General features: G+C 39.9%; 2 protein-coding genes, 1 long non-coding RNA gene and 1 pseudogene across 6 annotated transcripts; 2 read left to right on the top strand and 2 right to left on the bottom strand.

Moving 5' to 3' along the window:
• The first annotated feature begins 23,151 nt into the window (after positions 1–23,151).
• On the top strand, positions 23,152–33,060 carry MCTS1 (MCTS1 re-initiation and release factor). 3 transcript variants are annotated; one of them, XM_036880858.2, is made up of 7 exons: positions 23,152–23,482; positions 24,061–24,105; positions 24,633–24,785; positions 25,307–25,404; positions 29,234–29,367; positions 31,008–31,075; positions 32,853–33,060. In XM_036880858.2, the coding sequence occupies exons 1-7, from the start codon at positions 23,472–23,474 to the stop codon at positions 32,932–32,934; spliced, it is 591 nt and encodes a 196-aa protein (XP_036736753.1). In that variant the 5' UTR covers positions 23,152–23,471; the 3' UTR covers positions 32,935–33,060. The 3 variants fall into 3 exon arrangements, with proteins under 3 accessions (XP_036736753.1, XP_036736756.1, XP_036736757.1); XM_036880861.2 differs by having other exon boundaries at positions 23,153–23,385; XM_036880862.2 differs by lacking the exon at positions 24,061–24,105 and having other exon boundaries at positions 23,155–23,482.
• Positions 33,061–39,374: 6,314 nt separating this feature from the next.
• Positions 39,375–42,725, bottom strand: C1GALT1C1 (C1GALT1 specific chaperone 1). The gene is made up of 2 exons (XM_036880843.2): positions 42,510–42,725; positions 39,375–40,598 (listed from the first exon to the last, which is right to left on the bottom strand). Exon 2 carries the CDS (start codon positions 40,591–40,593, stop codon positions 39,637–39,639), a length of 957 nt encoding a protein of 318 aa, XP_036736738.1. The 5' UTR covers positions 40,594–40,598; positions 42,510–42,725; the 3' UTR covers positions 39,375–39,636.
• Positions 42,726–42,887: 162 nt separating this feature from the next.
• Positions 42,888–93,478, top strand: LOC130681966 (uncharacterized). 2 transcript variants are annotated; one of them, XR_008995258.1, is made up of 8 exons: positions 42,972–43,158; positions 63,330–63,398; positions 63,793–65,297; positions 68,410–68,725; positions 74,526–74,562; positions 75,223–75,300; positions 80,910–81,047; positions 90,240–93,478. It is a non-coding gene; the product is annotated as an uncharacterized LOC130681966 (long non-coding RNA). The 2 variants fall into 2 exon arrangements; XR_008995257.1 differs by lacking the exons at positions 63,330–63,398; positions 63,793–65,297; positions 68,410–68,725; positions 74,526–74,562; positions 75,223–75,300 and having other exon boundaries at positions 42,888–43,158.
• LOC118910042 (eukaryotic translation initiation factor 2 subunit 3, X-linked-like) lies at positions 59,740–61,670 on the bottom strand (annotated as a pseudogene).
• Positions 93,479–135,826: the final 42,348 nt, after the last annotated feature.

Raw genomic sequence — 135,826 nt, 5'->3', positions numbered from 1 at the left:
TTTATAATAAATGTTGGAAAATAAAACAAAAGGGAACTTCTTTATAATACTTCAAAAAAAGAAAAAAATGAAAGCTGTGGGATTCTGTATATTATCTTACATCCGGCTTGTGTTAGTTAGGATGCTTGTTTGCAAGTGACAGAAACCCACTTGAATAAGCTTGAGGAAAATTGAGTTTATTGGTTTACGTAACTGGGAAGGACAGGGAAGGTCTCAGACACACAGGATCTAGAGACTCAAATAGTATCTAGGCTCTCACTCATCTCTTCATCTCTCTTCTCTGTATTGCCTCATTTTATAAGATTCTTACACATGGGAGAGACATGGCTACCAGCTACTCTGGGGTCACATTCTTACAGTTCAAGATCCAAAGAAAAGGGAAGCTACTTCTTTATATCTGATTTGAAATATTCCAAGGAAGGACCTATATCTCTTGCCTGGGTCACATGCCTATCCCCTGGAGCTGCCACTGTGTCCAGTAGGGGTTTGATATTATGATCAGCCCATTTAGTTGTGTGTGTATGTGTGTGATAAGGCACTATCATTGCTACCCCACCAGGACTATATTGAAAGGACAGTGAAGGAGGAGCAGATCTCCAAAGGAAGAAGAGTGCTGTTACCAGAATCAGGGAGGAAGGAACATTGGGCAAACCAAAACAGCAGATGTCCACTACATAGACTTTTTAGTTTTAATAGTTTTAAATTGCATTTCTTGGATTCTCAATACATATAGTCATATAATCCACAAATACTTATACTTTTTTCTTTCTTCTTTTTAGATTTATACAACTTATTTAATTTCCTTGGTTTATTACATTTCAGAGTCTTCAAAACATGGTAAAGGACATCTGTGTCCTGTTCCTGAATTTCATGGGAAATGGCTTGATTATGATGCTTGCTCACATGAAACTTGATTATAAGGCTTTTTGATACTCTGTACTATGTTTAGAAAGTTCTCTTCTGTTCCATTGTACTTGGAATTTTGTAAGAATTAGCTGATTAAGAATTAGTAAAAAAATAAGATGATTTTTATCCAGTGCCTTTTGGGCAGACAAGTCTATATAAAAATCAAGAAGTTTGTAGAATGAAGCACAGAAGTCACCCAAAATCAATAAGGAAAAGAAAAAACTAGAATGCAGGCAGGTTCCATCTTCCATGAAACTAGGAAATAAATATGACATGAAGCACAACTTACAAAGATGGAAAGTAGATAGATAGGTAATTGACTGATGATAGCTAGCACTAGTAGAAGCACTCAAAATATGCCATGGATTGCTCTAAGCACTTCTTGTATGTTATCTCAGTGAGGCAAGTAATAGAGGGATACAGGCAAATAGAGTTCAGGGCTGCTGTAAGTTTCAAGAAGCTTCAGGGCCCTTGAAGGTTTCAAGACTCTTGTAAGTCTCAAAAAAAAAAAAAACCTCCAATCGAACTCAGCCATTCAGAAAGTACACTTGAATAGACCTCAGCTCTGATTGGTTATGCCCTATGCAAGCTGATTGGTTATGCCCTATGCAAATGAAGCATTGTACTTTCAATCAAGAGTGGGTTGTGATGTCATCAGTTCAGTTCTCTATTTGGTCCAGGGAGGGTGGGTCTTCCTCCTCTCAGGAGGCAATATCCCAGACTCCACAGTCCCGATTGGCATCATCCCTTGGAGCCCCCCTCCCTCCACTGCTCCCCACCCTGCGCCTTTCTCTTTTCACTCATTAAAAGATATTTGCTGGTTGCTACCTACTCTTGTCTGCTGGTTTCATTCTCTGTCAACGTCAGGACCCGATACTGGGAAATACAGCGGCGTTCTCAGCCGTTAACATGAGCAAAGAGGCTTATTATTTGTAGAAATAACTAGAGAGATCTGGATGCTCATGACACAGCTGGTTCTGCTTATGAAAATTCATTGATCTAAACACATCATTTGTGCATTTCTGTATGTTAGTAAAAAGTTTAAAAAATAGATTAAAAAATAAATAAATGAAAATGAACCAGGGAGTTAATAGACTTGGAAACGAATAGGGGTGGTGGAATGTGCTAGACTGAAAATAGGGGGAATAAAATAAAGTCAGGGGTTCTATTTCCCATCCAGTTCCCAGAATACAGGCAGTCTTATATCCCAAGTAGGAGATTTAAACCTCCTCCGAAGAACTGAAACACCCCATTGAAATGACTACTGATACCCCAACCAAAAAGCATCCTGCCATCCAGTCACTGCACAACAAAGTCCTCCTTACCTTGGGTACACAGAACGTCCAGTCAGCTTTTTAGTACCTCACTATTAAGTATGAACAAATGACCATGAAATTCCAACATGAAAGCCAGAGACCAAAACAAAAATGGGAGTCTTTGATAAAACCAAGGCAATGCAGAGAACAGATGAAAACAAAAACAACCAATATGTTTCTACTCCAATCAGTATATTCAGAGAACTAAGAGACAATGTTGCATTCATAAAACATGCAACAGGAGTTCTAACTGGGGACAAAAGGCCCACATAGAGGCACACCATTGTGAAATTTCAGAATACCAGAGTTAAAGAGCAGAACTTAGAAGTTCCCAGAATTAGGAAAAAATGAAAGCCCCATGCAAATAATTAGGAATAAGAATGATATTGGGCTTCTCAACAGAAATAGGTAAAGCTGAAAGGCTTTATTGAACCATGCCTTTAATATTCTTAATGAATATAATTTCCAAGATAGAATTCTGTATTCAGCTATCAGCAGGGTGTTAGGTAGAATAAATACATTTTCAGACATGCAGTGTTCAAAGTTCTTTCCTCCCATGACTGCTTTCTCAAGAAGGGACAGGGACTGGAGGACATGCTTCACTAAACCTAGAGAATAAACCAAGGAGGAAGAAAACACAGCACCCAGGAAACAGAAGATCTCACGCAGATTAGAGCAGGAAGACAGAGGGCTCCAAGAAAAAAAAAATGGAACTGACAGAATATCTATTAATTTCACTGAGTTGAAAATTATATTGAAAGTTTGTTAGATAGTTTAGAAAGTATTCATCACATGTACAAACAGGGCTGCCATGTATAAATGCACAGACCTTTCTCTGTACAACTCCATAAAACACCATAGAAAACAGCAAATGAAAAAAAGAGACAATTATTAAATCCAGGAAAAGAAAAAGTTGTTTAAGAAAGGAAATGTAACCATAATATACTACCTGGCTCATCAATGAATTATTTACATATAATGATAATGATGTAAAGATAATAGTTTATCCCCAAATTGCTATAATTCTATTGAGAAGATGAAGAGGAGAGAACAGGGGGAAAGGTAAGGGAGCTAAATAGTTTACAGCCACACCACCCTGAAAGCACCCAAACTCATCTGATCTCAGAAACTAAGCAGGGGTGAGCCTCTTACCACTTGAATGGGAGAGCCAAATAAATGATGCTGTATATGTGCAATGGAACACTATGCAGTTATGAAAAAGAAAGTGATGGAACTGTATGTACCCATCTGAAAGGTGTCTATGATGCATTAAGTGGGAAGTAAAACAAATTGTAGCCTAATGTGTATTGACTAATCACATTTTTGTTTAAAAAACATAAATATATATATTTGACTTATATATTTGAATAAACATAGTAACAAGTCAAAACAATGCAGCAAACTGTTGATAATAGTAATTTCTGAGAGATGTTATTAGATACATATATATGTATTTACACACATACCTCCTACAAGGTTGCTAAGAGGTTTACCTCTGGTGGATATGGTGATGGCCCAGGTCAGATGATTGGAGGTTCTGTGTGCCCAGGGTGAGGGGTACTTTGTTGTGTAGGTCAGATGAAGGAGGGACCTAGTGGTTTCTGATGGTGTCTGATGGCTGTTGATGGCATTTGTATTAAAGCCTTCTCCAAGTGCTGAGGGTGGTTCTATCTCCAGTGAGGAGGCCCTAGGGTTTAAAACCAGAGTTCCCCAATTGCTGGGGGCATGATCTCTAGGCTGCTCTGCAGTGTTGTCTCTGCAAGGGCTCAGGGAGGTCAGAGGCCCATCTCTTGGAGCAATGGATGGTGGGAAGCAAAGGCTACTATCACTGGGGGCCTACTTGAGCAAAGTGTCTCTGAGCTTGAACCTGACCTCTCAGCCCTGTGTGTGGAATTGGGAGAAGCCCCAGAGGGTGGAGGCATTGTCTCTGGGAATTGTAATTGGCACTGGCAGAGGCTACCATTGGCTGTATATGCTCCTGTAGCATATGCCCTGCACAAGGGTGAAGGGGTATTGGGGGATGAAATCTGGCCTATACTTTGCTAGTCAATAGCCTTGTGTCCTATTGCAGGGATGCCACTGTCAAGCTTTTTAATAATTGGTCTGTCCAAAGGGGTGCCATTTTCTAATTAATTCACCTTGAGGGGGACCTTCATTTATTTATTTGTTTATTTATGTAATTCTTCTGCTCTGAGGGTTGTGCTTGCTAGTTGTCACCTTGGCTTTCTCAGAAGCACTGATAACGCAGATACTAGATTCTAAACCCTAATGGGCCTTTTTTAGAAGTTCTGAGTAATCAGAAGCCAGCACTGGAAGAGGCCCTTTCCCCCTTGCTTCTCAGAGTGATCCCTGGCCACTCCACTTGCCTCAGGCAAATTGACCCAAGCAAACACCTTTCATCAGATTAGATTAAGATGGCAGCGTAAGCACTTGTAATTTTGTCCCTATCCTTCCCTCCTCAAATCCCTTAAAACATCAGGACAGCAAAAGGATCAAGAGTGGTAAAATTAAAGATAAGTGTGCCGTCAGCAGTCCAGAAATTGTGAAGAATCCCTTGAAGATAGAAATCAGATATGATCATATTGATAAGAGAGGAGGAGCCCAGTCCAAAACCTGCAAGAGAAAATTACTGAAGCAAATCCAGAGTAAATCAAAGCTCAGAATGAATAAATGCAAAGAGCAGGGGCCCCTCCTGTCAGTTAAAAAATTATATTCAGAAAAGAAGTTTTAGCTGGGCCCCTCTGTGATCAGCCCTGCCCCTCCTTCCCTCCACTCATTCTAAGGTTAAAGCCTAAACATTCACACTAAAGAAAGTGAGCCTTAAAAAAAAAGAAAGAAAGAAAGTGAGCCTTAAAAAAAAAAAAGAAAGTGAGCCTTTTGCTTCCCAAAGTTTGCAAGTGTGTGTGTAGAATCCTAGAAAAACAAAACAAAAATTAGAACAGATTTTGGTGCAATTTCGACTTCCACAAATTATATGGAAAAACTAAAAAGAGAAGCAGCTTTGTCTAGGAGAGACACTGAAGTCCTTCACTACTAGAGTAAAATGGTTTGGGCAATTTGCAGGGAATGGAGTGAGGGGAACAGTCTGTTTCCTCCATACTCACCCACTTTAAAGTGAAGCCTGACAGGTCAACACAGGTCAACACTTACACAAAGTCCTCCCGCTCTGGAGACAGGCAAGTACACACTTAACTGAGGAGGAAACCCAAGCAAGCTGTCTTTACTAATTGATTTGATTTATCCTTATTCACTGCTATGCATAGGCAACAAAGGATTAACAGAAATACTTGGAGAAAACCTACAACACAAAAGAGAAGAACCAAAACAAAGTGAACAGTTGACTCTGAGTGGGGAAAGGGTGCAGGGAGTGAAATAATACAGAGAGAAAGACTCCAACTTTCAGATTCTAATTTCCAGACATATTCAGAATCTCTATGAATTAGGCAGGTATTGCAGCAAAATGAAAAATGAATCCCCCAAAAGAGGGTTATGTATAATACAAGAAAATGGTGGTGAGCAAAGAAATAGTAAAACTGAGTTGTCCAAATGCTATCCAAAAAAGAACACTATTTAAATCAGACAAAAATAGAATTCAGAAAGAAAACCCTCATACACTGCTGGTGGGATTGTAAATTGGTGCAGCCACTATGGAAAGCAATATGGAGGTTTCTCAGAAAGCTAAAAAATAGAAATGCCATATGACCCAGCAATTCCACTTCTGGGAATTGACCTGAAGAAAACGAAATCACTAATCCAAAAAGATATATGCATTTTATGTTTATCACAGCATTATTTATGATAGCCAAAATATGTAAACAACCTAAATGTCCATTGATAGATGAATGTTTAAAAAAGATTGATACATATATATACAATGGAATGTTACTCAGCCATAAAAAAGAATGAAATCTTGCCATTTGTGACAACATGGATGGACCTACAGGGCATTATGCTAAGTGAAATAAGTCAGAGAAAGACAAATACCATATGATTCCACTTATATATGGATTCTACAAAACAAATGAACAAATAAAATTGAAATAGACTCATAAACATGAAGAACAGACTGGTGATTGCCATAGGGGAGGGGTGTGGGGGGAGTAGGGGAAATAGGGGAAAAAAACAATTGAGAGCCAAAAATATTAAGAGAGACAGAGAGATATTTAATATTGATAAAAGGTATGCTCCACCAAGAACATGTGACAATCATGGACCTTAATGTACATAAAGACATGAATTAGAGATATATAAAGCAGGGTCTATTGGACATACAAGGAGAATAAAAGTATAAGAATAAAACAATCATAGAAGGGAGATTCCCTTCTCTTGCTTTCCCTTCCTTCCTTTCTCCCTTTCCTCATTATCTCTTTCCTGTCTTCTCCCCTACTTTCCTCTAAAAATACTGATTCAGCACCTAATATGAGCCAGGCGTTGTGTTAGGTATTGTGAGCACAGTAGCAAGCAAAACAATCTTGATACATGCTGTATGAAGCTTACAGTCTACTCAGGGAGACAAATGTTATTCAAATATTCATGCAAATACATGTAAAATCACAACTGTGATGAGTGTTCTACAGGAGAGGTACACAGAGATATGAGAGGTCAGGGAAGGTTATCTGAGTAAGTGAAACCTTCCCAGAGATCTGAAGAGTACATTGGAGTTAACTGGGTGAAGGGAGAGAATAGGCACTCCAAGCAGGGTGGAGGGAGGCTGCATGTGCAAAGGCCCTGTGGCAGGAGGAAGCGCAGTGCATCTGAAGGACAAAAGGGAGCTGGTGCTACTGCACCTCAGTCAGCAAGTGGAGAATTTTATAAGATGAAGCTAGTGATGCAGATACTGGCCAGGCTATGCAGAGCCTGTATTAATGATTCTTGTTTTTATCCTAATCACAATAGGAATTACTGAAAAAATTAAAATTCTAAAAGACTATTCTTTTTGTAAAAGGTACTAGATGAGGGGCAAAAGTCAAAGAACGGAGCTCAATTAGAAGGTGATAACTGCATGCCTGGTGAGAGAAGAAGGTATCTTAGCAGAGGTGGTGAGAGTGGTAAATCTTGAGAGTGTAGGAGAGAGCTTTAAGAGATATTTAGTAGGTAAAATGGATGGGGCTTCAGGATGGGTTGCACATGAAAATGAGAGAGAACATGGCAAGGATGACTCCTTGGTTTCTGACTTTTGCAAGTGGATGGATGATGGTGCCATTCACTGAGATAGGGAACACTGCAAGAAGACCAGGTTATTGTTTTTGGTTTTTATGGGAAGGGGGAAGAGAAGAGTTTGATTTTGAATATGTTGAATCTGAGGTGCATTTGAGACATCCAAGAGGAGATGTGTAGTAGGCCCTTGGATAAAAATGTTTGGAGCTCAGAGAAAAGCTGGAGATATAAATTTGTGAGATATATTAACAGGTGGTAATCGAAGCCCCAGATGTGGATGAGACCATTTGAAGAGAGATTATAAAATGAGAAGGGGTTGTAACTGAGTTAAATGTTAACATTCAGTGACTGAGGTAGAGGTGGGTAAGGAGGAACCAGAGTGGCATGAGAAAACTAGGAGATTGATGTGTCAGGTGAACTAAGGGAAGAGATTATTTCAAAAAGAGGGAATGGTTACCTTTGACAAGAGCTACTGACACATCAAATGAGGATGAAAACATGTCTATTATATTTAGCAATATGAAGGTCATTTTTGATTGTTCCAGTTATTCATTTCTATATAACACACAATCCTAAAATTTAGTGGCTTAAAACAAAAAGTTTAGCTATTATTTTTATTATACCTCATGATTATTTGGGTCAGGAATTCAGACAGAGCATATCAGGGATGGCTTGTTTCTGCTTCATGGTATCTGGGGCCTCAGCTGGAGTGACTTGAATGGAAAGCAACTAGAATATTTGTGGACAGTCTGAGCATCTTTCTTTCCAGACAGTCTCTCCACATGGCTAGCTTGGACCTTCTCACAGAATGGCAGACTTGGGATTGTCAGACTTGCTACATGGTACCTCAAGATTCCATGAGTGAGTGTTTCAAGAGGCTAAAAAATCAAGAGACAGAAGGGACAATTGAAAAGGCAAGGTTTCTGAGAAAGCAGAAAGGCATTGGGTTCAAAGGACAGGTGGACAGATCAGTCTCAGAGGAGGGATAGCTCTTCCGTTGCTATGAGGAGGAAAGTTAAGTGGAATTGGATGAGGTAGACAATTGTAAGTTGTATGTTTGGTAGCAGGAAGATAAGGGCAATCCCATCTTATATTTTATGTATAAAGTAGAATGTGATGCAGTGGGGTGGGGAGAAAGTTGAAAAGTAGAGAAGCTTTAAACAGTTCAGAATAACTTTAGAAAACATAAATACTAGGATTGCTGGGCAGACTTTCAGGCACATTTGAGGTTAAATATTTCTCGGAAATCAACAGATCAGGTGAATTAGTAAGGATGTAGAGAAGTTCATAACACTACTTAACAAAGCTGACTATATATATGAGAGATTATCCTGTGCAAACATAGAATATATTTTCTTTGCAAATACCCATAGAACATTTTCAAAAATGAATCAATTATTAGTCTGCAAATTTTCAAAAATCATACAGGTAACATTCTCTGATCTCAAGGCAATAACATTAGAAATTGACAACAGAAAAGGAACCAAAAAAATCAACACACATAGTTTTTTCTGGTTAAAGTCACTTAGATAACAGCTTTCTTGAGACACAGTTTATGTACTATAAAATCCACCCTTTTAAAGCATATAATTTGGTAGTCTTAAGAATATCCACAGAGTTGTGCAACCATTGTTGTCACATTCTGATTTTAGAACATCTGTACTACTCCCAAAAGAAGCCCTGTATTCATTATCTGTCATATCCTATTCTCATCTTTCCTCATGCCCTGGCAACCACTAATCTACTGTCTGTCTCTGTATGTTTGCCTATTCTGGACATTTCATATAAATGGAACCATACAATATGTGAACTTCATGACTGGCTTCTTTCACAGCCTAATATTTTCAAGGCTTCTCCGTGTTGTAGCATGCATCAGAACTTCATTCATTTTTATGGCCAAATAATATTCCATTTCTACTTTTTAGGTTTTATGAACATTTGTATAAAAGTTTTCTATTGGCATATATTTTAATTTTTCTTGGTATATACCTAGGAGTAGAATTGTTGGATCATATGGTAACTCTACTGTTTTCCACAGAGGTTGCACTATTTTATATTCCCACAGCAATGTATGATATTGTTTATCTTTTGAATTACAGTCACCCTGAAAAGGTATTTTTAATTAACATTTAATTAAATGTTAACTAATTAAATTAATTAAAAATTTAATTTAACATTTAATAAACTATTTTAGAATAGTTTTAGATTCACAAAAAAGATACAAGAATATTACAGAGTTCCTATATATCCTGCACCTAGTTTTTCCTATCATTTTTTAAATTAAAGTATAGTTGATATAACTGTTGACTCACTATGTTGTATACTTGAAACCAAATGTCAGGATTTCTTTCTTTTTTATGAGTGAATAATATTCATCATGTATATGTACCATGTCTTCTTTAATTCATTCATCTGTTGATAGACACATTGCTTCCACATCTTGACTATTGTAAATAATGCTGTGATAAACATAGAGGTACATATATCTTTTTGAATCAGGGATTTTGTTTTCTTTGGGTAAATTCCCAGAAGTGGAATTATTGGGTTGTATGTAATTTTTTAAAACTATTTTTAGTTTTTTGAGGAACCTCCATCCTGCTTCCCATAATCCAGTGCTACTTGATTTTGTTGTTCATATTGATCCAACTTTGGCCATTAGGAGCTCTTTCTTACTGCTGTATCCCTTTGATATACCCTTATCATTGTGGGGTTTTTTTGTTTGTATGTTTGTTCAGTTTTTGAGAAATTAAAATTTTTTCCAGTGCTTCAGGCTCATCTTATACTTTCCCTGCCCCACTCTTAGAGTCAGCCATTTCTCTACAGAGCTCTGGTTCCTTCTATAAGAGAATGGAGGAAAATTTGGTGCTATTTATTAAATCAAAAATCCACTTAACCTTCAACCCTGCAATTCTATTAGGTATGTAGCTTAAAGAAATAATGACATTTGTTTTGAAAGAGATATGTGCAAGCAATTGTTTGTATGTAAGCATTTTTTTATTATGGTTTCATTGATATACAAACTTATAAAGGTTTCACATGAGCAACACTGTGGTTACTACATACACCCATATTATTGAGTCCCTCCACACACCCCATTGCAGTCACTGTCCATCAGCGTAGTAAGATGCTATAGAGTCACTACTTGTCTTCTCCGTGCTATACTGCCCCCCCCTACATTATGTGTGTTAATCCCTTTCTTCCTTCCTCCCCTCCCCTCTCCCCTCCCCTTTCCTTTGGTAACCGCTAGTCTCTTCTTAGAGTCTGTGAGTCTGCTGCTGTTTTGGTCCTTCAGTTTTGCTTTGTTGTTATACTAGACAAAATGAGTGAAATCATTTGGTACTTGTCTTTTTCTGCCTGACTTATTTCACTGAGCATAATATCCTCCAGCTCCATCTATGTTGTTGCAAATGGTAAGATTTGTTTCTTTCTTATGGCTGAATAGTATTCCATTGTGTATATGTACCACATCTTCTTTAGCCATTCATCTACTGATGGACACTTAGGGTGCTTCCATACCTTGGCTATTGTAAGTAGTGCTGCTGTAAACATAGGGGCGCATATGTTTTTTTGAATCTGGGATCTTGTTTACTTCAGGTAAATTCCTAGGAGCGGAATTCCTGGGTCAAATGGTATTTCTATTTTGAGGTTTTGAGGAACCTCTATATTGCTTTCCACAGCAGTTGGACTAATTTACATTCCCAACAGTGTAGGAGGGTTCCCCTTTCTCCACATCCTCGCCAGCATTTATTGTTCCTTGTCTGTTGGATGTTACCATCCTAACTGATGTGAGGTAATATCTCATTGTAGTTTTAATTTGAATTTCCCGATTATTAGAAATGTGGAGCATCTTTTCATGTGTCTGTTGGCCATCTGAATTTCTTCTTTTGAGAAGAGTCTGTTCATATCCTCCGCCCATTTTTTAATCGAGTTATTTGCTTTTTTGGTGTTGAGGCATGTGAGTTCTTTACATATTTTGGATGTTAACCCCTGTGTGTAAGCATTTTGAATGAAGTATTGTATGCATTAAAAATTCATTTAAGAAATATTTATTACGTGTTTATTATGAGTACGGCACTATTCTAGATCTTAGTGAGACAGGGACTGTGGGTGTAGTCAGAGTAGGGTGAGGGCCTCCGGAAAAAGCAAGGCAGGATATTTGCAGTCAGAGCAATGTAACTACATGCAAGGAAACCCCCTACTAAAACTCTGTGTTAAACATTCAGCTCTAAAGTCATTCTTCAGTGAGATCAGTTAATATACCCCAGATAAAGAAGAGTAGCACATGTTTATTTTATGCTAATCATTTATAATCATGTGTAAGGTTCACTTTAACATGCTAAAAGGCCCAGGCCTACGAGCTGTCTTTCCTCCTTCAGATCTGATGAAGTGATTTTGCAAACTGGGCAAACTAATTTAGCATGCAGGCCCAGCCATAAACAACACAGTAAAAGGCAAGAGGGATTTCACCTTAAGGATAAGATTATATTTTAATTCCGAAGAAGTTAACAAGTTAGAAATTCTTAACTTACTCTTTAGCAAACAATACCTCAGCCCACCTTGGGGGCTGAGCCGGTGGCCTTGTTTCCTGTGCCCCCAGACCAAGATCCTGGTATCTCAAGGAGAAATCATCAGAGCAGGAAGTTACTTGTGTTAATTCTAAATATTCTGGGACCACTTAATAAGCACACCCCTAAGCTTTTTTTTTCATGTTCTCAAAAATCCTCAACTGCCTATAAAACCCCTAGGCAACGCACCACTAGGGACTCTCTTGTCCCCTCCTGGCGTTAGCCAGGATCTCTGTTCTTTCACTTTATCTCTAAATAAAAGCCTGTACCTTGCTCTCCCACCTTGAGTGTTTGTGGAGCTCATTCTTTGGCTTCGTGAACAAGAACCCTGACATCATTAGGGGTACAGCAAGGAATCAGACAAAGTCCCTACCCTCTTGGAGCTTACAATCTAGTGGGAGAAACAGACAATCAACAACAAGAAAAATAGATAAATGATATTAATGTCAGTCAGGGTACTAGCAGGAAATAGATGGTACATTCAAACAGAAGAATTGATGAAAGAGTATGTACAAAGTTGTGAACAATGTTAAGGGAAATAACAAGGAATGATTAAGAACCCAGGGATAGGAGTGGGATGAGGAGACATCACAGCTTGGCCTTAAGGGGCATGGGGAGGGAGGAGTTACTGGAACCTGGAGATAAGTGTAGCAGGATGAGGGTCATTGGACAGGAACATGGCAGCTGCTGAAAAATCACAGTAGGGTGGGAGCTGGGGAATAGATATTACAACTTCAGTCTCTCCCACCCTCCTATCTCTTGAGGGTATCTCTCATAGACAAAACCCAAAGGGGAAGCCAGAAGGTAAGGAAGCCTATTGTTACAGATCATAAAGCCTTTTGTCATAGGGCACAGAGCAGGGTGGAAAGGGTAGAGTGGACCTGGACAGGCAAAGTGAGAATATTCAGCAGAGTGGTGATAAGTGCTATGGGGAAAGGGAAGATGGATAAAAGAGATAGAAAGTAAAATGGTATGCTATTGGCGATAGTGTTAAGAGGAGGTAGCATTTGAGTCATGGCATGGATGAAATGAGGGAAGGATACATGTGTCTATCTGAAAGAAGCACACTCTGGGCAGAAGTAACAAAGTTCAAAGGCCCTGAAATGTCACTCACACAATAAAATACCATACAACAATCAAAGTGAATGAACCACAGCAACATGCAAATATATATGGATGAATCTTAGAAAATTAAATATTGAGAGTAAGAATTAGGTTCTGAAAGAGTGCATACAGCCTAATAACCTTTCTATAAAGTTAAAATGAATTATAATAAAAATATATACTTTTAAGAAAATATCTATCTATATACACATACACAAACACAAACATATATATGTACAATTGTATTCAATGGGGTGCCACAGAATGATGAATAAAGGATTCAGATGAGATCAGGCACATTCAGGGAGGTATGGATGAAGGCACTGAACAAAGGATTCAGGTGGTGGCTATTTGCCAGGGGGCGGAGATTGGGGGCTATATAGTTAGACTTGATTATTGGATTCATGGATACTTACTACATTACTAAAAATAACTATCTAAAAGTGAGCTATACTTGGATTAACGATGAGAATGTGCCATGAATAAAGGATTATGATTAATTTTATTTTATTCATCTGAGGACCAATTAACAAAAAAAAGTTCTGAAGAGCAAGGGACCATGCTTGGCATGCTTGTGGCATAGCAAGAAGGCAATGTAGCTGGATCAGAGTGAGGGAAGGGGAGAGTAGTACTAGATGAGGTGGAGGGGTGGATAGCAGCCAGATGGTTTAGGGCATAGTGATTATTATAACTGAATGGGAAGCCACTGGGCATTTGGAGCAGGAGAGTTACATGATATGACCTATGTTTTTGAAAGTTTGCCCTACCTGCTGTGTAAAAAATAGTCTGTAGGTGGGGGGAGGCATAAGGGTGAAAGCAAGAAGGTAAATTAAGAGGCTAATTTGGTAGTCAAAATGAAAGATGACCGCAAATTTTACTAGGGTCACAGTGGTGGAGGTGTGTGAGAAATGATAAGATTTTTGACATATTTCGAAAGTAAAGGTGGTAGTACTTGCTGATGGCCCAGCTGCAGGATGTGAAAGAGAAGACTTCAAGGATTTTGGGCCCAAAGAAATAGATAGATAGAAGTGACATTTACTGAGATGAGGAAGACTGCAGGTTAGGGAAGGGGCTGAAATCAAGAATTCTATTTTGGATGTGTTTGGTTTCCAATGTTTATTATTCAAGTGGAGATATCAACTTTGGATAGTCTGTAGTGTAGAGGAGGCATCCAGGCTGGAGACTTAAAATTGGAAGTTGATGGTATGTAGATGGTAGAAGCCATGAACTGGCTTGGTGTCACCAAGGGAAAAGACATAGAGAAGAAATTCATGGACTGAGTCCTAGAGCAATCCAACATTAAGTGATTGAACAGAGAAGGAACAGCCAGTCTGGGATAAGGAGAATCATGAGAGTGTGGTGTTAAAGAAGTCAAGGTACTAAAGCATTTCAAGAGGAGATCATAATTAACTCTACTAAATACTAAGTTTGAATAAAATGAGAGAGTTGAGAATGATTTTTGGTTTTGGCAAGGTGGAGGTCATTGGTAATTTTGATGAGAGCTGTTTCAGTAGCAAAGGAGTAACAAAAGCCTAACTGGAGTGGATTCAAGAAATAATAGGTGAATAGGGATTGGAGATGGTTAAGTATAGACAACTGTCTGAAGGATTGCTGCTATGATGGGGAACAGGGACATTTAATGGTCGCTAAAGTGGTATTCCACTTATTCACTCTGAATATTTATTAAATGTCTGCTATGTGCCAGGAACCTGGATATAACAGTGGGCAAAAACAGATGAATCCCTGCCTTCAATAGGAGTCAATAGGATTTGTTCATGACTTGGGTGTGGAGTGTTAAGAGAAAGAGAGAGTCAAGGAAATTCCCAAGATATTGGTTCTGAGCACATGAAAGGATGGAGCTGTCAATAACTGAAGACTGTGGATAAAATAAGTTTGGGGATGAGTGTGGGGGGGGCATGGAATGCAAAGAGCCTAGTAGTACAGTTTTAGACATGTTTGAGATATCTTTTAGATATCAAGGGAGATATTTAGGCTGGAGATACAAATGTAGGTGTCATTGGCACATAAAAGGTGTTAGGCTGGAGGAAGGAAAAACAAGGACATGCAAACAGAACAGAGAGATGCCACAGGGGGAGAACAGACCAGACCCCAAGGTCCGTGCCTTATATGGAAAGGGGACAGCTCTTCCTGAATTCCACCCTTCTGATGTGCCAACTAAGACCCAGATGTCAGCCTCCTCCCTCTTGGAAGGAAAAAAAGTTTCTAGTTGTCTATTATGTCACCTTTAGCCAATCATACCTCTCCACGCCCCCTAAGATAGCTTGCCCACTCCTCCCCCTTCTAATTCTTTATAAGCCCCCACCTCCCTGACCAGGTGTGACTTCCTTGGCCTGTATTTCAGACCACAGAACATCACCCGGGAGTGGCATTCAAATAAACTACCTGGCCCTTTGTTGCCTCTCTTTGCCTGCTTATTTCAGCTAAAATTTATCTTACAAAAGGTATTCCAAACTGCAAGATTAACTGAGATTACTAAAGGCAGGAATGTGGAAGGAGAAGAGAAGACAAGGATAGAATTCTGGGAAAAAAAAAGAAATCAGTGAAGGAATATGAGAAAGAGCAGACAATGAAGTAGGAGGACAACCAAAAGAAGACAATGGAAGAAAGTGTTTCCAGGAAGAAGTGGTTAACTCTGTAAAGTGGTGTAGATAGATGAAGTAAGATTAAAACAGAACTGACCACTGGACTTAGTAATGTAGAACTCATTGATTACTTTGACAAGAGACGTTTTGATAGAGTGGTTGGGGAGAAAACTTAATTGAAGTAGGTTCAAGAGGGAACAGGAAGAGAGAAATAGGAAACAGTGAACATATACAAGTCTTTTCAGGTGTTCTGCTGTGATGGGGGTAACTATAGGGAGAAGCTGGAGCTGGAGGTAGGAGCTGGATTAAGAGAGTTTTGTTGTTTGTTTCAGTTTTTTGGATGGAGATGTAAAAGCCTTTTTGTAAGATAATAGGAATGATCAAGTAAAGAGGGGGAAGAAACACTGATACTGGAGAGGTAGGGGATAAGTGGTTAAGCCATGACCTGAAGTAGCTTAGAGGGGTGGACCTAGTCCACGAGTGGAAGGAGTTACTTTAGAAACTAGCAGCAGCAAGGATGAGTCATCTCAAACAACAGTTCTCAAGCTTATGTCAGCACTCTTAAAAATTATGGACAAAAAGAGCTTTTGTTTATGCTGATTATTTCTGTTAACATGATAAGTTAAAACTTAGAAATTTAAAAGTATTTATTTGTTATAAAATAAAAATAATAAAACTCTTACATGTTAACATAACCAACACATTTTAATGAAAATAACAATATTGTCTAAAGCCAAACAAGAAACCTTAATGAAAAGAGTGGCATTGTTTCACACTTTTGCAAGTCTTTTAAATGCCTGGCTTAATAGAAGCTGATTTTTCATATCTTCTTTTTCAATATGTTGGGATATGTTGTTTGGTAGGCATATGTGGAGGAAAGTCCAACCTCATACAGATATGTAGTTAGAAACAAGAGGATGTCATAGACTCCCAGCGGTCCCCAGACCACACTTTGAGATCCACTGAACTACAGTAAAGGGAGAGAAGACAGAATATATGGGTACAGTTGCTGGTAGAAGTGGATGGATGGGGTGGTGGCAGTCTGTGGAAGGTGTTGGAGGTGGAAGGAGAGAAACAGTCTGAATGGCCTATGCTGTGCTGTACAACACTTACTCACCAGCTACCATTGAGCACTTTCAATGTGGCTAATATGACTAAGGAATGGATTTTAAAATTCTATTTAATTTAATTATCTAATGTAAATATAAGTAGTCATATGTGCAAATGGTTACCGATTGGGGCTGCACAGATTATAAAATATTTACATCATTGCAGAAAGTTCTATTGGACAGCACTAGTCTAAGAATATATAATATGATTGCCAGGCAGCATTAAATGCCCACTTAAGATTAGTGATCTTGAATTAAAAAAAAGTCAGTCAGCATGGTTGTATATTTTTCTTCAGCCACATTCAATTGTCTGGATCTAGGGACAGAATGGGCAGGGTTAGATTTAACCTTGGTCAGATTTTGCCTAATGAATATATCAAAGTGAGGGAGGGAAGGGACTTGAGGATAAATGGAGTGGACCAATTTATAGTGATTGATCAGGGAATATTAGCTGCTTAAGGAGGGAACTCAGATGATGACAAGAGTGAGGGGCACGGTGAGCAATTGGTAAAATCAATGATTGGAATGGAAGTTCAAGTGGGAAAGGAATATTGGAGTCAGAGTACTAGAGGGAATGATCTGTAAATGGAGGAGGTGGTGGTCAGAACGGGGTATATGAAAGTGAGATTATGGTGGGGTTTCAGTTACCAGTAAAGACATGGTCTAAGCGTATGACTATGGAAGAGAATGACTGAGATAAGGTGGGGAGCAAGCAACTGAAAGAGTGGAGGTCAAGGAACTGAAAAGAAAGGATGTTGGGAAGATTGATTAAATGCTTATTGAAAGACTCAGTAATCATAATAGGATTAGTGTTGGGGTTGACAGTATCTCAGGAGCTAGAATTGAGAGATAAAGAGGGGTAATCCAGAGATCAGCAGATGATAGGATCAATAAGTGCCAGTAAATGGGTAATATAATCTGCTGACACAAAATAAAGTGGAGAGTTCTAGGGAGGAGAGAGGGGCAATGGTTTGGAAGTGTCAATAGGGAACAAGGAGGAGTCATACCCCACCCTATGGGAGAGTAAACAGCCATGATCTGAGAGCTGCAGGGAATCCACGACTGCAAGGAAGTTCAGATATCCTTTAGAATAAGAAGATGAAGGGTGTACACAGAAGGGAGGCTTAGAAGATATAAAGTTTTGCTGATGATGATGCATGTGAATTCTAAATGCTACAGTGGAAAGATTTCAGAAGTTGGGAAAACATGGGAGATAGGGATAGAATGGGGGATGTCCAGAGGCAATCAGAGATAAGAGTGGGGGAGATGAATGGTGACTCAGGAGTCTGGGCTTCTTATGGTGACTTACATAAATGAAAACACATAAATCTCTCTCTAATGAGAACAGTCCCTGATGGACTCAAGGTAGACAATAATAGTGAGGTTGGAGGGAGCAATGGGTGTTTGGAGCTCCCACTTCATTCTTGCTGATAGAGGTGAGGAAGTTTGGGGAAGCTTGAAATTTGCCCCACTCTGAGCCCTTGGTTGGAATGCCTGGGTCCCCTCTTGACCACTGTTGGCAGTGGGTGAAAATCTTGATGAAGTGTGGTTTTAGTCCCAGTGTATGAGTTTCTTCTTGACTTCTGCCAGGGACAGGGCTGTGTATGGAGTCCCCACTGACCTCCTTATGATGTAGTTGAAGACTTTTGAGGTTAAGACAGGTGTTAGAGCACAGAGCCCTGACACTGATAATAGGAGGCCAGTACAAGGTCTGAGGAACATTGGAGTTCTGTGGCTCCATCCTACCCTTCAGTCCTCTGTGCATGCTGAAATGACTATCAGAAGGGAGCTGCTAATAAATTATGGTACATATGTACTATGGAGTGCCCTATAGCCATCAAAAGCAATTAAGTATGTCATCTATCTATCCATCATCATCTATGATGTATCCATTATCATCTATGATCTGACATGGACAAATCTTCAAGATATATTTCACCCATAAAGTGAAAAAGCAAAAACAAAATAGCATGCATAATGTGGTCCCACTTTTGTTTTTTAAAAGCAGTTATGTACAATGAATATGTGAATACACACAAAAAATTTCCATAAGGATACACACAAAACTATCACCAGTTATTACCTATGGAGCGAGAAGGGAAGGAAGGAAGGAAAGGAAGAGCAGAGGAGGGGCTGGTTGTTGGGGGCAGAGTAGATCAGGGGAGAGGGGCTTTAAGTGTTGTGATATAGAGAGCAGAGTTGTGACCACTTGGGTTCAGGTCCAAATTCTGTTACTTCATAGCCTGATAATCATGGGCAAGCAACTTAACCTCCTTTTTCCTCAGTTTTGTCATCCAAAAAATGGAAAAATAATAGCATTTGCTTCATAAAGTCAGTCTGATAATGAAATGAGAATACATGAAAGCACTTGCATCAGTGCCTGGCATAGGAGAAGCACTCAATAGATGCTTCTATTATTGTCATTATACTTCTGTGTTGTTTGGATGGTATATAATGTGGGCATATTCACGTATTTCCTTTGAAAAAAGCTTAGAGAAAGGAGCCAGTAGAGAGGGAGAGGTCAAAGATATAGGAGAGATGTGAGAATAGATTGAGTAAAGTTGCTGAGGACCCATATGTGAACGGGATCCACAACACAGATGGTGGATTAGAACTGGATTGGGGGAAGGCTAGTTGTCATTTTAACAGGAGAAGGATGGCTGGGAGTATATTCCTAGTTTGGTAGTAGTAGGTGGTAGGGAGTTGTTTTCCCATGTGCTGATTTCTGTCTTATCTTTCAGAAGTGAGTTATTTGGTAAGATTGAAGGGGCTGTTGAGGAGTCACAGTTTTTAGGAGAAAGGAGAAACTTTGAAAGAATCATTGGGGAGTATGAGAGAGTGAGCTAAAAACATGAAAGGAGTCCTCAGGAATATTGAAAGTCCACTTGAGGTTGGCAATCACAAATTGAGAGTCATTCCAGTTTATTCAACTGTGTGATTTTCTTTTGTACTGTTTGACAGTTCTACAGTGGAGAGGAAAAATGGTGAACCATGGTGAACCAGATGCCAGGATCTTAAATGAATGAACAGAAGATAGCAAAGAGGCAGTTGAGGTGTAACCAGATGGTATGAAACCAAGAGGAAGGAGGATCAGGATTTTTTTTTACCTGAGGGTGAGGGAGGAATTGTCTGGAAGTTGTAATGTGGCTGGAAGGGGCTGCCTACCTCACCTCCTGATTCTGTAGTACATGAATGTATTGGTATACATCACTTTCACTTGGAAGGGTGGTAAGGGAAGCTCCATCCTCATGGGAAAGCCGGGAATATCAGTGGATATTCAGGGAAGAGTTGAAGAATAGTAGGAGAGTTTGTGAATCATGGAATGCTGTTCTGGGAGGCACAGCAGAAGCACCTGGAAGTCAGAGTAGAAATGAGAGGTCTGGAGGTGGGAGAAGCAGCACAGAGGAATATGGGGATGAAGTCAGAGGAAAGGAATAACAACAAAAAGAAAATCGTTACTTAATAATAACAATAAGAATAAACAATGCTTTGCATGAATTATTTCATTTTACCCTCATAAACTCATAAATTAGAGCATTTATTTTATAAATGAGAAGACAGGCATAGAGTTTAAGTGACTTGCTGAAGGTCACACAGGAAATAAGTTGAACTTGATGCTCATGTATTGGGTGATGACAAAGAAAAACAGGGATGTGAGGGAGGCATGGTGGGCCTGGCTTATCATGAATTTGGCAAGATGGTTAGTTTTGACAGTCTTCTGATAAATACGGGACTCTCAGGTCTCCCCAAATTTAGCCGTACTTGAGATTGGAGGTGGGAGTTACAGTTTTGTTGATGTTCCTTACATTGCTCAGCATGGAAGGATCCAGGAAGTGTCAGGGCCAGCATTTTCTTACCTGTGTTTGGCAGAGTGATTGATTGGTGGTAGGGATAGTGGGATAATTTTGAGGTATGTCTTGCCCTTGGGGGGGGGGGGGGCTGTAAAGCCAGGCTGCAGGGGCCTCTAAGGTGTAAGGCTGAGAGGCACTTTGGGGGAAAAGTGACCCTCCTGGAAGACTACAGAGACTGTAGATTCTGAGAGGTAAGGCCCAAGCAGGGGCTGGCAGTGGCCCAATTGTTTCTTGTGGGGAAGAAGGTCCTCTGGTATGCAAAGCTGTGACTTAGCTCTTAAGGAAATCTTTCTTTACTGGATACCCTGAAGGGTTTTGATGCTATCCTTATTGCTCAAGAAAGCTTATGAAGAAGAAAAGGAGGCCTTTCTGCAAACTTCTGTGGGCAGGATTTTAGAGGTTCATATAAAGATGACCCTGCAAAATCCTTTCAGAATTCTAAGAAGGCAAATACAATTGTTAAACATTTAATGCTTATGAGAGCTAGTTTACTTATTTTAGTAAAATGTATGATGGATTTGGGTTTTCTGTATGCTGTGCTGAATGTACATTGAGGACCCTTGTAAAAGAAGTTACACAGAACATTTATGCACAAATAAGAGTACAGAGAACATCTATGTTTAAAACATAAAGGTCCTTTATAACTATTTATTCCATGAGTAAATTAAGCTCATTATTTTAATTTTTGAAGAAGTTTATTTTAAGGTATTTCTTCTTTTTTGACATGCTGTTTGTTGTTGCAATGATTTATTTGAGGATGAGTCCTTTGTTAGGAGCAAACTCCCAGTAATAACCTTGGAAAAACAGAGTCCACTTTATGATGATACTGTTCACTAAACCAAACCAGAAACACGCTGAGGTAAGATTTTGTTCCTACTTATTTATCTGTGTAGGTGGATTATGAATGAAGATATTCATGCACACATACAGAACTAAATACTCCATTAATACTTATGACCTCACTGGGCATTTGTTATAATTCAGATTAGGTTTCCATGACTATCAAAGTACATGAATGTGGATTAATACATGTATGTACATGTAGCTATAGATCTATTCCCATGCATATGGGATTTGTCATAATTTAGACACAGCATGTATAACTGTTATAGAATTAAAACTTAACTTTTGTTTCTAGTACTGCAAATATTCAGCATAATATTTTTTAATAAGTCTAAAATTAGGTTTCTCAAAGAAAAAGTTCAAGAAGGTAGGAAGTTTTTCTAGGTGTTACTAATTTTGGGGTCCATCAAGTTAAATTTTATTTACTAGTGGAATAGATAGTTGCTATCATGGTGTTATCATGTATAGATTGAATACAAATGACCTATTTTCACTCACCTGAAACTGCTTAATACTATTTATTGCTGTTATAATTTACTGTTACATGGCAGACTCCCAGGATGATGCGAGAGTTGCCAAGAGAGGAAAGCTGTTTGGCAAGAAGCCTGGGGTCTGGGCTTCAGTTTTGCATTTTCATAAACAATATTTTAAATGTCACAGACTTGACTGATGCTGGGAATGTAGAGTTATGCTAAGGATGTTTGGAAGAGACTGATGTATAAACCAGAATGCCAATTTACTAATTTGCAGAGACAAACAATTGTTCATGAAGATTTGATTTGACAATAGCAAATTTGTTCTGTGATTTGATTTGCAAATAGCAAATCCTAATTTTCTTTGAAAACAGAAAATCTTCATGAGGAGCTAAATTTTAATCAGAAGATTGTTGCTACCATAGAATCAAGGCAAGGTGAGTTGGTTGTCCAATTCAAACACATAGTGGCACTTGCTAGGATTGCTCCAAGCGCCCGTCTCCTCAATATAGTATTTGCTCCCTGGAGAAACTGGTGTATTCGTTTTACAGGTCAGTGCATATCCACCAAACCTGCTTAGGTTTTGTATTTTTCTATGTTTTCTTTGCCAATCAAAACTCTTGCTTCACTCTCCTTTTAAAAATTACACAAGTAAAACATGTTTCTTTAGCTGCTATTTCTTCAGATTAGTCTAGTATTGCTCGCCTAGAAGGCACTCTGTCATTCAAGGAAATTACCTCTTTTGATTTATAGCTCAACTTGAAGGTATGGGGGTGAGACAGGAGACGGCAACCTAGTGAATAATTCTATGGGATCATTTCACTGAGGCCAGTGACCATGGTTGTCAGATTAAAATACTGGGCGCCCAACTAAACTCAGATAACAAGGAATTTTTTTTTTAGTGTATGTCCCTAATATTGCATGAAGTATAGTTATACCAAAAAAAGTATTCATTGCTTATCTGAAATTCATATTTAACTGGGCATTCTGTATTTTTATTTGCTGAATTTGGCAGCCCATGAGCACACTAACATGATGCCATGAGGCTTGCCTTCATGCTTGTCGGTTAGCACCAGTCCATTCGATTTTGTTAGGGAACAAAACCCGTTCCCACTTAAAACTTATTTAACAGTAGATAGCAACGAAAGACGGAACAATCTTGACCCTTCGAAGTACCCGTAACTGACGCAAGAATCATAAATGCTGCCCTGCTTGATTTCCCCGCCCCCTCCAGTCTTCTCTTCCTGCTTCTAAAAGATTGCTCTATCTCTTCTTCCTTCTCAAGTCCCGCCTTTGCTCTGGAGAGGAATCGGTAGCCCGAAAAGGTCCGGCAGAAGCGCCGACGTGTTCAGACGAGCGGAAGTAGTCAAAGGTCCCTGAGAACCGTAAAGTGCTGCTGGCTGTCTCCCTTTCCGGAGAACGACAGCAGTTCCGACTGTCAGTGCCGGCCTTCCTCGTGTAAGGGGATCTGCCCCACCCTTGCTAATTCAATTTTTCCCCCCATTCCGGGCCCTTCCCTATCGTCGCCCCCTTGACCTTGGATCATGTTCAAGAAGTAAGGACATGCTGTGGCCTCCAACGGCTGCTCACAAAGACGGTGGGGTCTGGGTGGGGAAGAGGGCAAGAGCAAAGATCCTCTTTCTCTCTCCCCGGCCCCTGCCAGCCTTACTCTCTAAGGTTTCTTACAGCACTATCTCTCCCTCGCAACTTGCAATATTTCTTTGAAGCTTGCCATCTCTAATCCGCAATCAGATTTCAGTCCTCCCACCCTCTTTTTATTTCTCCTTACCCCGCTTTCTCCTTTGCGCCCTCTCCCAATCCTATCTCCAGTCCTAGGGTTCTACCAATCACATGCTTGCACTGTGATTTAGGGGCATATCCTCTTTAGCTGGGAGGCAAGCCCTGCAATCACTGCCATATGTTTATTAGTTATGAACTGAATAAAGGAAGGCTTGACTTCCTGGGTCATGGGAGTGAGGGAGTCTGGGTGACAGGAAGCAAGCGGCCTGTCATGCCTATTGCCTAGCTGCCAGATTAACCTTGTCTTGAAAATAGCGTGATTGCCCCATAAGCTATTGAGTGTAAGGAAGACAAAAATTCTTTTGGAACCTACCTAGTGTGTTTGCCTTCCAGATTTGGTAGACGCAAAAAGCAAAGGGGGAACATGGGCAAAGGAAGGTGGGTTTTGTGCATGACATTTTGATAAAAAATGAATAATCTTAGAAATCATCATCATCACTTCTTAAAAAGTTTCATCAGATTAAATAGCCTACCAGAAGCCGTTTTTCTGTTTTGTATTTGGGTTGGTCTTTCGTATCTCAACAGTTAAGGATTTTTTTTTTGTTTTTTGTTTGTTTTTTTCACACAGGTTTTGTTATAGGTGAGAATCTGTGTTTCTTCTTCGGTAAAATTGAGTAAGATTTTCCACGAAAGGTATTAGTGAGCTGATTACAAATTATGTGAAATATGCCTGATTCACTACCCCAGCTAATGGTGTAGACATGACAGTTTATTCTAATATTATATTAAAATGTTGATTTTGTGCTGGACAGGATAAAAGGGGAATTATATTTTTAAAAACAATTTATTTCATAATTATTTTAGGCATGTAAATGCTTGGGAATAGGTGACTAAAGCAATACCTTTAGCTATTCTCATACATCTGCTGAGAAATGCCTTTTTTTCTTGCAAAAATCATTTGGCAGATTTGATGAAAAAGAAAATGTGTCCAACTGCATCCAGTTGAAAACCTCAGTTATAAAGGGTATTAAGAACCAGTTGATAGAGCAGTTTCCAGGTATTGAACCATGGCTTAATCAAATCATGCCTAAGAAAGATCCTGTCAAAATAGTGCGATGGTAAGTCTTTGTTTTTCTTTATGTAAAGTTCAGAGTAGCTGAATACTGTGTGATTAGATTGCACTGATAGAAACAATGATTTTCACATTAACCATTGGTAGGTTAATTACAGGAGTAGATATATAGAATAAAACATCAGTATTTGTATTTTCAAATGTTTTTCTATGTTTGTGAAAAATGTAGCTTTGTGTACTGATTGTTCTATAAAAGAGTTAAATGTTTTAAAATTCAGTTGGATTTATTTCAGTTTGTACTTTAGAGATTTGTTTTATTGAATTATCTAACAATGGAATTAAAATAAGAAAATGAAATAAAATTGTAGCAGGTCATATTTTTTCTCTACTGGCATGATAGGTAAGACAATTTCAACAATTTTTTTTGGCCTGGATTTTATTGAAATTTAAAAAATGCTTTCTGTATCTATATGCATATTTCATATTATACATTATTTAGAGGATGTTTGCATATTCATTTTTGAAAGAAAATATCTAACTTGGTACTTTGTGACATTTGTCTTACAGCCATGAACATATAGAAATCCTTACAGTAAATGGAGAGTTACTATTTTTTAGACAAAGAGAAGGGCCTTTTTATCCAACTCTAAGGTTACTTCACAAATGTAAGTTTTATTATAAATTATGTATTTGGGGATACTGAAAGAGACAAAAGGAGTTGAAAGTGATTTCTATCAGTTTACTTATTAGTACTAGGTAAAACAGAATATATAAAATAAAATGAATCCCCATCTGGTAAATCTGAAAAATGCATTCTCTTATTATGCATTCCAGAAAGCCCAAGGAAGAGCATTCATTTATTCAGTCAACAAATATTTATTCAACTTACAATGTGCTGGGCACTAAGCTAATGCTGAGAATATGATGGGAAACGACAGACATGGTCCATGGCCCTGTGAAGCTAACCGTTTAGTTGGGAAAATAGACAACAATTAGGTAGTCACACAGATGTGTAGTCAAAAAACTAAGTGCCTGTGAACATTTCCTTCTTTTACATTTGTATCTAGATTTGCCTCATAGAGATAACTGTATATAGAGGAAAGCACTGGCTAACTGTGAGAGTCCTAGTTATTGTTAGTTGAGTGCCAAAGTCAGTTGTTAAGAAAAATATAATGTTTATTAGGTACCCACATTTGCATGTTATTAGAGTGAGTGTATTACAAAAGAAAATACAAAGGAAGGTACAATCCCAATAAACAAGAAGTTTTCAATTATGAAGTAAATTTTCTGCTTTTCAAACCAGTATTCATCTTGCATTCTAGCCAAGAGGTAGAAAGGAAGAGAGTGACTGGCAGACTCTGTAGGTAGTACTGGTGACTTAATTAATGACTGGTTTTTGGTAAGAGGAGATGAATTTTGAATTACATGGTGGAACAGAGGTCTGGAGCAGTAAAGCTATTAGGCAAGTCCCGAAAGCTTCTGTGATGACTGCCCTTGTAATGTTCACCATGTAACTTATTCACTATGTAAGACTTTGTACTCCATGTAAGAACTTGTTCGTTATGCAACAGAAGATTGGAGACTGATGAAAATTAGGCTTGGGGTGGATTAATGATTGTGCATTGAGTATTGACCCCCCTATACAGAATTTTATTGTTGTTAACAACCATTTGATCAATAAATATGAGAGATGCCCTCACACACACACACACACACACACAAATATATATATATATTTATATATATATATATATATATATATATATATATATATATATATATATATAAACACACTTCCAATTGTAAAATAAATAAGTAACCGGGATGTAATGTATAGCATAAGGAATATAGTCAAAATATTGTAACAACTTGGTATGGTGATAGCTGGTACCTAGAATTATCATGTATATAAATGTTGAATCACTGTGTTGTACACCTGAAACTAATGTAATACTGTGTGTCAACTACCCTTCAATAAAAAATAATTATCGGAAAAAAAAAAGCTATTAGGCAAGTCTTAAAAGAAGTGAAGCATTTTACTGTTTGTAAAGGGTTATTTACAATTATTTGATTAAGTATTCATTTCATCAGGTTAAAAAAACTACGATGGAGAGAAATTGAGTCCTGATGCAATGGGAAAGGTTTAAAATGAAAATATTTTGTGACATTGAGACATTTTGATGATATTAATTCCTACTCAACCAAAGAACAGAAACAAAATAATCAAATGTATTGCATGAATATAGATTGGATCCTTGTTTGAAAAACAAAATTCAAATCCCCTTCTTCCCCCAATAACACTATAAAAGACTTTCTTGGGACTATTGGGAGAAATTTGAATATGGTTTGGCTATAAGGTTGTATTGTAGAACTGTTGTTGAAGTTTTAGGTATGATAATAATGTTGTGGTTATGTAGGAGAATTACTTTATTCTTAGGTGGTATGTGCTTGTTTATGATGAAGCATGATGTCTGAAATTTCAAACGACAGAAGAAAAATATGTTTGTATAAATAGAAAGAGATAAAGCAAATAGAGCAAAGTTTTAATGAACAATTGTTGCATCTTGAGTGGATGATGTCCAAGTGTTCATTGAAGTATTCTTCCAGTTTTTCTATATTTTAAGCATTTTCATAGTGAGTTGGCAAAAAAATGTTCTTAATTGATAATATTTTGCTGGTAACCACCCTTTTAGAAGAGCTTAAAGTTGTGCTTGTGTAAGAAGCAGTATAATGTGGTTAAAAGCATGAACTTGGAGTTAGGCAAACCTGAGTTCAATTCCCAGTGCAAGTCACAGTTGTCAAGCCACTTAACCTTTTAAAGCCTGTTTCCTTACCTTTACAAATGGATGTAATTGTATATTAAAACTCTCAGGATTGTGACAATTAAATGAGATGCACCTACACAATGCCTGGAATGTAGTTATGGCTCAATATATGATAGGCATTTAGTGATGTAGTAATTGTTCAATAAATCTCCACTACTACCATTTATTGTCATGATCATGATCATTATTAAAGGGCAGCTGTTAAGGAGGATGGAGATCTAGAAAACAAATTATGACTTGGGAATAGCAAATGCATTCATTCATTTAGGTTCCTTTTTATCCATAAGATGTTTAGATTAATTTGGAGTCATGTTTACATTTATTTGTAGTCTTGGTAGGGAAAAGACTTGTTTTCTGATTAGTGGGGAGGTTAGTGGTAAGACATTAGAGTGAATACATTTTAGGAGTTACAGTTGTTGTTATTCCTAGGGAGTTCTGAGAGGCCTAAAAGTTTTTCCCCCGGTCATTGTTTTAAGTCCTTTAGGTATCCTTTAATTGTTGGGTTATAAATTACTAGTAGACACACACACATTTTTTAAGATTATAAAAGGAATATGTGTTCATTTTAGAAATTTGGAAAATAAAGAAATAAAATAACCTATAGTTTCATGACCTAGAGATAACCATTATTAGTATATTGGTCTACCTCCATCCAATTATTTCTTGTGTTGTGTGTGAGGGTCTGTGTAATTATATGTATTTTTTCATTTTTAGATTGGGCTCTCTATTAAGTAGTTTTTTTAAATTAACAGAAGTTATTTTTTAGAGCAGTTTTAGGTTTACAGAAAAATTGAGCAGAAAGTACAGTACAGAGTTCCCATATTCCTCCCTTCCTTCCCTTATTATTACCATCTTGCATTGGTGGGATACATTTGTTACAGTTATTATTAATCAAAGTCATAGTTTACATTAGTATTCATTCTTTTCATTATACATTCTATGGGTTTTGCCAAATGCATGTCATGTATCCACAGTTACAGTATCATACAGAATACTTTTACTGCCATAAAAATCATCTGTGCTCCAAATATTCATCCTTCCCCCCAACCTCTAGCAACCACTGATCTTTCTGGTAGTTTTTTAGTCTGCTTTTTTCTCTTAACATTATATTATGAACATTTCCCAGGGTATTATGTACTCCCTAAAACATGGTTCTATTATATAGATGTTATAAACATACCTTAAGTCATTTATCTCTTTGTTATTGGACATTCAATTTGAGCCCAGTTTAATTCTATTATAAATATTAGTGTTGCAATGAATATATTTTTACCTAAATATATTGTACATCTCTCATTTTTTCTTAGGACAAAGTCCTAGAAGTAGAAATACTGAGTCAGAGTTTGAACCTTTTCAGGCCTACTGACACATGTTGCCAAGTAGTCCTAAAGAAAGGTTATTCCCATTTATAAGCCTTCTAGCAGTATATGGGAATGCCAGTTTTCCTGCACTCTTGCTAGCACTGGGAATTACTTTTGTTTATTTATTTATTTTTGAAATTACTTTTCTTAAAAATATTAACCAATTTGGCAAATGAAGGATGGTGTTTCAGTTTTATATTGCATCTGTCAGAGTACTGTAATTTGGGAAATACTTGTTTGTGTCCTTTGCCTTTTTCTGTTGAGTCATTAGTTGTATTAATTTATGTAATCTGTTCTTTTTTTTCTAGATCCTTTTATCCTGCCACACCAGCAGGTTGACAAAGGAGCCATCAAATTTGTACTCAGTGGAGCAAATATCATGTGTCCAGGCTTAACTTCTCCTGGAGCTAAACTTTACCCTGCTGCAGTAGATACAGTTGTTGTATCCTTCCCAGGCAAAATGTATTCATTGTATTCTTATTACTGGAATATCTATCATCCTGAGAGAACATCAGATGTACTGTTTTGGAGGTTACTCTTACTGTTGTCTTTTGCCTTTCTAGTTATATTTTTATAAAATATAAACATATTTTATATAACCTTATTTCTTGAGATTGAATTTTGTCCCATCTTAGAAGTTAAAGGAGGAAAGTAATAGGAGTCTCAGCTGCATTTCAGCCCAGTTAGGGCCCAGTGTCATCAGACTCAGGACACAGTATAAAACTTAATTATTAATGGAGAGGATATATAGGATATGGTTGGATCACTTCTTTGGACATCAGCTTGCTACTTTTATGCTAGACTTACCCAGATACACTCAAGTTAAAGCATTCAAAAGGGAAAAGATCTTAGCCATCAGAGTGCTAAAAAGTAGATAGTGGGAAATACTGGCAATCCCCAGCTCTTATTTTAAAGTACATATTTTGTTTGTTTGGGCCTCAGAACATGTTTTCTCAAAGAGAAATGTTAAAGTCCCAGATAGTCCTTAAGGATCTTTTCAACTCATGATGTAGCTGAATAATTCTGTGTTATTTCCATTTTTGTGGTACTGTTTCAGCTATATTGTAGATTAAATAGATTTTTGTTAACTACTCTGAACAGGAGGATATCCTCTCCTTTGTCATAAAGTGGTCATTTGCCTCAGGCTGAGAAAAGGAACCATACTTGGTGGGAATGAGGAAATGACTATGGAGTGGGAAGGTCATTGGAGTGGGTTTAAGAGTGTGTCCTTTGCTTAAAAGAAGGATGTCCTCTGCTATCACAGTTGTATCTAAGGGGTGGCATAAATTACATGTCTATATTTTAGGAACAATGTGTATTGACATAGATATTGGTCACATAATAGATGCTCAGATATTTGTGGAACACTGAATGAATGTATGAGTTAACTGATGAATATTCTGTGGGGACAGGTTACTGTTTTATGTTCATTATTTTTCTAAGTGTTAAAAGTTTATAGTTCTGGAGTTTACCTTAAATGGAAAATTTTTCTAGTATCTAGACTTTACTTTTTAAATCATTTTTATCTTGGAATAATTGCAGACTTTCAGAAAGTTGTAAAACTAGTACAGAGAGTTACTGTGCACCCTTTAACCTTTACTTTTTAAAATATGTACTACAGTGTGCTTTAATTGATAACCAAGAACATTCTGGTTGTTCTAGATTGAAACTTACATTGGGCTTTTAAAGGTAGAAGGAAGATACAATTGTTGTTTCAATGTGTCCTTTACACAAAACCACCATTCAGTGATTTAAACACTAGAACAATTGATATTTATTTGTTTCACAGTTTTTAGTGTTTATGTGCAAGAAATTGCATCTCTTTTTTTGCAGGACTTACTCTGGTTTTGTTGGCATTGGGTTTTATTAACATTTGACTTAAAAACCAAAAATGATCATTAGATTAATTCATTTAGCATTTATTGTGGATTTATAATGTGCCCATAGGCTCTGCTAGGTCCCTGCTCTCAAGGAGTTAACCATCTAGGCAAGGATACAAGATGGGTTCAAAATTGCTAAACTACTAATGTGATCATTATTTGACACCCCCTCTCCAAAGTTTTCTTAGCTGTGTGTTTTCAGGCAATCATGGCAGAAGGAAAACAGCATGCTCTGTGTATTGGAGTCATGAAGATGTCTGCAGAAGATATGTAAGTCTCACATTAGGCTCCCTTAGCTTTTGGGTAACCTACACAGGAAGCATCAGAATTACAGGGGAAATTTGCTCTCATTCATACCATATCTTACAAATATTTAAGCACAGAAACCTCATTTCTGACTTTTCCTAACACTTAGGAAGCCATTGAAACCTATATTGTCTCCAAGATTGCATTCTTTCTTTTTTCTTTTTTTTTTTTTAGATAATTATTTTTTATTGAAGGGTAGTTGACACACAGTATTACATTAGTTTCAGGTGTACAACACAGTGATTCAACATTTATATACATGATAATTCTAGGTACCAGCTATCACCATACCAAGTTGTTACAATATTTTGACTATATTCCTTATGCTATACATTACATCCCGGTTACTTATTTATTTTACAATTGGAAGTGTGTGTATATATATATATATATATATATTTTTTTGTGAGGGCATCTCTCATATTTATTGATCAAATGGTTGTTAACAACAATAAAATTCTGTATAGGGGAGTCAATACTCAATGCACAATTCTTAATCCACCCCAAGCTTAATTTTCGTCAGTCTCCGATCTTCTGAAGCATAATGAACAAGTTCTTACATGGAGAACAAATTCTTACATAGTGAATAAGTTACATGGTGAACAGTACAAGGGCAGTCATCACAGAAGCTTTCGGTTTTGCTCATGCATTATGAACTATAAACAGTTCAAATATGAATACTCATTTGATTTTTATACTTGATTTATATGTGGATACCACATTTCTCTTTATTATTATTATTATTTTTAATAAAATGCTGAAGTGGTAGGTAGATACAAGATAAAGGTAGAAAACATAGTTTAGTGTTGTAAGAGAGCAAATGTAGATGATCAGGTGTGTGCCTGTAGACTATGTGTTAGTCCAAGCTAGACAAGGGCAATAAAACATCCACGGATGCAGAAGATTTCTCTCAGAACAGAGGGGGTGAGGTTCTAAGCCTCACCTCTGTTGATCCCCAATTTCTCTCCTGATGGCCCCCCTGCGACTGTGCCTGTCTTAGGTTTTTCCTCCCTTGAGGAATCTTACCCGTCTCTGGCTAACCAGTCATCTTCTGGGGCCATACAGGGAAATGTTAAGTTGGTAAGTGAGAGAGAAGCCTTACTGTTTGAAAAGGTTAGCTTTTTACTTCTTTGCATATTTATGCCCTGTGGCTTCTAGATTGCATTCTTTCTTAAGCACTCCGAAAAGAACCCGTGTGCCAACACAGCTGTTTTATATGTATGTATGTAGTATTTCAGGAAATTTCTATTTAGTATGACTTAAACTGGGTGGTCAAAAGATGTTTTGCTGCTAGTTTTTAAAACACTGACATAGTTCACTACCATACATATAAGTATTTATCTTGTATTTTGATCTGGTGGTATAGAATACTAAGGAAATACTAAAGATGTATTACTAAAATATAACTAATATATTTCAAAACTTTGGAACCAATTTAATGACCAAATTATTCCTAGGAATTTGTTTCAGGGTCAGTTATAACACTTTGATGTTCTTCTGGTATGGTGACATCATTACTATTTCTGTAGACCCACTGGTTAGATCACTGGAACCACTTTAAGACATGAACTGCAGTAGAGTGATGTAGTTTACTGTTGTCAATACTGTTAGTGTAATGTAAATAAATTCCCTACACATGGCCCAATAATTGCAAACTAGCACTGCAATTTGACTTATATTTACCATGAGTAAACCTATAAAATGTGTAACAGTATGTTTATGTACTTTTTTACTTCTACAGTGAGAAAGTCAACAAAGGAATTGGCATTGAAAATATCCACTATTTAAATGATGGGCTGTGGCATATGAAGACATATAAATGAGCCTCAGAAGGAATGCCCTTGGGCTAAATATAGATATTATGCTATATCTGTGTTTGTGTCTGTGTATGACAGGATGAAGATAACCTCTGTGGTTATGCTGAATAAATTTGACAGACGCTAAAATTCTCTTAGCTTCAAAAATTATTTTAATTTTTCTTAAACTCAAAATTGAGTAACAAACTTGGACACTGAAAGGTATCTGGTAAGTAGCCAAACTCAGACAACTTAATGTCCTTTCTTAATGATGTAAGATGAAGGGCAGGACTTGATAAATGAACTTGCTAATATATGGCTGCCCTCTGCTGACCCCACAAAAGAATGTAACTACTTAATGGGGTTGGAAGCTAGACTGGAAATTTTATCCCATTACCTCAGGGCACCTAGAAGTGCCTCTTCTCTTCTGTGTGTGTTTTGTTTCATTGTTTTTAAACTTTTCATTATGGAAAATCCTAAACATATATAAAGGTATGAAGAGTATAATGGACCTTTTCTGTATCCATCACCCTAGTTCATTTGATGGCCAATCTTATTTCATCTATATCTCATTTACTCCTTCCCACCTTACCCCCTGCCCAATTATTTTGAAGCAAATCCCAGATATATCATTTCCTCCATAATACTTCAATTTGTATCTTTGAAAGGTAACTGGGTTTTTTTTTTAAGAAAAAGAAAATTTCACACCTAAAAAATTTAACTGTTTCCTAATATGGTCAGATGACTGTGTTCAAATATGACAAACGTATTTGATTATCTTTCTTTAAAAATGTTTTCAAACCATTGGTTTGCTTGAAATAGTTTCCAGACAAGGTCCATATATTGCACTTGGTTGTTATTTGTCTCTTATTCTATAAGTTGCACCTCCTTTTCCTCTTTAAATTAATTATTTAAGAAATGTAGTTGCTTTTTCTTACAGTTTCCTCCCACATTATGGACTTTTCTCATTGTATCACTATAATTTAACTCGTTTTTATGTCCCTGTATAGCTGTAAAACAGTAGGTTTGATCAGATCCGGGTTCAATTTATTTAGTGCTCTCTCGAAGCTGGGTTAAAATCATACTACACAGTTGCCAGGAACCTCCAGGTTTGCGTCAATACTGTATGCCCCCAAAGAATATGTATCTCTTATCATAAGTGACATATGAAGGCCATGGACCAACTTAAGTAAGAACAGTAAGCTGTTTGGGGAGTTAAAAGGTGCAGTTAAGAATTTATGTAGTTACAATAGGCCTTTCTTCCTAATGACCTTGCTGTTATCCTAGTGCCTCAGCCATCTTCTTTGGTTGTTTATAAATATATGACATGTGATTTTATTTTTCAGATGGATACAGACATTTACAAGATTGTGGTGACCTGTGTTACAGTTAGAAGTTGGTGAGAAAGGTGAGGGTGGATAGGAAAGAGAGACCATTTGGCTGGCTGTTGCATTCGGGCTTCCCAAGATACATAACATAGGGGAAGCTTATAGATCCAGGGTCTGACCCTCAGATTGAGAAAGTATTTCCTATTAGTGAAACTTCTAAGACTTGGAGATTCCGATGTTAGAATGTAAATGTGTTAATTTATGGTGGTAAGTCTGCTTAGGGTAAAGAATTAGGAAGTTGATTGTTGAACATGGATAGGAGTAAAGGAAGGTTGGTAATTTGTGGGAATATTTCATCTGGGCTGGGGTAAGGCTTGTAGAAATTTTCCTGCTTCATCATTAATTAGAATGCTATGTCTGCCAAAATCTTTCTTCCTAGCTCATAGAGGTGCCCTGATATTTTACTTCCTATATCCTTTTTAAGTTCTATGTAGAATATTTCCCTTTGTTATGAGGGACTTAGAACTTACCATATTGTTTTTTTTTATTGCTGGTGGATAGATATGAAGTCTCATTGGTAACACATTTATAAATCATCCTTCTGGGTAGGTTTCTTCAACAGATAGTCTCCATTTTTGCTGACTATGGCTTTAAATTCAGATGTCTCCCCATTTGGTGGATAAAGCACCCTATTTGAGGCCTATAGCTCCTTATATTCTTAAAAAGAGAGTATCTGAGTCATTTATGTCAAAACCAAACCTTGAACCTTCATTTTTGGTACTGAGATAAAGTTAATTGACCAAGATTGTCTGTGGAGTGTTAGCAATGAAAAACAAAGCACACCCACATAGTAGAGAAGTTGAAACCTTTAATTGCCAGGTTTCTGAACTAATTTATCCTTGTTTCTAACCACTGTTAGGGTGGGAGTAGGAAACACTTAAAATATTCAAAATCATCATCTGTGCATGTTTTTCTACTATGCTGAAGTACATTGACTGTGTTGCCTTGGTGATGTGGATTAAATATGTATGTTTCCTCCTTCACCTGGGTCTGAGGCGTCAGATCCTGGTGTTAATCAGGGGTGTCACTCTACATGTGGGAGCCTGGTCAGTGTCTAAACATGAGGTCATACAGGGAAGCCAATTCAAAGAGATTAAACTAGCAGATTTATCAGCCTCTTTAGGCCCTCTGCTTAAAGGAAACTGAGTTTACCAACATTCCTGAGAACACGAATATAGGGAGAACCTGTTTCTCTCAGGCAATGTGTCTTCAGTTCATTTTTAGTTTCAGGATGTATTTTGTGTCAAGTCAACCTATAATCTAGCCATTTCTGTGTATCTGACACTCAGCCAAGGTCATTTCAACTCAGTGGGCATTTATTGAATATTTACTATGTTCCAGGTGATGTGGCACAAAGATGAGTAATATACAAGTGGCCCTTGCCCTTAAGGAGCTCCTAGTCTAGTGAGTAAATTTATAGTTTAAAAAACCTGGGTAATGTTGACAGCCTATTAACAATTTATAAAGCCAGGAGGAAGTTACTAATACTTTTCCAATTTCAGTCATCAAGATTTGTAAATTACACGAGTCAATACAAAAATATTCCTTAGGTTGTATCCAATGTGAGAAGGTAAAGAAAATACAGATGTCTTGGAGTTGCAACAGTTCAGCCTTCCAACTCAGATGGTTGTGCCATTGTGCAGTAATATAAAGGCCAGATCAATTCTCTTCTGGCAGACTTTATATTGGTTTGGTGGTGGTCTGTTGGCAGCTGCATTTTTCCTTTTTTAAAAAAGTTCTGGACCTAAAACAAGCAGCTGGGTTTATCCCTGCGGTAGTCATGAACATTCCCAATTTGAGGAATTTAATAGTCTCCAAACAGAAGGTCTTATGGCATTTGTCAAATAAGGATTATATGCAGCCAAGTTCCCCCTCTGTACACAAATCAGGTAATTAGGATACAGTATTTCTAAGCATAGTACTTCAGAAGAAGATATAAGAATGGCAAATGACTAAATTTGTGGAGGTATTTCATTATAATAAATATTTCACTTTTTTGTTGTTCATGAGAAATTAGTAATAGAGAAATTATATATTAATGGAAATATGAAATAAATGTATGCCCAAACAAAATGTGGTAAATATTTTAACTTTGTTTATCTAGGTTCCTTAATTTTGAGAATATGTCTCTCAAGGCTCTACAGGAAACTCAAAATCTTCCAATTTCTAAAGTATCCACTAAAACTGATTTATAATGAAAGGAAAAAATTGAAAATGTATGCATCCTGTCAATATAACCATCACTTCTAAGGGTGGGAAGGGAGGTACAAGGGGGAACAAACGATTAGCAGACATAATGTAGGGGGGTGCACGGGGAGGGCTGTACAACACAGAGAAGACAAGTAGTGATTCTATAGCATCTTACTACGCTGATGGACAGTGACTGTAATGGGGTATCTGGTGGGGACTTGATGATGGGGGGAGTCTAGTAACCATAATGTTGCTCATGTAATTGTAGATTAATGATACAAAAATAAAAAAAATTAAACATATAAATACTATATCAAACAGCCAAAAAAATGACTTTTCATTATAGTCACCACTCCAATTTCAGTATCTGCATAGAGAAGTACAAAGGGTTAGACTGAAATTGTGTATGCTGAAGAACACTGATAAATTAACTCTCAGGAAAATTATTAACCTTTATAAGTAATTTTCACTTTCTCAGGCAGAGATTTCAGCTACACTTTAACATTGGTTGGGAATGTTTCTTTTGCTGCTTGGTGTATATTTTGAGAAAACAAATCCATTGGCACTTGTGGAGGCTTGGAACATAAACCAACATTAGAAGTAATGGAGGAAGTTCTAGTCATGGCAGTCAGACAAGATAAAGAGATAAAAGGCATCCAAACTGGTAAGAAGTAAAACTGTCACTATTTGCAGGTGACATGATACTATACAGAGAAAACCCTAAAGACTCCACCAAAAAACTATTAGAATAACTGGATTTAGCAATGTTGTAGGATACAAAATCAATATATACAGAAACTTGTTGCATTTCTATATGCTAACAACAAACTAGCAGAAATGGAAATCAGGAAAACAACTCCACTTAAATTGCATCAAAAAGAATAAAATACCTAGGAGTAAATCCGATCAAAGAGGTGAAAGACCTCTACTCTGAAAACTATAAGACATTCATGAGAGAAATTAAAGACACCAGTAAATGGAAATTATCCATGCTCGTGGATAGGAAGAATTAATATTGTCAAAATAGCCATCCTGCCCAAAGCAATTTACAGATATAATGTAATCCTTATCAAAATACCAATAGCATTTTTCAAGGAACTAGAGGAAATAACCCTAAAATTCATGTGGAACCACAAAATACCCCAACTAGCCAAAGCAATCTTGAGAAAGAACAAAAAAGCTGGGGGTGAGGGGGGGGGTCTCATGCTCCCTGGCTTCAAGCTATACTACAAAGCTACAACAATCAAAACAGTATGGTGCAGGCAAAAGAACAGACCCCTAGATCAATGGAACAAAATAGACCAGAAATAAACCCATGCATAGATGGTCAATTAATATACGACAAAGGAGGCATGAATACACAATGGGGGAAGGACAGTCTCTTCAATAAATGGTGTTGGCAAAACTGGACAGCTACATGCAAGAGAATGAAACTGATTACTGTCTAACTCCATACACAAAAGTAGACTCAGAATGGATCAAAGACCTAAATACAAGGTATGAAACCATACAACTCTTAGAAGAAAACATAGGCAAAAATCTCTTGAACATATGCATGAGCAATTTTTTTCTGGACATGTCTCCCTGGACAAGGGAAACAAAAGAAAAAATGAACAGTGGAACATCAAACTAAGAAGCTTCCATACAGCAAAGGTCACCAACAAAACAAAAAGGCAACATACAGTATGGGAGAATATATTTGTAAATGATTTATCTGATAAGGGGTTAACATCCAAAACATATAAAGAACTCATACAACTCAATACAAAAAAAAATAATCTGATTAAAAATGGGCAGAGGACCTGAACATTATTCCAAAGAAGAAACACAGGTATGAGCAGACACTTCTCCAAAGAAGAAATTCAGATGGCCAACAGGCAAATGAAAAGATGCTCATCACTGACTATGAGGGAAATGCAAATCAAATCCACAATGAGATAACACCTTAAACCAGTTAGGATGGCCACTATCCAAAGGACAAGAAATAACAAGTGTTTGTTAGGATGTAGAGAAAAGGGAACCCTCCTGCACTGTTGGTGGGCATGTACATTGGTGCAACCACTATGGAAAACAGTATAGAGGTTCCTCAAGAAACTAAAAATATAAATACCATATGATGCAGTAACTCCACTTCTAGGAATTTACTTTGTGAAGGAAACAAAATCTCTGATTTGAGAAGATATATGCACCTGTTTGTTTCATTATTTATAATAGCCAAAATATGAAAGCAACCTAAGTTTCCATCAATAGACAAATGGATTAGGAAGATGTGGTACATATACACAATGGAATATTATTCAGCCATAAAAAATCCTGCCATTTGCCCTAGAGGGTATTATGCTAAATGAAATAAGCCAGGCAGAAAAAGACAAATACTGTATGATTTTACTTGCATGTGGAATCTAAAAACAAAACAGCATTAGACTCACAGACACTGAGAGGTGACTGGAGGTTACAATGGGGGACGGGTTGGAGTAGGTGAGTGGGGAGGATGAGGGGGATAAATGAGTATAAAAATTTCAATTATAAGTTGGTCGTGGGGATGGGAGTGCAGCAGGGAGAATATAGCCAATGATTCTGTAACATCTTTCTGTGTGGATAGATAGTAACCACTTGCTGGGAAGAGGATTTAATAATATGGGTAACTGTTGAACCACTGTGTTATATACTTGAAACCAATATAATATTGTCTGTCAACTATACTTCAATTAAAAAAATTAGTCAACCAAACCGTAAAAAACAATAGAAACATACAGCTGAAAGTTTTACTTGAATCAAATTCACACCTAGGTTTCATTTGCATATCTTAAAAAGCTAAAAAGACATTAAAATTTTTAACCAATCAGCAAAAATATGCCACGTATTTTAATGTTTATAATTTATCATATAATATTTGTAAATACATCTTTTATTTGAAAAATTATTATTAAACATTTTTTTCCAATATGATTGAAATTTTCACAAGTGTTTTAAGGGAAAAATACCCACCCTATGTGAAAATGTACTACTAAACTTTAATGTGCAATTAAACTAGTGCCACCAAACTGAAAAAGAAACAAAACATACTGCTGTTTTAGATATGTAGTTTTACTACAAATAATGGCAACACATGTTGTAGATGGTGATCATACACATGCTTTTGTTCCACTTCTCAGTCATTGTCAGAACCATTTGGAGGTAAGAAAACCAATACATCATTGAAAACATGCCCAAATGCTCGGAGACGGTATACCCCATACATCATCACGTGCATTTGATTAGGAGTCAGTCCATTAAATGTAACAGCCATATCTGAACAACATCCTTCTACTACCAGGTTAGGGTGATTAGTCATTGCCTCTTTAATAAAAAGGCCAACAGATTTGGTATTAAATACATCTTTTCCTTCAGAATCTTCTGCATTTTCTGCAAACACTCCACCATATTTCAGGCAGACCGCTAGCTGTTTATCTTCAGATATCTTCCAAATCATCCCTCCTTGTTCAGGACACTTTTCAGGGATAGTGAGAAGACTATTAAGTCTTTTCATTGATTCTATACTTAAGACAATCCCTCCTTCCATACTCACATATTCAAGGTCTCCAGATTTTATAGTGTGGCCTAGATAGAAAGGTTGTGATGGATCCTTTTTTAACAAAAAATATTTTAAGTTTTCAATAATAGCAAATGTAGTGGGGCGTGCAAGGAAGAACCAGTTGTATTGGTCTCTATATTTGTCAAAGGCGTATTTGTAAGCTTTTCTCATCATTAACCACATATCATTTGTTTCCATGTTAATTGACTCAAACACTTTAACGTTTTCAGAACTGAAGAACTCTGCTTTGTCACAGTGTTTGGTCCAAGTGTTCTTCACTGCAGCCCAAAGACTCACATCTTTGGGTTTTACAAGGATGATACAGTATACCCGAAAATTCTTACTGAGCTCCACGCGTTCATCCTCTGAAATTTTCAATATATCTTCTTTATTAGGAGCTTGTAGGTGATGATGCTCATGGTGGTGCATTCTACTTCCATGACCAATCCTAATGTGTCCTAGCATTGTGAACAAGGCACAGAAGATGCTTCCGAGCATCATACCCTTCAAAAATGAACTGCTTTCAGAAAGCATTTCTCCTATGAAGAAGAAAAAGATCTTTAGGATCCTTAATAGAAAAGAATTAGTCTACTCCTCCATATAATCTGGAACTTTGCATCAGCACCTCCAATGCAGAAGAATTTTCTGGGAGGCTATTTTTGTACCTCATCTATGGGGATTTAATCCATCAACTACTAAATTAACCCTAGAAACCAATGTTACAGAGGTTGTCCATCATTCTCTTTAAAGGAATTTCCTTTGATATGTTTGCATTATATTATTTAAATAACCTCTGCAGATATAAATGGACTTATACCAAAACTTTAATTGAAGACATAAAACCACCTACAACTGGCAAATCACCAATGGTATCTGTGCTGGCATTTCTGTTCTCAACCTAGTGCTTTAACTGACGGCTGCTGTCCTTAGGTGTTCTGAGTACATCTAAAGCAAGTTTCTCAAGATTGACATCATATATGTTAGTAGTTACCCTTTTGTTTCTAAGACTAAATGGTTTCCAATACAGTATACCAACTACATGATGTAATAAAAGCCCATAATGAAAATAAATGTTTTGGATGATAACTGAGTCAATGTAGGCATATGTGGGGCAAAATTAACATTCAAATTTCCTCCAAAGGCATTTTCTTATTCTTCAGGGAAGTAAAAAGGAAGACTATACACTTTCAATTAGAAATTAAAAGAAAAGCCAACATTAAACATAACGACTGATATTTTCCCAATTTCCCTTTTATCTCCACAAGGAACGTTCTACTGAGCTACTTAGATTTTCCTATTGTCTCTGAAAGTTGAAAGGAGCCTTAGAAGCTACCTAATGTCATTTTTCTCATTTTACAGACAGGAAAACAGAGGGTCTACAGAGGTTAAGTAATTGACCCAAAGTCACAGTCAGTCAGTGGTAGAACTAAACTATAAATCAGATCTCTTGATGTCAATTTAATGCTTTTTCTATTACAGAACAATGATGTCAACTGTGCTTCCATCCATATTATTGATAATTTAGTTAATGAGTTACTGAATAGCCTTGTTTTCCTACAAATGAAAAAAATTTTTATGGGGTTTGTTAACCATAATTGACATTTTGCAACCAACATCACCATACTGCTACAAGAAAACCATCCCTTGGTTTTCTTCTAGAGGAAACAGACTTTGACTTCTACCAGAAGGAATGGTGTGGAATAGCCTGGCAGATGTAATTCCTGAGGGGTGGGGTGGGGAAAGAGGCAGGATTATTTTCCTGTGTGACAGAACTTGGTCAATAAACACAGCTCTAAGAAAGAAAAAAGAATTGGTAGGAAACAAGCGTTGCTTAGTATTAGAATTGTCAGATGCACTCTACAATTAATTTAAATAGAATTTTGGCGTTTCATTTTACACATTATTTCTGGCCAATACATGATTAATTCACACGTGTCTCTGAGCTTGATAATGGCATATATATGTCAGAATTATTCCCGACGGGGATGCTATTCATGGATCATTTATACAAATTATTCTAAGGATATATTTTTCCCATTAAGGGAGGAAAAAGAAAAAGTGTAATACTGGAAATGCACATTTTAGGTATTTGGTGCAGAGGAGAGGGAAACTTAAAACTGCACACAGGCACAAATGAGGCAGAAACTACCAGAGTGGTTTTTGAGATTAATCTTTTGGCAAGGTGAAGGTGGTTGGGGTGGAATATGGAAACGGAGAAGGACAAAGTGGGGAATAAAAGCGAGAGGAAGGACATAGTCCCAAGACTCCACTGGGGGCCAAGGGAGCGCCTCCCGGTGTCCCCTACTCACTATTACTCCCAGGGCACCTGCCCAGGAACCTCGCGTAGAGCATGCTGGGAATGAGCCCGGCCCAGGCCTTCCCCCGAAGAGGGGCGGGGTCGGGCCACTCCGGGGTCGGCTCAGGGTATGCGCCTGTTCCCCAGTACTCACCAGCGGCCACCACAGCTCAGGGACGGGAAAGCGCAGCCGCGCACAGCTTTCCTCTCACTTTAGCGCGCCACTCTATCACGCCACTGGTCAGGCTGTTCTAGACGGCAGACGATGTCCTCTCGTTGGTTTCGCTAAAGGTGGGGCGAACCAGGAAGTGGAAGCGGCGATGCCGCGGACAGCGGGGCGGGGAAAGCGAAGCCTCCACCAGGCAGAGCGGCGGGCGCGCCGAAGTCTGTAGGGCCCGCGCGCACGTAGCGCGCACTTCTTCCCGCCCCGCTGCTGAGTTCGGAGGCCGCGTCCTGCTGGCGTTACCTGCACGTTCGCCTGTACCCAATGGGACACCCCGGTTGGCGCGCATGCGTAAGACCCACTATCACCTTTCACCTCTTCCCTTCCGGAAGTGGGAACTGCGAGAGTGAGGTCGAACCTCGCTCCTTGCAGTGGCTCTGTTAGCTCTCAGTGTTTTCTTTGACGTTCTTCTGCGTCATTGCACCCTCATATTGACAAGAGGGTGCTCCACCCGGTACTCCTGGGCTGGGGCCAAAATGCAGGCCACTGAAATAGTCATCGAAGTATGAGGGCAAGGATTCGGAGTGGCATCTGAAGCCCCACTGTCTGGAATCTAATCCAGTTTTCACCGCGTCTTTTGGTAAGCTGGGAAGGTGACTTCACCTCGCTACGCCTCAATTTCCTCTTTTGTCAAGTACAGAAAATACCATGTCGTGCTATCTCAAAGAAGATTTAAGTGAAATAGTGCATATGATTCCGTTAGCAAAAGACCACGCACAGGATAAGCATTCTTTAAATGTTGGCTGTTATACATCCCCGCATCACTAGCACTTAACGTAGTGCCAACACGAGTAGAAAGTACATATTTGTGGAATTAATGTTAGAGCTACCGATGAGGAAGCAGGACCAGAAAGGATAAGGAATTTTCTGAAAGCCACACAGTAATTAACGGCAGAGCTGGGACTAGAATCCAGGTTTCCTAATGACAAGTGCAGAGCTTTCTGCTAAACGTGATCTTTTAAAAGTATTTTTTGTGGCAGAACACAGGTTCTTATGAATATATAAAATGTACTTTCAGTAGGTTCCATCCAAATAACACTGAGTGATAACTAACTCGAGTCTGAGTTCCTAAAAACACATATATTGGAGTATTGGCAATGGCCCAGTTTAAGTAGATTAAAAGTTTCAGGAGGCACTGAAACACTGAACATACAGAATTTAGGCAATTGCTATCCTGGCAAGCACTACCCTAAATTCTGGAGATACAGTAGTGAACAAAATTAACCCCCTGTCCTCATGGAGCTCTTAGTCTAGCAGGGAAGAAAGACATTAAACAATTCATTACAAATAATTATAATGGTGGTATATTCTTTAAAGGAATACAAAAACAAATTTTAGAACTAGAAGGGAACTTAAAGACTACAGAGTGTCTAACCTATATTTTGTTAAATACTATATATTGTCTGTTGTCACATTATCTATATGTGGAGATTTTATATAATATGCACACACAGGTGATTCTATATATGTAACTATATAGTTAGGTGAAACAAGTTGCAGAGTTATGTGTATAGTGTGATTATACTTTGGAAAAAGCATAATTTTATATATTTGCACATATGTTTATCTGTATGAGCAAGGAGAGTTGTGGAAGGCTCCTTAGCAGGCTGCAAATATTGATTGCATCAGGAGGTTGAGGTGGAGGTGATTAGCTTTGTCTTTGTACCTCCTAGTATTGCATTGTTTCACTGGTTATAACAAGCTTTTGTTTCTTCAAATTTGAAGAATAGCAGATTAAGTGATCTTTAAAATTAGAGGGACAAAAAGGAAAAGAGGAAAAGATACTAATACAACTACCTTTAAAAGAATGCAGAGAACAGTGAAATAAGCCAGGTGGAGAAAGACAAAGGCCAAATGATTTCCCTCATTTGTGGAGTGTAACAATGAAGCAAAACTGAAGGAACAAAATAGCAGCAGACTCACAGACTCCAAGAAGAAACTAGTGGTTACCAAAGGGGAGGGGTGTGGGAGGGCTGGTGGGGAGGGAGGGAGAAGGGGATTGAGGGGTATTATGTTTAGTACACATGGTGTGGGGGATCACAGGGAGAACAGTGTAGCACAGAGAAGGCACATAGTGGATCTGTGGCATCTTGCTGCACTGATGGACAGTGACTGCATTGGGGTATGGGTGGGCACTTGATAATATGGGTGAATCTAGTAACCACATTGTTTTTTCATGTGAAACCTTCATAAGAGTGTATATCAATCATACCTTAAAAAAAAAAAGAATGCAGAGAAGCAGTATCGCCCTGCAAAAAGGGGCCAAGGAAAGACAAATAGAAATGCACTCAGAATTCAGAGACAGTGACAAGGAGACTATTTATTTTTTTTGAAGTTATCATAGATACACAATCTTATATTGGTTTCAAGTATACAACACAGTGGTTCAATAGTTACCCATAGTATTAATTCCACACCCCCACTAGTGCAGTTACTGTCAACATAGGAAGATGTTACAGAATCTTTGGCTATATTCTCCATGCTGCACTTCCATCCTCATGACTAACTTACGTTATGATTGAGAATTTTTGTTTCCTTTTATCCCACCCACCCCAAACCCTGCCCCATGGTAAACATCAGTTACTTCTCAGTGTCTATGTGTCTACTGCTATTTTGTTAATTTTGTTTTGTTTTTATATTACAAGACAGTTTAAAATGCTTCTCTCTAGTACTGGAAGATATACCGAACTGGAAGTACTGATACAAGATGCTCGGAGACAGAATAAGCCACAGGATTTTTTTTTCCTTTTGGTATCATTAATCTACAATTACATGAGAAACATTATGTTTACTAAACCCCCCCCATCACCAAGTTCCCCCAACATACCCCATTGCAGTCACTGTCCATCAGCATAGTAAGATGCTGTAGAATCACTACTTGTCTTCTCTGTGTTGTACAGCCCTTCCTGTGCCCCCTGCCACCCACACATTATGCATGCTTATCGTAATGCCCCCTTTCTTCCCTCCCCCACTTATCCCTCCCTCCCCACCCATCCTCCCCGGTCCCTTTCCCTTTGATAACTGTTAGTCCATTCTTGGATTCTGTGGGTCTGCTGCTGTTCTGTTCCTTCAGTTTTTTCTTTGTTCTTATACTCCACAGATGAGTGAAATCATTTGGTACTTGTCTTTCTCCACCAGGCTTATTTCACTGAGCATAATACCCTCTCGCTCCATCCATGTTGTTGCAAATGGTAGGATTTGTTTTCTTCTTATGGCTAAATAATATTCGATTGTGTATATGTACCACCTCTTCTTTATCCATTCATCTACTGATGGACACTTAGGTTGCTTCCATTTCTTAGCTATTGTAAATAGTGCTGTGATAAACAGGGGTACATATGTCTTTTTCAAACTGGGCTGCAGCATTCTTAAGGTAAATTCCTAGAAGTGGAATTCCTGGGTCAAATGGTATTTCAATTTTGAGTTTTTGGAGGAACTTCTATAATGTTTTCTACAATGGTTGAACCAATTTACATTTCCACCAGCTGTGTAGAAGGGTTCCCCTTTCTCCACAACCTCACCAACATTTGTTGTTGTTTGTCTTTTGGATGGTGGCGATCCTTACTGGTGTGAGGTGATATCTCATTGTAGTTTTAATTTGCATTTCTCTGATGACTAGTGATGTGGAGCATCTTTACATGTGTCTGTTGGCCATCTGAATTTCTTCTTTGGAGAACTGTCTGTTCTGTTCCTCTGACCATTTTTTGATTGGATTATGTTCTCTTTTTTTTTTTTTTTAGGAGAGTAAGGTACAGGCTTTTATTTAGAAATAAAGTGAGAGAATAGACCTCCTGGCTTATGCCAGGAGGGGACAAGAGAGCCCATGTTGGTGCGTTGTCTAGGGGGTTTTATAGGCAGCTGAGGATTTTTTGAGAACATCAAGAAAAAGGCTTAGGGGTGTGGACTTGTATCACCTGCCCTGTCCGCAAGGTGGGCTGGGTTGTAGTCTGATTGCTAGGGCTGACAGCAGAGTCATGAGTTACGCTGATACCCTTGCAGAACACTCAAGCATTCCAGGCCAAGTTGCTCCTGGCCTTTTGACCTTTAACTGATCTCACTGAATACATCTATATTCTTAGGTATCTTTCCCTAGAGAATTAGTGTTACCTTGACTTTGCATAATGCTTAGCACAGAGTTTCAATAGGGACTTCTTTGCCCATTGTTACATTGCTCTGAGTGTAAATATTCCGCCCTGCTTTTCTCAGAGGCCCTCACCCTACTCTGACTACACCCACCGTCCCTGTCTCATCCCCCCCTCTACAGATGGAGACCCTAGCTACTGCTAGGGAAAGGGGGAGATGACCGCTCTGGCTGCTTCATGCTGAGAAGGGGTGCAGTATAGGGCGCGGTTAGGTCTCCATCAGTGGACAGTTGAGAGGGCCTTGGAAGATGGGCACTTCTATTCCAGGTTCCATTTCTATTACTATTTGCAGTTTTGTGGCTTCTAGGCAAGATAGAAGAAATTGTGTTATTAGGTTAAGTAGCAACATGTGGAGTTGGATTTTCCATTCTGGGGGACAAACCTGATGGGATTAAGAATCCATGGTTGAATATGAGAACTAGAAATAGTAAAACTTTAATTGAAATGATAGGAGAAAACTAAAACATGTGGAAAATAATAGCCAGATATTTTGAAGAAGCTAGAATTCTGGATCTAGTTTATGTCCCAGTGACTAATATTAGGATTTAGTATGGATAAGGCTGCATTATTGAAACAATATTTTTCTCCAAAATCACCCTCATTTTTATTAGAAGTAACCAGATTAAGAAAATAATTAACACTTGGCTTTATTATTTGCATAAGTGCATCAAGAAGAGCAATTGATTACATAGGCTCTTTTAAATGTGCTTTGCTGGAACTTTTTATAAGGAATTTCAGATTGAACTTTTAAAGGCCTTTGAGGCCAGAAAGCCAAGCCATACTTGCCATCAGGTTTTGCCTGCAGTACCTGTAGATTTGGGTGAATTCCTCTCTTCTTGAGGTCCCTAAGACATCTTGAGGTTCCTGCACCTGCCAGGAAGTGACCTTCTTTACTCACCTGGTAAGGCTGCTGGGAACCCTGTAAGCAAGGTACAAGGCCAGTTCTTCCAAGGAGATTTGTTGTCTTTATAAAGTCAACCTTAGTTCCTTAAAGCTGTTCAAATCTGAGTTTATGCACGTGTCTCTCAGGTATGACATTCCAGTCAAAGCCTTGGTAGTATAACCTGTGTTTTTAATTGGTCCTCATACAAGGAAAGCAGGTTCTTATTGAACTTATGCAAATAAACATACTGCCATGAAATATAAAAATAGTCACTGAGAGTTTTTTAATTCTGGAGAGATCAGGTCGAGAGAAAGATAAATGTTTCAATTCTGCTTATAAAGGTAGTCATTTACTAAACTGTTGTCAGCTTAAGGGAACAAGCTTAAAATACTTTATCAGCACCATTTGAAACAAAAAGCCACAAGATCATCATCCTTACTTTACTTAACCAATAACTGTTCTGCTGAAATCTAGTTCTTTACTAGCTTAGGAGTAATAAAACAGTGGCTGTAAATGACAAAAGACTTACAAATGACAATGGTTAAAGATCTGATGAGAGCTTACTGTAAGACAGTTCACATAAGGAAATTCAGATATTTCTGTAACACAAAACATTCAGTAACAAAAGTTAGCATCATTCCCTTTGACAGTGCTTTCCAGGTAATTCAGCAGGTAATTATATATCAGATAAATAACCCAAATTAGCCAAATACTTTCTCCAATGAGAGAAAATTCCTCTGACATGTTCCAGGGGCTCTCTGGAAAATATCAGAGTTAACTAGAGGTACCTTTTTGAATTTGATTTTGGGAAGTTGTCAGAAGAAAGTTTCGTTAGCACTTGCTTAAATAGGATTATAGGTTGCCATGAAGCAATACTTATCCATTTAACCATTTAACCAGAATGACAACCTCAAAGGCAAATGAAGAAGGTTACACAGTTGTTAGCAAAGTTTAGCTTTTAGTCCTTTTAATATTACGATCTCATTTTCTTAAATACTCTGACAACTCATTGAGACTTTAAGCATGAGAAACTGCTTTGATAAAACAATTAAGAGAACCCTTTGCAATCTTTCAATTTTAAGAGCAGACTAACAGTTAAGAAAACTTTCTCTTTTTTTGTTATCATTAATCTACAATTACATGAAGAGCATTATGTTTACTAGGGTCCCCCCTTCACCAGGTCCCCCCACAAACCCCATTACAATCACTGTCCATCAGTGTAGTAAGATGTTGTAGAATCACTACTTGTCTTCTCTGTGTTGCACAACCCTCCCCATTCCCCCCACCCCACATTATACATGCTAAGCGTAATATCCCCTTTCTTCTTCCCTGCCCTTATCCCTCCTCTCCCTCCCATTCTCCGCAGTCCCTTTCCCTTTGGTAACTGTTAGTCCATTCTTGGATTCTGTGATTCTGCTGCTGTTTTGTTCATTCAGATTTTCTTTGTTCTTATACTCCACATATGAATGAAATCATTTGGTATTTGTCTTTCTCTGTTTGGCTTATTTCACTGAGCATAATACCCTATAGCTCCATCCATGTTGTTGCAAATGATAGGATGTGTTTTCTTCTTATGGCTGAATAATATTCCATTGTGTATATGTACCATATCTTCTTTATGCATTCATCTACTGATGGACACTTAGGTTGCTTCCAATTCTTGGCTATTGTAAATAGTGCTGTGATAAACATAGGGGTGCATCTGTCTTTTTCAAACTGGGCTGCTGCATTCTTAGGGTAAATTCCTAGAAGTGGAATTCCTGGGTCAAATGGTATGTCTATTTTGAGCATTTTGAGAAACCTCCATACTGCTTTCCGCAATGGTTGAACTAATTTACATTCCCACCAGCAGTGTAGGAGGGTTCCCCTTTCTCCACAACCTCGCTGACATGTGTTGTTTGTCTTTTACTGGTGTGAGGTGATATCTCATTGTGATTTTAATTTGCATTTCTCTGATAACTAGCGATGTGGAGCATCTTTTCATGTGTCTGTTGGCCATCTGAATTTCTTCTTTGGAGAACTGTCTGCTCAGCTCCTAGGCCCATTTTTTAATTGGATTATTTGCTTTTTGTTTGTTGTGCGTGAGGTCTTTATATATTTTGGATGTCAAGCCGTTATCGGATCTGTCATTTACGAATATATTCTCCCATACTGTAGGGTACCTTTTTGTTCTATTGATGGTGTCCATTGCTGTACAGAAGCTTCTCAGCTTGATGTAGTCCCATTTGTTCATTTTTGCTTTTGTTTTCCTTGCCTGGGGAGATATGTTCATGAAGAAGTCGCTCATGTTTATGTCCAAGAGATTTTTGCCTATGTTTTTTTCTAAGAGTTTTATGGTTTCAGGACTTACATTCAGGTCTTTGATCCATTTAAAATTTACTTTTGTGTATGGGGTTAGACAGTGGTCCAGTTTCATTCTCTTAAATGTAGCTGTCCAGTTTTGCCAGCACCATCTATTGAAGAGATTGTCATTTCCCCATTGTTTGTCCATTGATCCTTTATCATATATTAATTGACAATATATGTTTGGGTTAATGTCTGGAGTCTCTATTCTGTTCCACTGGTCTGTGGTTCTGTTCTTGTGCCAGTACCAAATTGTCTTGATTAGGCTTTGTAGTAGAGCTTGACGTTGGGGAGTGATATCCCCCCCACTTTATTCTTCCTTCTCAGGATTGCTTTGGCTATTCAGGGTCTTTGGTGTTTCCATATGAATTTTTGAACTATTTGTTCCAGTTTGTTGAAGAATGTTGTTGGGAGTTTGATAGGGATTGCATCAAATCTGTATATTGCTTTGGGTAGGATGGCCATTTTGACGATATTAATTCTTCCTAGCCAAGAGCATGGGATGAGTTTCCATTTGTTAGTGTCCTCTTTAATTTCTCTTAAGAGCATCTTGTAGTTTTCAGGGTATAGGTCTTTCACTTCTTCGGTTAGGTTTATTCCTAGGTTAGGTATTTTATTCTTTTTGATGCAATTGTGAATGGAATTGTTTTCCTGATTTCTCTTTCTATTGGTTCATTGTTAGTTTATAGGAAAGCCACAGATTTCTGTGTGTTAATTTTGTATCCTGCAACTTTACTATATTCCGATATCAGTTCTATTAGTTTTGGAGTGGAGTCTTTAGGGTTTTTTATGTACAATATCATGTCATGTGCAGACAGTGACAGTTTAACTTCTTTACCAATCTGGATTCCTTGTATTTCTTTGTTTTGTCTGATTGCCATGGCTAGGACCTCCAGTACTATGTTAAATAACAGTGGGGAGAGTGGGCATCCCTGTCTTGTTCCTGATTTCAGAGGAAAAGCTTTCAGCTTCTCACTGTTCAGTATGATGTTAGCTGTGGGTTTGTCATATATGGCCTTTATTATGTTGAGACACTTGCCCTCTATACCCATTTTGTTGAGAGTTTTTATTATGAATGGATGTTGAATTTTGTCAAATGCTTTTTCAGCATCTATGGAGATGATCATGTGGTTTTTTGTCCTTCTTTTTGTTGATGTGGTGGATGATATTGATGGATTTTTGATGATGATGTACCATCCTTGCATCCCTGGGATGAATCGCACTTGGTCATGGTGCATGATCCTTTTGATATATTTTTGAATTCGGTTTGCTAATATGTTGTTGAGTATTTTTGTATCTACGTTCATCAGGGATATTGGTCTGTAATTTTCTTTTTTGGTGGGGTCTTTGCCTGGTTTTGGTATTAGGATGATGTTGGCTTCATAGAGTGAGTTTGAGAGTATTCCCTCCTCTTCTATTTTTTGGAAAACTTTTAAGGAGAATGGGTATTATGTCTTCTCTGTATGTCTGATAAAATTCCAAGGTAAATCCATCTGGCCCGGGGGTTTTGTTCGTGGGTAGTTTTTTGATTACCGCTTCAATTTCTTTGCTCATATTTAGTTTGTTTAAATTTTGTGTTTCTTCCTTGGTCAGTCTTGGAAGGTTGTATTTTTCTAGGAAGTTGCCCATTTCTTCTAGGTTTTCCAGCTTGTTAGCATATAGGTTTTCATAGTAGTCTCTAATAATTCTTTGTATTTCTCTGGAGTCTGTCGTGATTTTTATTTTTTGATTCTGATTCTGTTGGTGTGTGTTGATTCTCTTTTTCTCTTAATAAGTCTAGATAGAGGCTTATCTATTTTGTTTATTTTCTCAAAGAACCAGCTCTTGGTTTCATTAATTTTTTTCTGTTGTTTCATTCTCAATTTTGTTCATTTCTTCTCTGATCTTTATTTCCCTCCTGCTGCTGACTTTAGGCCTCATTTGTTCTTCTTTTTCCAATTTCGATAATTGTGATGTTAGACATTTGGGATTGTTCTTCCTTGTTTAAGTATGACTGGGTTGCTATATATATACTTTCCTCTTAAGACTGCTTTCTCTGCATCCCACAGAAGTTGGGACTTTGTGTTGTTATTGTCATTTGTTTCCATATGTTCCTTGATCTCTATTTTAATTTGTTTGTTGATCCATTGATTATTTAGGAGCATGTTGTTAAGCCTCCATGTGTTTGTGAGCCTTTTTGTTTCCTTTGTACAATTTATTTCTAATTTTATACCTTTGTGGTCTGAAAAGTTGGTTGGTAGAATTTCAATCTTTTGGAATTTACTGAGGCTCTTTTTGTGGCCTAGTATGTGGTCTATTCTGGAGAATGTTCCATGTGCACTTGAGAAGTATGTGTATCCTCTTGCTTTTGGATGTAGAGTTCTGTAGATGTGTATTAGGTCCATCTGTTCTAGTGTGTTGTTCAGTGCCTCTGTGTCCCTACTTATTTTCTGTCTGGTGGATCTATCCTTTGTAGTGAATGGTGTGTTGAAGTCTCCTAAAATGAATGCATTGCATTCTATTTCCTCCTTTAATTCTGTTACTATTTGTTTTACATATGTTGGTGCTCCTGTGTCGGGTGCATATATATTTATAATGGTTATATCCTCTTGTTGGACTGAGCCCTTTATTATTATGTAATGTCCTTCTCTATCTCTTGTTACTTTCTTTGTTTTGAAGTCTATTTTGTCTGATACTATTACTGCAACACCTGCTTTTTTCTCCCTGTTGTTTGCATGAAATATCTTTTTCCATCCCTTGACTTTTAGTCTGCGCATGTCTTTGGGTTTGAGGTGAGTCTCTTGTAAGCATGATATAGGTGGGTCTTGGTTTTTATCCATTCTATTACTCTGTGTCTTTTGATTGGTGCATTCAGTCCGTTTACATTTAGGGTGATTATTGAAAGATATGTACTTATTGCCATTGCAGGCTTTAGATTCGGGGTTACCAAAGGTTCAAGGTTAGCTTCTTTTGTATCTTACTGTCTAACTTAACTCGCTTATTGAGCTGTTATAAACACTGTCTGGTGATTCTTTATTTCTCTTGCTTCTTATTCCTCCTCCTGCATTCTTTATATTTTGGTTTTTTTATTCTGTGCTCTTTTGTATTTCCTTTAACTGCTTTTGTGGGTAGTTGATTTTATTTTTTGCCTTTAGTTAGTACTTGGTTGGTCTGCTTTCTTTGCTGTGATTTTATTTTCTCTGGTGACATCTCTTTAGTCTTAGGAGTTCTCCCATCTAGAGCAGTCCCTCTAAAATACCCTGTAGAGGTGGTTTGTGGGAGGCAAATTCCCTCAACTTTTGCTTGTCTATGAACTGTTTAATTCCTCCTTCATATTTAAATGATAATCGTGCTGGATACAGTGTTCTTGTTTTAAGGCCCTTCTTTTCATTGCATTAAATATATCAGGCCATTCTCTTCTGGCCTGTAAGGTTTCTGTTGAGAAGTCTGATGATAGCCTGATGGGTTTTCCTTTGTAGGTGACCTTTTTCCTCTCTCTGTCTGCCTTTAAAACTCTGTCCTTGTCCTTGATCTTTGCCATTTTAATTATTATGTGTCTTGGTGTTGTTCTCCTTGGGTCCCTTCTTTTGGGAGTTCTGTGTACTTCCGTGGTCTGATTGATTATTTCCTGCCCCAGTTTGGGGAAGTTTTCTGCCATTATTTCTTCAAAGACACTTTCTATCCGTTTTCCTCTCTCTCCTTCTTTTGGGATTCCTATAATGCAGATATAGTTCCTTTTGGATTGGTCACACATTTCTCTTAATATTGTTTAATTCCTTGAGATACTTTTATCTTTCTCTACATCAGCTTCTATGCATTCCTGTTCTCTGGTTTCTGTTCCATCAATGGCCTCTTGCATCTTACCCATTCTGCTTATAAATCCTTCTAGAGATTGTCTCATTTCTGTAATCTCCCTCCGGACGTCATCCCTTAGCTCTTGCATATTTCTCTGCAGCTCCGTCAGCATGGTTATGTCCTTTATTTTGAATTCTCTTTCAGGAAGATTGGTTAGGTCTATCTCCTTTTCAGGAGTTGATTCTATGATTTTGGTGTGTATCAAATTCTTCTGCCTTTTCATGGCCTTAGAAGTAGTTGTGGGGAGCTGGCGCATGTGTCGGCTGGGAGAACATCCCTTCTTGCTGGTTTGTGGCCTTCCTCTCCTTTGAGAACAGTGACCTCTAGCGGCTTGTGCTGGGTAGCTGCACGCAGATGAGGCCTCTGATTCTTGCGTGGCCGCTGTGGAGTTAAGCTCCATGGTTGCTGTGGGTGGGGCCCGCTTTAGGCCGCTGCTCCAGTATGGCGGAGCTGCGTCAGAGGGGAAACAGATGGGAGGCTGTTTATCGCTGTGAGGGGCCTCCGAGCTGCGCTGCCTCCCAGGGGATTAGGGTACCTGGAGTTCCCTGGGATTCCCAGCTGCTGGGCTACATGTCCCGGGACACTTCTGTCCAGCTGTGCGGTCCCTGTCCCTTTAGACTTTCAAAAAGCACTCACTTTTCTTTGTCCCAGGGGTGCCGGCTGCGTGGACCCACTCACAGTTCTTACTGTCCTGTTTCCCTAGTCTCCAGCACACCATGCACTGTGTGTCTGTGCTCTGGTGTGGATGGCCAGGGATGGCTCTTTAGCAGTCCTGGGCTCCCTCTCCCTCCCCACTCTGACTCCTCTCCTCCTCCCGGGAGCTGGGGTGAGGGGCGCTTGGGTCCCTCCGGGCTTCAGCTTGTATCTTACCCCCTTCGCGAGGCGCTGGGTTCTCGCAGGTGTGGATGTGGTCTGGCTGTTGTCCTGTGTCTTCTGGTCTCTCTTTTAGGAATAGTTGTATTTTCAAAAATATATATGGTTTTGGGAGGAGATTTCCGCTGCTCTACTCACGCCACCATCTTGGCTCCGCCCCTTGTGTTTTTAACTGGAAACAAAATTCTAATTTTGCTGTGTACTTGATCCCGAGACTCATTTGCTTTAATTTTATATAGCATGACCATATTAAATTCTTCCACAAACTTTCTACAACCTTCTTTTTACATTTAGATTTCTCCCTCTAAATAAACAGCTGTACTTTAAAAGAAAGTTACTTTTTTTAAATCAAAAGATACATTCTTTAGCATGCAGAAATGTTTTCCTTATTACTTTAAGTAGTTTTAATTAGAACTTAAAACCATTAGGTACCGTAATTTTTAGTAAACACTGAGAAGCAGGTTTTGTAAACTGTTACACTAGCATTCTTTGGATTGACAAATTTATGAACATTTTATAATTTCTGTAACCATGAGCTTTGCAGCACAATCTCTCACTAAGCATAAAGTGTATCTTCCTAACTTAGCAAAACTTTAAGGTTTTAGGTTACCACAAAGATTCTCAGGCTGTAAGTAGGTATACACACTGAAACACACAATTATTAAGGTGTTCACTTGCCACGCTTATTTAGTTCACTCATTCCTAACCACTATGCTAGATTACTTACAAAATCTTTACTGAATATTAGACAAAGTCAAGCCTCTAAGCATTTTATTATTGAAAGACTTAGCAGATAACATCAACTTAAATGACTTTAGGTAAACTTAGGCAGCTGATAACCGTAAGGACATGTCTGTTTCAATTCAACTTAAATTAGCATTAATGCTTAATATTTTCTATTAGAATTTTCTGGAAATTTTAGAATGCCCAATTTTCACAAGCGCTTGTCTTTAAATCAATTTTATTAATACCATCTGGAGGTAGAAAAATCTTTCATTTACACGCTTAGACACACAAACATACAGATTGAGACATAATGACTACAGTTAGCAACACTTTTCATAAAAGAACACATACACGGACAGATAAACTCATACAGAGACTTGAGTTACTGATATCCAATTGCCTTTCCTTTTAGCTTATTTGACTAAAAGTATCTCAGTTTTCAAGAATACACTCTACGGGTGAGCAGTTTACATAACTGGGTTAAGGTTTAGATGGCCCCCGACTAACAGGGCCGATGAAGGCTCTGAGCTGATAGGGACTGTGTGTGTCCAGGGGACTGGAAATGAAATGCAAGTACAATTCTAGCACCAGTTATTTAAAGCCAGGCTGTATTGCAGAAGATACATTTCTTCTGTTTCAGGGCATCTAGTTTAAAACCTCCCAATTTTTGAAGATAATGAACTCAATATGTAGAATAGATTTCTACCAAAATAATTTAGAAAACTAGTTCCATATTGTAGTAGTTCACGGGACTTTTGACTATTTTCCTTCCTTGCATTAAAATAAATTTAGCTGCATAACCTTATATTGTATACTTCTCTCCCGGGCCAAGCCTTTCCATTAGAGAGTTTGTATTGAGGCCAGGCTTGTGTGCAGAAGATAAAGCACTTTTTCAGGGTCTGGGGATCAAAATTGGTCCCAGTTCTTTAAAATGCAAGCCAGAGGCATGTCTGGCTTTAACTTAAAGAGGAAGCCCCCACCTGGAATAGAGAAAGACAGGTGTGTGACACCTGGTTGGCCTTTTCTCTGTGCGAGGGCATCCCCTCACCTTGGAGCCTGGGTGACAGTGGTCAATCACCTCCTCTGCCAGGCCTACTGGACTTAACCACTCCTTACCAGCATGGCCTGTATCTTGCCTTGAATCCCCTCTTGCTTTCCCAGTAAGCAAGGGTTGCCTCGGAACTCTGGATTTAGTGGGACCTTACCAGTATGCTCTTACTTTACACCTTCCGGTAGTCCTGATCCAGACCCTAGTTTCTCTGCACGGGCTTCAGCATAGTTCACTCGGGCTGCAGGTAAGGACATGCCTAGCCCCAGGAAGACTGCCTCCAAGGAAGAGAGATCAATAGAATAGAGCCATGGCTAGAATTTAAACTGGGCCATTTACATGTACAGTTATGGAGGGGGCTGTCTATACTCAAACACCAGTTTCTGCCACTGGCTGGGATTTAGCCAGTCACCCACTATAACAAATCTGATCTGTGAAACAAGAGGTCGGGGGGTTATCTGGCACTCTTGCATAGGCAGCAACCTAGCTGGAGGTTTACCCAGCGCCATGGGACCAGTTGGCTGGAGCTGAGATCCAGGAGCACTGTCTACTAGTCCGGTCTTCCCTCTGAGTCCACAGATTAGGATAGGAAAGTAGGAAATCCGCTCAGCCACTCCCCAACATTCCCATCTGTCTGGAGGCGGGGCTCAAGGAGTGGCAGACACCCGGAAACCTCTCACCTGAGACTTAAGACTGGTAGCCGACGCTAATTGTGTTTTAAGTGGCTAACGGGTGCCCAGACACATTTTTATGAGATAGAAAGTAGAGCATTTAGTCAGGAATAAGAGAGAAGCGTAGGTCTCCTACCTTGCAGTGGTGAGCATTGGATTCATGAAATTGATGAAGTTAGGAGAGAGTTAGGAACACCCCCTGCCTCACTGAGGCCAGGGTGGTCTGAAGAAGCAGGTTGGAAGTCAGAGACAGAGAAAGAGACACTCCTCACGGATACCCAGTTGGGCTGTCGGGGTCTGATTCCAGATACGTGGACCTTTGAGAAGCCGCTGAAGTGCAGCCTCAGCCTAGACTCACAGGTGCCCACGGCTTTCCTCAGTCCCTCGCATCCAAGGAGATGCCTTGGAAAGGGAATCCTGGCCTCCACTCAGCTGACTTCCCCAGCTCCCAAGGGAGATGGGGGATCCACTGAGGGAGACACAGGGGAACCTGTCACTTGAGACTTTGAGATTGGCAGCCAGGCTAGTCCCATTTAAGTGGCTGACAAGTGCCCAATTTTGTGTGCCATAGATGGCTTCCTTCTATAAGGACAGTGAAAGAAAAGGCAGGCTTGGATGCCAATACTCACCTCTGAAGTTATCCCGGACGAGCACCTAAAGATGATGCCGGGGTTCTTGTTCATGAAGCCGAAGAATGAGCTTCACAAACAGTCAAGGTAGGAGAGCAAGGTACAGGCTTTTATTTAGAAATAAAGTGAGAGAATAGAGCTCCTGGCTCACGCCAGGAGGGGACAAGAGAGCCCGTAGTGGTGTGTTGTCTAGGGGGTTTTATAGGCAGTTGAGGATTTTTTGAGAACATGAAAAAAACTCAGGGGTGTGTACTTGCATCACCTGCCCTGTCCTCAAGGTGGGCTGGGTTGTAGTCTGATTGCTAGGGCTGGCAGTGGAGTCAGGGGTTATGCTGATACCCTTGCAGAACACTCAAACATTCCAGGCCAAGTTGCTCTTGCCTTTTTGACCTTTAACTGATCTCAGTGAAGATGTCTATATTCTTAGGTATCTTTCCCTAGAGAATTAGTGTGACCTTGACTTTGCATAATGCTTAGCACGGAGTTTCAATAGGGACTTCTTTGCCCATTGTTACATTGCTCTGAGTGTAAATATTCTGCCCTGCTTTTCTCGGAGGCCCTCACCCTACTCTGACTACACCCACCGTCCTTGTCTCAATATGTTCATGCAGGGCATTTTTTTAAAGTTTATCCAGCAATTCTAATGTCAGCCAGAGTTGGGAATCACTGCTCTAACACTCTTACGAAAGAAAAAATATAGGTTAAAATGCATAACACAAGAAAAGTGCAGGAACATGGAGATTAAATTAAAAATCAAAGGGCTCACCCTTTGCTTTCTAATGTCATTTACCTCTTGAAAAGTTCATAGTTTACTAATATTTGAACTTACATAATTTACTGTATCCACTAAGCAGTTAAGAAAAAACACAAAACAAGGCCTACAAAGATCTGTTACTTATCTAGAATCATCTGATGTAACGGTATTTTCCAATGAATGAAGCCTGTTGGGTTTCACACATAAACCAATGCAGAAACAATCACAGGGCTCCACAGGTAAAGAGTGAGAACTTCTGGGTCTAATTTCCTGCATTCTAGTCCAAGAAATGAGAGGAAAGGAAGAGAAATGTGTGTCCATGGGAACAAGCACTCTTGCTCTAAAGGATAGTATTTATTAATTTACTTTTCACTCAGTATTTCAAAGATAAAGCAATATAAAAATGTGGGCCCAAGGAAAGCTGGTTTTTGGGAATTTGTATCTTCAAATTTTTACTGGTATAACAGTTCTTCAAGGCTGGAGCTACTCAAAGACAGTCATGAAAAATAGGAAGAAAAATTTTATTTCAGGTTCAGTGGTATGCATGCTACAGCAAAGGCTGGTTATAGCAGTTTCATTTCAAACCTGCACTGATGTATAAATTAGACATTATTTGACAATGATTAATTTCTGCTAAAATGTAGATTCAACCCAACATTACGCCAATTTTTACATTTATTGTAGATCCTGTTTTAATACTAAAAGTTACATTTAATCACCAAAAAATGAGAATAACCTTATAGCTACTACTAAGGTAATCAGCTGTGATATTAATTCCTCAATATTGCTATGAAAACATACCCCTAGGTTGTTAAGAGAAATTCAAAACTCATCCAAATGTATTATTTAACAGGAATTCTTCATGTAAGGTAAAATCGAGCTGAAATAACCAGGCGAGGAGGCTACAAAGGAGCCAAAAGTTTAATAGGGCACAATCCCGGGCGATGTTTGCTGGTCTGGTTAGTCACAGGCTGGAAAAGTTGTGCCCAGCAGGGCAGGCAGTGAGTTTATAAAGAAGTTAGGGGGAGGGAGAGCATAGGTTTACAGTGGCCTGAGGATTGGCTAGCCTAAGGCACCTTTTCCAGGTTGGGAGGGGGCAGCAACTGGGGATTGTGGCACGTCATCAGGCCGGAATCTGTTGGTCCCTTTCCCGTACTAGGCCAGGGTTGGGGGCTTTGCTGCTCCCTTTCCTTATTTGGTGAGGGCTGAGCTTGTCTGACGTGCTCACCCCTCCCTCAGGTGCCTCCAGCCTTACACTTCAGTCATCGTCTACTTTTGGCTTGATTGTCACTCCTCTTCTTATTTGACCCCAACCAATTAAACGCCAGTGTTTTTCAACTATTCGGCTAAGGGCAATTTTTTCTCCCACTTCTGTGCACGCAGGATTAGTCAATACGATTTTGCCCAAATCAGCCTTGACTGTACTAACTCTTCCTCCTGTCGACAGGGATCCTATGTTCACCATGAGCACTTCATTCTTAGACAGCTTTTGCACCTTTGTTGCTTTCTTATCTCCTTCAGTGCATACGCCTAGAAGGTGTCTAAGTAGGGAATAGGAGATTTCCAACTCTGAAGATCTCAGGTAAAGCTGCAACTGCACCAAGTACCTGCCCTACCATTCTGTCAGCCCAGCACGAAGTGGGGTCAATTTTTGTCCCAAGTCCAATAAGACCTCCTGGAGCAGCATACTGGAGATCATTATGCTCAGCAAAAAGGGACACAATTTTGGAAAAGATTGGTTTACACATGAGTTTTCCTTCACTGTCTTTGGAAACAATGCCAGGTCTGACTTCAATCTCCTGGCCCACCTTTAAAACTCCTTTTAGAATACTATCACCAGCTACACCACCCTTAAGGTCATCAACTTCACAGCCAGGTTTATTGACATCAAAGGACCGGATAACAATAAGTCAGGGCTCTGAAGTAAAGTTCCTTGGGGGTACTGGAATTTTCTTTACTAGGTACTCACAGACAACTTCAATGTTGTATTTTAGCTGAGCAGAAATTGGAATGATAGGAGCCCCTTCTGCTACTGTACTTTGTACAAACAAGAATCAATTCATACTGTTCTTTAGCTTGACTTTCTTTTACCAAATCTATTTTATTTTGTAGAAACAAAATATGCTTCAGTTTCATGATTTCTATAGCAGCCATGTGTTCACAAGTCTGAGGCTGAGGACAAGACTCATTACCAGCTATCAACAGAAGAGCTGCATCCATCATGGCTGCACCATTCAGCATAGTAGCCATCAAAATGTCATGGCCAGGACAGTCAACAAAGGAAACATGTCTGACTGATTTGAAGTTCCCTTTGGTCCCTGGAATGTCTGTAGGAAACTCATCAGGTGTACTACTTCCACAGGATCTGTAACATTCTGGCCGAAAACAGCTTGAGTCATCAAGTTTATAAATCTTGGTATTAGCATATCCAAGTTGATTGTACTATTTCTTCCTAGTTCATTTTTGAACCTGACAGTGTGAACTCCAGAAAGAGCTTTTACGACTGTGGATTTCCCATGGGCTACCTGAGCAATTGTACCTGTATTAATTGTGACTTGTCTGTTGATAACTTTGTGTGAAAGTGGAGTCAACTTGGTAACATCCTGCGTGTCAGGTTTCCGCATGGTGACGACAGAGCACGGAGCCCCCTACCGGCGGGCCACGCCTCCCTGGGTGGGCCAAACCACAGGATTTTTAACACCAAAAGCACTATGTTAATGAGAGATTGTCAAAGAATCCAGTTCTGTACTTAAGACAGAGCTTATATATACTTGGTATTTGAAGTGAAGTTAGTAAGATCATTGACTTGTAGTTAGGTGATTACATTTTAAAAACACCATTCCACATTGTAGCCCTAATTTAAAAATACATTCGGTTAGTATCTATTAAAATTAATCGTATTGATACACTTCAGCTCAGCAAACCTACTTCTTGTAATTTCTCCCTCAGAAATTAAAGCCGCAGAATGTAAGGTTAAATGTATAAAGTCAAATGCATCATCATTGATAATAGCAAAAGTGGGAAACATCTATCAGTAAGAGAATGGTTGAATGGATTCTAATGCATCCATATGGTGGAATAGTAAGCATAAAATAAACAGCTTATTTTGCTAACTTGCACTAAGCACATTAACTTGCATGTTGTATGGGAGGGTTGCTTTTGAATTTGATTATCATGTACTGCAGGTAGGCAAGACTGCATTCAAAACTGTCAACACTGCATTTTGGGTAAAGCCCTGCTGTCAAGTGCATGCATTATTCATCATGAGAAGTCATTAATTTCTAGTAATTGGCGATTCACTTGCATGTCAACACTCAAATTTTTGAAATTTGTTCAAATGCCTTTGGGAAATTAACATAGCTTTCCACAGCAGTTCACTTGAATAATAAATATTGAAGAACATCTAAGGTGGATTGTTTCCTGCATAACATTTTTTTAGAGGGTTAAAAATGTCTTCGTGCTTACCAAAATTAAGTATCTGTAATATACATTCCTTTTCTGCCCAGAGTTTCACAACTGTTCATTTTCAATAAACAAATTCCCTTGTCTGAGCAGATTCGTTATTGTTCCCATTTGAATATAGTTTGGTCCCTAAATGAATCTCATTTGTGTTTTCAGGCATATTCATGCTTGCAATCTCATTACAAAAATGTTTTTCCATTTGATGGCCATCTGAGAGCTTTCTTTTTTAAAAATTAAACCCATTTGCCTGCCAACAAATACGTGTTAAGTGTTTGTCAGTCACTGTGCTTGGTATTGGTTCTTTCAAAAATTTTTTTATTATAGGGAATTTCAGACATATATAGAAATAGAAGAGTATATGAAATCACAGGTAGTTTTTAGGAAGCTTCAACACCATCCATTCTACTACATCTATACCAGTTCTACCACCCTCCCTTCTAGATTATTATGAAGCACCTACAGGATGTCATATAGTTTCATCCATAAACTTTTCAACATGCACCTATAAGAGATAAGGGCTTATTTAAAAAAAACCCACAATAATACTAGGTAACTAAATAATTAATAATTCCTTAATATCAAATATCCAGTGTTCCAATTACCAGTATCATGAATGGCATGTTTTTAAAAATAATCTGAATAAGAATTCAAGTAGTCTACATTTTATGATTGATTTTTGTGTCTCTTAAGTTTCTTTAGTCACTGCCTCTCTCTTTGATGTTTCTGTGTTGAGGAAATCTGGTTGTTTGTATTATATATTTACCCAGTCTGGTGCAGGTAACTTCTTCCTGGTTCCTTTAATATGTTTCTTGGTCCTTTTTGTTCATGAGTAATTGGACATAAAGTAGGGTTGTGAGATTTAGCAAATAAAAATACAGGGTGCCCAGTTAAAACCGATTTTCAGGTGAACTAAATACTTTTTAAGTATGTGCCAAATATAATGTATGGGACATACTATGGGACATGCTTACACTCAAAAAGTTACTTGTTTTATCTGAAATTCAGCTTTAACTGGGAGTTCTGAATTTTATCTAGCAACTGTTAACCCTATTCTAAAAGCTTTGATTCAGGTTCAGTTGGCTGGGGTGGGGTGGAGTAAGGGGTAGAATTACTTCATAGATGGTGTGTACTCCCTTCAGGAGCCATATGTCTGGTTGTCTCTTTTTGTATAGCTGCCATAGATGCTCAGTGCCTAGATCCATAATTCATTAGGGTCGTAATATGGTCATCTTCTAGCTTTTCAAGGCATATTTTTTGGCAGGAGCCATGCTACTCAAGCTGTGTAGCAAAGCTCAGGCTGGAGGAAGACCCCTGCAAAGCAGGGGCCTTCACAGCTGGCTCCCCCTATTACCTACCTTGATTTTGTTTTTCTCCTTTATACTATAGGCTTTGCTTTTGCTTGCATTTTTGCCAAAGACTAAGCTAACCTTTGACAAGCAGCACGGAAATAAGGATGTTGGTCCACTCCCTGCCTCTAAGCTGCAGACGAGGGAGAAGATGGGATGGGTCGTCGAAGACCTGAAAGGACCAGCCAGGGGGCTCAAAGCGTAACAGCTCAAGAGCAATGGCAAGAAGGCATTTCTCATACTTATTGAATAAATGAACTTACAGTGAACTCAAACATCATTATCTGGCCTTGAGTCTAGCCCAAGGACGCGACGCTTCTCAAGGATACCAAAACTGTGTGAAGATGGCTCCGAGACATGAGAACTGCTTTGGTTCTCATCACTCAGTCCTTGATTATACATCAACAGAGTGTGTAGGAAAAACAATCAAGTCATGTGTCCTTATACATTTGATTTCTACCTTACTTGAATTATGTATTAACCCCATCAATACCACAGAGGAGAACATAAACTTCCCAGAAGCTTTTCAGGACAGTGCTCCTGAAGAATGGAACATACAGGGGCCAGATGGCAATCTTGGCGTGGAATACCAAAACCTGCAGTTAGTTAGTCAAACACTGACAACCCCATCTCCACCTAAGTGGGAATGCCCCTCTTGTTTGCAATGCTAGTGAAATTAGTGATGAAGAGTTTTATAGGAAAATTAGAGAAATAGAGTTGTGGGGGAATACTGAATGGGATAACCCTGTCTGACACTTAATCAATCTTCTCATGTTTTCTTCCATCTGCTACTTCTATAGCTTCTCTTCTTCCTTCCTAATTATAGCCCTTTACTAGAATTCATGCCTCATACGTGAAATTACCAAGTACCATAATTCTTCCAAGTGGTAACAATACCTCAAGACAAGTGCTGGGCATAGAAGCCATGGAGCATAAATCTGCAAAGAAGTGAAAAGCTAACCTTTTCAAAGAATATTACTTCTCTCTCACTTACCAGCTTTACATCTCCCTGTATGGCCCCGGAAGATGGCTGGTTAGCCAGAGAGGGGTAAGATTCCTCAAGGGAGGAACAACCTAAGACAGGCACAGTTGCAGGGGGGCCATCAGGTGAGAAAATGGGGGCCAACAGAGGTGAGGCTTAGAACCTCAACCCCCCAGTTTTGAGAGAAATCTATACCCGTGGAAGTTTTGTTGCCCTTGTCTAACTTTGATTAATACCTAGTCATAGGCACAGACCTGATCATTTACACTTGCCTTCTTACAGCACTAAATCATGCTTTCTATCTTCATCTTGCATCTACCTATGATAGAATAAATATTATGAGGGGATAAAATGTACCCATTGTATTAGAAATATAGATGATGATACCTGCCTAGCTAACTGTAGCAGTGAGTGACCTGTATTTCACCCTGAGCTGATAGACTCCATAGTCACTGCTACATGCTGCACGCTTCTGCCGTCACACGCCTTACTTAGAAACTGTGTTGCATAGAAACGAGAGACACAATAGAGTACGTGTTGCTAGGAAAAGTTTAGGTCAAGGAACAGAAAAAAAATCACCTGTCTAACACTTGGCTAACCATGTATAGATTAGAAATAAATAGAAAGAGAAAAGCTTGCCTATGCTTGTTAATCAAAAGAACAAATGAAAAATAATCATATCCTTTTGCAAATGGTATAAATAAAGATGTCATTGGCACTTTGTTGAGAGACCTTCTCCAACTGACTCATGCTTTTACCTCTAGTTAACGACTAAAATCGGTTTTAACTGAGCACCCTATATTTTTATTTGCTAAATCTTGCAACCCTACTTTATGTCCAATTACTCATGAATAACAAAAAGGACCAAGAAACATATTAAAGGAACCAGGAAGAAGTTATCTGCACCAGACTGGGTAAATATATAATACAAACAACCATGCGCCAACTCCGTCCTGCACCTTTGGGCATCCCACCCCTCAGGTGGAGCTGGACTCTGGCAAGTAGCACCCAACGTGGGGCTTGAAGGTAAGTTCTCCCGTTTCCCTTTCCCTCTAATCGAGGATGGATAGGACTCTGCCCCAGGTCTTGCAAGCCCCTTTGCATAGGAAAGCAAAGTTAGGAGTGGGCAGATAGTCAGAACTACTTGAGAAGATGAGCCATGGAGAGTCCAAAGAAAGAGGTCTCCTCATTGAAATCATTAAGCATATGATAGAAAAAAGAGGAATTAAGGTCTCTTCAGGACAGCTGACTAAATTTCTACATTTTGTGCAGGAGTGTTGCCCATGGTTTCCTAAAGATTCATGTGTAGATATGGAAATCTGGGACAAAGTAGGCGAAGGTATGCAGGTCTATTGTTATCATCTCGGACCTTAGAAGGACCCTACAGATGCCTTTGCACTGTGGAATTTAATCAAGGAGGTTTTAGAACTTAAAGAGCACATAGAGCCCCCCACCCCAGATTTGATCAAAAGACCCCTACTGGAGTAAGGGCTGCCTTAAAGCAAGCAGAACAAGAAAGAGACATAGAATTTATGTGTTATCCAATTATTTTTGGAGGAGAATTTGATGATGAAAGTGTATCCTGGGAGCCCATCCCATATAAATTAATAAAAGAATTAAAGATTGCCTGCAAAGACTATAGTCTCTCGACACCTTACACTTTGACATTGTTAGAAGTCTTTAATAGATGGATGACACCGCTACTCTCTGTAACAAAACCTCCAGTGATGCTTGTTAGGCTGGAGGAAGGAAAAACAAGGACATGCAAACAGAACAGAGAGATGCCATAGGGGGAGAACAGATCAGACCCCAAGGTCCGTGCCTTTTATGGAAAGGGGACAGCTCTTCCTGAATTCCATCCTTCTGATGTGCCAACTAAGACCCGGATGTCAGCCTCCTCCCTCTTGGAAGGAAAAAAAGTTTCTAGTTGTCTATTATGTCACCTTTAGCCAACCATACCTCTCCACGCCCCCTAGGATAGCTTGCCCACTCCTCCCCCTCCTAACCCCTTATAAGCCCCCACCTCCCTGACCGGGTGTGACTTCCCCGGCCTGTGTTTCAGACCGAGGAACATCACCTGGAAATTGCGCTCAAATAAACTGCCTGGCCCTTTGTTGCCTCTTGTCGCCTGCTTATTTAGGCTAGAATTTATCTTACAATGCTGGCCTCTGCCTCTCCTTATGACGAAAGATTAACTCCAGAAAAAGAAGAGAATTTAGGAGAAACTGCAGCCCAATATAATCGCTTTAGAATAGGTGCTGCTCAACTACCTAAAAAGCCTCCAGATTCCAAAGTATCTATAATCAAGTAAACTAAAAAGAAAGAAGGCAATTGAATATTAGTAACTCAAATCTTTGTGTCAGTTTGTCTGTGTATATGTTCTTTTGTGAAAAGTGTTGCTAACTGTAGTCATTTTGTCTCAATCTGTATGTGTGTCTTAAGTGTGTAAATGGAAAATATTTTTTTAACCTCCAGATAGTATTAATAAAAATTGATTTAAAGACAAGTGCTTGTAAAAATTGGGCATTCTAAAACTTCCAGAAAATTCTAATAAAAGATATTAAGCATTAATGCTAATTTAAATTAAACTGAAACAGACATGTCCTTATGGTTATCAACTGCCTAAGTTTACCTAAAGTTATTGAAGTTGACGTTATCTGTTAAATCTTTCAAGAAAAAATGCTTAAAGAGAGGCTTGACTTTGTTGTTTAGTAAAAGTTTTGTGAGCATAGTTAGGAATGGGTAAACTAAATAAGTGTAGCAAGTAAACATCTTAATAATAGTGTGTTAATGTATTACAGTGTGTTACAGTGTGTATACCTATAAACACCTTGAGAATCTTTGTAGTAACCTAAAACCTTAAAGTTTTGTGAAATTAAGCAGACATACTTTATGCTTAGTGAGAGATTGTGCTGTAAAACATGGTTCCAGAAATTATAAAATGTGTTCATATATTTACCAATCTAAAGAATGCTAGTGTAACAGTTTACAATAGCCCACTTCTCAGTGTTCACTGAAAATTAAGTTCCTAATAGTTTTAAATTCTAAATAAAACTACTTAAAGTAATAAAGAAAATATCTCTGCTTGCTAGAAAAGGTGTGTGTTTAATAAGAGAAGGTATAAAGAATAGACATTCATTTTGTTGAGGGTAAAAGAAGGTAACTTCTAAATTACAGCTGTTTATTTAAAGAGAGAGAACTCGGAATGTAAAAGAAAGTTGTAGAAAGTTTATGGAAGAATTGATACCATCATGCTATGTGAAATTAAAGTAAATGAGTCTTGATATCAAGTACACAGCAAATTAGAGTTTTGTTTTCAGATAAATGGACAAAGTTTTCTTAAACTGTTAGCCTGCTCTTAATGTTGAAAGATGGCAAAGAGCTTTCTAATTGTTTTTATCAAAGTAGTTTCTCATGCTTAAAGTCTCAATGAGTTGTCAAAGTATTTAAAAAAAATAAGATCTTAATATTAAAAGATTAAAAGCTGAGTTTTGCTAACAACCATGTATTTGCCTTTAAAATCTTTTATTGTCATTCTGGTTAAATAGATAAGTATTATTTTATAGTGACTTATAATTCTATTGAGACTGTTTGGGCAAGTACCTTAAAAACTTTTTGACAGCTTCCCAAAATCAAATTTAAAAAGTTGCTTTTACCTCTGGTTAACTCTAATATGTTCCAGAGGGCCCCTGGAACATGTCAGAGGAATTTTTTTCTCATTGGGGAAAACATTTGTCTAATTTGGCTTATTTACCTAATATATATTTACCTGGAAAGCACTGTCAAGGAGGATGATGCTAAACTTTGTTACTGAATGTTTTATGTTACAGAAATATCCAGATTTCCTTATGTCAACTGTCTTACCATAAACTCTCATCAAATCTTTAAACATTGTCATTTATAAGTCTGTTGTCATTTGTAGTCACTGATTACTCCTAAATTAGTAAAGAACTAGATTTCAGCAGAACAAGTATTAGTTACGTAAGATTAAGTAAACTAAAGAAAATGATTTTGCGGCTTTTTGTCTTCAACTAATTCCAAACCTTTAGTAAAGTAGAAAGACCTGCTTACAGGGCAACAGAAATGGCCTGATGTTTTAATAACCTGTGGGAGAGGATATGCTTATATTTTTAAACAGGACTCAGATACACCCATGTGGGTACCAGACAGACTCATCAGACAGGTCTCAACCACCACCTCCTCCCCCACACAACTTCCTGAGAGGAAGTGAAAGCCCCTGCCCAAGAAAAAACCTTGAAGAACTTCTAGTACCGCCTTTACAGAACCTTGCTCTCCAAGATTCCTGAGAAGCTCGCCAGTCGCGACCAAGTCTTCCCCCACGGAGACGATTGGCAAGATCAACCGGAAAAGTGACCCTCCGACCTGAGACCAGATAGAGAAGCTGATGGAGGAAGCCGAAGCTGTAGATCGCCTTCCGAGTTTGCCTATTCCTAGTAAAACTTTGTTTATTGCTATGCTTGAGTCCCACCCATATTAACTACATCCCTAAATGAAAAATCTTTCCTATAGTCCGAACTATGGCAATTAAGCTTCTGTCAGACCAGTAACACTGCATAGGCCCACAAGAAAAACTGTTTATCAGTCTCATGCCTGTTTGCAAACTCCATATGCCTTTTTGCTATCAGAATTATATATCTATGAATATTAGCAAAACTATAGATAAATTCATTATAAATTGTAATAATTGTACTCTTTCTACCCGTTTTTCTGTAAAAAATAATGCAAAAGTCATTTCTATTGTGTACCATCCCCCATATTTGATAATTCCTGTTACTTTAAATTTTATGTGATTTAATGATTATGAGCTACAAGCACTTCATGATGCCAGCACTCTCTTATTTCAGAAAAAGTGTTTTGTATCCCCTAGTACAAGAGACCCATTCTGCCACTTATTGATCAGTTGTCTAGGGATGTATCATTAGCTTTAACCACTTAAAAGGTTATTGATCAAAAATTAAAATCTAAAGTTAATGCCCTAGAAGAGACCCTGCTTTATGTGAAGAACCAAGTCCAAAATTTAAAAACTTGTTTGATCACCAAATGTTATACTAATTATAAATAGATTTGTGTTACTCCTTATAAATATAATTCCTCAGACACCGGAGATAAAATTTAGAACCACTTATTAGGAGTTTGAGAAAATACCAATATATATCATTAAATATGAGTAATTTACAAAAACCTATTACTGATATTAGTGCTGCTCATACTTCCTCTATCTCCACCTCTGAAGTTCCAGGTTCCCTTTTAGCAACTGTAAAACATTATACCTCTACCTCTGCTTGGTTGTCTTCTTTTATAAATTTAAGAATTTCAGCATGAATTCTTCTTGTATTCCTCCCAGTGTTCCTCCAACTGCTAAGCAAAAGTGTAAGAAAAACCTATTTAAAACTGAAGACTTTAAAACTTGCTTTAAAAAATAAAAAAGGGGGAGATGGCGGGAGCCATGCTACTCAAGCTGTGTAGCAAAGTTCAGGCTGGAGGAAGACCCCCGCAAAGCAGGGGTCTTCGCAGCTGGCGCCCCCTATTACCCACCTTGATTTTGTTTTTCTCCATTATACTATTGGCTTTGCTTTTGCTTGCATTTTTGCCAAAGACTAAGCTAACCTTTGATAAGCAGCACAGAAAGGAGGAGAACAGAAACTTTCCAGAAGCTTTTCAGGACAGTGCTCCTGAAGAATGGAACACAGGGGCCAGATAGCAATCTTGGGGTGGAATACCAAAACCTGCAGTTAGTTAGTCAAACACTGACAACCCCATCTCCACCTAAGTGGGAATGCCCCCCTTGTTTGCAATGCTAGTGAAATTAGTGATGAAGAGTTTTATAGGAAAGTTAGAGAAATAGAGTTATGGGGGAATACTGAATGGAATAACCCTGTCTGACACTTAATCAATCTTCTCATGTTTTCTTCCATCTGCTACTTCTATAGCTTCTCTTCTTCCTTCCTAATTACAGCCCTTTACTAGAATTCATGCCTCATACGTGAAATTACCAAGTACCATAATTCTTCCAAGTGGTAACGATACCTCAAGACAAGTGCTGGGCATAGAAGCCATGGAGCATAAATCTGCAAAGAAGTGAAAAGCTAACTTTTTCAAAGAATATTACTTCTCTCTCACTTACCAGCTTTACATCTCCCTGTATGGCCCCGGAAGATGGCTGGTCAGCCAGAGAGGGGTAAGATTCCTCAAGGGAGGAACAACCTAAGACAGGCACAGTTGCAGGGGGGCCATCAGGTGAGAAAATGGGGGCCAACAGAGGTGAGGCTTAGAACCTCAACCCCCCAGTTTTGAGAGAAATCTACGCCCGTGGAAGTTTTGTTGCCCTTGTCTAACTTTGATTAATACCTAGTCATAGGCACAGACCCGATCATTTACACTTGCCTTCTTACAGCACTAAATCATGCTTTCTATCTTCATCTTGCATCTACCTATGATAGAATAAATATTATGAGGGGATAAAATGTACCCATTGTATTAGAAATATAGATGATGATACCTGCCTAGCTAACTGTAGCAGTGAGTGACCTGTATTTCACCCTGAGCTGATAGACTCCATAGTCACTGCTACATGCTGCATGCTTCTGCCGTCACACGCCTTACTTAGAAACTGTGTTGCATAGAAACGAGAGACACAATAGAGTACGTGTTGCTAGGAAAAGTTTAGGTCAAGGAACAGAAAAAAAATCACCTAACACTTGGCTAACCATGTGTAGATTAGAAATAAATAGAAAGAGAAAAGCTTGCCTATGCTTGTTAATCAAAAGAACAAATGAAAAATAATCATATCCTTGTGCAAAATGGTATAAATAAAGATGTCATCGGCACTTTGTCGAGAGACCTCCTCCAACTGACTCAGAGTCCTGTTTCCGTGCACCGACTCTGTCCTGTACCTTCGGGCATCCCACCCCTTGGCTGGAGCTGGACTCCGTCAATTTTTAAGAGGAAGTTTGGTGTAGTGATTAAGAGGTCAGAATCTGGTGTAGGAAAGACTTGGTTTGAGCTCTGGTTTAGCCACTTAGCTGTGCAGTCGACCTGGGGCGAGTTAATTCACTTCTCTCAGCCTTAGCTTCCTCATCTGTAAAAACGAGGCTAATAGTGGTATCGAGTAAGATTTTGTGAAGATCAAGTGAGTTAAGGTATGTGGAGGATTTAACACTTAAAGAGCTAGCTATTATATCTAATGAGCCTCTTGAAGAATTATGGCCTTTCTGATTCACGAGTCTCCTATATTAGAAACTTTAAGTCCTTCATTCAGCAGTTAAGTTATATTTTCACATTATTAATAAAAATAATAATAAGAATTTATTGAGTGACCAGCCTCTCATATTTGTCCAGTGCTTTGCAGTTAACAAAGGCCTTCTTCACATGCATCCATTCCCGTTTGATCCTCAGAACAGGCTTTTAACTGGAATGACTAGTCTTAATTTGTTTTTTATATCTGAAGAATCTTGGGTTTATGGAGGTGACTAACTCACTGCTAACACAGTAGAAAGTCACACAATAGAGCATGGACTGAGTCCTAGCCCAAAGCTTTTTTGATGTAAACCATTAAGTGAGCAAAATGTGTGATCCTCCCTCTTTGCAACATTTTCATTTCTTGATTCCAGTGATAACACTATCTTGTTTCTTTTTCAACTTTTCATGTCTTTTTCAAACTCCTCCCAACCTATTCCCATTCTTGGTGTCTCTTTCTCTTCTTTCTGAATGTAGTGTTCCCCAAACTTTTATCTTGGGTCATTTTATTGCTGTATTTCCCCCCTATGGTATCTACTTAATAGCTTCATCTATTCAAAGAGCTTCAACCATTCCTTCTGGAAAGGTGGCTTCCAAATCTGTATTTCTGGCCTCTACATCTTTGTTGAGGTTTGGGCCCAAATTTCAATTGCCTGCCTGATATCTCCATATGGCTGTTTCAGACAGAATCTTACATTCAGTGGGTCTGTTTATCTGGAGCCTTATTTTAACTTATCAGCTATAAACAAACAGACCATTGAGGAAATTGGAGTTCTTACTTGATGATATTAAGTATTTGGTGACATTAAAGGCTTAATGTTAATTTTTTAGGAGATAATTGTTTGTGGCTATGTCAAGAATATCTTTCAGAAATACATACCGAAGTGTTTGATGATATGATATCTAGGATTTACTACAAAATAATCCAGTTGGTAAGAGGAGGAATAGGTAATGGTATTGATGAAACAAAATTGGCCATGAATTGACAATTGTTGAGCTAGGTAAAGGGGTGTGTGGGGCTTCAATATCCTGTTTTTCTCTCTGTTTGAGAATTTGCATAATAAAAATTTTTTAAGTTAAATTCTAAGCTCACTTGGTTCACTCCTCCCTGACCTCTATACCCAATCAGTTGCTAAGTTAGGCCGAGACTCCCTTTAGAGTGAATCCTGCTTCTATCCTTTCTTTTCATTCAAGCTTCTACCATTCTGTTAAGTTCCTCATTATTTCCTGCTTGAACTAGTGTAACAGCATTCATAAGTTTCTCCTCATTTCCAGTGTCTCCTCACTCAGTGTATGTAAAGCAGCTGGCGTAGTGCTTGGTATTTAGTCCCTTCTCCTTTTCTCCTGAATTGTGAATTCATTTTCCTTACTGCTGCCTGCTTAACCCTGTGATGAGAAACTTCTTTCCCTGAAGAGACTTCTTGTTATTCACTCTTTCAATACTGCCTTCCTCACTGTCCCTCCTAGATCCTGCAACCTCACTGCTGCCTCCACTCCACCCCAACTGCCATGCTTTTTGGAGGAAGCGTGTGAAGGCATATTCTGGTGCGCTAAGACCCCTTAAGATCCAATCACCACCGACCAGATAGATGGTCGCCCACCCCTTAAGATCCGATCACCAACGCAGAACACACCCTACCCCTACTCCTTAAAAAACGCGCTTCCTCACCCACGAGCTGCTGCTCCCTCTTTCTGGGGGCAGCCATTTTCTCTTTAAGATAATAAAATCTCTTGCGTGGGCCGGTGTCTCCTGAGTCATTCTGGGGTAAGGAGGGTCATGGCGAGATACCCTTTTAGCATGTATGTTTAAATGAAGACTGATTTCTCAGTTCCAAATTTAGATACAAGAGCAGGATTTTTCCTGGCTATAGATGAGTGGGCTTTTATGTACAGACAAAACAGGCATAATAATGTGAGTGAAAGAGAAGCAAGTTTTAAAACTGCCTCCTGTCCTCCCCCAACCTCAGTGGGAAAGGAAAGGGAGGCTCTCTAGTCCAGAGGGATCAGCTTCTAGGTCCAGGCATGGAAGGGTAAGTGCTGATGGCGAAGAAGGAGCTGAAAAGATACTATTCCAGAAGGCTGGGGGCTTCTTGAGGAAATACATCTTGCCTAGTCTGGCCAAGGTAGGAAGAGCAGGAACTGCTTCCAGTGGGTCTCAGAGGGGCAATGTCAGCAGTATGGATTGGGTGGGTGAAGGTCCTGTAGCCCAGGGCTATCCCAAAGAAATGGCTATAGAACCCTTGCTTTTGGTGGCTCAGCTGGGTGTACTCTTGAGAGCAGCTAGGCTTTCAGGGGCTGGGCTGATCAAGTACAAAGAACCCTTCTATCCTTTCAAAAGAAATGCTGTAAGTCAATCACATTCTTAAATTTTAAGCATAACACTTTCCATTAAAAACAAACTGCTGTATTATGATCAAGGTGCATCTGCCTGTTTTATATTTAAGGCCCACAGGCTTCAACTAATTCAGGGGACCATCTGCTGAAAAAGAGAGTCTTATTACAAAGTGACATTTGTTTGCTGGCTGAGGCCTCAAAAGGGATTGTCCTGGGGACCTCAACCAGTTTTCTGTGCCAGTGCTTAGTATGCCTGACCCTACCGCTTAGGTAGAGAGGCAATGGCTTTGCAATCAGACAGGTCAGATTCAGTTCCTCCTTCAGCATTCACAAACTGGGTACCTTAAGCTGTAGGACTTAGGAGGCTCGAGTTCCCTCAGTTTCCTCACATGTAAAGTGGGAATTAGATTATGCCTGGAATTGTTGGGAAGATTAAAGGAGATAAAGTCTTCTAGAGGGATCCTGGAACTTTTGCCTCCATTCTTATGATCCAACTTAATCCTCCATTTTATCCCCTCTAACTAAGCCTTGTTCTTCTTTCTGCCTTTGTCTAGCATCCATTTTCACATGCATGACCATGGGCATGGTTTTAAACAGATCTTTAAACAAATGGTCTGAAAAAGGTTTTGTTCTAATGCTGTTATTTGTTCACTTCTCCAAAAGGTAAAGAATTGAAACGGAATTGGCCTGGGATACACAGGTCAGAAAGCAGTTTTGCCTCTTCTGCTGTATGCTAAACAAATGTATTCTCAAAGTCCTCTGTACTACCTTTATGTAGTTGAAAGGATTAGATCAGTTAGCTGGGACAAATGCTGATGGCAGCTCAGGGGTGGGAGGAGAGGGAGTTGGGGAGCAGGTTGATTAAAGATGGAAAATCTGGGAATGTGGATGCTTTCAGATTCTAACTAGATAACTGCTACTTGGGTGACAGCTTTATTTCAAGTGAGAGGATTAATTTGGCTCTATTTCTAGTTAGAACCTAATGCTCAAATTTTCCTACACAGATGTTTTTAAGTTTAATATTGTCAAATCTTGTCCATCTTTTCCTGTAGGATTTCTGTCTTTGCTCTCTTCTTTTAGAAAGTCTTTTGTCTCAGAACAGGTTTAGAGTTTATGGTGGTGAAGCCTTACCTACCTTAGCTCCATTAGGTTTCCTCTGAGGCTTCATTCTTCTGGGGTGTGGTATTCCAAATCCTACCAGTGGAATTCACAACACTGGAATACTTCAAATGTATATAGGAAGGGAATACATTTATTTACTTTGAATCTACAGGATGATTAAAAGTGAGTGTCTGTCTTCTTATGTCCGGAAAACATTTTTGCTCTTTTCATATTTTCTGCTTTTCTTTGCTTTCTTCAGAGAGTTCTGTCTTTACCAGAGCTGTTCTTTGGGGGATCCAACCAAAGAGAACTTGAACTACAGATTCATTTATTTGAAGTAAGTAGGATATACTCATGTGGTTTGCTATCACTTCTGTGTATAGTTGTTATTGATGGCCTGTAGCAGTGTAGGAGTGACTTGTGGGAACACATCCAAAGTAGCAAATCCAAAGCTTATTTAAGATTTGTTGCATAAAAACTGGACATATCCTAAAACCCTACTGCTCGCATATAAAAGAAATAATAGAAGTTTGATAGAAATGATATGAAGAAAAGAACTGACAGAAGTTTTCCCAAATTTGATAATAATCCAGAAAATTCACATGATGTAAATCAGTGATGAGTTGTGAAGCTGAAAGAAACTTTTCTGAGCTCTTGGGGAAAACTACATTGTTTTTCTAGTCTATAGACATTATAGTACAAAACTGGTAGTGGGTGAAGAGGTGATCAAGAGATACACAGGCAAAAATTATAGAGAGGCTAGCAAGGAGGTGTGTCAGTTAAATTTGATGAAAAATGTTATTTTTAAAATTCTGTGATGTTTGTGGTATTTGTCAGCTTCTACAGCTTGAAATATCTTGTGAATTATTGTCTCATTCTAAATAAATGTTCAGGATTGTACCTAATTTTAGACTTTAAAAAAAACGTATTTAACCCAAGTAGTGTAAGTTTCAGGCTCCAGAAAACCTGGACCTACCACTACCTGTGTAGGAAATACTGATGGTCATTTGGAGCATCCCAGGTTGCAGATAAGAACACTGGCTTGCCCAAGATAGCATAGTTAGTGGGAGAGCCAGCATCTAACCCTAAGTCTGGCTTTGAAGCTTTTTTTTTTACTATCCAAAACTGTCTTGGATGAAAATACATAGTGATCAACCCAAATTATAGTAATAATAATAATCTGTTGTGTGCTTACTAGGTGTCAGGTATTGATATGCATATGCATTATTTCATTTAAACTGCACAATAACCCTATCATGTAGATAGTAGCATCATCCTCATTTTACAGATGGGAATACTAGGATGCAGAGAAGTATATTAAATGCCCATGCTCACACAGCTAATGAGTGGTAAAACCAAGATTTGAATTCATGTCTAAAGAAGTCTAAAGCCTCAACTATGTTACAAACTGCTTGTGGAGAAAACTCTGGAGTCATTATAAGGAAGACCCACTGTTCCTCCCATCAACCTCCAGATGAGTACAAAAGAGGACAGAGAGTGCCTTCTGCAGTCCAGATGTGAGCAGAGGGTCAAGTCCTTCCTCTACAAATTTTGGCACAAAACCAAGATGCTCCAGATGCCAGTGACATTCAGGTGGCAGAGGATTACACAGGAGGGCATTGGCACAGAGACCACACAGCCCCGTCTGGGCACAGACTCACTTAAATACAGAACAGGTTCAGGAAAGAGAGAGACAGAGGAAGAACACTAACCACGCATATCCTAGACAGCGTTCTGTCATTGCGTTTGCCCACTCTCATCTCTGAGGCTGATCTTGGCTGTTCCTGATAGAAGGGAGGCCTGAACGTGACCAGTCAGGGAGCCTTCTGGCCTCTTCTTCAGGGTGGTACACAGTTGCTGTTGCGGGCCCACTGCATTAACACTAAAGCAACCCTGCCCTTCCTTTGTTGCTTTCATCAGTCCTGCTTTTGGCAACAGTACTACCCTTTCAGCTATTTAGTTGCTGTCAAATATGGTTGTCAGCCCCTGGGCTGTCACGATTCCTTTGTCTTTGAGAAAGGTAAACCCCAGGGCACACTCCTGGATCATGTCAACTCTCACCTCATTTCTCAGCTTGGTGGAGAACAGGGATCTTTGGGTCACAGCCTTCCAATATGGGATTTCAACCTGGCCCTCTCAGTAGGGCAGGTGGAGGCTGAAACAAACATTTTGAGGGCCTGTGAAAAAATATGAGGCAGGGCTCACCTTCTCCAGTTAGAGCTTATTTGATGACTGCCAACTAAATTTAGGGAAAGCACTTTGTCAGTCTTCTCAATTTCGGAGACAGAGCCTGTATTTCCATTACTCCTTTCTCCCTACTCAGCTAGGAGTTCACTTCTCCGCCATGAAGGAGATTCCCTTTCTTCACACAGCCAGGCCTATGGTCCCTGCCTTCCAGGGCAACAAGTAGCTGAGGATGTTGTCTGTAATATGTCTGTTTTGGGCTACCAACTCAAATTTCTAAGTTGGATATACCAAGTCTCACCAGCTGACAGACTACTTGGCAAAAAGCAATGGTTATCCTTGCTTCTGGGTCTCTATGACACAGCACAGATCCCAAGTCCTGAAAACTGGTGTAAGTTTATAAAAGGCCTTGGTGCTGGACAGCACACACTAAAACAGAACCCTGAGCCAGGCAGCCTTCCAGTCTCCAAAAGTTCAAGTAAGAGGAATGGTGCATGATAGAAGTTTGCCCAGGTGAAAATTCCTGTTTCCTTTCTGGGGGCTCTACCCACAAGGGCAGCTTTATTTTGATATGCAACATAGTTCTGCACCAAGCCCAAGTGTTCCTGACTGCCAGGCCCTGGTGTTTGTACCTGCCTTCCCTCTTCAACTTGTGTGTGTTCCAGTTTTGATCTGGTCACCCTGAGCCAACCTATTGAGGTGTTTTGCAATCTTTGAACAGTTCTTCAACCTGCTCCTGTAGTGTCTGCTGAATACCCCAAGTGGTTTTAAATGTTGACTCTGGTCATTCAGTAATCTTTCCAGAGACTGTGCCCAGCCCCTGTTGTGATTTTATTTGTCCAACATATTTTGTTGAGGTTTGGCAGGATTGGCATTTGTCAAGGGACAGTTTTAGCCCATGTTTCCCAGGTAATCTTGTAATAAAAGGAGACATTGTTTCTCTCCCCCTAAGCTCTGCCAAATATAATTATGCTGTCTAAACAAATAAGACCTCCGGGTAATTCATATCAGCAAATGCTTTTCCCATAAAACTCCTGAGGTGTCTGGGGTTCTACAGATGTGTGGGACAGCCTCACAAGTAGGTAAGACCACACAGGGCAGATGAAAGCTTTTTTTTCTTGCCCCAGTTAGCCACAGGGATCCAACAAAAGCACTTCCCAAGCACAGTACTGGGAATTACTGATTTCCTACCATGCAGTCTAGAGGTTAATCTGAATGCAGAACTGTCTCTGTAAGGTGGAGAAAGATTATCAGAACATCAGTTTCCCCATCCCCATCCCACCGACATCCTGAGTCTGCACTCTTTTATCATGAGCTTTCCTTTTTCCCCTTAACATTTGTTTATTCAGCTAAACAGTAGTTCTTAACCTTGACTGTCTAGTACAATCTACGGAGTTTGTTAGAAATCATCTATCCCTGGACCACACCTACCCCTACAGATCCTAACATTTTCTAAATGTCTACTCTGTGCTAAACCCTGTGCCTTGCCCTAGGAGTAGAGGTAATTTAGTCATGGTCCCTGCCTCCATGTAGTTCATAGTCAAGGGGCAGAGACAGATCATTGAAAAGTATAATTCAGAGAGAAAATACGGAATAACTCCATGTTCTTTTCTCAATCTAGCTTGTTTCTCATAAAACTGTGCCGATATGGGTAAGGTAAACTTGGATACTTGTTCAGCAAGTCTAAGTATATAGGAGGAGGCTGCTTTCTTGGGTTTTTAGGTGACATAAATGGATAATTTTTTAAAATTTCAAAATATACACAAATGTCCATAGAAATTTTATTTGTAACAGCCAAAAACTGGCACCAGCCCAGATGTCCTTCAGTGGGTGAATGGTTACACAAACTATACAGCCATACCTTGGAATACTACTTAGCAAGAAAACAGAACAAACTGTTGTTACACATGAGAACCTGGATGAATCTCTAGACAGTTATGCTGAGAGAAAAAGGCTAATCCCAAAAGGTTACAGCCTGTATGATCCTATTTATATAACATTCTTGAAATGACAGAGTTATAGAGATGGAAGAAAGTTTAGTGGTTGCCAGGGGTTAGGGAATCAGAGAGGGGGATAGGTGAGTGTGGCTATTAAAGGATTAGGATGATTCTTGTGGTGATAAAAATGTTTCTTGGTTGTGGTGGTGGTTATGCAAGGCTATACATATAGTAAAATTATATAGAGCTGAACACCCACACACATATACACCAAGATACAAATGAGTACATGTATAAGTGGTGAAATCTGAATAAGCACTGTGGATTGTACCAATGTCAATTTCTTGTTTTTGATATTGCACTATAGTTGTATAAGATGCTAACATTGGGGGATACAGAGGAAAGGGAGCATGGGATTTCCCTATATAGTTCTTGCTACCTTCTTTGAATGAATATTTCAAAAGAATAAGGATAAGAAATTACTAACCAGAAATGAAAAGGATTAAAAATGTTAGACACATTTATAAATGCAAAACCATAAATGGCTATATTAGGAGAAGCTGGGAGTATAGTTAGTCTTTAATGTTATAAGGAAGGCAAACAGGCCTTGGAATATTAAATAAAAAAAATAGATGTCTCATTGTATTTTCCAATAAAAAAAAGAATGTTTCTTATGGAAAACTTGGAACATATAGCTCAAAAAATGTCATTAATAATCCTATCATTTTGAGATAACAATTTTTTTGACATTTTGGGTATATCTTTTTCAGTCTTTTTTTCTGTGCATAAAATTAGAACAGAAATTTTCACATTCAACAATAGATTTTTCCTGTCTTTAAGGAGACCTGTCTTTAAAGAGACTTTAATGTATATACAGTATGCTATCATATGGATATAGAAATAATTATTTACCCAATACTGTATTTTGGATATTTAGATTATTTTCAAGTTTTTGGGATTATAAATAATGCTCCAATATACATCATTGCACTTGCATCTTTGTTTATGTCCCTGATTACTTCTTTAGTAGAAATTCTTAGGAGAAAAATTACTGGGTCAAAGATTCTGTAAGTTTTTAAAGCTTTTGCTGTTGGCTACATTGCCTCCAGAAAGGTTGTATGAAGGTCCACCTCTGTTTTTTCCAGAGCACATCCTTTGTTGTTGATGTTAGCAACTGGGTAGTAGGCTGGGTAGACCTGCTGTGGCAATTCTTCTGTTCTTTGGTACAGTCTTAGAGGATCTAGCACAATGCTGGGTATACACTAGGCTGATTTCATATCCTTCCTAATATATTCCTTGCAATTCTTAATTGGGGCCCACATTGGAAACAAAATAATTGAATATTAGTGTCATCAGTGACATCTAGTAAAAGAGTAAGGCCTTGAGGGAATGGATAAGTATATTTTGACAGGGAGGAAGAACTTGGGAAAAGTCTGGAAGCTCTAAAGTGGGAAGTGTGAAAATAAATAAAGGAAACTTCATTTAAAATAGAGTCCAGAAGCACTGAAGGGGTAGCTCTCAGGCGCTACCACTTGCTGTAAGAAGCATACCTACCTCACATCCCTGGTCAGGAAGAAGCTAACTACACACTCCAGCGGGAGGAAGGAAGAATTTCCTCCTGCCCAGCAACAGCGCAGCCAGTGAGAACTCAGCAAAACAGGCCCTCCCAGCTTCCTCCTTTTCCCTATGAAAGCAAGATCCTCTCCTCTGTTCTCCAGATTTACCTTTGGTTTACCAAAGTGTGCCTGTCCTGAATTACAGTTCCTCTGCTATTCCCAAATAAACTCATTTTGCTGGTAAAATAACAGGCTCTTTGTTTTTTAAGGTCAACATTACATGGTGACCAGATAGGACCTGAAGGAGATGAACCCCCGAGAAGTAATGACCCCTGGAACTCTGTGATGTACCCATAGTGTCCCTTGTGCTCTCCACTTCCATGAGCCATCATTTTCCTTTTGGTTTGGTAAGTTACCTCTTGGATCCAAGCTTCCCTTTTGGTTGAGCTCTGACTCAGGATCTGTTTTTTGTTCGTTTGTTTTTATGTAGGCATTCTCCTACCTGGTGAGTGCTCTTCTGTTTTCTGAACCTCTGGTTTTAAATAATGGGATCCTAATCTGCTAAATTCTCACGGGGATTCTCTTTCTAGGACCCAGGCTGTTTTTATGTTTGAAAACTATGGTCATTCCTTATGTGCATTTTTAACTGATTGAAACAATTTAACCAAAAATAATTTAGAACTCCAATGGCCATTATGGGGAACTTTTGATCTCCCCAAACTTGCTTTTCTTAGAACAAAATTAGAAGACCATGGCTCTAAAATAAAACAAATTGAATGTTATGTCTATTTCAACTGGTATATTGAGGCTTTCAAGCATATTCTAAAATTGCCTCCTTACAAATACCATTTCGAAATTAACCAAGGTGAACAATTGAAAGACAAAAAAGCTTCTGAGGCCTCCCTGTATCTGTCTCTACCTCCTTATACCCTCCACTTCCTTGTTCTAATTTTCTTACTGAACTTCTCTTTTTCTCTGAACCTTTCCTCACTCCCTCCTCCTCCATACCCATTAGAACTTGCCCCTTTAAAATTAGACCTTTTGAGGATCTTAATGCTAAGCCCTCATTTCGCATGTCCCCAGGACTAAGTCTGACCAGAGGCCCATAAGTCTTGCCACAGTTCTTGCACCCAAAGGGGTCAGTGACTAACCATACAGTTGACATGGTGCCACGTTGGTAGCTACAGAGTCAAGCCCCGATAATGGGCTCCATAGCCAGCAAAACGTGGTACATGGTAGCCAATTGTTTCTCTATTAAGGTATACCGTACCTCTGCTCTTTTCTATAATTATGACCAGAATCCCGTAGGTTGGCAAGTTCATTCAAACCACTGCCAGAGATACCAGCCATAACCATCTTCGGTCACATGGAAATCCAGCTCACAGGGCCTTGACTGCTCTATCACACTCCAGACGTGTACTGCCTTGACTGCCCACCTTGCAGTGGCAAAGACAAATACATATGTCTCACCCGAGTCCCACCTGACTCCTTTTCATACCAAATGGTATCAGGGCTCCAGAATTTGTGCCAAGTGTAGGCTAAACACTCTATAGTAGTCTAAAAGACCCCAAAACTTTTGCAATAGTGTTACAGTTGTTTGTAAGAGAATCAGAAGTAAGCATGACATCATACACAGTATACTCCTTTTTGGGATAGATGCCCTATTCCTAATGGGACTTGGGCTTGTTTCACTCTCACTTGTTTCCTTAACCCTGTATCCATCTATAGCAGTGGGGGTTCCAGGAAACCGCTCAGGGTAGCCATAAATCAGGCAGCACTCAGCTCCTGTGCCTACCAGAGCCAGGAAATGTTGTACATTCACTGGGGACCAATGAATTGATATTTCAAAAGGTGGCCTCTGTTCCCCACCTGATCCCTCAGGGAATGTGCCTCAACCCTCTCCTTAGTCAAACTGTATCACCGAGTCATCTTCCTTCCTGTGAGGGTCCTGGTGAGGATGTCTCACTCTCCAGCAGGAAGTCTTGCAGGCACATAGGCTGGACTTGTGGCTCTGTATCTGGCCTCCACCTCTTGGTCCTCAGTGGCTGAAACTGCTGCTCTGGCTTCAATTGTTGCCACAGCTTCAGTACGATTTTATTTGACCTCCCATCCAATTTTTCTCTGTCTGCTCCTGCCCCTATCAAATCAACCCATATGTGGTTCCTCGTGACTTTCACAGGGCCTTTAAACTCTTTTAATAGTGAGCCATACTCCCTTCTGTGCCTGCATTTCTTCAGCCTCTCCCAAATTTCCCATAGTATCGGTAACTACATTTATGGGCTACCCTAAGTGAGAGGCAAGAATGGCTATTGAGGGCTTAAAGAGGGGTGGTGGATGAGTTGTCAGGGAAGCCAGCTTACTCATTTTCCCATCTCTGATCCAGATAGAATGATCCCATTCACACCTACATCCCAAAGGCACAGAAAATAGGCTGATAGGGACTCTCAGGGTTTCTGCTGAAACTAGGAGCCCAAATCCACCAGCATCACCTGTGTATCAGGGCAGAGCATGGAGTGCTCCGTGACCTGGGGAGGGGACTGCAACTCTCCCAGAGAAACCTGTAGTTGCTGTGTCTTTATTTTCTTGACTACAACTGGGAAGGATTTCAATAGAGTAGGGGTTGGTGCCTCTGGTACCACCTCCACCCACTAGTCCTTCTCCGATGTATGCTCTACTGCTTCCAGAGCTGACTGATGGCAGCTCTCTTGCTGCTTCACTGAGTGCCTCCATCACTACCTCCTTTACCTTCTCCACAGTGCCTTGCAGCGATGCTATCTCAATCTTCAACAAATCTCTTACCTCCTCCACTGCACCTTGTAGCTTGCATTCTTGTGCTGTCTCGTCTCTTGCTTCTTGCCGGAGTACATCCTTCTCCTTCATGGCCTTTACCTCTTCCATAGAGGCTTGCAGTGATACCATCTCATTCTTCAACAAATCTTTTACCTCCTGCACAGCACCTCGCAGACTGTGTTCTTGTGCTGCCTCTTCTCATGCCACCATTACATTCTTTACCTTCTCCATAGTGATGCTATCTCAGTCATCAATGAATTTTTTCCTCCTTCATGACCTTTACCTCTTCTCATACATTCTTCTCCTTTATGGCCCTTTTTAACACTGTGAGGAATAGCCAACCCATGGTTTCCACTGCCATGTGGGCACTATGTTTCTCTAATGACCTCCCTATTTTGCAGAGGGCCAACTGTACTGCCTCTGGCATCACCTCCACCTCCCCCTGTTCTGGAGGGATCCACTCCTCTAGGAGGATTGCCACCTCAGACCTTATGTCCATTGGGGGATATCCAGGTGTCTCCCCATTCATAGGGGCAGCCTACTAAAGTACTCCTCCCATGAGGGCAGCTTATTCTGTTTTTTGGTCTGGAGCAATTCCTGCAGACCATGCCAAATGTCGTGACACAGGTTTCCAGCTTCAGGCAAGTTCACTCTGGATTCGATGAGACTGAATAATGACAATGGAATGTTGGTGGTAAAAGGTCTTATACTGAGCTTTATTCTTGTGATGGCATGTTGAGTGCTAGAGTCACATCTGCACCTGGCAAGTCTGTAACCTGTCTCTGCCTTTGCCTCTGCCTTCTGCTCCATGCAGAGCAATAGGGGGAGGTCCTTATAACAACACAGTCAATAAGGATTCATTGCCAAAATGTGTGCAAGCATGCACATGCTAGTAGATTAGGGTCACGAGAGGATCCTGGCTATGGGAACCCATTTTCCCTACACCTATTCATTTATTGAACCAAGATTTCTTAGAGAAATCTCATGCTGGGATTTTTTCCAAAAGGGAGAGGGAATTCTAGAATGACAACAACCAAAATAGCCAACCAGGTGAATCAAATGACTCTCTAACATCTTTTATTTGCTCCATCAAATTTTTCACTGTGATTGATTTTCCTGTGGCTAAGGCCAGTCAATATCTCTTTGCCTTTATGTGGGAAGGAAAGCAATGCACCTGGACGGTAATGTCCCAGGGTTTTACTGAAAGTCCTTCCTGCTTCCCAATTCTTTTTTTATTATTACAGTATCACTGATATACAATCTTATGAAGGTTTCACATGAACAACACTGTGGATTCAGCATTGACCCATATTATCAAGTCCTCACCCCATGCACCACCCCCATTGCAGTCACTGTCTAGCAGCATAGTAAGATGCTATGGAGTCATTACTTGTTTTCTTCGTGTTGTACTGCTTTCCCTATGACCTACTTATATTGTTAATTGTGAATTATACGGCCCCTTAATCCCATTCTCCATCCCTACCCACCCTTCCCAACCCCTCTCCTCCCCCCCAACCCATCCCCTTTGGTAACCAATAGTTCCTTCTCAGAGTCTGTGAGTCTGCTATTATTATTTTTACTTCAGTTTTACTTTGCTTTTGTACTCCACAAATGAGTGAAGTCATTTGGTACTTGTCTTTCTCTGCCTGGCTAATTTCACTGAGCACAGTACCCTCTAGCTCCATCCATGTTGTTGAAATGATAGGATTTGTGGATGAATAATATTCCATCTTCTTCTTTCATCTACTGATGGACACTTAGGTTGCTTCCATATCTTGGCTATTGTAAATAGTGCTGTGATAAACATAGGGGTGCATCTGTCTTTTTGAATCTGAGAAATTATTTCCTTCAGGCAAATTCCTCGGAGTGGAATTACTGGGTCAAATGGTATTTCTATTTTTAGTTTTTTGAGGAACCTCCATATTGCTTTCCACAATGGTTGAACTAGCTTACATTCCCACCAGCAGTGTAGGAGGATTCCCCTTTCTCTGCATCCTCGCCAATATTTTTTGTTCTTAGTCTTTTCGATGCTGGCCATCCTAACTGGTGTGAGGTGATATCTCATTGTGGTTTTAATTTGCATTTTCCTGATGATTAGTGATGTGGAGCATCTTTTCATCTGTCTGTTGGCCATGTGAATTTCTTCTTTGGAGAACTGCCTCTTCATATCCTCTGCCCATTTGTTAATTGGGTTACTTGCTTTTTGGGTGTTGAGGCATGTGAGTTCTTTATATATTTTGGATGTTAACCCCTTATTGGGTAAGTCATTTACAAATATATTCTCCCATGTTGTAGGATGCCTTTTTGTTCTGCTGATGGTATCCTTTGCTGTACATAGGATTTTTAGTTTGATGTAGTCCCACTTGTTCATATTTGATTTTGTTTCCCTTGCCCGAGGTGATGTGTTTAAGAAAAAGTTGCTTATGTTTATATTCAAGAGATTTTTGCCTATGAGTTTTCTTCTGTGAGTTTTATGGTTTCACAACTTACATTCAGGTCTTTGATCCATTTTGAGTTTACTTTTGTGTAAACTCTTACATGTAGCTGTCTAGCTTTGCCAGCACCAGTTGTTGAAGAGGCTGTCATTTCCCCATTGTATATCCATGACTCCTTTACCATATATTAATTGGCCATATATGTGTGGGTTTATATCTGGGCTCTCCATTCTGTTCCATTGATCTATGGGTCTGTTTTTGTGCCAGTACCAAATTGTTTTGATTACTGTGGCTTTGTAATAGATCTTTTAAGTTTGGGAGTGTAATCCCCCCAGCTTTGTTCTTACTTCTCAAGATTTCTTTGGCTATTCGGGGTTTTTTGTGGTTCCATATGAATTTTAGAAGTATTTGTTCTAGTTCATTGAAGAATGAATGCTGTTGGTATTTTGATAGGGATTGAATCTGTAGATTGCTTTAGGCAGGATGGCCATTTTGACAATATTAGTTCTTCCTGTCCATGAGCATGGGATGTATTTCCATTTATTTGTGTCTTTAATTTCTCTCATGAGTGTCTTGTAGTTTTCAGAGTATAGGTCTTTCACCTCTTTGGTTAGGTTTATTCCTAGGTATTTTATTCTTTTGGATACAATTGTAAATGAAGTTGTTTTCCTGATTTCTCTTTCTGCTAATTCATTGTTAGTATATAGGAAAGCAGCAGATTTCTGAGTATTGATTTTGTATCCTGCAACTTTGCTGAATTCAGTTATTAGTTCTAATAGTTTTTTGGTGGAGTTTTTAGGGTTTTCTATGTATAATGCCATGTTGTCTGCAAACAGTGACAGTTCAACATCTTCCTTACCGATTTGGATGCCTTTTATTTCTTTGTGTTGTCTGATTACCATGGCTCGGACCGCCAGAACTATGTTGAATAAAAATGGTGAGTGTGGGCATCCTTGTATTATTCCTGATTATAGAGGAAAAGCTTTCAGCTTTTTGCTCTTAAGTATGATGTTGGCTGTGGGTTTGTCATATATGGCCTTTCTACTTCTCCCAGTTTTTAAAAGGCAATTTAGATGATATGAAGTTACCTGGAGGCTATACTTTATTATAATATGTAAACAAATTGCTTCTGTGCTCCCCTTCTCAGAATTCTGCAGAATACAGCATCCACCTGTTAAAACTTTTAGCCTTAAAGGGACACAGTTTCCGAGGAGAAATTGCAGTTTGCTCAAACTTAGGTTTGATATTTGGGGCACCTGATTGCAGAACAAGGGCTACCTTTAGATCCAAATAGGCATCATGGACTATTTTGTTTCCCAAAGCTAAGTGTCACGCTGGCTACTTGGGCTAGTTGGCTACTGTCAAAATTGGATTCTAAATGTCGGTCTTATGGCTGCAACCATATATGTTTTAAAAAAGAATAAACAATAAAATTGTTTATTGTTTTAAAAAAACAATAAACCTGACCCTATTATATAAGAAGATCAGGATGATTTAGCCTTTAAAGATCTAAAGGAAATCTTGATAAATCCCCCCCTGCCCTTGGGCACCCCAATTATCAACTTCCCTGTTTCCTTTTGTATTTGAAAAGGGAGGGAATTCCCTTGGGTTCTGACCCAGAAACATGGGGTCCACCATTGACTCATAGGGTATCATAGCTGACAAGTAGACCCTGTGTAACAGGATAGCCCCCTTGTCTCAGAGCCATTACTGTCACTGCCTGTTAAGTCAAGGCCACCAATGAGATAGTCATGGGATCTCCTCTAACCATCTTGTACTTTATGCAGTAGAAGCTCTCCTGAATTTGCATCACACTCAACACCGTTCAGCCAATCATCTTACCTCCTACAAGATCTGTAGTAATCTTAACTCTGCTGTCCTTCTTCCCTCTTTTGTGGACAATACTCCTCACAACTGTTATATCTGACTCATAGATCGCCACCTGACACCTCCCCAACTCCTCTCCCTACGATGACTTACAAGAAACTCCTTTGAGTAACACTTACTTTTCTTGTATTACCCACAGTTCTTATTTAAAAGGTGAAAATGGTAAATACGGCGAGTATACTATTGTAACTGGTTTTGAAGTCCTCAAGGTAGCACCTTTGCCCACAGCTACCCAGCCCAACTGTCTGAATTGTATGCTCCTGCTCAGGCCTGCATTTTATCCAAGAGCAAAACTGTCCATATCTATACTGACAGGATGTGTGCCCTTGGAGCAGCTCATGACCTTGGAATGCTATGGAAACAGTGAGCTTTCCTTTCTTCCAGTGGAGACAAAATTAAAAATGGCCTACATGTCCAGGAATTATTAGATGCTATACTCTTTCCAGCTGCCTTGGCCATTATCAAGGTCCCTGGGCACTCCAAACTCGAGTCCCTGGAGGCTAATGGAAACCATCTTGCTGATATTCCCACGAAGAACGATGCTTTTAAAGAAACCTAAAGCAAACCTCTGTTATGGTCCAAAAGGATGTTTTCCAAAATTATAATCTAGAAAAGTTGACTAGAGATGCCCAAAAATTGGCCCCCAAAAAGAAAAACAATATTGGCCATCTAATAACCATTAAAAAAAATAAACAAGTAAAAAATAAACAAAATAAAACAAAACTCTGGCTTGGGCCAAATAATAATCCAGTTCTGCCAGACACTCTCTAAAGTTCCCATAACAGACTATTGTAAATTCATTGATTCATTGGTATATTGATAAAATGATAACCTTTATGAACCAATACTAGTGGAGAAGTATTAACAAAACTGCAGAGAGTATCTACTTTGCCCTTCCTGCCCAAAATACAGGTCAGGAAAACCTATCCATACTGCTCCCAGACACTTTAAATTGCTCAATGGCCCATTTGAGTTTTGGCAAATGGATTTTATTTAGTCTCCTCATCTCATGGATATAAATATGTCTTGGTAATGATTTGTATGTTTTCTCATTGTACTGAAGCCTTCCCTTATAGATAGGACACTGCTACTTACGTGGCTAAAATCCTACTAGAAAAGATCATTCCTACCTGGGGAACTCCTCTTAAACTTCAAAGTGACTGGGGAACTAATTTCACTTGTGTTACACCATTTTCCTTGTGCTTAACACCCTCAGTTCTCAGAACTATTTGAATGCACTAATGGCATAAGCAAAATTTGTAGAGATCCTTCAAATACCCTGGCTATGTTGGGGGAAGCATTGTGTATTTTCCTTGGCTCTTGTCCCTGCCACAACAAAGAATTGAAGGGCAGAGACACAGTAATGAAGCAGAGCAAAATTTTATTTAAAGTTACTTTAAGAGAGAAAAAGTACATGCCACCTCAGCAAGGAGAGGTGCCCTGAAAGGTTGAAAAGAGAGAGTTTAACGTTAAAAGGTTATGCCCTTAGAAAGTGCGGGTGATCTCAGAGAGAGGAGTGCCCTGAAAGGTTGGGGGTTCCCCTTTTAAGGATTCTTTAGGAATGTGTCTAAGGCTGGGGGTGCAGACTTGTTAAGTGATCTCTGAATATTTAGAATTAACTTAACACAAGGAACTTCCTGGTCTGATTTCTCCCTGGGATACCAGTGCCTTGGTCTGGGAACATATCAAACAATACTGCTTGCCCAGCCCCCAAGGTGGGCAGAGTTATTTGTTTGCTAAAGAGTATGTTAAGAATCTTACTTCTTAACTTCCTAAATTTTTTTAAAATGAAATTTTGGCTTTAAGGTGGGATCTACCTGTCTTTATTATGCTCTTTATAGCTGGGCCTTTTAGCAGGCTAAAGTAAATCTTGCAGTGGCATGATCTAATTGACTCAATGAAGACTTGGGCTGTGCACAGATACTTTTCTTTTCTGGGGAATATTCAAACATTCCAGGCCAAGTTGCTCCTGGCTTTTTGAGCTTTAACTGATTAACTCATTAACTCTGAGTCTTTCCTGGCTTTCTAGTTTTAACTGGTTAACTGAGTCCTTTCTAGGGGGCTTTGCTGACCTTATTCTCTGTCCACCCCGCTCATATCTATTTTCCTGCCTAACAGCTAAAAGCACTGCCATTAATCCTTCTAAATCTCAGGTCTACTCCTTTTGGAATGCATAAACTCTTAACCCTTTGAGAGAATCTCAGGATGCCCAATGCATTCAGCTCCTGCTTACTTTGATCCACAGCTGGTAAAGGGGGATATACTTCAATATTGCAAAGCCCTAATTGCTACTGTTGAAAATAACCATGCTTTAGCAGAATAGTCTTTCTATAGTGTGATCCCAGGAGATGAAGACTTTGAACATCACACTTTGTACCCAGAGATTTCATCTATTGAAAGAGACATCTCCAGAAAGACTCTCTTTAGCACTGTTGGAAAGGCCCCTGTCAAGTACTGTTAACTAACCCTTGTGCTGTGAAACTTTAGGAATAGACTCTTGGATCCATGAGTCACACCTAAAGAAAGCACAAAACCTTGACTGGACCTGCACACCAACTGATGACCTGAAAATAAAGATTTCCAGGAGTTGAAGCAGATGATAACTGAAGGAGACAGCTTTCCAAAGATGACTGGACCAGACCTGTGTATACCTTTTTCTCATTGTTGCTTCTTATTTCATCCCTTTCCTTCTTTGCACCATCTGATGTAAAAGGGAGAAACCTTTCTGACTGTTCGATCTGTCCCCAGAAACTCTGATCTGTTCATGATATTGGAGATCCCTTAGTCTTCCCTATTTAAATACTGTTTGTTCCCCTGTACTCATGGGAAATACAAATAAGCTATCTTGTCTGCAAGAACTTTGGAAAAGATTCTTCAAGCTAGAATGGTGCCTTGGAAATGTCTGTTCCTCATCTTAATCTGTATAAATCATTTTTAAGCTTTATACCTGTTGCCTGTCAAACCTTTGTAGAAATGACTTGCTTGGTAGTGTGATGCACTTTGACCTTTATAAGCACCTCCAACACTTATGTCAGGTGGAAAATGCCTGAGAGTTCTCCCTCCTACCCTTCCTTGTTACTCAAATGTGGCTTCAACAGTTTCTAATCTAGGTACTATTCCTCTGATGTGGAACATGACAACCAGGAAAGGGCTTTCTGGCACCAAGGGACAAAACCACTAAATATCAAAAAACCTCGACTCTTGATCAGCAACCTTTTCAAGAAAAGATCTTGGTCAAAAGAGGGGAATGTGAACATAAATAAAGGAAATTGCATTGAAATGGAGTTGGGAAGCCTTGAGTGGGGAGTGCGCATTCACTGCCACTTCTCATAAGAAGCGTACGTTGTATTCCCTGGCAGGAAGAAGCTTGCTTTATACACCCCAGCTGGAGGAGGGAAGAATTTCTCCTGGCCGGCAACAGCACAGCTAATGAGAACTCAGCAAAACAGCCCCTCCTAACTTCTTCCTTTCCCCTGTGAAGGCAAGCCCTTTTCCTCTGTTCTCCAGAGTGCCTATGGTTTGCCAGCCTCCTCCTTTTCTATTCCCAAACAGATGCGTTTCACTGGTGAAATAATTCGTTCTTTTCTTTTTTAAGGGCAACAGAAGCAGAAACCATCTGAGGTTTCTGGTAGCAGACTGAAGGGTTCTGAAAAACTGCGGTTTGCTGGGAAGAGAGGTGGTGTCTGGGGCATCAGGGTAGTTGGTGAGAGCGGGCTGTAGGAGAGAGGAAAGATCTTGCTTACTACCTGCTTCCCATTTACCCCATTCCTTTAAGCGCTCAGAATGTTAAATTGACCTGCTGGCCTTTATGTAAAACATTAGTGTGCAAACTTCTCCCAGCAGAAACGTAGGCAAAATTACAGTTGACCCTTGAACAACATGAGGGTTAAGGGCAGTCAAAAATCTGGACATAACTTTTGACTCCCCCAAAATTTGACTATTAATAGCCTACTGTTGACCAGAAGCCATACTGATAACAAAGTTGATTAATACGTTTTGTATATGTGCTATATACTGTACTTTTACAATAAAGTAAGCTAGAGAAAAAAAATTTTTTAATTGTCATGCATCTCCAAAAAGTTTTCTAGTATATGTATTGAAAAATCCACATATAAGTGGACCCACACAATTCAAACCAATGTTGTTCAAGGGTCAACTGTGTAGTGAATTGTGCTTGTATTTTTATTGCAGTGGGGAAGCTTTGGGTTTCTCTCCAAGTTTAACCCCTTCGTGTCCTGCATGTGGCTATTGCCAGTTAAGTGGGACCAGTGGCCAGAGGTCCGGACTTCCCATCATTTGCTGCCCCTTTCACCCTTTGCCTGAAATACAAATAGGTTGGGAGACCACAAAGGCCCCGGGCTCTCTGGAAGGAAACCATCATGGTTTCAGAAAGAATAGGCCAAAGCCAGCTCATTTAACCACTAGATGTGATTAAATAATAATAATGTGTGAGCACTCAAAATCATACCAGACTCTTCTTGGATGACTTTGTCATCGCGTTTAGTTTTTCTAACAACCTGGTAAGATAGATCCTTATTATCCCCATTGCACAGTTGAGGAAATGGATTTAATTAACTTACCTGGGTCACTCAGCTAGTATGTTGCATATCTAGGGTTTGATGGATTTGAAATTCCATCTACCTGACCCTAAACACCATTCCTAATTTGTGTGCCTTATCTGAAGCACGCAGGGCTATATGGTTTTCCTGAATCTTTTTCTTGCATTGAATGTCTTATTAGATTTCACCATTTGAAATTCCATCCCTTGAATCATGAAGGCTTTGCCTACCCAAATTCCCTTTTCAAAAGGTATCTGTCCAAAGGAGCAGCAGTGGCTTAAGCATATCAGATAACATTTGAGTGGAGGAAAATGGGCTCTCAGCTAAGTCCCCCACAAAGGACATGGGCAATTAATTCAGTTTCCTCAAGTTAATGAGTTTTGGAGAATCAGGGACACTAAAGGTCCAAAGAAAGATTGGATCAAGTATAAATTTTATATCGGTACTCTCAGAGGTTTGCTACCATTTAGAAAGCCAACCCTTTGGGGCCTAATCTATCATTTTCGCATCCAGATGACATTATTAGCACATAATATAAACAATACATTATAATGCTCAGAGGCTCCTGACTCAACCTTCTGTAGCCACTCTTGCCTCCTTCACAGTTACCATTATTTCTCAGGATTACAGGAAGATTCAATCATATTCATATATCCTGAGGGAGTTTTTCACCCAGCAGACTGAGACAGCATACTGTCACAGGCCCTTTGATATTCTGGTTTCACTGTACATTTTAATAGGTACTCGTTTAGATTAATCAACAATCTGTAAGATGTAACAATATTGTTGAGTGCACATTATATTCCAGACACTGTAGTAATAAGCACTTTCCATGCGTGATCTCATTAAAATCTCATGAGTCTGAGAACAAATTTATCCCAGAAAGACCAACTTGTTCAAAGTCACACACACACATAAATAGCAGAGCAAAGATTTAGGTCCAGTCTAACTCCAGAGCCTCATAACCATGCATGGTTGTAGCTATAGTTAGATAATAATAGGTGATCTAAGTATAGTCATAGGGGCTCTGAGAAAAGATGGTAGGGTATTTACTGGTCAACAATGTGGTCTGTACCACTATTGCTTAGAGCTCATTCCTGGAAGGGTAACTCTCAATGAAATAGCACATTTATAATAATAATAATACATATAACTGAATAACAATAATAGCTATTACTGTTATTTTTATCAGTAGCAGTAGTGAAACACTTCCATCATTCAACAAATATTCATTGAGTGCTTCCTATATGTGGGCAAAATTGTAATATTTCCAGAATACCTCGCCTGACTTTAGTACATCTGCCTATCAACAGGCGCTCAAGGGTGGAGAGAAGTATGGCTTTAGTGCATTTGCATCATTCCTCAGGGGTGGAGAGAAGTTCATCTCCATATCAATGGGTAATTACCTGGGCAACCAAGGGCTTATCTATACCTGAGAGGTGAGGGTAGGGCTGGTTTAGCTTCTGCTGGAGCAGGAAAGAGAGAAAGCCCTGGACTGCAGTTTGTAAGCAATAAACGGGTTTTAAACTTCATTTCTCCATTTGACTGATTTCGGTTTTTAGAGGTATTTTGTCCTGGATTTCCTTTCCCCAGACTTACACTATATGTCAAGCATTGGGCAAGGTTCTGGGGATACAAAAATAAGCAAAAAATCACATGTTCCTTGCTTTCTTGGTGCTTATGTTTTAGTGACAGAAACAGACATTAAACACACTGGTGAAAAATTACAGAGATAAGTGATAAGAAGGGAAAAAATATGGTTCCTAGTGGGCAAATACCGAAAGAGCTCAAATAGATGGTGGGCTGGGATCAGGGCAAGTTTCCCTGAAGAAGAGAAGTAAGGAGAGTTGAAATGGACTAGGTAAGTAGAGGATGAGAGTCCAGAGCTGAAAGGCACATCTCAGTGGGGGGACCATCATTAGCATATGTCTTAAGGATTTGCTCTCCATCCTAAGAGCATGAGAAGTCACCAAAGGTTTTAAGCAAAGGTGTGCCATGATCAGATTTACATTTTAGTAAGATCACTTGAGCTGCTGCAGGGTAATGGGTTTGAGGGGGGCAAAAGTGGAAGTCAGAGGACCAGGTAGCAATAGTCCAGGCCAGAGATGGTGACTTAGACCAGGATGGTGGCAGTGGAGATGGAAACATTTTGGAGGTGACAAATTTCTTGGAGGTGGTGCTCATCAAACTTGGTGATAGATTCAATAAGGAGGCAGGATGGGAGAGGGCAGTGGTGCCCTGTAATCTTTACAGTTACCCTGTGAGGGAGGTGTTACTATTTTCCCTTTTACAGATGAGGAAACAGACTTCTCTTGGACACTATATAGCCTAAGTTCTGCTGACTTACATATCCTGGTCTCCCCTCTGCCGTTATCCTTCTAGTTCTCTGTGCTCAGCTACAGTGGCCTTTTAGTTCCTTGCTACACCAAGCTCCTCCTAGTCTTAAAGCCCTTTCGGATGTCTTGACCTGAAGTGCTTTTCTCCTCTTCTTTGCCTGGCTCATCCTTCATTGGGGAAGCCATCTCTGACCGACCGGACTGGGTTAGGCCTTCACATTATCTGTGCTCATAACACTCTGTACTTTTTCACTTAGTACATTTGTATCTAGTTTCTTGTGTGATTGTTTTTGGACTGTCTCTCTTACAGAACTGTAAGTTCCAGAGAAGGCATTGTATCTGTCTTGTTTATTCCTCTACTCCCAGTGACTAGCATAGGGCTCAGCATACAGTAAGTTATTACATACATATTTGTTGAATGAACGAGTGAAGGTTAGAGTCTAAGTTAGCTTGCCTACTGTTAAACAATAAGTGATGATCCAAGATGATGCCGGGGTTCTTGTTCACGAAGCCAAAGAATGAGCTTCACAAACACTCAAGGTAGGAGAGCAAGGTACAGGCTTTTATTTAGAAATAAAGTGAGAGGAAAGAGCGCCTGGCTCACGCCAGGAGGGGACAAGAGAGCCCATAGTGGTGCATTATCTAGGGTGTTTTATAGGCAGCTGAGGATTTTTTGAGAACATCAAAAAAAGGCTTAGGGGTGTGGACTTGTATCACCTGCTCTCTCCTCAAGGTGGTATGGGTCATAGTCTGATTGCTACGGCTGACAGCGAATTCATGGATTATGCTGATACTTTTGAAGAACACTCAGACATTCTAGGTCAAGTTGCTCTTGGCCTTTTGACCTTTAACTGATCTCACTGAAGATGTATCTTTACCCTAGAGAAAGAGTGTGACCTTGACTTTGCATAATACTTAGCACAGAGTTTGAAGAGGGACTTCTTTGCCCATTGTTACATTGCTCTGACTATAAATATTCCGCCCTGCTTTTCCCGGAGGCCCTCACCCTACTCTGACTACACCCATGGTCCCTGTCTCAAAGACTTGAACTAAGTCTAGCTAACAATAGAGCTCAAGCCCTAAACACCATGCTAGACTGTCACTGTTCATATGTGCAACTGAAACATGTCCAAGGCCATACAGCAATTGCTAGAGAGATTAGAATCAGTTTTCTTTTTCCTCCCCTCTCCTCTTCCTTCTTTCCTTCCTTCCTTCTTCCCCACCTGCCTGTCTTTATTCTAAAAATAATAAGATTTGGAAGGGCTATAGAGGTCTCCTTGCCCAACCTGCACATTTTACAAATGATAAAACTGAAGCCAGAACAAATTGCTTGCCCAAAGGCTATAGTTATTGGCAGACTTAATAGATAACTTTAGCTTTTATGGCAGGCATCCTTCTAGCAAAAATCAGTGGAGATCTAATTTATTTCAATCTTGTTAGCCCAGTGTCCATTTGTTATAACCAGGTTAGTCTCATCAATGACCTGGGCACATGTTTTGCTCATTTTTACCTCAGTAGCATGACCTGCACTGGTCTCTTTGCCTGGGATTTATTCTTTCTTTCCAACCCATCTATTTTATTCACCCTTCAAGCCGCAGCTCAGTTCTCACCCACTCCATGCAGACCTTCTGGCTCAATGTAAAGTCATACAGCTGTCTATAGCACTCATTTGGCCTGTCATCACACATCAACATGTATTTTCATTTAAGTGTTTTCAGGTGTGTTTTTCCCTTCCCTGCAAACTTCCCCTGCCCCACCTTCATCAAGGGCAGGAGCCATGTCACATAGTGTGCCTCTTTTGTAATCATTTTGATTCCTAGAAAAGCACTAGGCACATGGTAGGCGCTCAAAGAATAATTCTTGCATGCATGAATGAATGAATGATATAAACAGGAAAAAATGAAATGGTAAGCTCTGCCATCTTGTGGCTAGTAGTCTTTAGTGTTGCCATTTCATTGCATTTTGAGTGTTCAAATTAGAAAAGTGGCACCTGGAAGTAAGAAACAAAGGTGATGGTGGTGAAGTGAGGAAGGTTTCTTTTTCTTTTGCTCGATGTACGAACATGATGGTTACTAAAATTTTTTATGAGATTAAATAGAGGTGGAAACGAAAACTAAACTGTGTACCTAAGGACTGAATATAGACCTGGGGAATATTGATTGGATTTCCTCATTTACAATCCTTGCTTTGAAAAGGACAAGTAAAATAAATTGTCCCATTAGTCCAGAGTTCTGATAAGATGACCAACCTACTTCTTTAGGGGTATCTATTAATAAACCATCTGGTGAAGAGAATCTCTTCTTTGAGTTAATGGTCCTAACTTCCAGTCTTAGTTTTGCTGAGCAACCTGTGCAGATCACACGACCTCTCATTTTTCTATCAGTTTTCTTATTAGTTAACTTACTGCCCATTTTACTTCCAGGGCTGCTGAAAGACTCTGTAGGCCACAGGTGTAAAGATTCTTAGGAAAGTTTTTGAAGAGTGATATATATGTTTAACATGTTCATAAAAGAAAAATAGTATTTATGCTTTCCATTTGTATAGCACCTAAACATTTACAAAGTGCCTTTAAGGTCATTATCTCTTTTCAGTCTTAGCAGCTCTAGGAGGTAGACAGGCAGGCAATATTACCATCAGTTTACAGATGAAGCTTGGGAGAGTTAAACTTATTGAGGACTGTTGCATGGCTGGCATACTCTGATACTCTCTCATATGTTAGAGAAGTTAAGTTAGTTGCCCAAGATCATCTGGCTGGTAAGTGCTGGCTGGAGTCTGCACTCCAACCCAGGTCATCTGACTTTGGAACCCAGTGCTTAAGCACTACTATCTTTAGATCAGTCCAATTCCTCTCCTGGGACCATTTGCATTTAATTGTTCTCTCTTTTGTAGAATGAAATATTTTGTTTCCCATTTAAAACAAAAGAGGTGGTGCACCAAAAAACACTTGGTTTAGGTTACAAGCCTGTACTCTACTAAAGGCTGTGGTTTCTCAGCCCTGGTTATACATCAATATCACTGGGGAGATGTCCTGGCCAGCAATGTCCTGGCCCCATAATAGAGTAATTAAATCAGAGTCTCCATGGGTGGAGCCTGGGAAAAAGTTTTTTTTCTTTCTTAAAGTGAATTCTAAGGTGCAGCCAAGGTTGAGATGAACCACACTGTTCTGGCAGAAAGGTCAGTGACCCAACATTCTAACATTCAATCCAACTTTCTTAGAGACTGGTCTTGCTCCTGGTTAGGAGCATTCAGTGAAGAAGAGGGAAGAGGAGTAAACAAACACCTTAGCAATGTCATTTTTTCTATATGATTTTAGAAGCGAAAGTGAAGTGAACAGCAGTGACAGAGGTAAAACATTAAAGCTAAAGAAGAACCAGGAAAGACACCGACATGGATCCCACTTTAAGGTGGAGAGAGGGAGGGAAGATACCTCCTTCTCACTCCAGAAGAGCAGACCTTATAAGCTCCTATTCACCTGTCTTGTGATGCACTCATAAATGAAATATTTGCCAAGCATTTACTCTGTCAGGCACTATTCTAGGTACTGGGGAAATAGTAATGAACAAGCAAGACACAGATTTACACTCATGGAACTTTCATTCTAGTTGTGGTTGGAGGGGAATGGTTCTGCCATGGTGTCCTGGTGACTTTGACTGTCTCCACATAGACAAGGCTGCATCACAGTATGACTCAAGTCTTGGGGGCTTGCCTTGTAGTCCTGTCTCGAACATGGCAAGATAAACAATATTATGAAGAGCTGTTATAAGACCATTTCTCACCCACCTCCCTATCTTGTGGGAGGCTGCCATGAGACAATTTCTCATTTGCCTCCCTGGTTCTGGTAAGGCATGGAGCTTTCCACCATTAGGCGCACAATCCCCCTTCAGTATAGCTGCAGTATGAACGGCTTGGCTGTAGTTTAGACCTGGCTTCTCCACAACAGAGAGTAATCCACTGCTCATGTCATCTGTCATCTGTCTTCTGGCCTCTCCAAGTCCATGTCATCCTGTGGGACTAAGGATATGAGTGCTGACACCATGATGATCTTGCTTTTGCTGCCTGTGTAAGTAATAAACTATCCATTTGGGCTCATTGTTTTCCTATCGGCTGCATCTATAGAAGTGTTGGAAGCCAGCCTAGCAACTGCCAATGCACTGCTTCTTAGGGACTGCTTGACGGCTTGATAGTAGGGACAGATCCATACCAATTAGACAGAAAAGAATATTACAAATTGTGATAAATACAATGAACCCTAAAATGTCAGCACTGTGTGAGCTTAGAAGTCACCTAAATGTTGGGAAAAAGGGATAAGTCTTACAGATGAATTCCTATTAAGAAATGTAGAAGAAATGAGAAATACAAAATCACCATTAGAAAAATACCTTAGTAATAATTGTGGATAAGATGGATGCTAAAATCAGTGGGCAAACGTTTGAGAAGAAATAGGTATCTGTGTAGTCTCAGAGTGTCTCCCCCAAGATATTTATAAATTCAAGGGGAAAAATAGTAACTTTACAGTGGAGAAACTGACCCCCCACAGTTTGAGAGGGAACATATGGGGGGTCAGGTAACTAATGGAATCCTGGCCCAGTACTAGTTCACTGTGGGTCTGCTGGCTGTATAGACCTAACTGGTATTATTTCCCTAGTTCCAGACTGTATAGTTTGATTAGAAAAACTTAACACTTGGTAGAACCCTCACATTGGTTCCTTGACCAGTAGAGTTAACAGCTATTGTAGGAAGGCCAGATAGAAGCCTCAGAAACTCCTCACAACCACCTACCAAGATAGGAAGTAAATAAAATTTAAACACCATATTGCAACCCAGGGAGAAATGCAGAATTTGGTGCTCTGTAAGACTTATCAATGCAGTCCCCATCAGACACCTATTAAATTCACTAGCTTGGCCCCTGATAAAAAAGCAGATAAATCATGGCAGGTGACAAAACGAAGTACAAGGCATTTTACTAATATTACCGCCTTTGTATCAGATGTGGTATCTTCACTAGAACAGACCAACATAGCCGTGTGTATGTGGCTATTGATCTAGTGAATGTGTTATTTTCTATACCCATTGGAAGGCAGGTCAGAAAGTTTGCATTCACATGGTATGACCATATGTACCTGTGGCGAATGCTGTAATGTGCTGCCCGATCTCCCTTCAGCCATGAAGCTGATACTCCCTCCGCTGCTGGGAGCACATCTAGATGTCAGCCCTTTTTATGGTTTGCTTCAGCTAAAGAAAACCTCCTCATCCAAGACCATGTCTCTTTCCAAGGGAAGCCCACATCCAATGACTAATCAATGTAGAGCATTAGGGCCCAGCCCTCTTGACCCAATTTGGAACAGTCATTCTAGTTCCCGAGCCAACTATGGGGGACATATCATACCTTCTGGTCTCCCTCTCCCCAATGCTGCTTCCTCCACCTCCTTTCCACAGGCGTTAATCTCAAGGGCACCCCCTAGCAAACATCCCGAAAACTAGTCTCCATCTGAAGGTCTGTTTTCTGGGGAACTCAGACTTTGAGTTGGTGCCGAGAGTGGTCAAAGGAAGCAGGTGTGTCTCTGTCTTGCCAGTGGGTTTCAGCCCCGGGCAAGTTTGTTATGGATTCAATGTGACTAAAGAAATTGACACCAAAACATTCTTTGGGGTGAAAGGGTTTATTAACCGGCTTGTTCTTTTGGCGGTAGGTTGAGCACTAGCATCTCTGCCTCCATGCAGAGCACTGGGCCGAACTCTCTATATAGTGCAATAATAGCTTATTGCCTAAACGGGTGGAAGCAATAGCCTAGCCACAGGCCAGTTACATCATCAGGTGGTTTAAGTTCAGTGAGTATCCTGGCCATAGGAACCCCAACTTCCCCACACTCCACCCCTCCAGGATTCTCACCTTACAATATACATGCTTTCAATCTTCCGCAATGATCCCTGTGCAAGAAAGCTGGAGCACTGTAACCAGACTCCACAACAGCAACAGAGGATAACAACAACTTAGAGATAACAATAAAAATTAAGATACAACAAGATTTTGATAAAGGCAACAAAAATTGTAATAATCCTCAAGCGAGAGGAGGTTCCTAATAACAAAAATTATAATAATCCTCAAGCAAGAGGAAGTTCTCAGTCCACAAAGACTTTAGGGGCAATAAGACACATGTTTTAATGACACAACATAGGCAAATCTTGTCCATCAGGTAGGATGCATGCAAGAGAGTTGTCCTGTGATAGGACTGTAGCAGGAAGGGGGTCCCTTCCAGGTCTAGTATACCATACTTTTACTCCTTTCTCCATGGGGGTTACTGAGGGGTCTATATGTAGTGCTACTGGAGGTGCACGCACTGGCCATAATGATAAAACAAAACTCCCCGGTAAGATGCTCTTACCTTCTGGCCATTCAGGATATACTACTGTGACCTTTGGTGGCCACTCTGCTGTTATTCCAGGAATAAACTGGAGGACAGCTTCCAGGCCTTGTCCATAAGGTGCCGGGAGAGCCAGCTATCATTGGTCCATGTGTCAAAAGGTCCAAGGCTATGTCCACTCAATGGAGTCTCCGGGGCTCAGTGCAGTTGGTGCTGGCAGCAAGATATTATTCTGGTGGCCGAACCTTGGCTTCAGTGATTCTTCGTTGGTTTGTACTTGCAGTTGTATAGGGGAGGCAGCCATGTGTGTTAACATGTCTATGGGGCTTGGGGCTCCCTTTCGGGGTCTCTCATTCAAACGCCGTAGCACGGTCCATAAATGGACTTGATCAGCCCCGCAGACTATTGGTATCTGACTTTAGTCCAGATTTTAACAAGCCATTGTGCCTCTCTATCATGCCTGCTTTGGTAGGATTGTATGGCACAAGAAACTTCCGTTTGATTCCCAGCTGTTGCACCCATTCTTGCAGTGTATATCCAGTAAAATGGGTGCCCTGATCACTCTCAATCACCTGTGGTCGGCCATAGGCAGCAAAGAGATGATCCAGGCCTCTTTTGGTCATCTGCTGGTCTGCACAACGAACGGGTAGGAAAAGCAACCAGAAGTCCAGTAGCTGTGTTAACAAAAGTCATGGCATACCGATATCCTTCTTACACAGGTAGAGGCCCAATATAGTCTATCTGCCACCTGATGAGGGGTATAGGCCCCTTAGCTATTGTCCCATGTTGCTGTGGAACTCGGTGTAAGTCCCTTTATGGAGCACACGACACACTCCTGCCAGGCTCTACTAACTTCTTCAAACATCAAAGGCAAGCCCCACCGACAGGCTACAGCCCACATTGTCTTTTGCCCTGCATGCACAAACACTGATGTAACCACTGGGCTACATCAGAGGCAGGCTTTCCTTCTAACCAACGTATCTGGGCCAATTTATCTGCTTCATCATTTCCTGGGGATGCCAGTGGCAAATGACCTGTCACATGGTATACTGTAATTATTTTAGTCTGACCATGGACCCATAAGTCTTGCCACAATTCTTGCTCCCAAAGGGGTTGGTGACCAATCAGCCAGTTGGCATGGTACCAGGTTGGTAGCCACAGGGTCAAGCCCTGATAAACAGCCCAGCTGTCAGTGCAGACAACTATAGGGAGGGCTCCTGGCTGATCACAAGCCACACGACCCGCAACTCTACCCATTGGCTGCTCTTCCCCTCACCATTTTCCATCCATATTGTCTCAGTCTTAGGATGGAAAGATATGGCCTTCCATTCTGGGGGCGGCCCACAGCTGGAGCCATCTGTGTATCATGCATCTTTGGGTATAGGGACTTTTCCCTCCTGATAGGGACTCTGTGCTACTAATGATTCAAAAGCAAGTTCTTCCTGCTTTTCACTAGTATATGTCACTGGCCCCAATAAGCACTGGAGTTCTTCACTCAAGGGGCTACTAGGGAGGGCACTATGCTGCTGTAGGTAAGCACCCCACTTGGCTAGTGTGGGTGTTTGTGCCACACCACTCCTTGGCTTTTGGGTCCAGTCTTGTACCCACCCCAAGATGGGATAGGTGGTTATTACCTTTATCGGGGTCATTCCAGTGAGGGGTTCTGTAGCCAGCAAGGTGCGATACATGGCAGCCAGTTGTTTTTATATCAAAGTGTATCATACCTCTGCCCCTTTCCAAAGTTGTGACCAGAATCCAATAGGTTGGTGAGATTGTTCAAGCTGCTGCCAGAGACCCCAGCCATAACAGCCTTCAGTCACATGAACATTCCGCTCACAGGGGCTTTTTTACTGGCCACAGTGGGAAATTGAAAGGACTATGAGTGGGCTTTATAATATCCACCTTTTCCAGGTCCTGGAGAGTTTTTTCAATCTCTTTATGCCCTCCAGGCAGTTTGTATTGTTTGGTATTAGTCACCCGCCGAGGCACAGGCAAAGCTATGGGTGGGTGCCTAGCATGTCCCCTCAGAACTGCCTTCACCACACGTACTCTCAATCTGAACTCACCTGCAGTGGTCTGCAGCCATAGACTCTGCAGGATATCAATCCCCAAAATATACTCAGGGATAGGAGATATATACACAGTATACTCTTTCGGGGGTAGACGCCCTATTCCCAAAGGGATTTGGGCTTTTTTCACTCTGATAGCCTTACCCTTGTATCCATCTATGACAGTGGGGTTCCCAGGGAACCACTCAGGGTTACCATGAATCAGTGAACATTCAGCCCCTGTGTCCACCAGAGCCAGGACACGTTGTATGTTCACTGGGGACCAATGGATAGCTATTTTCAACATGTGGCCTCTGGTCCACCCCTAGTCCCTCAGGACAGATACCTTGACCTTTCCCTCAGTCAAACCGGGTCCCCCAATCATCTTCCTGTGTGAGCTCAAGTGAGGTTGGCTCGCTGTCCAGCGGGAAGTCTTGCAAACAGACAGGCTGGACTTGTGGCTCTGTCTCTGACCTCTGCCTCTTTGGTCTTAATGGCTGGAACTGCTGCTCTGGTTTCAGCTGTTGCCATAGCTCTAGTAAGATCCTATTTGACTTCCCATCTAATTTCCTTCCATCTGCTCCTGCCTGTATTAAATCAACTCACTTCTGGGTCCTCGTAACCTTCATGGGGCCCTTTAAATTCTTCTTGGGTGTAGGAGATCTTCTTTCTTTCTGGGTTCTCATTGCTTCAGCCTCTCCTAAGTCTGCTACTGTACGTGTCACCTCGCTTATGGGATGCCCTAAGTGAGGGGAAACAATGGCCACTAGAGACCCACAGAAGGATGTGGGAGCCATTTGAAGCATAATATTTCTCATCCCAGTAGTGAAAATCTCTTCATCTGGGCCATAATTCTACGGACTATAGATGGCATTTCTTATGCCTAACTCTCATAGCACCTGTTGGGAGTTCAGCATATGTCTGCCATCTAACAGGAGAGGATGGTAGATCACCCTGATTGGGCCGCACAGCAAGAAGTGCAGCCCTAAGCCATTTGAGGAGGGATTGACTCCCTGGGGTCTGGCGTGCATTTTGTAATCGCTACCTCAAGGCAGGCTGCACTGTCAGGGAAGCCAGCTTTCCCATCTCTGATCATGACAGAACAATTCCGTTCACTCCTAAGTCCCACAGATGGAGGAGCCAAGCTGATATTGACTCCGAGGGCGTCTGCCTAAACTGGGGGGCCAAATCCACCAGCTCAGCCTGAGTATGGGGTGGAGCATAGGGTGCTCCACGACCTGGGGAGGGGGCTGCTCTTCTCCTTGGGGAACTTTCAGCTGCTGGATCTTTATTTTCTTTACAACCACTGGGCATGCTTTCAATACAGGAGAGGCTAGTGCCTCTGGTACCACCCCTTCATCCTGCTCCAGCTCCTCCATTTCTGGGGCTGTTGGCACCTTTCTCTCCCCTCCCCCGAGTGCCTCCTCTGCTACAACCCCCCTCCCCCGAGTGCCTCCTCTGCTACAACCTTTACCCTTTCTACTGTGCCTCACAGCAATGCTACCTCAGTCTTCAGAAGGTCTCTTACCTTCGCCTCAATGCTTCACATCTGATGTTCTCATGCCACCTCTGCCTGTGCTTCCCTCTGGAGTTCGTCTTTTTCCTTGATGGCCGTTTCCTCCTTCAGAGCACCTGGCAGCACTGCCATCTCGTTCAGTAAAGAATTTTTTGCCTCTTCAATGGCACCTTGCTGCTGGCATTCTCGTGCTGCCTCCTCTCGCATCAATGCCATTTCCTTCTTCAGGGAATCCACAGAAGTTTGCAGCTCGTGTTCTTGTGCCGCCATTTCTTGGTCTTTTTCAGGAGCTTGTTCTTCTCTTCTGTAGACTTTTTTAATACTATGAGAAGCAGCCAACCCATAGTCCCTGCTGCCTCATGGGCACTCTTGTCTCTCAGAAGACCTGCTTACTATACCAAGAGCTAACCCTACTGCCTTATGTATCACCTCCACTTGCCTCCAGTCCTGGGGTGGGGCCCAGTCCTCTAGGAGGCAAGCCACCTCAGACCTCATTCCCATTGTCTCCCCATTCACAGGGGCAGCCAGCTGAAGCATCCCTCCCATAAGGGCTGTCTTTTTCCTTGGGCAATAATGAACCTTGCCGACTTTTGCCAGTTTTCTTGCCAATGGGTTTCAGCCCTGGCATGTTCACTATGGATTCAGTGTGACCAAAGCAATTGACACCAAAACGTTCTTTGGGGTGAAAGGTCTTATACCTGGCTTGTTCTTCTGGCAGTAGGTCGAGCACTAGCGTCTCTGCCTCCGTGCCGAGCACTGGGCCGAGCTCTCTCTATAGCGCAATAATAGCTTATTGCCTAAAGGTGTGGAAGTGGCAACCTAGCAACAGGTCAGTTACATCATCAGGTGGTTTAAGTTCAGTGAGTATACTGGCCATAGGAACCCCAACTTCCCCAAGTCTCGTCTGAGGGTTTCAGCCTCTGGTGTAAGTTCACCCTGGATTTGGTGAGACCAAAAAATGAGAACAGAATGTTCTTAGAGTAAAAGGGGTAAAAGGGCTTATCCCCAGTTTTATTCTTTGTGGCAAGTCAAGTGCTAGAATCCCATGGGCCTCAGAGCAGTTTGCATGCAGCAAGCTGATCTCTTTGTAGCCCCAGTGAACTGTGCAGAGCTCTTTATACAGAGGCAGTAGTAACTCATTACCCACACATGTGTAAGCCTGCACCTGTGAGTATTGCACGTGCACAATTGACAAGCAGACCAGGGTCAGGTGAGAATCCTGGCCATGGAACTTCCATTTCTCTACAAGTGTTATGATAGGAATTTGAACCTGGATCACCCACTGCCTGGCTGGCATTAAGGACCCCATCCTGATGGCAGGTGGAGCATGCATAGTCCCTGACACAAGGTAGCACTGCAGTTAAAACTTTCATTGGTGGGAGAGAAGATAACAGCCATAGGAATATATCAGACATTTGAGGAATATGGTGAGAACAGTAATATTTAAAAGAATAGAATTTGGTGGCTATTCCTGTTTGACATTCTGGAAAAAGATAACAAAAAGCTGAAAGGGATTAATTGGCAATGTATAAAGTTAAGTGTGAAAGCCACAAAACCTCCTTGGTAGCATATAAAGAAGCTCATGCCACCTGGGCAGGATGATAAAGTGAAGGACTGGGCCCAGGATTTCAGTCATAAGAGTAATCAATCTCCAAAGGTGGTTATAGTCCCAACCAATGCAGGTCTGCTATGCCACCAAGGTCAGGGCCCTGGTTTGGAAAGAATGGGACTCTGACATATGAGAGAGGGACTTCTTGGTCTTGAAAACCTTGAATTCCCAGATTTCCCTGAATGCTCTGAGCCTTAGAAGTGTTCCACTCATCCCTATTAAAAGCTACCCTGCTTGCTTGAACACAGTTCAGAGGCTTCTGCCTTGCAAGACACGTGCCTTCCCCCCACTCCAGACTTGTCCTCCACCCCCTACCCTGCTTCACCTAGACAATAGGTCAATAACTAGGGTTAAGTCACAATGTCACCCAGCTAGGGATGTGCTCTGCCTGCTAAGATAGGAAAGGGACAATATCCTGATAAAACTGCAGCATCTAGTCAAAACGTGCCAGCAGAAGCAAAGACAGTAGGTATGGGCAAGGATTTTCTGAACCTAGGGAGGTAGAAAACTGTGGATAAAGTGAAGGTTCCTGTGGCCAGGATTATCACCTGGCCCTGGTTGGCTAGCTCACTACACACCTGTGGGCAATACGTTGCTATTGACCCTATATAAAGAGTTCCACCCAGTACTCTGGGAGATACAGTGGCACAGCTGCAAGGGTGCAGGAGAGCAGAGATGAGACTGGAGTGGTGGCAGCACTGAGGATAGAGACTGAGTTGGTTGCGGGGGTAGAGAGGCCCAGAGGCAGAGACTGGCTTGCTGCGTGCAGACTTGCTCTGAGTGGATGGGACTCTAGTGATTGACCTACCACCGTGGGAATAAAGTTGGGTATAACCGTTTCACCCCAAGAACATTCTACTCTCATTTCTTTGGTCACATTGAATCCATAGTGAACTTGCCTGGGGCAGAAACCCATTGGCAAGACAATTGACAGTAGTTGGCAGGATTCATTGTTGACCAAGGAAAAGAAAAGGCTGCCCTCATAGGAGGAGTGTTTCAGTGGGCTGCGCCTATAGACAGGGAGACATTCAAGTGTCCCCCAGTGGACATGTGGTATTGGGAAGGGGTGGAGGACTGGGGTCCACCTCAAGAGAAGGAAAATTTGTTGCTGACTGAAGTGGCGTCACTACAAAGTACTGTGGAAATGGTAAAGGATGTCGTGGTGGCCCGGAGGGAAGCAGCACGAGAAGGAGCAGCAGCCCGAGAGCACAGGCTGCCAGGTGCCATGGGGCAGGTGAAGGATGTAGTGGAGCCTTAAGCCCCAGAAATGGGGGAGTGGAGGTTTGATGAACAGGTGGGGGTGGAGGCCCTGCTGGTGCCGGAGGCATCAGCCCCTCCTTGGTTGAAACACCATCTGGTTGAAAGCTGGTAGAAAGCCAGAAGGACTTGGCAACTGTGGGTTCTTTCAGGAGAGATGCAGCCCCCTCCTTAGGTCATGGAGCACTCCATGCTCTGCTTCTATCCTCAGGCTCAAGCACAAGAGGAAATATAGTCTGCTTCTCAAAGGAAGAACATAAAGGGCCCTGTGAAGGTCATGAGGACCCAGATGTGGGTTGGTTTGAAAAAGCAGGAGCAGACAGAAAGAAATTGGGTGACTGGAGCTGTGGCAACAGCTGAAACTGGAGCAGTGGTTCTAGCTGCTGAGGATGAAGCAGAAGGCAGAGATAAAGCAACAAGATTGGCCTGTGTGTCTGCAAGACTTTCTGCTGGAGAGGCTGGAGAAGGTGGGTATTGTAAGGCCCACCCATGGCCCTTTTACAGTGTTCCAGTTTCCTTGCACAGGGACCACTGCAGAGGACTGAGGGCACATAGACTGATAGGCGAGAATCCTGGAGGGGTAGAGTGTGGATAAAGTGAAGGTTCCTGTGGCCAGGATTCTCATCTGGCCCTGGTTCACTAGCTCACTACACACCTGTGGGCAATACATTGCTACTCTATATAAAGAGCTCTGCCCAGTGCTCTGGGTGACATGGTGGCATGGCTGCAAGGCTGCAGGAGAGCAGAGACAAGAGTGGAGTGGTGGCAGCGCTGAGGACAGAGACTGAAATGGCTGCAGGGGTAGAGAAGCCCAGAGGCAGAGACTGCCTTGCTGCATGCAGACTCCCTCTGAGTGGACAGGATTCTAGTGATTGACCTGCCATCATGGAAATAAAGTTGGGTATAACGCTTTCACCCCAAGAACGTTCTACTGTTGTTTCTTTGGTCACGTTGAATCCATAGTGAACTTCCCTGGGGATGAAACCCATTGGCAAGACAAACACAGATTTGTATTAAAAATATTTGTAAATATAGGAGTATTCTCCTGGGATATAGGATTTAACACCCTGGCAAGGGCACTGAAAGATGGTGTAAACTTCCAGGATGGATCCTAGAAGCATGGAATACATGTTGGCTGATACTAAGTTGGGTAGAAATGCTTATATTGCCAGGACAGACTGATTAGAAGGCTCAGGCAGGTAGGCATGCTGGAATGGATATGTTATGTGAAGGCAGATTACCCACTGGGGGTTATATGGTACAGAACAGCTCAGGGAACACACTATTCACCAAGGCCATGAGGAATGTGGTGATGAGAAGGACACCAGTGTCACTAAGAAGTTCACGTGGCTCTCCTCTGCATGCCAGCGCAGAGAATAGGAGGGGCCATCACAGAGCTGGGCTCATAACTAGTAATGGGGGTGTTGGAGAAGCTGAAGTAATAGAGGCCAGGTGGCTGTACTCAACTGCTAGGAGCTTGGTGGATGCAAAAAGGTAATATGGAGCTAGGTTAGAGCGGCAGCCAAGGGGGCCTGGCCCAGTGAGAGTTATGGAGGTGCTTAACAGAATATGGCATCCCTAGGGACAAAATGGATGGGAAGACAATCCCATCCTATACTACTCAGTCTGCAAAATCAAAAGCAATTAAGCTTGAATGATCAGGAGGCTGAGGGCAGTTGCTCCAACACAGTCACGATTTCTTGCTGAATTTCTGGACTTGAACTAGTTTTCAGACCTGGAACCCATGGACTAAAGGGTTTAAGTCCCCAGGGAAGAAGGAGCCCACAGTACCCCTGCGACTGTATGTAGTAATGATTCCCATAGTCCTTTCCCAAAGGGACCCACGGCCATCTACTTAGGTAACTGTGCACTAGAGAAAGGGGACTCAAACATTTTGAGACCTGTTGCATACAAGAGACCTTTTCCTGAAGGTCAGGGAGAAGTACATGATAATGCAGTTTATACACCAGAGGATCTCTGTGGGTTCAGCCTGAGTCTAGTCTCCATCGAAGACCAAATTCTTGCCAAGCATTTCCCCTGGCCCTATCCTGCTTCTCTTACTCCTTTCTCTTGAGAATACTTCCCTGATGAATCATGTGTACAAGAATCCTTATCTCAATTTCTGCTTCTAGCAAATCGAACCTGAGACAAACTGTGTCCATTAATACATGAAACATTCATAGTAATCCACAGTATGGTTGTGTCCTGGTACATTTAACTATTCTCCAAGTAGTGGACATTTGGGATTTATCTAGCCTTTTTCTACTACAAACATTGCTTCAGTGAACTTCCTTGCATCTGACTTTTTATGTCCCATATGTCCTCAATCCTCTTTATATAACTTGTCATCAGAAATACTCATCTAGGATTTCAGGTAGTCCTAAGAGGGCTATGAATATTCATTTTGTGAACTATGGCTATTTTCCAGGAAACTAATTACCTAAGGTAAATCATAAAAAAGTCCATGAATTATGGAGCTACACAGAGGTATTCACAAATGGGACATAAATTAGGGGAACGGACATGAAGGATGGATGGAGAGATAAGTTGAGTTAGTGAGAATAGTCCAGATAAGCTTTGAGGAAGTTGTTAGATTTAAGTAGCACTTAGGGGTATTTTTATGAGAGGAAAACTAGAATATTGAGGTTAGGTAGGATTAAGTGGCAAACACAAGTTTGAATGTTCTGGTTAATTAGAAGAATGAGGAGATGAACCAAGGGAGTAAAGTGAGGATCTTCAAGTGTAGTACTGGAAATTAAAATCAAAATGGCTAAACTCAACAGGTAAACTTAGGAATGAACTATTAATGAATATAAATGCCTAAGGATCATTTTTCATGAACTCATTTCCTGTAGTGCTTTTCTGAAAGAACACTGTGCTCCTTTCTAAGCCCTTTTTAAAAAAAACCATTCCTCCCTCACTTCCTGTATTCATTGCAAGCTCCAGGAGGCAAAGTTTGGCAAGAGCACATGTCATGAACTATGACTGGACAAGCTGTGTGTTACAGGAGGCCAAAGGTTGGGGCACAGGAATGCTGTCTTGGCTGTGCTCTTATACAAATGGGTTACCTGGCCTGTTTTTTTGTTAAATGGATCCATTAATATGACAGTGTGCATTCTGTGTGTTCCCATGATTTGCTGCTTTACCTCCTATTACATGACTGTTTTCATTCTGACTTGTATTATAGTTAAATTATTTACTATTCAGAGCTTATAAAGTGGTGGCTTAAGGGACACCTCTGGCTCATAGATGTGCTTCATTAAGCTAACAGATGTTCACATTTTAAGAACTAGTTGCCAATATTTCAAAAATAGGAAGCTTCATACAAAAATATGGATTCCTGACTCCTGAAAAAAAATGGAATCTGGCACACAGGGCCCCCATTTCCTCATGAAAACTGGAACTGAATGGTGGCTGCCCTTATTATCAATTTGACATTCAATCTGGAAGTCTGTTACCTTTTTTCATGGAATTAGCATTGTTGTTTTTACAGTGATGTTAAGAAGAAAGTGAAATAGTTTTCTATAAAAATCGGGAAAATGATAGCTAGACTGAGAGGAGAGAGGGCTGTTGTGACTCAAGAGTTAAAGGATAGAGGTGGGTTGAAGACTAGGTCAGGTTAGGAATGGAGAGCTTGGACATGCTGCTGAGGCGGCAGAGGGAGAATGTAGAGGAGGTAGTTGGATCCTTTTCTTACCAGGCTTCTCATGGAGGAAACCACTCCTAGAGCACATTGTACTGTTTTTCTGCCTTCAACTGAAATTTTCATTGAGCACCCACACTATACCAGGCAGTGGGGATATGGTGGTGAACAAAAGAGGCATAGCCCCTACTCTCACGGAGCTCGTGGTTGAGTTGGGGAGCCAGACATTTAGAAATACTGTGAGGGAAAATAAGAGGGTGCTAAGAAAACAAACACTAAAGAAAATTTTCCTAATCTAGGGGCTCAGGGAAGGTTTCCCTGTGGAAGTGGCACTTAAACTGGGGCCTGAAGAGTAAATAGGAGTGAGTCAGGCAAAGAGGAGGGTATAGAGCTTTGCAGACAGAGTAACAGTATGTGCAAATACCAAACAGGCAGGAGTTTAGCACCACTGTAGACCTGACAGAAGGTGGAGTGGCTATTGTTAGAGAGTAGGGAGGAGAGTGTCTGGGAGTGAGGCTGGAAGGTGGACAAGGCCACTGCTCAGTGTTGGAGGCTGTGGGAAGGGCCCTGGATCTTATGTTCAGAGCAGCGAGAGGGGTTTTAAGCAAAATGTACCATGGTGCAAATTTTGTTTAACTCTTGTTTCAGCCACCTAGTAGCGAGTTCTTGCCAACAGGTTTATCCTTCTCACTGCTATCTGTGGTTAAAGCAGCTAAAGTTTTCCCACAGAGGATTTAAAAATATTTTCCATTTAGAAATAATTATTATAGCACAAATCTCTGATCACTGGATAATGTGTCTTTTAGGAGATACAAAACATCTATGAAAAAACTCCACTCTTCCCTGGCTCGCTGGCTATGTTGAAACCAATGGGAGTGGTGAGAGGTGTATTTTTCAATCATGCCAATTAGTTTTAAAATTTAGAGGAGTATAAACAAAATAATTTTATTAGTTAAGTCCTGTTTATTTGACCTTGGATGTATTTTTCCTCTATGTCTCTGCCATTCTAGCCTCACAGCTACTGCCCTCGTTTTGGCCCTTTATATTCACACGTGAACTGTAATCTTCTCACTGTGCTCCCTACCAGTTTTCCAGCCATTACATGCTTGAGCTGGAAACCAGCACTGGCATCTCACCCCTGCCAGCAGGACTGTCTATCCCATCACCATGTCATGCTGCAGCTCAGAAAACCCAGCGCCTCTCCCATTGCCTACAGGAGGGTTCTGAAAGTATGGCCCATAACTCCGCTCAAATACATGTATGTGCTTTCCTATGTATAAAACATCTCTAGAAGGATACACAAGGAACTGATAAGATTGCTTGCCTGCAGGAAGGGGTATCAGTGGCTGGGAGCAGTGGTGGGAAGGAGATTTTTTCCTTTATACAATTTTATACTTTTTGAATTTTGAAACTTGTGATTTTTTTTTTTACTTAAAAAAAGTATGGTTCAAGAGTGTATTAGTTTGCTAGGGCTGCTATAACAGTAACACCGACTGAGTGGATTAAATAACAAATTTATTTTCTCACGTTTCTGAATGCTAAAAGTCTGAGGTCAAGGTATCAGCAGGTTTGGTTTCTTCTGAGGCTTCTCTCCTTGGCTTGCAGACAGCTGTCTTCTTGCTGTGTCCTCACATGGCCTTTCCTTTGTGTGGGCATATCCCTGGTGTCTTTTTTGTGTGTCCCATTTTCCTCTTCTTAATAAGCACACAGAGAGCAGCTTCTGGGTTAATTCCCTGAGCTGCCGTGGGCAGGGCATCCCAAGGGATGGCCTAGGTTACTGATGGGGATTACAGATGAACAGTGTGTGTTCGTCACGAGAACAGAGCCCCTTCGTGCTTCCCTGACTCTGCGCCGGTTTCCTCTGTCTCTGCTGGTCAACCAGGGGCAGGGGACAGCCTCTGGGTTAATACCCTGAGCTGCTATGGGTGGGACAGCCCTCGGGTTGGCTTAAGGCACTGGCAGGGGTTGCAGGTGAGCAGCGTGTGTTTGCTGTGAGAACAAATCCCCTTTGTGCCTTACAGACTCTGTGCCTGTCTCCGCCATCTGTGCTGGTCAACTGCTGGCAGGTGGCAGCCTCTGGGTCTAGCCCAGTTAGCCTCATGCAGGGAGAAGCCTCTGTGTGGTTGCTGTGGGTGGGGTTGCTCCCCGGCTCTCCTGCTGCTATGGAGGGTCCACCGGTTTGCTTGCAGTGCCGGTTGTGGGGGAATGAACTGCAGGCTGCTTATCACCTTGAGGAGCTTCGGAGCTGCATTGCCACCCAGGGGTTAGGGCGCCTGAAGTTCCTTAAAGTTTCCAGCCTGCTGGGCTGAGTGTGCCAGGAAGATTTTCTCCACCTGTTAAACCCTTGTGCCTTTAAGACTTTTAACACATCTGCTTTTCTTCTATCCCAGGGCAGCCGGCTGTGGGAACCTGTTCGCAGTCTTAGTCTTGGATTTTGCTTTTCTGTTCCTCTAATATCCAGTACACCATGCTATGTGTGTCTGTGCTCCTGGTGCAGGTTACTAGGGCTGGTTATTTAGCAGTCCTGTGCTTCCACTCCCTCCCCACTCTGATTCTTTTCCTCCTGCTGGTGAGCTGGGGTAGGGTCCTCCTTGGGTCCCACTGGGTCATGGCTTTGTATCTTACCCTTTTCCGTGAGATGTTGAGTTCTTGCAGATGTAGATGTTGCCTGGCTGGTGTACTGTATCTTCTGGTCACTCTTTTAGGAATAGTTGTATTTGCTGTATTTTCAAAATATATATGGTTTTGGGAGGAGATTTCTGCCACCCTACTCATGCCACCATCTTGAGAATCTTGTCTCATTTAATCTTTACAACAAAGCTATGGAGCTGTTTACAGTCATCTCTATTTTATAGATGAGAAACAGGATCAGAGAGGTTAATTAACCTAGTGAACATGATACAGCTAGTAACTGGCAGACTCAGGACTCTAGCCCAGGCCAAGATATCTCTAAAGTCCATGTTTTTCTACCGTGGTGGTGCTTTTTCTTCCAGGTTCAAGAGAAATCTTGGTCTATAATTTTCTCTCTTTTATTGTTTTAGTCTGATTTTGGTATCAGGGTAATGCTGGCCTCATAAAATGTATTGGGAAGTGTTCCTCTCCTACTTTCTGGTAGAGATTGGGTAGAATTGATGTTATTTCTTCTTTAAATGTTTAGTAACAAAACCATCTGGGCCCAGATATTTCATTTTTGGAAGGTTTTAAAAATATGGCTTCAGTGTCTTTAATCCTTGTAGGAACATTTCACTTTATCTACTTCATCTTGGTCGAGTTTTCATAGTTTGTGGTTTCTGAGTAATGAGTCCATTACATCTAAGTTTTCAAATTTATGTGCACAGTTATTTAGAGTATTCCTCCTTATTTCCTTTTAAAGTTTGAAGCATTTCTACTGATAGTTTCTCTTTCATGTCTGGTATGGGTAATTTGTGTCTGGTCTTCTTTACTAGTCTTTGTCAGGTTTATTAATTTTACTGATCTTATCAAATAAATAGGTTTTATTTTCATTTATCATTTCTATTGTTTTCAACTTTATTAGTTTTTCCTCTTATCTTTATTAGTTTCCTCCTCCTGCTTGCTTTGAGTTTATTTCATTCTTCTTTTTCTAATTTCTTGAGGTGGGAGCTTAGATTATTGATTCGAGACTTTTCTTCTTTTCTAATATAAACATTCAATGCTATAAATTTCCCTCTAAGGAATGCTTTTCCTACTTCCCACAGTTTTGATGTTTTACTTTCATTTTCATTCAATTTTATTATCTAATAACCCTTGATTATTTTTTCCCTCTGTATATAATTTTGAATAAAATATATTGCTATTTCTTCAAATTTACTCATCTTCTGTAATGTCTTACTTGCTTTTAATCCATCAAGTATACTTTTCATTTCACATGTTGTAATTTTTCATCTCTGGAAGCCCTATTTGAGCCTTTTCATATCTTCCATTTCTCATCTCATCACGCTCATGTTTTTCTCTATCTTCATGAACATATGGAACATATTTTTAATAGCTGTTTTAATGTCCTTTTCTGCTGTTTCCATCATCTTGATCATATCTTGGTCTCTTTCTTTTGACTTTTCTCCTGATTAGGAGTCATGTTTTCCTGTTTCTTCATATGCCTTGTAATCTTATATTGAATGCCAGGCATTGTTAGATTTTTGTTGTTGGTGGTTTGTTGTTCTATTTTATTTCTTTTAGTAGTGTTGGGTTGATTTTTCTGATATGCAGTTCAGTTACTTAGAATTAGTTTGATCCTTTCAAGACTTGCTTTTGAACTGTCAGGACAGGTCCAGAACAGCTTCTAGTCTAGGGTTAATTTTATCTCCCTACTAAGGTACCATCCTTCTGAGGATTCTACTGGATGATCTGTGTATTAGGAGATTTTTCTGCTCTGGCTGGTGAGGACGTGAAGTATTTATCAGCCTTATGTGGGCTCCAGAAATTATTCTAGTTACTCTTTTTTTGTGTTTCTTTCCCTGGACCTGGGTATTTTTCTCTCATATCTGTGCAGATCAATACAAAACCAATGACTTAAGGGGACCCTTCTGCATATGTTTGGAACTCTTTCTTTGTGCAGCTCTTTCCTCTTTGATGCTCTTCTCCATAAATCATAGCTGCCTTGTTCCCCCTGAACACCAGTATCTGTCTCTTCAACTCAGTGAGACTGCTGAGCTCTGTTGGGTTCTTTCTTCTTGCACTGCATTCTGGAAACTGCTTCAAGGCAGTGCAGTTGTAGGGCTTACTTTGTTTCCATACACTTGGGGCTTACAGTCCTTCACTGCTTGTTGCCCAGTGTCTGAAAAACATTCTTTCATATATTTTGTATAATTTTATAGCTTCTAAGGTGAAAGGATAAATCCAGTCCCTGTTACTCCATCTTGGCTGGAAGCAGTTCAATTGACTGAATTTTAACTTTTATTTTGCTTTGTTTTCCTTACCTTGTTTTGCCTGGCTTTTAGGAGAATGAGGCAAACACCACAAACAAAGGCTGTATCAAGAATTTATTTAAAAAATTAATTTTTGGGGCATGTCTTAGGCTCAGTCCACACTCAGTCTGAGAACTGCATGCCCTAGATGTCTATCTTTTCATAATTGATAACAATGACACTTAGGTTCTTGGCTAGGAGAAAAAAACTCTCTTACCCACGGTCTGTTGAAAAAGGATGAGCTCAAATTTTATAAAAAGGCTCCCTAAGGGGGGTGTGGTTGGTTGTGGGGAGTAATCCAAAGAGATTTATGTTTAACACTTTGCTTGCTCGAATATTCTCTTGCCCAAAAATTGCTCCAACTTTCCAATTAGTATAGGATTTTCATGTACTTGACATTTATTACCTGGTTTCTCATTTCTACATACAATTCCTTCTTGCTTTCCACTATTCTTCTTCATCATCATTGCTACTTCCCCACAGATACCATTTCTTCCTAGCCCTGGCATGCATCCCCAACTCCTATTGGGCATGAATCTTGATATAACTCTGGTTGTACTTTCCATTATTCTCTGCCACAATCCTTCTACAGGCTAGTTTTCTCACTGACTTTTGATTATGTTGTACTCATTTGGAATTTCAAGACTATGCCTATGCTCAAGAATATACTATGGGGAAAAGAGAGTCTCTCAATAAATAGTGCTGGTAAACCTGGACAGCTACATGCAAGAGAATGAAACTGGACCACTCTTACACCATACACAAAAATAAACTTGAAATGGATTAAAGAGACCTAAATATAAGACCTGAAACCATAAAACTCTTAAAAGAAAACATAGGCAGTAAACTCTTGAGGATGGGCATTAGTGATTTTTTTTAGTGTGTCTCCCCAGGCATGGGAATCAAAAGCAAAAATTAAAAAGTGGTACTACATCAAACTAAAAAGCTTCTGCACAGTAGAGGATACCATTGACAAAATGAAAAGGCAACTTACTGAGAGAAAATATTTGCAAATGATATATTCAACAAGGGGTTAATATCCAAAATACATAAAGAGCTCATACAACTCAACAGCAGAAATTCAAATTATCCAATTAAAAAATGGACAGAGGACCTGAATAGACATTTTTCCAAAGAAGACATGCAGATGGCAAACAGTGACATGAAAAGATGCTCTATATCATTAATCATCAGGGAAATGCAAATCAAAGTCACTATGAGATATCACCTCATACCAGTCATAATGGCTACTATCCAAAAGATAAGAAATAGCAAATGTTGGCAAGGATGTGGAGAAAAGGAAAGCCTTTTATATGTTGGTGGGAATGTAAATTGGTACAGCCACTATGGAAAACAGTATGGAGGTTCCTCAAAAAATTAAAAATAGAAATACTATACAACCCACTAATTCCACTTCTGGGAATTTACCTCAAGAAAACAAAGTCACTAAGTTGAAAAGGTACATGCACTCCTATGCCCCTATGTTTATTGAAGCATTATATAACCAAGATATGGAAGCAATTTGAGTGTCCATTGATAAGTGAATGGATAAGGAAGATGTGGTATATATGCATATTGGAATATTACTCAGCCATAGAAAAGAACAAAATCTTGCCATTTGTGACATCATAGATGAACCTAGAGGGTATTATGCTAAGTGAAATAAATCAGACAAAGTCAAATACCATGACTTTATTTATATGTGGACTCTTAAAACAAATGAACAAACAAACATAAATAAACTCATGAACATGGAAAACAAACTGGTGATTACCATGGGGGAGGGGCCATAGGTAGGTTGCCTTTTTCTTTTGTTGATGGTTTCCTTTGCTGTGTAGAAGCTTTTTAGTTCGATGTAGTGACACTTGTTTATTTTTGCTTTTGATTTCCTTGCCTGGGGAGACACATCCAGAAAAAAATGAGTAATGCCCATGTTCAAGAGTTTACTTCCTATATTTTCTTTTAGGAATTTTATGGTTTCAGGTCTTATATTTAGGTCTTTGTTTCATTTCTAGTTTATTTTTGTATATGGTGTAAGACAGTGGTTTTAGTTTCATTCTTTTGCATGTAGCTGTCCAAGTTTTGACTGTATTCCCTAGGCTGTACATTATATCCCCATGACTTAACTTATTTTATAACTGGAAGTTTGTCCCTTTTTATCCCCTTTACCCATTTTGCCCACACTCCTCCTCCCCACCATCTCTGGCAACTACCAATCTGTTCTCTGTATCTATGATCTTGGTTATTATTTTATTTTATTTTATTTTTAGATTTATTTCTTTTCCAAATGTTATAATAAAAGTAAATGGGTTAGAATCATTTTAGCAATTAAAAAAATATATCTCTACCTATATATCTACATCTATATAAAGAACCTGTCTATATATAGAGCATTTATTTCTATATCTATCAAGGGTTTGGCCATTTTATGTTATTTACAGCACAGGGAGGGGGAAGACAATAAGTTGTTTTACATTAGATACTTTCCTGCTCCCTGACCCCCTTCCCCTCAAAAACCAAACCATTCCCCTACCATGTCTAAAAGGGACATACAATTGACTCACAGTCTGGAGGCATACACCTAGGGAGAGCCAGTGCCCCAACTCAGAGAATGTTAGAATAGCACAAGAGACCAGAAACACAACATGGGGTGATAAGGGAGGGTCCTCAGAGTCTGGAGTGCCAACAAACACTCCACTTCTGCTCAGGGAAAACAATGCTTATGTGGAATAGACATAGGGAAGAGCATCAGAAATTGACCTCTAAGGGTATAGAGCCAGGGAAGGAGGTTAGGACATGGACAGGAGCATTTTATATCACTAAACTCACTTGGGACACTGCAAGAGATCATTTTCAACTGTCCTTGAGGAATGAAGGCCAGATGGATGATGGGTAATTCCTCAGGAAGGAGAAAGGGGAAAGGTGGCTGGAAGGGGCAGCAGCCTATTACTTTTTAGCACAAGGAGAAAGCCAGAGCACCAGGTCTAGCTGGGGAGCCTACAAGGTCAGTACAATCTTTTGCAGCTTAGCAATCACCTGCGTGCCTTCACCCAGCTCCTGCTTCTATTCCCTGGCTCTTGGTGTGGGTGCTAGTCTCTGGCCTGAGAGGGAGGACAGCTCTGCTGGAGCTGTGTCTGGCATTTCTGGCTCAGGACTCCTGGCTCTTGGGAGAAGGTGTGGGATGGGGCTTTCTTTCCTTTCCTGGAAGAGTGCTCAGTACTGCCAGCCTGACCTACTCTTTCTCCTACTCCCTTTGGTGAGTGAGGCAGAAGACACAACATCTTTCATGTTTCTCTTTAAGACTAGGCCTCTATTTGAAGGGCTGCTATGAGGGGAATTATTTCTTGTCCTTCTCTTTCTCCTCCTTTCTCACCTTGCTCTCTTCCCTTCTCCTTCCTTTCCTTCTCCTTCTTCCCCTTTCTTCTAAGCCTCCTGGGAGCTCTCTCTTGAACTCAGGACTGGGCAGTGGTAGCTTAATGGCATCTCTGGTGGCCTGGGCTACCCCATCTGTCCTATTCAGGGCAAGGAGACTCCCATTTGCCTGTGGATGTTAAATCTTTATTGCTTTTTAAGGGGCTCCTCTCTTGCCCTTTGGCCTTGATGGTGGGTGAAGTAAGTGTTCACACTACCCTAGGGTGCCTAAGAGTTCTGGATACTTGTACTGGGGGTTTTCTGGGGGATATCAAGAGTCTCCCCAGACCCACAGCCCTGGAGGGAGTCTGGTGCCTATGGAGTGGTGGGCCTGCATTTCAGAAGGAGTGGAGTGTCAGGGGAAGAGTTGTGCTAGGATCTCTCATATAATTCCTACAACAACTCTCTGAGATAGGTAACTATTGTTTATCCCTTCTTTTTTTTTTTTTTTTTAAATTTGATTTTATTATATAATAAATACACAATTTTAAATGAGGCTTAAACATATGAATTTATGGTAAGTTAAAAGAAATATAAACTCGTTAGTTCAATGTGGTAAGTTTCATGTTAATCTCTGATTTTTCTCTTTTACTGCAATATTTATTTATTTATTTATTTATTTTTAATTTTTTTTTTTTATTGAAGGGTAGTTGACAACAGTATTACATTACATTAGTTTCAGGTGTACAACACAGTGATTCAACATTTATATACATGATAATTCTAGGTACCAGCTATCACCATACCAAGTTGTTACAATATTTTGACTATATTCCTTATGCTATACATTACATCCCAGTTACTTATTTATTTTACAATTGGAAGTGTGTTTATATATATATATATATATATATATATATATATATTTTGTGAGGGCATCTCTCATATTTATTGATCAAATAGTTGTTAACCACAATAAATTTCTGTATAGGGGGGTCAATACTCAATGCACAATCATTAATCCACCCCAAGCCTAATTTTCGTCAGTCTCCAATCTTCTGATGCATAACGAACAAATTCTTACATGGAGTACAAATTCTTACATAGTGAATGTTTATCCCTTCTTTAAGGATCATGAAACTGAGTCTCAGAAGAGTTAAGTAACTTGTCCAAGGCCACACAGCTAGTAAGTGGGGAGGGGTACATTAAATTAAAACCCATGTTTTTCTCCAGAGCCTGTGTGCTTAACCAGGATAGGTCAGGCTAATTTGATTGCAAATCAGTAGACAGTCTGCTGTTACTGGCAAAAAGGACTGTTTTGCTGCTGACTGTGACTAAAAGAAGGTTTCTCAGAGATTAACATTTTCATAGGCATTATTGTCCTCTCTGAATTGTGTGCCTTTGTGGAATTGGACCATCTGCAGTTCAGCTATCATGGCAAATGTATCTAGGACCTCTGAAGGGAATTGGAGTAGATGGCCAGTTGGATGACAAGTTCAAGTCACTGTGTCCTGGTCAACAGAGGCATAAGAAGCACTGAAGGAGGCACAGCTAGTAGCTTGTGAAGGAGAAATAACCATTGAAACAGAATTCCTCCCATTTGCCAAGCTTCTTACCAAAGGATTTCCTGATGAAACTCGTCTGGACTTTGTTTCTGTGCTTGAATGAGTCAGGAGTTTAGAATGTGGGCATCTGTCTGCCGGCAGGGTCCTGCAGCCTCCTATTGGAAGTTGCCAGTCAGAACTCTCCTGTGAGTCCAATAATTACCAAACTGTTATTGAACTGGGCTTTGGAAGAAAACTTATTTAAAGGGTTATATCCTGGGAAATTTTACTCCTCGAAAGTTATTAAAATCCAGTTGCTGTTTTCTCAGTCAGGCAAATGTTAGAGGAAATGAAATATAAACAGAGATTAATCTCATCTCCTTGACATTTGATTTGCATTAGTTCCAAGTTATATTGTGTTCCTTTGAAAGCTCTGTTCCACAAATTTAAAAAAAAACATAATTTTTTTCTTTTGCGATTGACAATGAACTTTTTAGAACTCATGTTTTTGGCGAGAGCTTTGATGTGCCCTGCCCTTTTTTGGTTTATTCAAATGGAGTATTCTTGAATATGCCTTTTTTGGCAGAAAAGAGCCACCAAGTAGGTACCTCGGTGCTGACCTGGGCATAGTGTAAAGGAGGATGCAAAAGCTTCCATTGGTGGCTTCCCACTTCTTCAGTCATTTTTCTCCACTCCCTCATTCCTGCTTCCAGCCAACTTGTACCCATACACTGCTCACTCTGTCCCTTCACTGTAGTGTGCCCACCCCTCTTCTTTTTCAGAAACTTCACCCCCATCAAAATGTCCTCCCTCAAGGCTTTCTACTCTGTTCCCTGGCTTCATCTTACCATTCTCTTTGTTTCATTCTGGACTTTAGCTGACTCCTCCTTACTGTTTCTCCTGGCACAGTGTAGGGGATAGCACGGCTGAAACCAGACTCATGTAGGGGTCAGACCAGGAGAAACAGTAAGGAGGAGCCAGTTGGAGTCCAGAAGTACTTGTTGAATGAATGAAAGGTAAATGAATGAATTTGAGAAATTCTGATAATCAAACAGCATGTTGGATCTTTTATTTATTGCTTCTAAATCATTTTAGTATGGAAAATTTCAAATATACAGAAAAATTGAGGGCTGAGTATAAAGAACGTGGTGTACTCATTACCCAACTTGAATAGATGTCAACATACAGCCACTCTCTTTCATTTTCACCCCATCTACCTTTTTTTGTCAAGCCCCTGAACTGGATCAGTTCAGACAAGCAAGTGCACGACACTTAAAAAGCCACTATAGGTGTCTGTTATTCAGCCTCTGAATTCACTTAGACGTCCTGCTGGCCCCCTCTGTTATTCTTTGTTCTTACCTTTGCTGGTTTATTCTTTTGGCTCCTGTTTTTCACTTCGGCCAGGGGTTCTTAATCTGGATGGACAAGTTCCCAAGGAGTCCATGGATAAATGTATCAGTTATATCCCAATTTGAAAAAAAATTTGTATGAGAAAAAAATACAGTTTGCTTCACTAAGCTCTAACTGAAATTTAACATGTTCTTCTATCATGAGTGTAAGCAATGAACCAGCATAGTATTCACAGTACTTTCAACTTTGAAACCAGTAGAAATCTTGTTATATCAGATTGCAGAAGATGTAGAGATTTCAAAGCACCTTTTATGCTCATCACTGCTTTGAAATTATGGTAGTTATTAGACCCACCACTAGATCTTGCTATTTAATATGTTAATAACAAACATGTATTACTAGATCATGTATAAACTATTACTTAATTATATAGAAGTATATTTGGTTTCCTTTCCTGATCTATTGTGTTTTATTTTATGCATTTAAAAATATATATTGAAAAGAAATTCACAGCTTTGACCAAATTGTCAAAGGCTTAAAAATGATTAAGAACCCCAGGTCTAGACACTTTGATCGAGAACGTATTTGAACTCCTTATTCTAACTTTGTTTTGCTGTCATCTCCCCACCACCATTCCCCCTCCCCTTGCCACCATACAGTTTATTGGCTTATTGCTTGTTTTCTGCATAGTATACAGGAAAGAAACATGTCTCTCCCAAATCTTGCCTGCAGGCTAATTGCCCAGGGCGTGCTCTTTTTATTCTCTGCCAAAAGGAGAGCCTGAGGAACCTTTGCTGGCAACCCCAGAAAATGGATTCAGCCAATTATCATTTACTAGAATTGGAGGGCCTGATGGATGACTTTAATATATTTTAGTTTTCTACCACTCAAGTCATTCTCATAATTCAGCTGATTTCACAGTGACTGTTGGGTAAATATTTAATCCCTAACTCTTCTGGGGTTTGGGCAAGTACCCTAGCCCTTAGATTGATTGTTTGATTGATTGATTTAGATAATATTTTTATTGACCTATAGTTGTTATACAATATTATATTGGCTTCAAGTGTATAACATAGTGATTCAACAGTTACCTACATTATTTGATGCTCACCGCAACCCCAGCCCTTGGAATTATAAAAGATGCAGTTTGAGTTCTGTGTCCTTCCACACTTCTTTTATCAATGCCCCTCCCTTTTCTGTACCTTCTCTGCCTGTTCCCGCCTTCACACTCAAAGACAGTTTCATTCCTTCTGTGCCCATATCTCTGCTCGGTGGCAACAATGGGCCTCACAATCTGATGGCTCCTACACTGAATTATAAACATGATCTGCTCAGGTAGAAATAAGTCTCAGGTACTCGAGGTTTTGTCTCCTTCTTTGCCTCAGCTCTACCCAGCTGTCCCCATTTTCTCTACCTGCTTCCACTCTTAGCTTTAAGACACTGACTTGATCTCAACAACTAGCACATGGGCCTGTTTGCTCTGGAGATGGGGAGCAGATACCTACACCCCAGGAGCATCTGTTTCATGTAACATCCAATTTCTAATATCCAATATCAAATTGTCAGGTAACAGACGATTGTTCTTCCATTTCTAAGGTCCTTGTGCCTACAATGAAGTGTCCTCTAAGTTTTTTTTTTTTTTTTGTTATGTCTGAGGGATGCTGCTGTTTCTGTAGATCATTTTTGGAGGAGAAAAGATAGACATGCCCTGATTCTTCCCTTCTTTGGCTAACAGCGCCTGTCAGTTTCCCAGGTAACCTCTCTCCTTAAAAGGGAATGTTCTTAAAATAATCAAATAATTGTGGTTTATAATGTCAGAATACCTTAAAATTTCTTTTCACTTCAGGTTTTTAAATGCAAAATCAAGCATGAGAATTATATAAAAATCTGAGGCAGACAGCTCAGGATTAATTCAGGCCTACCCAATTCGCTTCATGTATTAGCTTCCCTGCATCTCTCCAATTTTTGCTTTGCTATCTTGGTTCTACATTTCTGCTAACCCCTCAGCCTTGGTGATCTATGTTTTGGGCTCTATACCAACTTGCATCTTGGCATCCCAGGACTCTGCATTTGGAATCTGCTCCTTGGCTCCATGCATTGTAACCCTGGGCAACAAACACATTGGCTCTGCCCACAGTCCTTGGAAAATCCTCTCTCCCATCTGACACAAATGTTGTGCTCATTCACTTTCCAGAGCCTCCAGAGATCTCTTGAATAGAGTCATAGGTCAGGCATCCCACCTTGAAGCTCAGCAAAACAGCATCTGATGGGAATGAGATGAAAGTTGAACCAGTACACTGAATTTTTGCCATCCTTGTGGAAAAGCAAGATTGTAGTTGCTGGCACTGTTCTGTCAGACCCTCTGTCAAGATGGTCTTGAGCTGCTTCTGCTCTTGCTATGGCTTCTCATTTTGAATAGAAACATTAATTCGGATAAAGGAATTGCTTTCTCTATTTTGGTAAAATATATATGATATAAACTTTGTCGTTTTAACCATTTTTTAAATTGAAGTAGTTGACATACAATATTAGTTTCAGATGTACAACATAGTGACTTAACAATAATATACATTACAAAACGCTCACCATGAGAACTGTAGTGACCATCTGTCACCATACAAGTTCATTTCAATATTATTGACTGTATGTTCCCTATGCAGTAATTTTCATCCCTGTGAATTATTTATTTTATAATTAGAAGTTTGTCCCTATTGATCCCCTTCACCTATTTCATTTGTCGCCCCACTCCCCTCCCTAGTGGCAACCACTAGTTTGCTCTCTGTATGAGCCTATTTCTGTTTTGTTTGTTCATCTGTTTTTTTTAGATTCCACATGTAAGTGAAATCATATGGTTATTTGTCTTTCTCTAATTTATTTCACTTAGCATAACAAGCTCTAGGTCCATCTATGGTGTCAAAAATGGCAAGATTTAATTCCTTTTTATGGCTGAGTAATATCCCATTGTGTATATGTACCACAACTTCTTTATCTATTCATCTATTGATGGACACTTAGGTTGCTTCCATAGGCTACTGTAAAATAGTGCTACAGTGAATATTCTATTCATATCTCCTTGAATTGGTATTTTTTCTTTTCAGATAAATACACAGAAATGGAATTTCTGGATCATATGGTATTTCTTTTTTTAATTTTTTGAGGAACCTCCATACTGTTTCCATAGTGGCTGTACCAATTTACATTCCCAGAAACAGTGTAGGAGGGTTCCCTTTTCTCCATGTCCTTGCCAACACTTGCTATTTCTTATTTTTTGGATGGTAGCCTTTCTGATTGCTATGAGGTGATATCTCACTGTGGTTTTGACTTGCATTTCCCTAATGATTAGTGATGTGGAGCATCTTTTATGTTTCTGTTTGCCATCTGCATGTCTTCTTTGGAAAAACATCTATTCAGGGCCCCTGTTCACTTTTTAATTGGATTATTTGAATTTTTGGTGTTGAGTTGTATGAGTTATTTTTTATTATTTATTTAATTTTTGGTATCATTAATATCACTTAGATGAACAACATTGTGGTTACTAGATTTCCCCCATTATCAAGTCCCCACCACATACCCCATTACAGTCACTGTCCATCAGTGTAGTAAGATGCTAGAGAATCATTACTTGTCTTCTCTGTATATACTGCCTTTCCCATGCCACGCCCCCCACATTATGTGTGCTAATCGTAATGCCCCATTTTCCCATTATCCCTCCCTTCCCACCCATCCTCCAAGTCCCTTTCCCTTTGGTAACTGTTAGTCCATTCTTGGGTTCTGTGAGTCTGCTGCTGTTTTGTTCCTTCAGTTTTTGCTTTGTTCTTATACTCCACAGATGAGTGAAATCATTTGGTACTTGTCTTTCTCCACCTGGCTTATTTCACTGAGCATAATACCCTCTAGCTACATCCATGTTGTTGCAAATGGTAGGATTTGTTTTCTTCTTATGGCTGAATAATATTCCATTGTGTATATGTCCCACATCTTCTTTATCCATTCATCTACTGATGGACACTTAGGTTGCTTCCATTTCTTGGCTATTGTAAACAGTGCTGTGATAAACATAGGGGTGCATATGTCTTTTTCAAACTGGGCTCCTGCATTCTTAGGGTAACTTCCAAGGAGTGGAATTCCTGGGTCAAATGGTATTTCTATTTTGAGTTTTTTGAGGAACTTCCATACTGCTTTCCACAATGGTTGAACTAGTTTACATTCCCACCAGCAGTGTGGGAGGGTTCCCCTTTCTCCACATCCTCTCCAGCATCTGTTGATGTTTGTCTTTTGGGTGTTGGCCATCCTCACTTTTGTGAGGTGATATCTCATTGTTGTTTTAATTTACATTTTTCTGATGATTAGCGATGTGGAGCATCTTTTCATGTGCCTGTTGGCCATCTGAATTTCTTCTTTGGAGAAGTGTAAGTTCAGCTCCTCTGACAATTTTTTAATTGGCTTATTTGCTTTTTGGGTGTTGAGGCATGTGAGCTGTTTATATATTTTGGGTGTCAACCCTTTATCAGATATGTCACTTATGAATATATTCTCCCATACTGTAGGTTGTCTTTTTTTTCTACTGATGGTATCCTTTGCTGTACAGAAGCTTTTCAGCTTGATATAGTCCCATTTGTTCATTTTTGCTTCTGTTTCCCTTGCCTGGGGAGATATGCTCATGAAGAAGTTGCTCATGTTTATGTCCAAGAGATTTTGCCTGTAATTTTTCCTAAGAGTTTCATGGTTTCATGACTTATATTCATATCTTTGATCCATTTTGAGTTTACTTTTGTGTACAGGGTTAGACAATAATCCAGTTTCATTCTCTTACATGTAGCTGTCCAGTTTTGCCAACACCAGCTGTTGAAGAGGCTGTCATTTCCCCATTGTATATCCATGGCTCCTTTATCATATATTAATTTATCATGTATGCTTGGGTTAATATCTGGACTCTCTATTCTGTTCTGCTGGTCTATGGGTCTGTTCTTGTGCCAGTACCAAATTGTCTTGATTACTGTGGCTTTGTAGTAGAGCTTGAAGTCAGGGAGCATAATTCCCCCTGCTTTATTCTTCCTTCTCAGGATTGCTTTTGCTATTTGGGGTCTTTTGTATTTCCATATGAATTTTAGAACTATTTGCTCTAGTTCATTGAAGAACACTGTAGGTACTTTGATAGGGATTGCATTGAATCTGCAGATTGCTTTAGGCAGGATGGCCATTTTTGTGGCTGCATCATTTTAACATTCCCAGTATACATCAGCAATGTGTGAGGGTTCCAATTCTTTCACATTCTAACCAACCCTTGTTATTTTCTAATTTTAAAGAAATTACAGCCATTCTAGTAGGAATGAAGTGGTATCTCTTTGTTGTTTTGCTTTACGTTTCTTTAATGATTAATGATGTGCAATATCTTTTCATATGTGGCCATTTGTGTGTCTTCTTTTCCCGGGACCTTTGCCTATTTCTAAGTTAAGTTATTTGACTTTCTGTTTTTGAGTTGTAGGAATTCTTTATATATTTTGGATATTTAATCCTCATCAGATATTTGATTTGCAAGTATTTCCTTCCTTTGTATAGGTTGTCTTCTCACTTTCTTAATGTCCTTTGATGCTCATATTTTTGTTTAGTTTTACTGAAGTGCAATTAATTAAGATGTTTTCTTTTGTTGACTGTGCTTCTGGTGTGATATTTAAGAAATGTGCCCAAATACAAGGTCATGAATATTTGCCCCTATGTTCTCTAACATTTTTAGTTTTAGCTCTTAAATTTAGGCCTTTGATCTATTTTGAGTTAATGTTTATATGGTATAAATTCAGGTTTCTTGCTTTTGACCGTCTCAGTTCATAAGTTCTCCTGGCTCTTTCTCCAAATTTGGTTTCATACCATTGTTCCTACTTTTATTTTTATTTTTATTTTTTTAATTTTCACCCTTGGATTGGCTATGCAGCTGGGACCTTGGCCCTGTCAAGTCTCTGCAACCAGGAGTAAGAGCCACTTGACCTATGTGCTCTCTGCTAGTATGTCAAAGAAAAATATCAGACATAAACATGAACACCAGAGAACTGGTCACCAACTCTAAGAAAAGGATGTTTTCTTATATTATTATGGAGAAGACCATGTGCCTACCAACACACCTAATTGAATCCAGTATAAGAGGATATTGTAATACAGAATTCAGAAGGGTTGAAGAATCATAGGTTGCCCACAGAAAAGCTCTACATGCTGAGATCTGGCTTTCTGCACATTAGTCAGGTGACCCAATTTGTGTTCATCTTTGATAGTATAGAAATATCCTAAGTCTTCAAAGAATGAAGAATGTACAGAGGAGATAAGGCATCATGGCAGGCCACTGTGGGGGATCATGTTGGGCAGGAAGCATTTTTATTGCTGCTAAGTCTTCTCCACACCATGCTCCTGGTTGTTGACTGCAGCTGCACAGAAGGCTGAGACCGTCCTGAAGGAGTAGTGGATTTGAGTCTAATGGGAGAGAAAGCCACTCTGGAATGAAAGCCTTTGCTGTGTCCCCACTCACACTGTTGATGACAGCATTTCTCTCTTTCTCAGTTCCTTTCCTGCCTAAGTCTATAGCATCTGCTAATGAAGGGTAAGAATCATTTCTTCCTTCTCTGTTTGGGAAAGTCAGTGAAATTTCACTGAGCGTCCACTCCAGGTAAGACTCTATACTAAACTGGGGATTGAAAGGTGAGAAAGACTTGGTTCTTATTTTTGGCAGCATTCTCATCACAGTCTTGTTTTGTTGCTACCTTGTCCTATTACTACCTGGAAACATGAGTGCTTCAGTCTGTATTAGCCTCTGGGGATATTTGAAGGAGCCTACATGGCAAAGGAACTCAATATTTTATGCTCAGGTGCATAGAGGAAATGAACTTTGAGGATGCATGTGAGGAAGGTGTAATCTAACTAAGAGAACAGGGTATGAACCTACAATAAAGTCTTCCCTCTGCCAACCACTATGTGATTGTATCTTGTTAGGTTGTTGAGCTTTGATAATATACTAATATAATAATAATGGTAAAAATAGTTAATAGTGAGCACTTAACTGCTGTCAGGCACTGTACTAAGCATTTTACATGTATAAACTCATTAAATCTTTGCCTCAATCATATGAAGTGGGTGTTGTTATCATCCCCATTTTACAGATGAGGAAACAGAGGCTGGCTTTGCTGTCTATAGGTTTATATAAATAAAGTGGCATCCCTGGGGATAGTTGTTCCCTTTCAAGGGGGTCCTAGTCCAGCTGAGCTCTGAATTGGGGTTATAGTTATTGCCTAAGAATCTCTGACTGCCATGTTGACCCTGTTGGCATAGATGATGTCCTGAAGGCTCTTTGAACCCTCTTAGGAAACCATGCCTCTCCTGACTTTACCACAGACTGCCTCTGCTAGAAGGGGCTATGAAAAGCCTTAGAAACATGTTGGTTGATTTTAAAATGTGACCAGAAAGATGAGGTTAATTTCAAATCTTGGGAGAACAGCTTGTTATAACTGACTTAGCATCTAATTCAGAAATCTATGCCATTAGGATTTTTTTTCATTACGGTATCATTGATATACAATCTTATGAAGGTTTTACAGAGCAACATTGTGGTTTCAACATTCACCCATATTATCAAGTCCCCCCACTCCACTGCAGTTACTGTCTATCAGTGTAATGACATTAGGATTTTAAAGTCATGGTGCTAACTCTATAAACCCTGATTAACCAAGCAAATTTTCCCCTAATTATGCTTTGGAATTTCTTACCTCAGTCATATTTCTCTGGCTAGTGAACTTGTTAACTGTTAATGTTGAGTGTTTTTTGTGTAACCATGACACTAATGTACATAGCTATTGGCCAAAAGATACCTTTGAAAACCTCTTTGGGGGGCGGGGGTTGGGGTGGTTGGGAGACGAGTTACAAATCAAAACATCCCTGGAATACAACTTTTCCTCTTTATTTCCCTATTCTCTCCCTCCTCTTCTTTCACACAAAATCTCTCACTTAAATGCTCTCATCAAAATGCATAATCTGCCTCGCAAGTGGATAAAAAGAACTCTCTCTGGATAACCCCCAATCTCCTCTTCAGCTGCAATGTGAACAGTGAGCAGGGTTTGCAAATTGTGGCAGTTATATCAAAAATACCAGGTAAAAACTATTTTAAAGTGGAGCAGTAAAAGTAATTTTAGTTAGTCCCTGGCTCTGGAAATACAGTAATGGTCAGCAAGTATGCGTATATTTCTCTCATATGCAAAGCTCTGTGCTACAGTGTAGGAGATAAAACAAGAATAAGACACAGTTTCTGCTTTCTACCAGAGGCTTAACCTGAAGCCCCCTATTCTTCACAAAGTCTCTTGAATGGCATGTTCCACTTGATTCCTACTGCCGAGGTGGTAGTGTGGGCTGCTTCTCCACTGTACCTGCTCTACTGTCGAGAGTCTCCTAGGCCACTTTCATCTCATTTCAGCCTCTCTTGTACACCATTGCAAGATTCATCTTCCTGAAGTCGCGTTTCCCAAATTGTGCTTTGGAGAAAGTTAGCCCTGATACATGCTCCCGTTTAAAAAGAGGGGATTTTTTGTGCTAATGCAAGTTTAGGAACCAGGGAACATTCAAATCCCTTCTGAAGATTCACAGTGTACGTAATTAGCATGTTAAAGGGTCTGAGAAATCCTACAATAAAGAAACATTGTTAACTTTCTTTAACCCAAACTTAATTGACCACAGAACATCTTTTTCATGTAACATCAATTAATATTACATATAATACTTCTTCAGAAATGCTGCCTGAAAGCATTATTTTAATCATGCCACTGCTCCCAGTTAAAGAATCTCCAGGGGTTCCCCATTTTCCCATGGGGGAGGAATTTCCACCATGTCAGGCTTATTTCAACCCCTTTGAAACCTGATCCTGACTTAACCCAGCCCAATTTCATCTCCCACTGCTTTCGTACCTGGACTATTTCTCCCCACCTCCAACTGAACTGCTCTCCTCTTCATTCTGTGCCCATTGGCTATTAAGGGCCAGATGAGGAGGTAAGCCAAGAATGGCTGGGGACAGAGATCTGTCAGTAGTAGTCATTTTTGAGTAGCTAACACTTGAAAGGTCCAACAGCAGGAACCTGGGAGTGGAGCAACCCAGGCAGAATGAAGCAGAGATAGAGTTCAGGATGAGTAGGTATGGGAATGCATGTACCTAAAAATGGCTTACAACTTGAGATATAGTCATGAGTATGTAGTGCAATGCCTGGTAGTCAGAGAAATGAATAGATTCTAAAAGTAAGTGACAAAAAAAAAAAGAAAAGAAAATAAGCAGCGGTGAGATCAGGTCAACTATTTTTTATGCACAGATGCAGCAGTGGTGCCTGCAAGGATGGGATCAAAAACTAAAACATCCGTAAAGACAGTGTGTATATGTGTGTGTGTGTGTGTGTGTGTGTGTGTGTGTGTGTGTGTGTGTTATCGAAGATAGTGGTTGTCGATATATTCTTTTAGAATCTGGTAGAAGTTATGAGACTTCCCTTCTGAAAAATGCACATGCACATAGAATTTTACAGGTTTCATAGACTCTGAAATCCATGAGCCTAAGTTTAATAAAACCTTCATGTCTAATGTTTAACAGTTAAGATAGAGGTAGAGATAGAAGTAGAGATAGAGATAGAGAAAAATAGAAAAAGAGATGCTGCCAGGCTGATTTCTTGGGTGTATTTTTCTACTTTATTTTTTCATAGTGGTCCCAATTACAGAAGCTAGCAGCATGACATCAACTAAATTGTACTTCACATCTGCTTATCGATTTATTCTGCCTCCACTTCTAGAATTGATTCAGGGACCTGTTCTCTGTTATACTTTTCCACATCCCTGGGAAATCCGTACTCTGTGACCTTTAGACCTGTGAAACATACACATACACACACACTCAGAGTTGCTTAGCTACCTCCATGTCCATTTAGTATCCCAGAGAAAAGGAGACATATGAAAGGAGATAAGAGGGTATATACATCAAGATCCCAGAAGGGCTTTAAGGAAAGGGAGTTTTCTGTGTGTGCAAGGACAGGACAGGGTCTGAATGAACCTGCTGTGCTGGATGAGTGATGGAGGTGGTGATACTTGCTTCAAGGAACAAGAGTGTTTGGAGTGGTGCTCACACTAAAGTAGGAGCCTTGAATTTCTTATCACTATTTCCCCAAAACAATGATTGTCAACCCTGGATGCCTGTTAGAATCACTTGAAAACCTTTAAAAAATGTGCTCACTATTTACAATCACCAAGATATGGAAGAAACCTAAGTATCCATCCATAGATGAATGGATAAAGAAGATATGGTACATATACACAATGGAATATTATTCTGCCATAAAAAGAAAATAAATTCTGCCCTTTGCAACAACATGGATGAATCTAGTGAGCAATATGCTCAGTGAAATAAGCCAGGTGGACATAGACAAATACCAAAGATTTCACTCATTTGTGGAGTATAAAAACAAACCAGAACTGAAGGAACAAAACAGCAGCAGACTCACAGACTCTAAGAAGGGACTAGTGGTTACCAAATGGGAGGGGTTGGAGAGGGTAGAGGGAAGGGAGAAGGGGATTAAGGGGCACTGTAATTCCTAATCACAATATAGGTAGGTCACGGGGATGGTAGTACAGCACAGAGAACACAATTAATGACTTTATAACATCTTACTACATTGATGGACAGTAACTGCACTGGGGGGTGAGGACTTGATAATATGGGTGAATCTTGAACCACTGTGTTGTGTATTTGAAACCATCATAAAACTGTTTATCAATGATACTTCAATAAAATAAATGTGTTCATGTTCAGGCCCCCAATCCCAGGGGTTCTGATTTAATTGTTCTGAGGTGTGGCCCAAGCATCATTATATTTTGTAAACTGTAAATTTAAAAATGTTACTCTACAATATATATTAAAAATAGATCTTATAAATACATACAATGTATTCTCTAGATACCAGGTTTCCATTGCTTAAAAATGTTTTTTTTCTCATCTCTCTCTCTCTCCATCTATCCATCCATCCATCATCTGTTATGCAAACGCAAGTTTCACCTATGGAAGAGTATATGGACAGATTCCTCAGAACCCATTTCTTTTGGTAGGTTTTAGATTTTTCATTGTGATATAAAAGTAGACAGAACACTATAAAGAATGCCCATGTCCCCTCACTCAGCTTAAATAATTATTAACCTATGGTCAATCTGATTACATCCATTTCCCTGCTATTCCTTCTGTACTTGTGTCTTAGATCACTTGGGCAGCTATAACAAAAATACAATAGGCTGGGCGGCTTAAACAACAAAACATTTGTTCCTTACTATTCTGGAGGCTGGCAAGTCCAAGGTGAAAGCACTTGATTCAGTCTCTGGGGAGATCCTGCCTCTTGGTTCATAGCTGGCCATCTTCTCACTGTGTTATCACATGGTGAAAGGGGTGAAGGAGCTCTCTGGGGTCTCATAAGGACACTAATGCCATTCATGAGGGCTCTGCCTTCACGATCTAATCACCTCCCAAAGATCTCACCTCCAGATATATCACTTTGAGGGTTAGTTTCAACATATGAATTATGAATTTTGAGGGATCATGTTCAGTCTATAGCAACTTAGCTATATAGATAGATCCCAACAGTTCTGTTCTTTTAAAAATAGGTTTATTGAGATATAATTGGTTATCTTTTAGTGTACATGTCTGTGAGCTTTAGAACCCATACAGGTATATAACCATCAATATGGTCAAGATACAGAATATTTGCATCACCCCAAAAAGTTTCCTTGTGGCCCTTTGTAGTAAATACTATCACCTGGTCATGGATGTACCATAGTTTGTCCATTCACGCATTGAAGGACTTTGGGATTGTTACCAAATTTGACTATTATGAATAAAGTTGATATGAACATTTGTGTACAGGTTTTTGTGGGAATAAATATTTTAATATCCTTTGGGTAAATATCTAGGCATTGGGATTTCTGGGTCATATGGAAGGTGTTTGTTTAACTTTATAAAACATTGTTGTCCTTATAAGCATTTGATTTTGTCAGAGTCTATTATAATTTTTATTGTAGCCATTCTAATAGGTGTGTGGTTTTAATTTGCATTTCCTTAATAACTAATTATCTTGTGCATCTGTTCATGTTTATTTGCCATCGGTACTGGGTTGAATAGTGTTCTCCCCCAAATTCATGTCCACCTGGAACCTATGAATGTGACTTTGAAAATAGGGTCTTTGCAGGTATAATCAAGTTGGGATGAGGTCATACTGGATTAGAATGGGCCCCAATCCAATGACTGGAGTCTTTATAAGAAAAGAGAAATTTGGACTCATATAGTAGTCCCCCCTTATCTGAGTGTGATATGTTCCAAGACCTCTGGTGTTTGCCTGAAACTGCAGATGGTGCTTATATGCACTGTTTTTCCTATACCTACATGATACCTGTGGTAAAGTTTAATTTATAAATTAGGCACCATAAGAGATTAACAACGATTAATAATAAAACAGAACAATTATAATAATATATGTCATTAAAGTTACGTGAATGTTGTCTTTCTCTCTGTAAAATATCTTGTGGCTAGGAAACAGGAGAGAATCTTCTTGATCTGGGGTTGTAAAGTGTGTACTCAGCCTTCTTGTGATGATACAACATGATAAAGAGCTTACATGATGAGATTAAATGAAGCGAATGATGTAGGCTTTATGGTATAGCATTAGATAACTATTGACTTTCTGACAACGTGTTAGAAGGAGAGTCATCTGCTTCCAGACCGTGGTTGACGGCGGGTAACTGAGTCCACGGAAAGCAAAACAGCAGAAGGCAGGGGGCGCTACCTATACTTACACAGAGGGAAGACAACCATGTAAAGATGGAAGCAGAGATCGGAGTTATGCTGCCACAAGCTAAGGTATGCCAAGGATTGCTGGCAACCACCAGCATCTGGGAAGAGGGAAGGAAGGATCCTCCCCTAGAGCCCTCAGAGAGCGCATGGACCTGCAGACTCCTTGATTTCAGACTCCTAGCCTCAAAAACTGTGAGAGAAAACATTTCTGTTATTTAAGCCTTCAGGTTTGTGGTGCTTTGTTACAGCAGCTCTGGGAAACTAATATACCATCTGTATATCCTCTTTGGTGAAATGTCTGTTCATATCTTTTGCCTATTTTTAAACTGGTTTGTTTTCTTACTGTTGAGTTTTACATACATATATATAGTTATATAGTTATGTAGTTATATATAGTTATATATCTTTTAAATCCTCTGTCAGATATGTGGTTTGCAAATATTTTCTTCCAGTCTATGGGTTGTGTTTTCATTTTCTTAACTGTGTCTTTCTAAGAGCAGAATTTAAAAATTTTGATGAAATAATTTTTTCTTTTATGAATCATGCTTTTGATGGGTCTAAAACACTTTACAACCCCAGATGTTCTCTCCTATGTTTTCTATGATTATTTTGAGTTAATTTTGTCTAATGTGTGAGTTTTGGGTCAGCATTTTGTTTTGTTTTATTTGTATATGGATGCACAACTGATTCAACATCATTTGTTGAAAAGACTATACTTTTTCCTTTGGATTACCTCTGGACCTTTCTA

This window comes from Manis pentadactyla, chromosome X (assembly GCF_030020395.1).
Source record: "Manis pentadactyla isolate mManPen7 chromosome X, mManPen7.hap1, whole genome shotgun sequence".
Taxonomy (NCBI): domain Eukaryota; kingdom Metazoa; phylum Chordata; class Mammalia; order Pholidota; family Manidae; genus Manis; species Manis pentadactyla.
Note: the sequence above shows the minus strand (reverse complement) of the source record. Positions and strands in the feature narration are given on the sequence as shown.

Bases quoted from the DNA above. Each gene is read 5' to 3' on its own strand.
- MCTS1 (XM_036880858.2), top strand. The intron at 24,786-25,306 runs GTAAGTCTTTGT...TTTGTCTTACAG, and splicing joins CCTGTCAAAATAGTGCGATG to CCATGAACATATAGAAATCC. The intron at 31,076-32,852 runs GTAAGTCTCACA...TTACTTCTACAG, and splicing joins AAGATGTCTGCAGAAGATAT to TGAGAAAGTCAACAAAGGAA.
- C1GALT1C1 (XM_036880843.2), bottom strand. From the start codon at position 40,593: ATGCTTTCTGAAAGCAGTTCATTTTTGAAGGGTATGATGCTCGGAAGC.